The 144,179-nt window shown below is 43.7% G+C and overlaps 2 protein-coding genes across 5 annotated transcripts in view; both read right to left on the reverse strand.

Moving 5' to 3' along the window:
* Window positions 1-10,329, reverse strand: part of LOC149436222 (histamine N-methyltransferase B-like) — an 18,035-nt gene extending 7,706 nt beyond the window's left edge. The window contains exons 1-2 of the mRNA XM_089661843.1: window positions 9,834-10,329; window positions 1,479-1,531 (exon numbers count right to left, since the gene is read on the reverse strand). Of these exons, the coding sequence (XP_089517969.1) occupies window positions 1,479-1,531; window positions 9,834-9,970 (190 nt within the window). The 5' untranslated portion in view covers window positions 9,971-10,329. The remainder of the gene's footprint in view (window positions 1-1,478; window positions 1,532-9,833) is intronic.
* Window positions 10,330-60,078: 49,749 nt separating this feature from the next.
* Window positions 60,079-101,615, reverse strand: LOC149436223 (histamine N-methyltransferase A-like). Of its 4 annotated transcripts, none has more exons than XM_089661844.1 (7): window positions 101,534-101,615; window positions 82,991-83,193; window positions 82,675-82,727; window positions 72,155-72,262; window positions 68,200-68,327; window positions 65,744-65,837; window positions 60,079-61,265 (listed from the first exon to the last, which is right to left on the reverse strand). In XM_089661844.1, exons 1-7 carry the CDS (start codon window positions 101,579-101,581, stop codon window positions 60,916-60,918), a joined length of 984 nt encoding a protein of 327 aa, XP_089517970.1. In that variant the 5' UTR covers window positions 101,582-101,615; the 3' UTR covers window positions 60,079-60,915. The 4 variants fall into 4 exon arrangements, with proteins under 4 accessions (XP_089517970.1, XP_089517972.1, XP_089517971.1 ...); XM_089661846.1 differs by lacking the exon at window positions 101,534-101,615 and adding an exon at window positions 97,677-97,832; XM_089661845.1 differs by lacking the exon at window positions 101,534-101,615 and adding an exon at window positions 87,669-87,806.
* Between the last annotated feature and the right edge of the window lie 42,564 nt (window positions 101,616-144,179).

Genomic DNA, 144,179 nt, shown 5'->3' on the forward strand with positions numbered 1-144,179 from the left:
AGTGCTCTGTTGATCTGTGTACATGTCCCCTCCGAGGAATACCGATTACCGGCTCTCCTCTCCTCACAAGCTGTCAGCATGACCGAGCCGACATCTTCAGCTCTTTCCGTGGATCGGTGATCCGCTGTGTCCGAGGGACACAGAGCACCGCCAATCGCCGCACTGCGTGCTGTGGGTGCCGCGCATGTGCAGTGAGAATGGGAGGACGTCATATGACGTCCTCCCAGAATGAGAGAACCACCTTGCGTCCATCATATTACTATATGGCGGGCGGGAGGTAGTTAAAGAATATGTAAACCCAACATTTCATATTCCTGATATGTTCCTGCTGTACCATGTACTTGTATGAAAATGTATCCTTTTCAATTTGTATTGCTTCCTGTATGAAAAATCCCTGGTGTTCCTGCCAGTATCTCTGCTTTCCTATTTAAAAACTGACCACGCTAGGCATGAGAGCACAGCGTGGTCAGTTTTCAGTTTTCTAGCTGCGCTGAGAACTCAGGTTGCTCACCTCCAATGACCAGACCTGGAGGAAAAGAAATTTAATCTCCAAACAAGGTTTCTTCACAGTGAGAGCTGTGAAAATGTGGAATAGAGTCCCTCAAGAGTTGGTACTGGCCAGCTCAGTGGATTGCTTTAAAAAAGGCCTGAATACTAACATTTATAGGTAAAGTTGATCCAGGGAATATCTGATTGCCTCTCGGGCAAATTTTTTTCCCTGCAGGAGCAAATTGGATCATGCTTTGCTGAATTTTTTTTTGCCTTCCTCTGGATCAACTGTGGGTATAGGATTATAACTTTTTTTTTTAATGGTTTTTCAGCCAGACTAACTATGTAACTATGACCTATCCTTACCCCCACAATAACCCACAGCCATTCACCCATATGGACCACATCCTCACTTTGCCCTCTACAATGCAGTATCTGAGAAGCCCCTGGCCAGGACTGATGAGTTTCACATGGTGATACAGGAAAGATGGATGGAGCCCCATCCCTCTGCACAGACATTCTAAAGTTTGGTATGCCCTTGTATGGGGTATGCTCCCACTATGCCTCTCCACAATGCACTATTTGAGCAGCCTATAGGCAGGACTGATGACTTTCACATGGTGATGAAGGGTAAAAAGATGGTGGCCCATCCCTATGCAAAGACATTCTAATGTTTTGGCATGCTCCTGTATGGAGCAAATTTCCACTATACCCCCACAATGCAATATATGAGTAGCCAGTAGAAAGGACTGATGGCTGTCACATGGTAGTACATGGAAGATGGGTACCCATCCCTGGTCAAAGATTTCCTGAAATCTGGTATGCGCATAGGATTTTTGGAGTTATGAAATGGAGGATTGGGGTGGTGGATAATCAAGATTATGTCAGGAGCAGGCACAGTAGAGTGCCTATTATATTCTGTCAGTGTGGATTTGTTCATAATGTTTGTATAAATTTAATCTGTAATGTCTGTGAATAGCTGATGTTACCTGAGCCACTTCCTACTCCAAGGACATTGATGACTGGCTTCCCATCGCCTATGCTGAGAAAGACATGGCAAGAGAAAATCAAAGCATTAAAGATGAAGTGGTCTGAGCATACAATTACCAAGCACGTGTTAAACAAATCTGTTGTACTTTGCACTGGCACAGTCAATAAATAGAAAATCATCTGATATAAGTAGAACAAATTCCAAAAGACATCTGCCCTGGTCCATTTATTGGATGTAACACCCTCCAGGTCCGAGTCAGCAGCCTGGGGTGAGTCAGCCTGTGAGTGAGGCAGGAGTTCACCTCAGGGCAGGCTGGGAGTCTCTAACAGGTCAGGGCTTCTGGAGCCCTCCCACCCTTCCAGAAACGTAGAGAACTTTCTGGAAGAGGGGCGGAGGATGGGAAAAGGCTCCTGCATGTTTGAGGGACTTTGGTCAATTCCCTGGTAGAAGGCTGGGCATGGTACCCAAAAAAAACCCTTAAAAGTAGCAGAGCCTGAGCAGCAGGGCAGTGTCAGGTGGAAAATGGAGAGAGGAAGGCTGGAGTGAGGAGCCTTGGAGGGGGCCCCAGGGAGGGGAGCCCACCTGCAGTCAGGATTCTGGAAGGGAGGATCTCCTCTGTCTCATCGTCCTCTGTCTCTCATTGGCCTGTGAGGCAGGTAAGGAGCCAGCCCAGCATAAGGCTTGAAGGCAGTCACCAACCCGCCAAACAAAAAGAGAAAGACAGACTGAGTACTCCTATACCCCCATGGGCTAGATAAGGGGAGAGGACAGTCAGGTGCAAATTCTTGAGGAAAATCTGCTGCCCTCTGCCAGAAAGTTGTCAGTGGGATGAAGGTTTACCTTCTATCGTGACAATGACCCAAAGCACACAGCAAAAATTACCACACAGTGGTTGAACAAGAAAAAGGTGAACGCGCATGGCCTAGTCAGAGCCCAGACTTAAACCCCATTGGAAATCTGTTAAATGACTTGAAGACTACAGCCCACAAATGGTCACCATAACATTTAACTGAACTTGAGCAGTTCTGCAAAGAGAGGGCAAATATTGCAAAATGTAGACGTGCAGAGACATATCCCAACAGACTAAAGGCTGGATTAAAGAAAAATGTGGTTCAACAAAATTCTGACACAAGGGGGTGATCCTTTTTCCAACTCAGTGATTCTGTTATTGAATTTTTAAAAATGTTTCTGATATGTTGGTGCTATATCTTTCACTTGGATGGCATAAGTTGCACATATGTATGCAAATACAGTTGGATAAAACGAAAACTGTGTCTGTCTTCATTTCAGGCTGCAAAGCAACAAAATTTGATTATTTTAAAGGGGGGTGATTCTTTTCTATACCCACTGTATATCCCTCAATGTCACGTGAAATCACCCGTCATCCTTATATACAGTTGTGTTCAAAATAATAGCAGTGTCTTGAAAAAAGTGAATAAAGCTCAAAATCCTTCTAATAGCTCTAATATTTCCATACACACAAATGCATTGGGAACACTACACATTCTATTCCAAATCAAAACATGAAGAAAAATAGATCAAATTTGTGTTGTTCCTCTAAACAAATTGAAGAAAAGTGAATATTAGACTGTTCAAAAAAATAGCAGTGTTTGTATTCTTCTTTACCAACTCAAACATTCACTATATAAACTGAAAAATGTTTGAAGATTTTGCTTTCCTTTGAATCAATTAATATTTAGTTGTAGTCGCACTGTTTCTGAGAACTGCTGTACATCTGTGTTGCATGGAGTCACCCAACTTCTGGCACCTGTGAACAGGTATTCCAGCCCAGGATGATTGGACTACATTCCACAGTTCTTCTCTATTTCTTGGTTTTTCCTCAGAAACTGCATTTTTTATGTCACCCCACAAGTTTTCTATTGGATTAAGATCCGGGGATTGGGCTGGCCACTCCATAACGTCAATCTTGTTGGTCTGGAACCAAGATGTTGCACGTTTACTGGTGTGTTTGGGGTCGTTGTCTTGTTGGAACACCCATTTCAAGGGCATTTCCTCTTCAGCATAAGGCAGCATGACCTCTTCAAGTATTCTGATGTATTCAAACTGATCCATGATCCCTGGTATGCGATAAATAGGCCCAACACCGTAGTATGAGAAACATCCCCATATCATGATGCTTGCGCAGCCATGCTTCACTGTCTTCACAGTGTACTGTGGCTTGAATTCAGTGTTTGGGGGTCGTCTGACAAACTGTCTCTGCCCACTAGACCCAAAAAGAACAATCTTACTTTCATCAGTTCACAAAATGTTGCGCCATTTCTCTTTAGGCCAGTCAACGTGCTCTTTGGCAAATTGTAACCTCTTCAGCACATGTCTTTTTTTCAACAGTGGGACTTTGCGGGGGCTTCTTGCAGATAGCTTGGTTTCACATAGGCGTCTTCTAATTGTAAGGCTACGTTCACACTAGCCTTGTGTGCAGGCGGCAGAGAGGCGTTTGGGAAGCGTTTTTACCGCTTCCCAAACGCCTCTGCCAATTCTGCACATTACAGCACATGGTGCTGTTCTAACGGGAGCGTTTGCGTCGCGTCGCGTTGCGTCGCGGCAAAACGGACGCCTCTGGACGAGTCAGGAGGCTTTGAAGCCTCCTATTCTCGTCTATGGTGCCGCTCCGCAAACGCCCGGCCGGCGTTTGCGGTGCGGTTGCGACGCGGTTGCGGGGCGTTTGCGGAGCGGTAACACCACTCAAACTGCATTATAGGCGTTTGTGGGGCATTATTAACGCTCGGCAAATGCCTAGCAACCGCCGCTAAACCGCGCATGCGGCGTTTGCGGAGCGTTTGCCGAGCGTTAAAAAACGCTCCGCAAACGCCGGACCAACGCTTGCCAAACGCTATAGGGGCGTTTGGCAAGCGTTGGCAAAACAGCCTAGTGTGAACGAGCCCTAACTGTACTCACAGGTAACTTTAGATCTTCTTTGATCTTCCTGGAGCTGATTGTTGGCTGAGTCCTTGCCATTCTGGCTATTCTTCTATCCATTCGAATGGTACTTTTTTGCTTTCTTCCATGCCTTTCAGGTTTTGGTTGCCATTTTAAAGCATTTGCAATCATTTTAGCTGAGCAGCCTATCATTTTCTGCACTTCTTTATATGTTTTCCCCTCTCCAATCAACTTTTTAATCAAGGTACGCTGTTCTTCTGAACAATGTCTGAAACGACCCATTTTCCTCAGAATTTCAGAGAGAATTGCACTGTAACCAGCATGTACAACATTTGCTGCCTTCCTTCCTTAAATAAGGGCAATAATTGCCACCTGTTTTTCAAAGAATGAATGACCTCACTAATAGAACTCCACACTGCTATTATTTTGAACATGCCCCTTTCAATTAGTGATTCAATTACACAGAATCAGCAGCATGCATGTCATGACTGTTGGGTCTGTTGGATTTCTATTACTCTACTACACCTGCTAGTAAATTATTTGCCATGTAGAAATATTATTTCTACCAAAAACAGTGATTGATCAGGTTAGTGATGTCTGACTGCTATTATTTTGAACACAACTGTATATATTAAATGTCCAACATCATCTACACACTAGCTATGATTTCAGAAATAGGTTTGACCTCATAAAACGGGAACCCAGTCCACTTTTATGTGTGGGATGTGGATTAGGTGACAGGTCCTCTTCAATAGAGGCACTGGTGTTTAGAAAAGACTGTGAGAAACACAATTGTTCATTTGCAGCAGACTGATTATTCCTGGGACCGTATTAATTGGAAGTGCAACTAGCACCCAACAAATGTGTTTAGCAAACTGTCGAAACAATAAAAACTCTTCTATTTGTAAACAGGTTTACAAAACACAATTAAAAGTATCACATAGTATCACATAATCACATAAACAATGAAGCGGATGGCATTGCCATTGCCATATGAGCTTACTTCTGGTCTATGGCCATCCACTTTCATAAGCAAATATTTTATTGGCACTGGGTGCTGAATGTGCCTGGGCAACTGTTGAAATTACACCTGGCTAATGGAAGTGGATGTTAGAGTGCTGTATTCACAAATCAAAGACAAGACTTCTAGACCCCCTTTTAATTTTGCACTCCTCTCCCATAATCTGGCCCACCAGTTGGACCGATCCTACTACTCTCTCTCTCCCCCCCATAATAGCGGTTCCCTACACCCAAATGCAATAATCGCATATGCTTTCCCACCTACAGTATGTAATATAAAACAAAAATCCTTGACACCAGGGAATATCTTGAACCATCCAGCCCATACCCCTTCATCTCCTATTTCAGAGAACATAATTCCCAATCTTGGCTCACAACACTACCACCACCTATTTTGATTAGAAGGCCCTAAAATGTTTCTAAATCACAAACATGTATAACTGTTATCTCTAAAACCTGTACCATGGCTGTTTGACATGATTTTTGGCAGCCTCAAAGATCTACATCTGCTCATACACAGGAGATCTTCTACAGATAAGGTGACCTTTTTTGACCGAGAGTCAGCCAGTGGGAGTTATGTCTGGTTGTATTGGTAATAGGACAATTCACTGCAGGTCAGGTTGACGTTTCTTTTGGGAAAATATCAGCTTTTTGATCTCTTCCTTATCAATAACATTCACAACAAGTCACACTTTTAGCATTTACCAGCCAGGTGTCAACTCTATGCTCTACCTATATAATTTAATTAGAAGCCCAAACACAGCTACAGGTCCAAGTGGGATTTGTACTAGGCACTATCTGCAGCACCACACTAAGAGGCCCTGTTGGGCTTCTGGAAGGTCCTGTAGAAACAAAGCCTCTGTGTTAGATGTAAATGGTGGCAGACAGTTGATTGTGGGTGTGGACAGAATCTCAGCTTGACTGTAGAGGTGTGGATAATATATATTAGCAATATACTGTACTTTTCTATTTATCATATTTAATGAATCAGTTCTCACCCATGCAGCAGCCACAAACACATACCACCTACCTACTATATCTCCTCAACTCCATATCCCCCCATAACTGGTATCTTGGGGTGCATTAGGCTGCCATAACACCCCAAATGAATTATGTGCTGCTTCCACATTTCCTATTATTTCTGCCATGGTAAGGGTGCCCTATAATTACAATGTCCTCTATATTTTCAGTGTCTAATGATAGCTCTGCCTAGCTCTATGTCCTCTTTACATCTTCCTGCAACTCCCCTCCTGCAGCAATGGTTCCCTTGCACCTATCAAAACAGCAAGATCTCCTCATTGCAGCCCCATCATCCCATTCTCCTCCATGCTGTGCCATCACATTCCCACCATATCAAGTTACTCCTGTTGCACCATCATTTTCCCTTTACTTGCTGACCTATCATCCCCTTCTACTGCACTTCTACTCTCCTCCTGATGCGCCATCTCTTCCCTCCTCTGCTGCCCTATCATCCCCTTCTACTGTGTGTCTACCCTCCTCCTGATGCACCATCTCTTTCCTTTACTTGCTGACCTATCATCCCCTTCTACTGCACCTCTACCCTCCTCCTGATGCACCATCTCTTCCCTCCTCTGCTGCCCTATCATTCCCTTCTACTGTGCGTCTACCCTCCTCCTGATGCACCATTTCTTCCCTCCTCTGCTGCCCTATCACTCACATCTACTGCACCACTATCCTCCTTTTAATGCACCATCAACTCCCACCCTCTGCTGCCCTATCACCTGCTTCTACTGAACCATTACTCTCCTCCAGATTCCACATCTCTATCCCTTTACTCTCAATGATCCTTCCTGTTCCACATGTGGATGGCAAATCCATAGGGCAAGTTAGGATGGCAGAAGCAGCTCCTAGAGGTATTAATTATTTTGAGAAGTAGCCACACATTGCACTGGGTACCAGGGTCTAGCAACACTACTGTGTATTCGTAGGCAAGCACAGTCTACTTTCTCCACTGCAGGTGGTGCTCAACCGCAGCGGTATTGCAGAGGGAGAGGAAGTCTAGAGGTACATGGTTCCTCTATGGTTTTCTGGGTATCTGGGGAAGCTACCAGACTGGATTCTGCTGCCCCATGTGACTCTGGCGGCCATCTTATTTCAGGCAGACCCTGGCTTCTGGGCTTGGCGCACATTTAGCGTGTCGTTAATGTAGAGACAGGTCACCCGTCTGTCAGGAAAAGTGAACAGTGGTAGGGAGAGGTTCCAGACAAGTAGGGAAAAGATAGGGCCACGCTCCCCTTCCTGGAGGCCTCCCCATTTAGGTACAGACCGGCCAGGCCACATTCTGGCCCTCAAAACAAACTGTTCAAAAATCCGAGACCTACTCTGCTATACATCTCTGTTATATCCTGTGAGTGTTCCCGGTTGGGTGTCTTCCCTCCGGGCCTGCTGTGAATTGCAAACTAATTATTGTTTCAATAATGTGAACAGATCAGTCAGTTACTAATCATTTTGATTGCTCAGCTGATGGCTTGCTAATACATACCTCCCAACTTTTTGAGATGGGAATAAGGGGCACCTATTAGCAAAATTATGTAGGCATAGGACACACCCCCTGCCTTGCCCCCTTAACCACTTCAAGTCCGGACACTTCCCCCCCCCCCTTCCTGTCCAGGCCAATTTTCAGCTTTCAGCGCAACACTGTAGCCATATGAATTTTTTTGCATTTTTTTGAGACAGATAAAGCTTTATTTTGGTGGTATTTATTCTTCACTGGGATTTTTATTTTTTTTCTATATAAATGAAAAAGTTCAAAAAATTTTTAAAAAAGTGTTTTTCTTATACAATTTTGCAAATAAATAATATTTCATCATAAATCTTGGCCAAGACTTATTCAGTCATCTTTTTAGTAAAAAACAAATAACCCAAATTAGTTTATAACCAAAAATTATAATATTTGAAAACATTTTTTACATTTTTACTTTATTTTTTATATTATTATTTATGTTTTTTTTTTACATACTGTCACCCTAGCAATACAGTGTAACCATGGTGACACTGTACTACTTGTGGGGGGTGATGAAGATTTTTTTTTTTTTACACTGATTGCTCTTACACCCATAAAGGCTGTAAAAGCAATCATTTCTTTTTCTCTCTGGCTGCATTCCTGCAGCCATTGAGAAATACTGTGAGAGCTGTGATTGGTCACAGCTTGTCACATGGTACAAGGCTGTTGTGAATAGCCTTGTACCATGTGACCTCTGTGATCATTCACAGATTTCACATGTAGTAAGCAATGATGTCAGAAGTGACATCTTGCTTACTACTCTGCATGTGATCACTGATTGGCCAGTCAGGTATCACATGATCGGGACCTCGTACAGAGGTCCCGTACGACGAGGACACAGCAGGTATTGGATCGAAGTGCTGTGCGCTCCCAGGGAGTGCGCAAAGGCCAAAATGGTGGGCGCCGATTATGAACGGCAACCCCCCCTGGACTGCCACTGTCCGGCCGTTTATATAAAGTGGCCGGACGGTAAGTGGTTAAAGGAGAATTATAAAAAAAAAATACTTTTTTTTTACCACTACTATATGTTTATTATGGCCTTTGAAATGTACAAATGCAACAATTTAGAAACTGGATGAAAGGTTTAGCACAGTGAAACACTTTTTGAAAGATAAATAGTACATTTTATATACAACGAAATAGATCAGCCCAAAATGAAGGACAACTGATGAATAAAGAGGGACAGAGGGACTTTGTTCCAAAAGAGAGACAGTCCCTGGAAATCAGGGACAGTTGGAAGCTATACTAATGTGTTGCTTTTGAACTGATTTTGCTTTCTGCTGACTTGTATAGAGGATGAAAAGCAATCCAGAGACTGCATCACAAAGCATGTATTTGCCAAAACACAATGGAAGCCAACTCCCCATGTGTAGGGATAAACACCAATGTGGGCTTCTCTAAGGTTCAAGTTTTTAACTCTTTGTTCCAAATCCTTCCCAAATGCAGGTCAGGAGCATAAAAAAAGCAATTCCTGTGTACACTTAGCCTATACTGGTCACATTGGAGACCATTAGCCTTCTCCGGATGTTTAATGTGTGATTGTTCGTGGGCCCCTCTGTGACCCTGGCTGATGCCCTCTGACAGATGCTTCTTAAGGGAAAGCCAACCTAAATGGTTGAACACTATTGTTTCCCCCGAAGGGGGCCCACATGGTCATGCTCCCCCTCCTTTCTCCATAGGCACAACTTGCATTTCTATAGAGAGATATTTTGTTACAAAGATTGTTCATGGCCAGGACGTTCATGCATGGCCGCCCACAGTCTAATGTTCATACACAGGCCTAGACCCATGATTAAACAATTGACCCTTTCACTGCCAACATAACAGGACATTGCGTAGATCTCACTGTCACAGAAGAACACAACCAAGAGAAAGCACCAGCAGGCAGAACAGGAGAGCCGGGTACCGTACCTGGACACGATGGCGGCCAGTTTGGTTTCTATGAAGTGCTGCATGCACTGGTGCTCGGTGGAATTTTGTAAGAAGAGGCGGAAGGACTCTACGTATCGGCTGTTGTCAGACATCAGGCTCCTCATCCCAGGCTCCATCTTTTCTTCCTCTGCAGCAAAGAGAATGAAAAGCTTCTTGTGTTTGTCTTGGCCTCAGCTCCCGGCCTTGTGAGAAATGACAGGATTTCAGTGCTCTGCCGGGGAGATATTAGCTGTGTACAACACAGAGACAGCTTATCTACACCTACTGCTGCCGATCTATTATATGTTTCTGTGTGATTCCTTCAGTCTGATCTCCTGGAGAATTCTTTTTTTTGATACACAGAAGGAGGACTGCTTTCAGAAGAATCTTAAGTCCCCATTCACATCTATGCCACGCCACAATGCATGTGCATAGATGCGTGTTTTTATGTGCATCTTACATGGTTCATTTGAATGAGCTGCCCATTGTCCAGAAATGGAGCTACAGAGAACACGTACCTTTAAAAAAAAAAAAAAAAGCATTGCAGCAAAATACATGGTAATAAGTTAGTGATGTGGTGCGCTAATGCAGTAGTCTCCAAACTGCTGCCCAGGGGTTAGATGCAGCCCTTTCCATGCCTTTATCCGGCCCTTGAGGCACTATTCCTACCAATGACACAAAGAATTGGGCACTATTCTTCCCACTGACATCAACAATGGGGCATAAATCTTCCCACTCACACCAATGATGGGGCACTTCCTCCTACTCACACCAACAATGGGGCTTAATTCCTTCCACTCACACCAATAATGGGGCACTTTCTCCCACTCACACTAGCAATGGGGCTTAAATCCTCCCACTCACACCAATGATGGGGCACATCCTTCCACTGACACCAACAATGGGGCATAAATCCTCCCACTCACACCAATGATGGGGCACGTTCTTCCACTCACACCAACAATGGGGCATACATCCTCCCACTCACACCAATAATGGGGCATAAATCCTCCCACTCACACCAATGATGGGGCACTTCCTTCCACTCACACCAACAATGGGGCATAAATCCTCCCACTGACAACAATGATGGGGCACTTTCTCCCACTCACACCAACAATGGGGCATAAATCTTCCTTCTCACACCAATGATGGGGCACTTTCTCCCACTCACACCAACAATGGGGCATAAATCCTCCAACTCACACCAGTGATGGGCACTTCCTCCCACTCACACCAACAATGGGGCATAAATCCTCCCACTGACACCAGTGATGGGGCACTATTCTTCCCACTGACAGCAACAATGGGGCATAAATCCTCCCACTCACACCAATGATGGGGTACTTTCTCCCACTCACACCAACAATGGGGCATACATCCTCCCACTGACAACAATGATGGGGCACTTTCTCCCACTCACACCAACAATGGGGCATAAATCCTCCCACTCACACCAATGATGGGGCACTTCCTTCCACTCACACCAACAATGGGGCATAAATCCTCCAACTCACACCAATGATGGGCACTTCCTCCCACTCACACCAACAATGGGGCATAAATCCTCCCACTGACACCAGTGATGGGGCACTATTCTTCCCACTGACAGCAACAATGGGGCATAAATCCTCCCACTCACACCAATGATGGGGTACTTTCTCCCACTCACACCAACAATGGGGCATACATCCTCCCACTGACAACAATGATGGGGCACTTTCTCCCACTCACACCAACAATGGGGCATAAATCCTCCAACTCACACCAGTGATGGGCACTTCCTCCCACTCACACCAACAATGGGGCATAAATCCTCCCACTGACACCAGTGATGGGGCACTATTCTTCCCACTGACAGCATCAATGGGGCATAAATCCTCCCACTCACACCAATGATGGGGTACTTTCTCCCACTCACACCAACAATGGGGCATACATCCTCCCACTGACAACAATGATGGGGCACTTTCTCCCACTCACACCAACAATGGGGCATAAATCCTCCCACTCACACCAATGATGGGGCACTTCCTTCCACTCACACCAACAATGGGGCATAAATCCTCCAACTCACACCAATGATGGGGCACTTTCTCCCACTCACACTAACAGTGGGGCATAAATCCTCCCACTGACAACAATGATGGGGCACTTTCTCCCACTCACACCAACCATGGGGCATAAATCCTCCCACTCACACCAATGATGGGGCACTTTCTCCCACTCACACCAACAATGGGGCTTATTTCCTCCCACTGACACCAGTGATGGGGCACAATTCTTCCCACTGACACCAACAATGGAGCATAAATCCTCTCACTCACACCAATGATGGGGCACTTTTTCCCACTCACCCCAACAATGGGGCATAAATCATCCCACTCACACCAATGATGGGGCACTTTCTCCCACTCACACCAGCAATGGGGCATAAATCCTCCCACTCACACCAATGATGGGGCACTTCCTCCCACTCACACCAACAATGGGCTTAAATCTTCCCACTCACACCAACAATGGGCTTAAATCCTCCCACTGACACCAATTAAGGGGCACTATTTCTCCCCCTAATACCAAATACGGGGCATTATTTACTTCCACTGGCCACAGTCTTCCCCTCTAAAGTCTGAAGGACAGTAAACTGGCCCTTTGTTTAAAAAGTTTGGAGACTCTTGCGCTAAAGCATATACATGGTCTCTCTAGGATAGGAAGTGGGTTAATGGCAGGATTACCAGGTTAAAATAAAAGGAAGAAGTGTGGAAAAGGAAAAACTAATGCAGCCACTACATCGAACGACCAGTAATCTATAATACTATCAAATCTTTTTCTTGGATTTAGATACACTTTAAGCTTTTCCTCGGCCTCTGAAACAGTTAATCACAGAGGACACAGCTAGAAGATGGAAGACAGAGGAAGGCTGGAACTCAGGTTGTACAAAATATGTGGAATTCCAGGAACTCAGAAAATGAACATACAGTTGGTTACTATCCCAACAACCCTACACTTGGTGCTACTGACCTTGAATGGTTACAATTTTTTTTGTATCTTTTTAAAATTGTAAGGTAATGACCTTCAGATGGGACTGTGTTAATGCCCTGTAGAGTCTTCATGTTAAAAGTGATATTAGTGACTCCAAGAAGAGCAATGGGGGAGATTTACTAAAACTGGAGCACTCAGAATCTGGTGCAGCTGTGCAAGGTAACCAATCCGCTTCTAACCTCAGCTTGTTCAATTAAGCTTTAGCAATAAAACCTGGAAGCTGATTGGTTACTGTGCAGAAATGCACAATACAGTTGCAAGAAAAAGTATGTGAACCCCTTGGGATTAGGTGGAGTTTTGCATGAATTGGGCATAAAATGTGCTCTGAACGTCATCTAAGTCACAACAATAGAAGAACACCATCTGCTGAACTTAATACTACACAAACATTAGATGTTGTCATGGTTTAATTGCACATAACATGTAAACATTCACAGTGCAGGGAGGAAAAAGTATGTGAGGCCCTAGCTTAATGACTTCTCCCAGAGCGAATTGGAGCCAGGAGTGAGCCAACCTTGACTCCAATCAGTGTGATGATATTGGATGTGTTGCTGACAGCTGTCCTGCCCTTAAAAAACACACACCTGTTTTGGGTTTACTGGTTTCAAGAAGCACTGTCTGATGTGAACCATGCCTCGCAGAAAAGAGCTCTCAGAAGACCTACAATCAAGAATTGTTGACTTGCATGAAGCTGGAAAGGGTTACAAAAGTATCTCCAAAAGCCTTGATGTTCATGTGTCCATGGTAAGACAGACTGTCTACAAATGGAGAAGGTTTAGCACTGTTGCTACTCTCCCTAGTCGTGGTCATCCTGTAAAAATGACTGCAAGAGCACAGCACAGAATGCTGCATGAGGTAAAGAAGAATCCCAGAGTGTCAGCTAAAGACCTACAGAAATCTCTGACACATGCTAACATTTTTGTTGACACATCTACAATAAGGAAAACATTAAACAAGAATGGAGTACATGGGAGGACACCACGGAGGAAGCCATTGCTGTCCAAAAAGAATATTGCAGCACATTAATATTGCAGCACATTTGAAGTTTGCAAAAGAGCACCTGGATGTTCCACAGCACTACTGGCAAAATATACTGTGGACAGATGAAACCAAGATTGAGTTGTTTGGGAAGAACACACAACACTATGTGTGGAGAAAAAAAGGCACAGCACACCAACATCAAAACCTCATCCCCACTGTAAAACATGGCGGAGGGAGCATCATGGTTTGGGGCTGCTTTGCTGCCTCAGGGCCTGGACGGATTGTTGTCATTGATGGGAAAATGAATTCCAGAGTTTATCAAGACATTTTGCAGGAAAACGTACGACCATCTGTCCGCCAACTGAAGCTCCGCAGAGGATGGGTGATGCAACAGGACAATGACCCAAAGCATACGTAATTCCACAAAACAATGGCTGCAACAGTCCTGACCTCAACCCGATTGAAATGCTGTGGCATGACCTTAAGAGAGCGATTCACACCAGACATCCCAAGAATATTGCTACACTGAAACAGTTTTGTGAAGAGGAGTGGTCCAAAATTACTCCAGATTGTTGTGCAGGTCTGATCTGCAACTACAGGAAACGTTTGGTTAAGGTTATTGCTGCCAAAGGAGGGTCAACCAGTTATTAAGTCCAAAGGTTCACATACTTTTTCCTCCCTGCACTGTGAATGTTTACATGTTATGTGCAATTAAACCATGGCAACATCTAATCTTTGTGTAGTATTATGTTCAGCAGACTGTGTTCTTCTATTGTTGTGACTTAGATGACGTTCAGAGCACATTTTTTGCCCAATTCATGCAAAACTCCACGTAATCCCAAGGGGTTCACATACTTTTTCTTGCAACTGTATTCTGAGTGAACCAACTTTAGTAAATAAATCCCAATGTGTCTCATTCCTCAGCAAGGACTCTATACAGTATTGCACAGGTCCAGGCATGGGACATTGCAGATGTCCAGACACAGGACATTGCAGGGGTCCAGACACAGGACATTGCAGGGGTCCAGGCACGGGACATTGCAGGGGTCCAGGCACAGGACATTGCAAGGGTCCAGGCACGGGACATTGCAGGGGTCCAGGCACAGGACATTGCAGGGGTCCAGGCACAGGACATTGCAGGGGTCCAGGCACAGGACATTGCACAGGGCCAGGCACAAGACATTGCACAGGGCCATACAAGCAACACTGCACTGGCCAAGGCAAGCAACATTGCAAAGGTTGTCCAGGAAGAGTTCATCGCCAGGAACATTGCACTGGCCCAGGCAGAATAAAAAATGGAAGTTGATTGGTTACTATGTACAGCTTCAACAGATTCTGTGTGCACCAGTTATAGTAAATCTCCCCCAATGTGTCTCATTCCTCAGCAAGGACTCTATACGAGTATTCAAGTGTTCAGTCCAGGCACGAGACATTGCAAGGGTCCAGACATGTGACATTGCACTAGTCCAGGCACGAGACATTGCATGGGTCCAGGCACGTGACATTGCATGGGTCCAGGCACGTGACATTGCATGGGTCCAGGCACGAGACATTGCATGGGTCCAGGCACGTGACATTGCATGGGTCCAGGCACGTGACATTGCATGGGTCCAGGCACGTGACATTGCATGGGTCCAGGCACGTGACATTGCATGGGTCCAGGCACGTGACATTGCATGGGTCCAGGCACGAGACATTGCATGGGTCCAGGCACATGACACTGCATGGGTCTAGGCACAAGACATTGCATGGTTCCAGGCACGTGACATTGCATGGGTCCAGGCTTGTGACATTGCATGGGTCCAGGCACGAGACATTGCATGGGTCCAGGCACGAGACATTGCAAGGGTCCAGGCACGTGACATTGCACAGGTCCAGACATGTGACATTGCACTAGTTCAGGCACGAGACATTGCACGGGTCCAGGCACGTGACATTGCACGGGTCCAGGCATGTGACATTGCACTAGTCCAGGCACGAGACATTGCATGGGTCCAGGCACGAGACACTGCAAGGATCCAGGCACATGAAATTGCACAGGTCCAGACATGTGACATTGCACTAGTCCAGGCATGAGACATTGCATGGGTTCAAGCACGTGACATTGCACAGGTCCAGACATGGGACATTGCACTAGTTCAGGCACGAGACATTGCATGGGTCCAGGCATGTGACATTGTACAGGTCCAGGCACATGACATTGCATGGGTCCAGACCATGAGCATGACATTGCATGGGTCCAGGCATGTGACACTGAACAGGGCCAGGCACAGGACATTGCACGAGTCCAGCACATGACATTGCACAGGTCCAGGCACATGACATTGCATGGGTCCAGGCATGTGACACTGAACAGGGCCAGGCACAGGACATTGCACGAGTCCAGCACATGACATTGCGCAGGTCCAGACACGTGACACTGCATGGGTCCAAGCATGTGACATTGCATAGGGCCAGGCATGGGACATTACACAGGTCCAGGCACCAGACATTGCACAGGTCCGAGCACAGGACATTGCAGAGGTTGTCCAGGAAGAGGTCACTGCCTGGGTCCAAGAACGGAACATTGCAGTAATATATCCAATCCTAACAACTCTGTGAGTTTCCATCCTGACAATCAAATAATATCGAATGTTTGTTAGAAAGCAGAACTGTACTCACCAGACTGGGAAGTTGGGAAGTTGCAGCAAGCTGAGATGACATGAATAAAGGATTGCAGTCAGCACTCCTGTACCGCCTACACATTCCACTGAGGTCATGTGTGCAGGAAGCCATCCAGATAAATGCCAATTGTGAACAGGCAGTATGAGTTTATGGTTGTGTCTATGTTAGGCAATAATATTCTGAAAACAAAGTATCACAGACAGAAGTCAGCTGTGTTGTTGCAAGGGCACCAATGCGGCTACATGCACCTTAAAGTGGACATTAACTGACACATTAAAACAGACTTCTGATAGCCATGTCTCTGCAATAAAACAAACCTACCTAATGGCGGCGATGAGAGACTTATAGTGGGACTGTGGCGGGCATTCTGACACTGGACGGGGACTGACTTGGTGTTACTGACATCCCCAGTGACACCAATACAGTGATCAGTGCTAATAAAAAGCACTGATACTGTACTAATGGCACTGGGCAGGAAGGGGTTAACATGAGGGGCAATCAAAGGGTTAACTGTGTACTGTGTGCTGTGTACAGGGGCGGACTGACAAGTCATGGGGCCCCCGGGCAGTAGGGGATCATGGGGCCCACACTTGCCCACACTCAATCCACATTCAAAATAGCCTATGAAAGGTACTAGGGGCATCTCATGGGCCCCCTACTGACCCTGGGCCCTCGGGCAGTAACCGAGCACCCGGATGGTTAGTCCGCCCCTGGCTGTGTGCCATTTTATATAGTGGCCTGTGTGTTTGTGCTTCACTGTAAGCACATTGCTTTGGATGGCTGTGCTATGCAGAGCCATGCAAAGCAGTGTGCAGGAGCTGACAGGGGAGAGAACTGTTTTGTTTACATACAGTTTTCCCCCCCTTCCCCGTCGGAGATGCTCGGCAATCACCGGGCGCCGGCGAGTAATCACCGGCCGGGACCCGGCGATTGGCAGACGAGGCCGCGAATGGCCGTGTGCGCGGCCCCTACCCAGAAATGTAAAATCATGTATATATACATGATTTTGCGCACCCCTGCCACCCTGTAGTAGTTTCTTCTGCTATAGTGGGGACAGAAAGCGGTTAAGGTGAAAAACCTTCAGTGTGCTCCCCCTAGCCCCTCCATATACTTACTGTACCTGAACCTGATCTCGGTCCAGCGATGTGCCCAAGAGCAGTATCTTTCTCAGCTCTCTCACTCCTCATTGGCTCAGACACTGCAGGGGGACCCATTGCAGCTTGCTATGGGGGCACTCGGCAGGGGGGAGGAACTAGGAGTGCTGACGGAGGATCTGAGAAGAGAAAGTCACAGTGCAGATAAAGTATGGCAACATAGAAAAACACCCAACAGCACAGGAAACATTCCCATAGACACACAACAGCAAAGTGGTAATAAAGGTTCTGTTTTTTTTTAATTATTAAATAATAACAAACATGTAATACTTACCTGCTGTGTGCAATAGTTTTGTACAGAGCTGCCCCGATCCTCCTCTTCTCGTCCCCCGCCAGTACTTCTGGCTCCTCCCCCCTGCTGAGTGTCCCCAGAGCAAGCTACTTGCTCTGGGGGCACTCATGTGCTCGCTCCTGAGCCACCTCTGTGTGTCTATAAGACACACAGAGCATGCCTTGGCCCCACCCCTGCCCCCCCACTCTCTCCTCACTGGTTGTGAGCCAATGGCTCCTGCTGCTGTTTTTCAGCTAATGTGGAGGGAAAGACCTGGGAGAGCCGCTTCTCCTGTGCACATTGCTGGATTGAGATCGGGCTCAGGTAAATGTTGGGGGCTGAGGGAGAACTGCACACTGAATGCTTTTTACCTTCATGCATAGAATGCATGAAAGTAAAGAAAAACCTTCAGCCTTTAGAGCCACTTTAGGTGTCTGGGTACTGTTTTTTTTGCTATTCCTCCCAATGACACCTACATCGGGGTGCTATTCCTTCCAATGGCACCAACAATGGGGACCTAATCCGTCCACTAACACCAATCTATGGGGCACTATTTCTTCTGCTGACACCAACATTGGGACACTATTCCTTTTCGCTGACTCCAATGATGGGGTTCTATTCCTCCCCTTGACACCAACGACTGGACACTATTCTTCCCACTGACACCAACATTGGGGCACTTTTCCTCCCACTGACACCAAACAATAGGGCACTATTCCTCCTATTGGCACCAATGATGGGGAACTATTCCTTCCACTGAGACAACTAATGGGGCACGATTCATCCCGCTGACACCAGTGATGGGGCACTATTTCTCCCTCTGATATCAACAACGGAGCTGTATTACTCCCACTGACACCAAAATGGGACACTGTTCCTACCATTGACACCAGCATTAGGGCACTATTCCTCCCACTGATATCAAGAATGGGGCATTATTCTTTCTATCATAATCACAGGCAGTAGGATATTTTTTACTCCTCCTGCTCACCTAGCCTGAGGTATTCCTACTGACCACTGACTATGGGGCATTTTCACTCTGACTGACCCCTCTGTGATCTAATACACAGTGAACCAGTCCTTTGTTTAGAAAGTTTCACCACTTGCCTATTGGGCACTTTTACCTCCTTTCTGCCACGGCCAAGTTTCAGCTTTCAGTGCTGTCACACTTTGAATGGCAATTGTGCGGGTATGCAACACTGCACTGATAAAATTTATAGCATTTTTCACACAAATATAGCTTTCTTTTGGTGGTATTTAATCAACACTGGGTGGCTTGTTTGTTTGTTTTTGCTAAACATATGAAAAAAGACCAAATATTTTGAAAAAAAACGCCTTAGTTTCTATTATAAAATTTTGCAAACAGGTAATTTTTCTCCTTCACCAATGTGCATTGATGAGGCTGCACTGATAGGCAGCACTGATGGGCACTGATAGGCAGCACTGATGTGCACTGATGAGGTGGCACTGATGGGCACTGATAGACTGCACTAAATGATGCGGCACTGGTGGGCATTGATGAGGCACTGATGAGACTGCACTGATATGCAGCACTGATGGGCACTAATAGGCTGCAATGATGGGCACTGATAGGCGGTAATGATGAGCACTGATATGTAGCACTGATGGGCACTAATAGGAAGCACTGAAGGGCACTGGTAGGCAGCACTGACTGGTGGCACTGATAGGTGGCACTGACTGGCAGCACTGATGGTCACAGATTGGCAGTGCTGACAGGCACAGATTGGCAGCATTGACAGGCACTTTTGGGGCTGAACTGATAATCAGGACACTGATCATCAGTGCCCTGATTATCAGTGTAGATGTCTCTATGCACACTTGCCAGTTATTGGCAGTACTTTCGATACTGCCGATAACTGGCAAGTGTGTTTACATTGTGATCAGCTGTGATTGAATACAGCTAATCATGTGGTATAAGGATGCTGTGATTGGCCCTTTACCATGTCATGTGATCAGCGGTGTCCAAAGGATGCCTTCCCAGAACTGGATGACCACGCTGTAGTCATCATTCAGCTGTAGCACGGTCAACAAGTGGTTAAGGACCCCTGTGGTAGGAGGGTAGTTCCATCTTTTTTCTGTTCTTTCCAAAAGGTTCGAAAAAAGTTTTGCCTAGAAATACACTATAAATAGTGTTTTAATACATTTTATTTATTTATTTATGTATTACAAGTACACAGCGCTTTTCATATACTGTACGTTTTACATCAGTCCATAACTGATGCTTAGACTCTAGGGTCCCTAATTCACATTAATACATACTGTATGTAGTGCTACCCCCGCAGGGGTCGCTTGATAATGCTTCTCTCCAGTGGCTGCCCTGACCTTGCAAGCCTCCCGTCACCTCTGACACTCCAGGTTCAGACATATTCCAACAGTATAGAATAATAATGCAAGAGACATGATTCTTTAGTAAAACCTCTATATTAAACTTGTTCAAAAGAGTGGGCTACAGAAATAATGGGTTTAGGGTATACAACTTCAGTTAACACATAAAAGCAGAACACTGGTTAAACAAAAATCATCAATTAGCAACATTTAACAGATTATACTAACAAGAGTAGTAAGCTTCAACCATTTAATTGCAACACCAGCAGCAAAATAGGGAAGAAAAGGCTTGTTGATTTATCAACTCCCGCAATGGGGAATGAAAAGAATTATGTAAACGTATACTTCACTATGAATAGTTATAACTACCCCAGTTAGAATAGTAATGGCCTTAAAAGAAAAACAAGAGTTTGCAACTTGAGTCCGGTGATGTTTAAAGTTCCTGATTTGGTGGTATCTGTTGTCTCCTGCTAGCAATGGTAGGACCCATAAACATTAGTGAATACTATTATTCAATAAAATTAAACAGATAGACTGTTGTACTGCTCAAAGAAAAGATCTCCTGATACTAAGGTGTAAAGGTGTCTCCATGCAGTGTCTCTAGAGCGGTGACAGATAGAGGTTGGGCATCCGTCCGCTCACCATTCCTATGGACAGCACAGCCTCCTAGGAACAGAGTACTTTGTTCTGTGTCTCCAATCTAAGCATTGATAGTGTGATCTCTGTAACTTACAGTTGTGATGAGATAGCGATAACTTCAATCTCAGTTGGATACCACAGTCAGTGACTCAATTAGAATGACATCTTGTAGATCTTGTGAAGTTTATTCCATAAACTGAGAGAATTTTACAACAATGAAATTCCATAGGTCAAAAGAACATACTGTTTCTTGCTCTATGCCATTAGGCTTGCTGCAATGCATCTCTGGGAAAGGGGGAGGTCTATCTATACAGCATTAGCTAAACCAAAGGAAAGGGAGGAGCAGAGACAAAATATAGAAAACATTTAAAGGCATATGACAGTCAATACGACAATACGAAACATGACATACTTGTTCAGGCTCTTCGCTGTTTGCAGGGATGTGCAGAATTTCTGCCTGATGACCTGTCATTACGGGGAGCAGAGATGTCTGTGTAAAGACAATGACAGTCTCGATGCAGAGAAGCTGGTGCAATCCCAGTGTGGCAATCAGTGTCATCACTGTGCTGAACTGATGTGCAGTAGGCCAGTAATTTGTCTCTGGAGGAGAACGGTAGTCACCCTGTGCTCAGCTCTGAATCCCACACCAAGAGAGAGAGTCAATCCCTTGCTGTACAATATATCTGCTTTTCCAGCATTCTCCTTGTTCACCAGCTGTCTGGTAGTTGTACTTTAATCAGTACTCAGAAATGCAGGATGTATTGGCTATAGGACTACAGGGCCCAAGATCATCTGCTGTCAGAAGAACCGGATCCACTCTGCTAACAGGAAGTGATGTCGAAGTCCCTGTACTGGGCACTAGGGGGAAAAGGATTAACCTTAGTCTCATCTGTAAATATCCCTGAATGGCATAATGATATACAGTGAAGGAAATAAGTATCTGATCCCCTGCTGATTTTGAATGTTTGCTCACTCACAAAAAAATGATCAGTCTAAAAATCGAATGTTCGGTGTATTGTAACACTGAGAGACAGAATAGCAACAACAAATTCAAAAGAAATGCATGTCTAACAAATGATGCACTGATTTGAATGTTCATGAGGGAAATAAGTATTTGATCCCCTATCATTCAGCAGGATTTTTGGCTACCAGGTGTCTTTCATACAGGTAACAAGCTGAGATCAGAAGCAGTCTCTTAAAGGGAGTGCTGCTAATCTCATTTTGTTATCTGTATAAAAGACACCTGTCCACAGGGGCAATCAAACAATCATATTCCAAACTCTCCACCATGGCAAAGACCAAAGAGCTGGGTTATTTTTTTTACTAAAAAGATAGATGAATACATTTTGGCCAAGATTTATAAATAAAGATTATTTATTTGCAAAATTTTATAAGAAAAAACATTTTTTCAAAAATTTTGGACTTTTTCATTTATATAGCATAAAAATAAAAACCCAGTGGTGAATAAATACCACCAAAATAAAGTTTTATCTGTCTCAAAAAAATGCTAAAAAATGTACATGGGTACAGTGTTGCATGACCGTGCAATTGTCATTCAAAGTGTGATAACACTGAAAGCTGAAAATTGGCCTGGACAAGAAGTGGGTGAAAGTGTCCGGACTTGAAGTAGTTAAAGTGATAAAATCTGTATGATATAACACAGATCAATAATTGTTACCAAACAATAAGTAATACAGCTACAGGTTGGCCCACCCTCATCCACACAATACAAGGTGCCACCCGGCTCTATCTCAATACTGAAGAGATCATACGAAAAATTCCAGATGACAGAAGAGCGGCCATCCACAAATTTTCAAGTCAGGGCCTGGACTGAGCAAAGCTAAAAGGGAGGGCCAGCATGACTGGGGCGTGCAGACGAGGCGGAGCGTGTATTTGGGTGGGAGTATATGCAGGAGGTAGTGGCTACTCACCTGATTGGAGTACGGAAGCTTGAAGGGTGGTCTTGCCAGGATTAGGAGGGGGGTTGCGTCTTGTCGGAGGTCAGTCAGAGCTTGTGCCAGCATGGGGGTGGTTTCTCCCACCCTCCCTCTTTGGAGCTGTTGTTTTGTTTGGTTTGTTTTGGTTATGGTTTGTTCTTTGTGTTTGTCCTGTTCTTTGTTTTGTGTGGGTTCCTTGATTTTGTTTCTTGTCCTGAACAGCATTTTGTCTGTTTGTTGTGTCATGGCAGCCGGCAGGGGTCCATGGGTCTTTGAAGGTGGAGCTGGAGTGACAATTTGGTGGATTATGGGTTGGGCCCATCGTAGGTATGGGTGTTCCTTCCCAATCATAAGGTCATGTTGGTAATGTGGGAGGTCATTGGCTGTATCTGGAACTACGTAACTGTAGTATTGTTCCCGAGGCGGTGTAGTAGCGGCTGGGGGCCTTTTCATTGGGTGTCAGATACAGCCGAGTTTGTGATGGGAGTAACGGTGCCTTCGAAGACCTTGGACCCGGTTGGGATTATTACTGTCAGTTATTATTTGAGTGTACTGTAAGAAGTGTTATGTTAGAGTTATGTTAAATAAAAGGCTGTTATGGCCAGTTTTACACCAAAAAAGAGAGTCGTGTGGTTATTTAGGTGGGGTTGGTTGGTGGTTTTTATGGATTAGGCGGTAAGTATTAGCCTCAATATTCTGCATGTCCCTCAGTCATGAAGAAATGCTACAACCTTTACATGTCACAATAAAGCTTGTAGGTGAAATCTAAAAATCTTTCCCCTTTTTCAGAAAAGTTCGAAAGCATCCAGATCTTTTGTGTACTTCATTGTTATCAGATGCAGCTCTCTGATATTCCATCATCTCCACTGTGACAACATCTGGGTAAGAAGGAAAGACAAAATCTTTCCACGCGTCCACTTTTCTTTTTGGATTTCCAGGTTAAATCAGAGATAGAAATGTCAAAAGCCGGAGTAATGTCAATTCTGAAGCAATCTGAAGAAGAAAGGTGGCGTGTTTATCTGCAGACTCGTATGATGCTTTGGTTTTATGTTTTCTCTATCATTTTTATGGTAAGGATGTCAAGTTTTTCACATAACACTCCAACATAACGATGTATATCCTAAACTTCAATACTAGACATTTCATAAAATCTTGTGTCTAAAAGCTGAAATCCAGGAAGAATAAAAAAAAACACATTAGTATTATCTTTTTATTAAAATGGAAGTAAAGTCCACTTTGGAAGTTGTATCTACTTAGGAGATATTCACACAGCCTGCAGCCGGTGATGTCACCGGAACATGCACTCTGAAAGGACAGCACAGCATGCCGGACCTTCAGAGCTCCGTGCCACAGCCAAGGGCTCCCACGCTCATACGCGGGAGTGACGCCATCTCAGCTCCGGCCATTCATACTGCCGGAGCCTACAAACCCAGAAGGAAGACCAGGTGAAGATGGCAGCTTCGGGAAGCCATGACAGCGCGGTGATGGAGGGCTCCCTGTACAGGTAAGTCTGTCATAATGTGCTAGTATGCGGTGCATACTAGTACATTATGACCTAAACATGCAGGGCACCCATTATTTTGTTTTTTTCTCTGGACAGTTTACTACCACTTTAACCTAATGACATCTGGAAAGGTTTTACCCCCTTCATGAGCAGGCCATTTTTTGGTATTCAGCACTGTGCTGCTTTAACTGGCAATTGCTCGGTCATGCAACACTGTACCCAAATAAAATTTGTCATTTTTTTACACACATTATGCTTTCTTTGGTGGTATTTTATCACCACTGGGTTTTTATTATATAAATGAAAAAATACAGAAAATTTAAAAAACCACAATGTTTTCTACTTTCTGTTAGAAAAATAAAATAAAATCAAAATTCTTCATAAATTTAGGCCAAAATGCATTCTGCTACATGGCTTAGGTAAAAAATAAACTGTGTTTTGGGGGACACTATATTATTGGGGATACTAGTATAGTTCTGATCAGGGGCAGACTGACCGTTGGGGAACTCGGGCACTGCCCGAGGGCCCTGGGTCAGTAGGGGGCCCCATGAGATGTCCCTGGTACCTTTCATAGGCTGTTTTGGGTGTGGTTTGAGTGTGGGTGAGGACACAGGGGCCCCATGATCCCCTATTGCCCGGGGGCCCCATGAGTTGTCAGTCCGCCCCTGGTTCTGATCATAATCAAGATACTGATCCATACAAACACTGTACTACTAGTGGTGGTGATCACTTATAGGGGTTGATTTACTAAAACTGGAGAGTGCAAAATCTGGTACAGCTCTGTATAGAAACCAATCAGCTTCCAGGTTTTTGTTTTTTTTTGTCAAAGCTTAATTGAACAGCTGATTGGCTACCATGCACAGCTGCACCAAATATTTCACTCTCCAGTTATATTAAATCAACCCCAATGTGTAACTGTAATAATGTGGGGGGCAATCTAGCGCTGACACTGGCTGGGAGGGACACTAACTGACTAACTGACACTGATGTTGCTAGTGAGACTAATACAGTGATCAGTGATAATACAGGGGTTAACATCAAGGGGCAATTAAGGGGTTAACTGTGTGCCTAACAAGTATGATGTGTGCTGTTTTACTAACAGATCTGTCTGCTTTTTCTCCCTGAACTCAGAGTTGATTTCAGGGAGAAGAAACAGGCAGATCATTGTCTGTGCACAGAGTTCTGTGTGTTTGTCAACACAGAACTCTCTGCTGTGATTGGTCACAGCCAATCAGCAAGTTTCAGTCAAAATCATTGACTAAAATCTGCTGATAAACTCATGCTGTGTCCAATCACACCACAAGTCAGCAGGGGGCATGCGTATGCATGCCACCAAACCAGGAAGTACATTGTGATGTTCGGGTGCATCACGATGCCTGGCTGTGCCGCCCGCTCACAGTATATATACTGTGAGTGTGTCAGCAATAGGTTAATTAATACAGCTGTTAATGTAATTTTTTTTAATCCAGTATACATAGTTTATTTATTTATTTATTTCAGGTACTTATATAGCTCCGTCAATTTACGCAGCGCTTTACATATATATTGTACATTCACATCAGTCCCTAACCCTCAAGCAGCGTACAATCTAAGGTCCCTAACTCACATTCATACATACACATACTAGGGACAATTTAGACAGGAGACAATTGTTTTTGGAGTGTTGGAGGAAACCGGAGCACCTGGAGGAAACCCACGCTTACATATAGTTACATAGTTAGTCTGGTTGAAAAAAGACACATATCCATCTAGTTAGGCCAATAAACAGGAATATAAAATGTCTATGCAGTCCTATATACACAATCCTATACTCACAGTTGATCCAGAGGAAGGCAAAAAAAAAACCCCCAGCAAAGCATGATCCAATTTGCTCCTGCAGGGAAAACATTCCTTCCTGATCCCCGGAGAGGCAATCGGATATTCCCTGGATCAACTTTACCTATAAATGTTAGTAACCAGTTCAGGGGCGGACTGACAACTCATGGGGCCCCTGGGCAATAGGTGATAATGGGGCCCCTGTGTCCTTGCCCACACTCAAAGCACACCCAAAAAAGCCTAACAAAAGGTACCAGGGGCATTTCATGGGGCCCCCTACTGACCCCGGGCCCTTGGGCAGTGCCCGAGTGCTTGAATGGTCAGTTCGCCCCTGAACCAGTTACATTCTCTCCATTTAGGAAAGAATCCAGGACTTTTTTTTACAGCAATCTACTGAGCTGGGCAGAACCAGCTCTTGAGGGAGTCTATTCCACATGATCACAGCTCTTACTGTGAAAAAACCTTTCCGTATTTAGAGATTAATTTGACCTGGTATCAGCTTTGTGCAGTCTCTGTACAGCAGAGGTCAGACTGGAAGAAGGAGAAGCAGCAAACGGAGCCAATCAGCTGTACTGCAGTACAAGCAGCATGTTGATGGGAGAAGAGAGCAGAAATGAGCTCATCAGGCTATTTCTTCCCCTTTCACTGCCCAGTAAGAGGCTGGGGGTGGGGAGGAGACCTGTAAATGTTACTGAACCACAGCAGGAAAAAATCAGGCCTCCCCTGCGCTGTATGGCAGAGCTATGTACATCTCAGAAATGGACAGATAAAATACAAATGCTTTAGCAGATAAAACATCTTCCTATGGGTTTCTCCTGTGAATTTAGTTGTTTGCCTGGAGTTCAGCTTTCGATCAGCATGACTTTCAAGCCTTTAATATAGAAATCCCTTTCAAAAAAACAGAATTATGATTCACCTAAGTAGGAACATTTTTGGGGAATAATCGACAGTATCTGTGCTACATCTTCAGATGATTCATGTAAACAATGCCTTGGCCGCCCTTTCAGAGTTGTTTTCACAAGTTTGGGAGGTATGGAGGTGGAACTGGAACCTCATTTTAATCCTTTCAAAAATATTTTCATTTCGGGACTCACAGCCGCTGCACGTATGTATTAGATTTATGTGCTGCACAGGAAAAAAATCTGACTATTTTTTTTTTTTTTTGTGAGCTGTTTAACCTCTTGCCAACCTGTTTACAGCCAGGCACAACGATGTACCTGCACATCACGGTGTACTTCCTGGTTTGGTGGCGCGCATGTGTGTCTCCCCGGCTGACCCATTTTGTGATTGGACAGAGCACAAGTTTGTCAGCAGATTTCAGCCAATGATTTTGGCTGAAACCTCTCGATCAGCTATGGCCAATCACAGCACAGAGGTCTGTGTTGACAAACACACAGAACAGCAATCTGGCTGTTCTTCACCATGAAATCGGAGATCACAAGCAGACAGATTTGTTAGTGAAAGCACCACACATTACACTTGTTAGGCACACGGTTATTATTATTATTATACAGGATTTATATGGCACCAACAGTTTGTTCAGCGCTTTACAATATAAAGGGAGACAATACAGCAACAATACAAGAGGGTTAGGAGGGCCCTGCTCCTTGGAGCTTACAATCTAAGAGGGAGGGGCTGGTGGTACAAAAGGTAATAACTGTGTGGGATGGACTGGTAGGAGGAATAGAAGATTCCGTTATTAGCTGAAGGCAAGATAGGGTTCCTTGAAGAGATAGGTTTTCAGAGATCGCCTAAAGGTGGGCAGAGTAGGCGATAGTCTGATAGATTGGGGAAGAGAGATCCAGAGGATGGGGGAGGCTCTGGAGAAGTCCTGGAGATGAGCATGGGAGGAGGAGACAAGGAAGCTAGAGAGCAGGAGGTTGTGAGAGGAGCAGAGAGGATGGTTTGGGTGATATCTTGATTGCCCATTGATGTTAACCCCTTCCCAACTAGTGCCATTAGTATAGTGAACAGTACAATGGAGCAGCACAGTGGCTAAATGGTTAGCATTTCCACCTGGCATTACAAGGGTTGTTGGCTCGAATCCCAACTATGGCACCACCGGACTGGAGTTTGCATGTTCTCCCTGTGCCTGCATGGGTATCCTCCGAGTACTCCTGTTTCCAACCACACTCCCTAGTAGGTGTATGTATAAGTGAGTTTAGGGACCTTAGATTGTACGCTCCTTGAAGGTTAGGGATTGATGTAAATGTACAATATATATGGAAAGCGCTACATAATTTGATGGCGCTCTATAAGTACCTGAAATAAATAAAAAATAAAACAGTATTATCACTGACCACTGTATTAGTGTCACACCAGTGTCAGTCAGTTAGCGTCCCTCCCAGCCAGTGTCGGCTAGCACCAGATTGTCCACCACACTATCAGTCACAATATAGGTCACTGATCACCACCATTACTAGTATAGTGTCTGTACAGATCAGTATCTTGATCACAATCAGAACTATACTAGTATCCCCAATAGTATAGTGTCCTAAAAAATGCAGTTTGTATTTTACCAAAGACATTTTAGCCTAAAATTGTATTTTATTGGATGTGTTTTATAACAGGAAGCAGAAAATATCTTTTTTTTTTAATTTTGGGTATGTTTTCATTTATATAATAAAAAATACCAAAAAACCCATTGGTAATCAAACACCACCAAAGGAAAGCTCTATTTGTTTAAAAAAAAGTATATAAATTTAATTTGTGTATATTGTTGCATGACCGCACAATTGCCAGTTTAAGTATTATAGTGCTGCATAGCACTATAAATGCCCTGGTCATGGAGAGAGTAAAACCTTCCTGAGGTCAAATGGTTAATTTACCTGCCATATTGGCTACCTTGCTATAGCCCTGGTCGTATCTTTAAAGGGCATGCCACTAAGAGTTATACTCCTAAGACCCCCTAGTTTTGTACCCACCTTTCCCCAGTTTGCAAATATTTGGCTGTGTGGCCTCCTTGGCACAATGCAATCTCCTGTCAGAGGGTCCACCAGGCCACGCAAGCTAGCTGCAATCTCTATCCAATCTCTATGTATCCAGGTTCACGCTGGGTCATTCTGCAATTCAGGGATATCTGCTACACAGACTGAGATTCCCTTTTCTTCTCCTCTATTGTTCAGCGCAGAGTAAACGCATAATTTCCTACTGACAGAGTGGGAAGTGGGCTGAGAAGCAGATGATCTTGGGACCTGTAGTCCCTTTGCCTAGAGACACTGTGTTCTTCAGCATTCTCTGGAATACATTTACCAGAGGAAAGGAAAAGGGCATTCTGGGGAGAGGGATATATTCACCTGCAGCAGCCATGCTGGAGCTCTTGGCGCAGGGACTTGGAGGATGACAGAGGGGAGCGTGTCTTTTTCCCAGGCTGTGGCTCCACCATCCAGAACAGTAAACCTGCTTAGCAGTTCAGCATCACCCAGCACTACGGGGTGACTCTCAATGTTCCATGGATCGCAGTAATCTCCAGAAATCAGAGCTGCTGAGCACTTTACAAACGTCACTACCCACTGTCTTGACCGGTTGTCAGGAGGCAATTCAGAGCCACTCAACTCTGCCAGGAGCATGATCCTCCACAGTGGATTTTGGTTGTGTCATCTCCCAGGGGTCTGGTAAGCAGGTGCAACCCCAACATTCTCCCTAACACAGTATAGACATTGCATGCAGACACCGTTATCCCCCTTCTTTACCTACTTAAAGGCTTCTGTCAGGAATGGTCTTATCTCTGGTAGTGCTGGGGCTTAGCTGCCTTGTGGGCTGCAGTACCAGTGCTGGCCAGCGGGTGCTATCAGCAGCCAGTGTCTAACTCCTGCAATCAGGCCATCACCTGAGGCTGATTGCAGGAGGTGTATTTAAGCAGGACCAGGCCTGCAGTCAGTGCCTTAGTGTATTGCTCCCTTGTGCCCTGTATCCTGATTGACTCTCTGCATTGATCCTGACTCTGCATGAACTCTGCCTGTACCGACCTCGGCTACTCTCCTGCCTGCTCCTTGTACCTTGTCTGCCCATTAGCTACCGACCCGGCCTGCCCAACTACGTTTGGTGTTGTACATATTGTTATTTGTTGGAGGTTTGGTTTTGTTTGTACTGTGTTTATGTTTAGCCTTGCACTACGTTTATGTATTGTTTAGCCTTTAATAAATTGTATTGTTTTATACTATACCTGAAGTCTGCGTTTCCCTGTGTCAGTCCACACATCTCTGGTCATACCCGGATCCCTGACAGCTTCTGTTGAGGAATACCTTTTGCTATCCCATTCACTCTGCTGGTTGCCATCGCAAAGTGATACCTTTTGGGTCCCACCATAAGCTAGCTGAAGACCAAGGATACATTTACTTCCAGGATTTCTCCATTCCAAGGATTCAGGCTACAGAGTTTGTCACTGACTGTCCTTTTTTTCATTACTGTTAACATAGCACTTGTTTTCTTTAGTGGGGGAATCCTACCCAAGTTTCATAGATTGTACTTTATTGCTTTCTTTGCCTGTGGCTGCAGGACTTAGAATGAGCTCACTGGCTAAAGTTCCCCTCTTCCCCTGTTTTGCTCCCGGAATCATAGGTTTATTTAGGATTTGTTGGTCCTGCATTTAAGCCTATTGGCATGGTCATTTCTACTGTATATTCTTGTGACTTTGATAATATATTTTGCAAGTTGAGGGACACCCACAACTAACTTCTTTTTTGTCTCTGCTGATCTCTAGCAAAGCTTTATCTTGTAAAACTATTCTTTTGAGAGTCTCTTGCACTTGTGTTTGTAGTATTCCTATTCAACCAGGTGTAGCGCCACCCCCGAAGGAGCCGCTGATGATTTTGGGTTCTCTGTTCTTCGCCTTAATTCCAAGAACAATCTTGGAATTGAGGCGAAGAACAGAGATCCCAAAATCATCAGCGACTCCTTCGGGGGTGGCGCTACATCTATTCAATTCCATACAGAGCAGGGGTGAACTGACAACTCATGGGGCCCCCGGGCAATAGGGGATCATGGGGCCCCTGTGTCCTTGCCCAAACTCAAGCCTATGAAAAAGGTACGAGGGACATCTCATGGGGCCCCCTACTGACCCCGGGCCCTCGGGCAGTGCCCAAGTTTCCAAATGGTCAGTCCTCCCCTGATACAGAGTTTGTTCTTCATACTCTAATAGAGTGGTGGAGATAAGGAACACCCAGCTTAGATCTTGGGATTACCACTTCTCTGCTCTCAGAGTTTCTATGAATGTAGAAACTGAGAGGGCCATAGTAACAAAAAGGACAAAAGATGAAGTTGCCTGATGCTCGTCAGAGGTCCTGACACCACACAATTCTTGATATTACCTATGTAAGAGTTTTTTCTGGGGTCCTGTAAGATGACCTTACCAAGTGGGAGTTGGGGTAACTTTCCTGAGTCCTTGATTCTTTAGTACCTCTACCTGAAGGACCTTTGAATTACAAGTGGGACTCAAATCCAGGAACACCTTGTCCTCGGGTAGTATTTCATTAAAAATGCAGGTCCAGTCTTCAAATGCATTTACAAACTCTTTATTGTGGCCAGGAGAATAGAGGACAGAAGAAGGTGCTATAGCTTGTTTGGTTGGCATTTACTGTCAGGGTTTTAGCCATGGCTTCCAGTGGAGTGAAGCAGCCACACTACCTGAAGTTCTTTTGTAACTTCAGTTCTCTAACTTTTAACACTGGACTTTTTCTGATTAACAGCCTGCTCATGCTCTATAGATCTGGGATCAAGCCCTGGGGCCTCCTAAAAGGTACACAGCCTGCTCATAGTGACAAATCCTCTCTATGAGGAGCTTTCTAAATCTGGGCTCAGCTGTTTTGTCAAAGGTTGGTCCAACACAATGCTGAAAAACCCACCAAGAGTTGGCCAGTGAACAAGACAAAGCTCTCTGTACCGACCCTGTCACAGGACTCTAACGCTCTCCCAACAAAGTGACTAGCAGAAACCTTCTGATTAGCAGATTACAGAAGTCTTATAAAATATCAAAGTACTTTCACCTAAGAAATGTTAGGAAACACATCCCTAGACTTATGTTATCCCCAAAACTTCCTTTGTGCCCATCTGTACCCATCTCTAATTTAGTTTTACAATTTTACTGGATCCCAACTTTCCTATGCTGTGTAGAGGCTGTATGGGTTTTACGTGAAGAACTTTAAATTATTACATATCACCATTTCCTTTCCAAGATGCTAACTGACTACACAGCTGAAAAGAAGCATCAGCCATTGGACTAATACAAGAATCTAATTGTTTGAAGTGTCTGAAAACCTAAATCTATTTTTAGTATGTCTATCACTATGCCTTGCTGGATATAGGTTCCTTAACAAGAAGTATTAAGTAGACAGTAAGGTTAAATTCACATAGGCAGTGAATTTCAAAGCAGCCTTTAACACGCATTAACGTGCCTACAGCATTGTGAGCATTGTTGACGTGCTGCACAGGGGTTCTTTTCCCTGGAGGAGAAGTTCTCACCCAAGAGGGCTGCCTGCCTTTCCTGGATATCCTGCTGAAGGTCCAGCCTGCTCATCGAGGTCCATGTTATGCCAAGATGGAGGTCTTCAGGACCCATAGAGGGGTGTCACTGAGTATAAGCCTTGGAAATTTCAAAGAATAGCCTTCTTGCTGCACTGTGAGTACAGACCTTAAGAGAAAGGATCACAGTGGCTGTTGCTCTTGTTAACCTCTGCAGCACAGAATACAATTCTTGCCTGGACTGGGACATAGCTGCAGATGCCCCAGTGCTGTCCATTTCATGCCCTACATCTAAGGGGACTAGGCCAAGACACTGCTACAACGGAGAGTGTCCTCATTGTTCCTGTTAGTATTTTGGAGTATATCACTGCTCCATGAACCCCATCCAAGTTAACTTGCAATAAACTCTAAAAAAGACAACCCCTTAGACTGTTTCTTCTGAGCCAGGTGTGTGGAAAATACTGCTTGCCTGGCAGCTGCACTAGCAAGAACAGAACCTGGGAAACAAAACCAGCAATCATTTCACAGGGAGCAATAATTTCAGGTTGCACGGGCGGACTGACCATTTGGAAACTCAGGCACTGCCCGAGGGCCCGGGGTCAGTAGGGGGCCCCATGAGATGCCCCTGGTACCTTTTTCATAGGCTTTTTTGAGTTTGGGCAAGGACACAGGGGCCCCATGATCCCCTATTGCCCAGGGGCCCCATGAGTTGTCAGTCCGCCCCTGTTCAGGGGTGAGTGCTATGCTAAAATTGGAAATGATCACTTTTGATGTTTTGCAACTTCACCTTAAATGCCATTGATGTGTTTACTGTGTGTTTATGGTGTTCTTGTGGCACATTTCAAAGTAAGTGAATGAAGGCAGATGCAAAGCATCAATAAGTGCGAACCAATGACATATTTTCAGTGCTTGCATGAATGAGGACTAAGGCCTCATTTACACTTATGGCTGGGGAGTGGTACAAATGCACAGCTGCATTTTTACCACTCCCCCTTAAGCAGCAAAGGCAGTGCAGTTGGTGTATATATGCCGGGGCGGCAACACTATACAATCATGGCGCGGCAAGAATTATACCTACTGTACTGCCCCACGAACATGACCCATCTAACTGAATGTTGTAGAGGTGCACTAATGCTGGGTTTAACAGGTTAAAATAGGCAATAAGGAGGCAACATAATGCCCTACTGCCTGTCAAATACCCTCTGAAAAATTATCTGAAACTCAGAGGTCACCGCTTGTGTAAACACTTACTAAAAGCGGTTTTGGCTTCAGAGTGACAACATTAAGCCACTGCCTCATTTAGCAGCAGTGCTGTCAGCCGGCCATGTATACTCCTTCAGATGGTTGTTGGTTATGTGTATAATGTATACATATACACTAATCAGCCATAACATTATGACCACTGACAGGTAAAGTGAATAACATCGTTTATCTCATTGCAATGAAATCGAGTGGAATACATTAGGCAGGAAATTAACATGTTGTCCCTGAAGTTGATGCGTTGGAAGCAGAAAAAATGAGCAAGTGTAAGGATTTGAAACTTTCTAAATTGTAATGGTTGGACAACAGGGTCAGAGCAACTCCAAAACTGCAGCTCCTGTGGGATGTTCCTGATATGCATTGGTCAGAACCTACCATAAGTGGTCCAAGGAAGGAAAACCAGTGAAAGGATCATGAGTGGTCAAGGCTGTTTGATGCCTGTGGGGAGCGACGGCTGCCCAGTATAGTCCAATCCAATAGAAGAGCTACTGTAGCTCAATTGCTGAGAAAATTAATGCTGGTTCCGATAGAAAGGTGTCAGGACACACAGTACATCACAGTTTGTTGTGTATGGGGCTCTGTAGCCACAGACAAGTCAGGGTGCCCATGCTGACCCATGTCCATGACCAGAAGACCCTACAATGGGCACATGAGCATCAGAACTGGACTACGGAGCAATGGAAGAAGGTGGCCTGGCCTGATGAATCATGTTTTCTTTTACATTATGATGGCCATGTGTGTGCATTGCTTACTTGGGGAAGAGAAGGCACCAAGATACATTATGGCAAGAAGACAAGCCGACAGAGGCAGTGAGGAACACTCACAACCTGATACAGCTGTGCATGGTACCCAATCAGCTTCTAACCTCAGCTTGTTCAATTACGCTTTGACAATAAAACCTGCTGATACATTTCTATGCAGAGCTGCACCAGATTTTGCACAATCCAGTTTTAGTAAATCACCCTCTATGTGTCTACACATCAGGTTTAAATAAAAACATCAAAGGAATGCCCAATGATCATCTAATATCTATGGACAGCTTTCACTCAGGACCTGTATTCTATGGCCAGAAATAGATGATCTATTCTCTACAAATACTGTACACCCAGGACAATCATTATTCAGACCCAGGCACATCGTATCCCTCAGCTGTACATGTAAGTTGTGATTCTGTAATTACATATGGATTGGACACTCTGTTTGATGAAGTGAGATAGATAGACACGGTGTAATAAAGCTTTGTGCAGAAAGTGAATTAATTACTATGGGAGGACTTCATTAACATTGATTAAATCACTGAAGAGCTTTTAGCTAAAATTTCCCGTAACGGGCATTTGTCACTCATTTGTAGAGTGTCAATTCATCTCATCATTACCTACCTTTCATTCGCTGCTTAAAGAGTTGTTACTTTCCCTATTTATAGGACTATACAAAATGTAGAATAACACTGACATGGTGGAAAAATAATTAATAATTAGGCATACTGTATATTTATAAACACTGATTCTACCGAAGGAAGGAAGGAAGGAAGGAAAGAAAGAAAGAAAGAAAGAAAGGAAGGAAGGAAAAAAGGAAAGAAGAAAGGAAGGGAAGAAAGAAAGGAAGGAAGGAAAGAAGGAAGGAAGGAAGGAAGGAAGGAAGGAAGGAAGGAAGGAAGGAAGGAAGGAAAGAAAGAAGAAAGGAAGGAAAGATGGAAGGAAGGAAGGAAAGAAAGAAAGAAAGAAAGAAAGAAAGAAAGAAAGAAAGAAAGAAAGAAAGAAAGAAAGAAAGAAAGAAAGAAAGAAAGAAAGAAAGAAAGAAGGAAGGAAGGAAGGAAGGAAAGAAGAAAGGAAGGAAGCCTAGCACTACTCCTGCACACAGGTATATTCTCAGATCAGTTCAGGGCAGCCAGGCACACAGCCATCATCCATTCATTCTCTCTCAGTAAACAGTCTAGGGGTGTTTTTTCTGTAGATTTATTGCTGGTAAAACTTGGGAGGGAGGATCTTGAGTGAAATAGGGCACTCCAAAGATTGATAATAGAGGACACTTTGAGGTACAGCTTCACTTTGCAAAGAATGCCCAATCACATGCAAGGAACAGAAAAAAACAGCATTTTTGCATGCACATGATTGGATGTTGGAAGTCAGCAGAGCTTCTGCTCATTTACTAAGCTCTGGAGCAACTGCACTTGCAAAGTGCACAGTCTATTTTCCTTTAGTAAATCAACCCCTTAGTTCCTTGGTCTGCTGCTCTTATTTTTAGACCAGCACTGTCAGAAGTTCTAACCCTTCCACAGTAATGTAGAACCCTCCTCGATAAATTGCTAGAAAAGTCAGGTAAATTCTGTGTTTTTTTGGCTCTTCTTTAGTCAGTAGAGCAGTGCGTGATTATTTTGGGCTGTTCTAGGCTTCGCTGGTTGCAGGCTCAACTGCTTCCCCCACCTTATGGTGGATTCTAGAATGTAGTGGGCTGGAAGATTCAGATCCACAACCTAACTATTTATGTGGTGAAGGATGCCAAGTAGGTGGCTGAGGGGTACATAAATAATTTGGGGCATGAGGCAGTCCCAGTTTTGTCCATGAGGAAAAGTTCCCAGACTGAAGAGCTGCTGCCCTTCAGGGAGGTGCAGCTGAAGTTCTTACAGGAGTTCATCAATGTCCCAGCTACTCTAAAACTGAGGAGTCTATTTTTTGAGAATAACTGGAGCGTATCAAGGGATTCCATTGAGGGTCTGGTCTGGAGAGCTCACAGGAGAAATGTCTGTCTGACATTGGAAGGAGACATCCAATTATCCATTGTGAGTACAGATCTGAGTGTAGGATCCTAGTGACTGTTTGCTGCTGCTTAACCAGTGGTACCTTTCAGGGCTCAGAACTACACTAAAAATGTGCTTTTATGTTTCTCTGTGTCTCCTTTGGAGAGATTTTCTTTAATTGTCCTGAAAGGAAGAGAAGGAAAATCTTTGGACAGAACTAAAACATAGAAAGGTTGGGTCCAGGAATAAAGATCGACATTTGAACGTTGTAGCAAAAAGGTAGTGGAACTAAAAAAAATGTAAGTTGGCATTCCCTGCATTAAGGTAAAACAAACACCCCACAAACTGTTCCTGCCCCCCAATCCCTAAACACTTACCTGACAATTCCACAGATCCACCACTGTCCCATCAGAAGCACCGCTGCTTCCTCTTCCTACTCTCTCTGAGAATATCTGGAGCCAAAGGAGCCCCATTGCCCGCTGTCAGTCAATTCCTGTGAGTAGGAAGCAGGGTGGGGGTGGATGTTGTGAGCTGCACTGTGTGTTTATCCATGGATGCCCACAACTCGGCTCAGGAGTGCACCTGCATGGGTGCCCCCTCAGCACACAGCCTGAAGAGAGGGGTGGACAGCGCTGGCAAGGGACCCTCGAAGAGAGTAAGGGTCCAATCTGTGCGCAGATAAGTATAACATCTTTTTATTTTTAACTTAAAAAGTTTTTTTTACATCAACTTTAATTTAATTTAAAATCAGTATTCTTAGTTGAACTAATGTAAAATTCCTGAACTTGACTTTGTATCAGCCTCGTGTACTCCCCTGTATAGCATAGCTCAGAATCGAAGAAAAAGAGTTATACTAGCATCCAATAAGTGCACAGGAACAGGTTGACAGGTGGGAAGGGCAGAGTGAGTAGACAGGTAAACTCATCAGCCTGCTGCTTCTTCTTCACTGTCCAATCATAGGCTGGGGACAGGAATGTAGCCAAGCTATATCATTTAACTGCAACAGAGAAAAGTCAGGTCATCCACTTGGCTCTGTTAAAGCAAATCTTTACCCTGCAGGACTTCATCCCTCCACTTTACCCCTCTTCCACCATTTTTTCCTTTTATTTACATTTTTTAAGGAAAAAGTTTGCCTCCCCCCCAGTGCATGTTATTCGACTAGGTAAATGAGGTGCATTTTCCTCCATTTGCCTCCTGGGATATGCATGTATGGCGCTAGCTTTGTGAGAGCCAATGTAGAATGACAGTCCCCTTAGGTTGCCCTGACCTTGCAAGCCTCCTGACACCACTGACACCCTGGGTTCAGACATAATGAACAAGTTGTCACTATCTCAAAGACACAAAATTGCAGTAAACAACTGAGTATTTATTACAGGTTTTTCAGTTGCAGACTGAAAGCAAATACGTCTTAAGGTTGTAACCAGCAGTGGTGAACACAAGTCAACAGTATTTCAAAAATAATCAAGGAGAACCTTTGACCTCAGGTATGAAAGGGAGGAGAAAGACCTTTCTTCGGTATTCAATTGCTCCCTTAGCATCCTGATGACACAGGCACAAAATTATCAATACTCTTTGGGAGAGCTAGATACGTAATATATGCTATACACAAATTTTAAATAGAGTTCCCCTTCAATGTAAGCACCGAGGTGAAGAACAGAGTCCTTGGCTTGAAGAGTAATGAAAGGGAGTCTTGATGGAACGAATGTCCTGAATATCCTGCTAGTGCAATAGAGCCCAATGAGATTGCTGTATAATGGCGACCAGCAATCCCTGATAATACAGGTGAATGGCTCCAGTAAAGGTGACAGAATTGCAATCAGATGTATGGTAAAGATGTCTGCATGCAGTGTCCCTAGTGAAAAGTGTACACAGTGTGGGCTTCAGCCCGCTCACCAATCCTGATGACACTGCAGCTTGAGGGATTCAGGATGTCCTGGAAGGACTCCTGCAGAATTGGCATCCAGCTTAGGGGAGTCAGGCTTAGCCTCCACTTGTGAGCATGTAACACTCTTACTGAAGATCCTCCACACCCTCCAGACCACACGGCCTGCTCAACTTTCAAAAGTAGCTGGGTCTCTCTTCTTAGTTTCAGCCCGTGGTCTCAAGAGAAAGCACTTCCAGTGGGGTCTGATTTATATATCCTCTCCAAGCATTCTACTTCCTCTTTAAGCCGGCTGGAATTTGTAGTTCACAACTGTATTAGTCCCTCTGCAAATACTTCCCTCCAAACTACATGTCCCACAATCCTCGACTCTTTTGTTGTGCCTCTCTCTCCTATATATGTCACTATCACATTTAAACACAAGAGGGAGCACTAGCTCAGCATAGTTCTTATTCTGAATGTCTTGCGATGGCACAGGTAAGATAGCCAGCACTGGGCTACACATGTCATACATAGCCTTTCATTTAGGAAAGGAGGATGGGCGCAGTCCTATTGGTGCATCTGAACCCAGAACAGCCTGTACAGGGTAGGGCCAGGAGGGTATAGTGTAGGTAGGCATTGATGGACCTTCCTCCATGTTCCTCATTTGGCACCAAGTCTGGGGACTATCTCCTGGGCTATGCTAAGCACCTGTAACAAGATCAATTTCAATACACATAGGGTACCTTTACTCTGTGCCATTTTCCCAAGTGCTATGGGACAAGGCTCAGGTTGCTATCAGGGGAATATGCAAATCTTAAGGTGGGCCTCTTCTATTAGACATGAACATACACCACATACACTTATTTATTTATTTCAGGTACTTATATAGCGCTGTCAATTTACGCAGCACTTTACATATATATTGTACATTCACATCAGTGCCTAACCCTCAAGTGGTGTACAATCTAAGGTCCCTAACTCACATTCATACATACACATACTAGGGACAATTTAGACAGGATCCAATTCACCTACCAGCATGTCTTTGGAGTGTGGGAGGAAACCGGAGTACCCGGATGAAACCCACGCAGGCACAGGGAGAACATGCAAACTCCAGGCAGGTGGTGCCGTGGTTGAGATTCGAACCAACGACCCTAGTACTGCCAGGTGGAAGTGCTAACCATTTAGCCACTGTGCTGCTACACTTGCACCATAACTGTTCTCCAGTTAACTCTCAGGTCCCTGTGTAAATGTACATCTCCCCACTGTAGACTTGCAATTAGAAGGGACATGCTGAGCCTTGTCCACAACCACCTGTCCATCATTTTACACTACCATTCCCCATTAGTGGAGTGAGCCTCACCATGCACCTTGCATGGGCTCCACACATGCACTTCATTTTGCTCTTGAACATCCGTACCTCTGTACAGGATGGAGACCTCTGCAATTCTCATTTGCTCCCATTACTGTGGGAGGCATATCGTTGGCAGAAGGAATGCCGACAACATCTCCCTTGCTGATAGAGGCTGGTCCACCTATAGCAGGTACATGCTAATGACAATCTGCTTGTCAAATGTCTGCAACTCTAGGTAACCACTGACTTACCCTTCACACTGTGTTAACTCTTGTGAGGCTGTCTTCATACCCCATTGTGTTACATGACTCAAACCTTAGATCATAGATGCCGGTTACTTGCAGTACACCCCTTTGAGTAACTTCAGACCAGGCAGGAACAAAGTTTCAAAACTTTACTTGGAAAAGTGCAAACTGGACATCTCAAAGTCCAACATGCAAAACAGGATTATTCCTACCTCCCTACTCCTAACTCAGGCTATGCGCTGCCCTGGCATACCTGCAAAAAGGTAGAGTCCATGTGCTAAAAGTATCATTTCCCTGCAGCTGGTGTCTTTGGGAGTGAACCCCAAGTACAGAAGACCTTCTACGTTACAGCAGCAGGAAAAAATCCAAGGTGCGGCTTTCTGATCTTCTCTTTTACTCTCTTCTTCTCTCCTCCCTCTCGATTTCTCTCTCCGGACCACTGCCCTTTTTTTATATCACAAGATCAGTGGGTCACCAAAACTAAAGAACCGGGATAGGCATTAACCCTGCCTCAGGGCAGCACCTAACTAGGACATACTTCAACCTACCTAAAGCAAGCAGTCTATCAATGATGTCACAGGCAAACATGGTGGTGCAGGACCGAGTACTACTAGAAGAGAAGAGGTTCTCAGCTGGACAGCGCTGGATCCTCTGGGTGGGTGAGTATTTAAGATGTGCTGAACTCACCTCCAGGTAGGCAGAGGTCATTAAAAAAAACATGGGGGGATAGAGTTAATATCCTCTTTAATCTCAAATGCTTTGGAAGGTAAAATAGCTCTGATATACTGTATGTATTTCATCTTTGTATTTGCTTAGAGTTCAGCTTTAAACTTTTCATGTTTTATTAATAGGTCTACTTCAGAAGAGTTAACATATCTGATGTTATTTCATGTTTTAATCCCCTTATTCCTACATTTTTAAAGTGCTTAGACAAAGGCTTCACAGGCCTGCAGAACGACTACAGCAAATGATCACATGTCCATATGATACTTGCAAATACCATAACCGACACTGAAGTAATTCTCGATAACCTTTGGAAATAAACCGGCACCACTTTATTTAGACTGAAGGATAACAACGCAGAATATCAATGACCCGGCCCCCAGTTTCCCCACCATGAAAACCTTGTTTAATCACTTGGCTCCTTTGAATAAACACTTCTTACAAGCTGAACAGCCTTCTCTTTCACCGCAGATCCTTTTCATGTTGCAGGAACTCGTCCAAATGCAATTTTGTTTCAATTCACGAGAAAAAAAAAAAAGGAAGAAGTAGAGCCTGCCTCTTTCAGATAATGTATTCGGGTATTTCTGCAGCTTCAGAATAAAGAAACATTTTAATTTACAATAAAATCACACTTATATTCATCCCCATGAACGATCTCATGTTGCAGTCAGTTGGATAAGCTTGCATGTTCCTTCTCCTTTTGGAAAACTAATCAAAATAAACTCTTTCAAAATGAATGAGCGCCGTTACTTGCTTGTATCAGCTTGTTGTTGGCTATGCGTTCTTTGGAATATGAATAGTGGAATAAGGAGAAATAAAATAATATAAATAATTTGACGTTATAAAAAGAAAAAGGAACCCCTGGCAAATGCAGATGGCACATATATATATAGAGAATGAGAGACAGAAAAGCTAAAGTAATTTTTAGAGTGGGCTGTGTATAATTTTCAAGAGTTAAAGTGAACCTGTTCTATGAGTATAGCTGCTAAACCAAGCCCTCCTTTGTCTATCTACTGGGTATGGTAGAAAGACAAGAGCAATGCAGGATCTCTGTTCATCCAGCAGGTTTTTATTGAACATCGTTACAATCATATAAATAATCAGCACATTTTGGGGTCTCATCAGTTCAACTTCTTAAGAGCTTTTATTCTTAGAGGAGGGACCAATTTAGGCTCAAAGGAAGTTTACTTTTTTCTATAAGACAAGAGCATCACAAAATCTTTGTTAGTCCAGTAGGCCTGTACTGGTCATAGTGAAATCACACAAATAACCAACCCCTTTCGGGGTCTCATCAGTCTCCCTTCTTCAGGGCTGTTGTTAGAGGAGATATATCGAAAACTGGACTAGAGTAGGTTTCTTAGGGGAATAGATGAGGGCACTGTTAGAACGTTGACTGGAAACGGTCTTTCAACCACCCTAAAGTTATTTTCTAGGAAACCTGCTCTGATCTAGTTTTTGATATATCCCTTTTCTACCATAAGACCTGAAGAAGGTCTATGAGCCTATGAAAAAAATTGGCTATTTATGTGATTTTTACAATGACCAATAAGGACCTATTGAACTAGCAAAGACCCTGCAGCATTCATCTTTCTACTGTACCCACTATCAATAGTCCAATAACGTATTTGAGACCCACTCTAGGGAGCTAAATTCTGGGATGTTCTAAAGCATGAGAGCATCCCAGGATCCTTGTTAATCCAGTAGGTCTCTATTGGCCATAGTGAAAATCACAAAAATATTCAACACATTTCAGGGGCTCATCAGTCCCCCTTCTGCATAGATTTGGTATTAGAGATATATAGAAAATAAAACTAGAGCGGGTTTCTTAAAGTAGAACTATACAGAAAACCTTTCCTTTTTTTTCATTTTGGATAGAGCAAGGGAGGGTTATAACCCCATGTGTCCCTTTTCATAAATTTCCCCTCACTTGGCATAAGGCCAATGTGGTGCCAATATTTATATTTAGCAAAACCTTGGACAGAGGGGTGGCAGTGGACGTGGTATACTTGGACAGAGGGGTGGCGGTGGACGTGGTATACTTGGACAGAGGGGTGGCGGTGGACATGGTATACTTTGACAGAGGTGTGGCGCTGGATATGGTATATTTGGACAGAGGGGTGGCGGTGGACATGGTATACTTGGACAGAGGGGGGGCAGTGGAAGTGGTATACTTGGACAGAGGGGTGGTGGTGGTTAAAATCCCATTTCAGTCTTTGCAGATGACACCAAGCTGTGCAGTGGAATAACGTCCTTACAGGATGTCTTCAACTTACAAGCCGACCTCAATGCTCTGTTTAATTGGACAACTATGTGGAAAATGAGGTTTAATGTTGATAAATGTAAGGTTCTGCACTTGGGGGCTAAGAGTATGCATGCATCATACATACTGGGGGGTACAACTGGGGGAATCAATGGTGGAGAAGGATCTGGGGGTTCTGGTAGATCACAAGCTTAATAATGGCATGGAATGCCAAGCTGCGGTTTCTAAAGCGAGCAAAATCCTCTCTTGTATTAAAAGAGGTATAGACTCCAGAGAGAGAGATATCATATTACCCCGGTACAAATCATTAGTAAGGCCTCATCTGGAATATGCAGTTCAGTTTTGGGCACCAATTCACAAAAACAACATTGGGGAACAGGATAAAGTACAGAGAAGGGCAACTAAACTGATATGAGGCATGGAGGAGATCAGCTATGAGGAAAGATTAGAGGAACTGAATTTATTTTCTTTTGAGAAGAGGAGATTAAGGGGGGATATGATCAACATGTATAAATACATCAGTGGTTCATATAGTGAACCCGGTGTAGAGTTATTCACCCTGAGGTCATCACAGATGACAAGGGGGCACTCTTTACGTCTGGAGGAAAAGAGATTTATTCTCCAAACACGGAAAGGTTTCTTCACAGTAAGAGCTGTGAAAATGTGGAATAGACTCCCTCAAGAGTTGGTTCTGGCCAGCTCAGTGGATTGCTTTAAAAAAGGCCTGGATTTTTTCTTAAATACACAGAATATAACTGGATACTATCATTTATAGGTAAAGTTAATCCAGGGAATATCCGATTGCCTCTCTGGGGATCAGGAAGACATTTTTTCCCCTGCAGGAGCAAATTTGATCATGCTTTGCTGTGTTTTTTTTTTCCTTCATCTGGATCAACTGTGGGTATAGGATTATAACTTTTTTTTTAATGGTTGAACTGGATGGACTTTAGTCTTTTTTCAGCCAGACTAACTATGTAACTATGTAACTTCCTGTCCTATAGCCAAACAACAAATGAAAAGAAATCCCTGCAAATTAAGGAAATCCCTTGGGGACCCCAAGATCACTACAGCCAGCTGCTGACTTTTAATAAACAAAAAAATGGCTGGAACTCCGCTTTAAAGTCACTGCTCACTCTTTCGCTGGGGATCACCAGACGGGACATCTCGGTAACTACACTGGCAACGCGATAAACTCAAAACTTCTCTTCACTCCAAGCTAAGTGACATCTAGTGGTTAAACTGGGGAATTACACCAGGCACATCTGGTGTCTATATAATAGACACAGCACTCCATCAGCACTTCTGCTTCTGAAATTCATAAGGAAACAAGACTCCATAGCGTGACATATAATACCTTTATATAATTCTATAATATCTCTCTGGACATTCCTGACCTCCTCACTATAGGAGAAGCAGACATACATCCCTTCCCCACCTGAGATATCAACATCAGGACAATCAAACAGGAGTTGGGGGTATGACGAAATAGTGAGTTTAAGAGAAGGTAGTACAGATCATCAAAACCTACTGTCTATCACTTTATAGTGCCCTTTATTGATTGGAAGGGGGAGGGGCTCAATATTAATAGCACAGGTTTAGTTTTATATTAAAGTAGATCGAAACCCAATCAATAAAATCTCATAAAAGCTATAACATGTTAATGTAATATTAAAAGCTGCTTTCAGTATTTTCAAATCTGCAGCTTTCGTTAAAAGAACACCTGGTGATACTAACCTGAAGGTTTAGACACTTCCTGTAATGGTGGGGATATTGTTCTTCTGTGTTGTCACCCTGTAAGAGATATTTGTGGTTGGCTGTGTTTGGCGCCAAGAGAACCAGTCCTTACCCTGTTTCTGTCCTGCTAGAACACTGGCTTTCCTGCTGAAGCCGAACCCTTGTGCCTTGTGTCCCACCCCATGCCAGAGGCTTCCACACGTCATTTCCAACCATTGACCTTTACATCCCCCAAAGGAAGGAATGTCCACACATCAAAGTAATTTGCTGCACTTTGCTGGTGGAATTCTGGAAATGACATACCAGTCACATCCCATCAACATACAATCTGGAGTCACTTGACATTATACAGTCAATCACATTTAGTGGACTGTCCGTTGAAGTCACATGTGAAAGCATAAGCACCTCGGCAGCCATCTCCCTTACAGTCTTCCCTCTCCCTGGGGTTATTGGTACTCACAGGAGTGTTCTCTGTAGTCACCTGCTTACTAAGTACATATCTCCCAGGACTCTCTAGGGGAGCAGCCACACACAGAGAACTCTTGGTCTGACCCCAACCTCCATAGGTGGCTTTGCTTGTAAACCACTATTCAAGCATATTCTGCTGTTGTCACTGTAATAGCAAGTTTGTCCAAAACAGTTGCTAGACAAGTGCATGTAGATAGGAAGTAGCTGAAAGGAAATGGAGGAGTTCGGCGGCTCCAATTTTAAAGAAAAACCCAATCAGAGAGGAGCACAGAACATGCTTTTCTGGGTAATGACCGCAAATAACATTTTTAGGCAGTTACAGTAACTGTTTTGGGAAAAAGGGTGGAAATTATATGAATAAACGCAGACCTTTGTAAGCACCTAGCCAGGGTAATATGGTTTCTTTCAATGCCTCCAACAACAACTTTTGTGGACAGCTTGAGCTTTTGAAAGAAGTGGTAAAAAATGGATCATAAGGTAGTAAAACTATTCTACTGTGGAAAAACAAAAACTGCCATGTTAATGCTACTGACACAGCTGCAGTATGCATGTCAATTTTGTTATGTTCTACTTTAAACCACTTGTCAGTTTTTTCTATCTCTGGGGACTCTATTGGTAGGATATCTACCAGGTTTCCAGGACAGCATAGCTGCTGTGGCTATTATGAGGGGCTCTTACACCCCCTGCAGGAATTGTTATTTGTTTTATATTATACAGAATGTGAAAGGAAGAGCTGAAACACACAAAGATATAAATCTCCAAGGTGGGTGGGAACAGATTCTGGAACTACAGCAGGGAGATCTTACTACTACAGAATCCACCAGGCTCTACATGAAATTAAAATAACACTTTTCAGTGGACCGATCCTTTACGTTCTTCAACCATAAATTAAAAACTATTGTTTTTTAAAAGGTCATATTTTAAATATTTCATGATAATAATAATCAGATAACAAAATGCAGTTTTTCAGCAGAACAGCACAGCAATGCAGTATGTGGGCTGCTGATGCCACCTGCTGGTGATATTAGAATAACTATTTTTCTCTCATTAGATAATACCATTTATAATATTTATATAGTAAAAATAATACAATTAGTAATAATAATAATTATTATGATGCTGATAATGTTATTAATATTATTATTAATAATAATAATAATAATAATAATAATACATTTATTATTATTTGTCACATTTACAAAATTGTTAAAGTGTTGTTAAAGTATACCTAAATCAAAGAACAAAAGAGACAGCTTGACAGTCCTTAGATGTGGGGGCTGAATTAGTTTCCTTTTTTTTCAGGAAATTTTTCCCCTTTATTTTCACCAGGTGATCCTGCCAGTAACACACTTCCTGTCCTAGGGTGACAATGCCACACACTGTACTGCAGTTGAGAAGCAGCGTTGTCAGCCTAGAACAGGAAGATTGTTGGTGAAACATAACACCTCTCCCTCTACTATTCTCCATAATTTAGAGGGGAGGTGTGCTGTAGTCCCCAGAGACAGCTAAAACAATTTTGGATAAAAGGTAGGCAAGACAATTTATTGATTGTAATGGAGAGTAGAGACAAATTTGGTAAGAAACAAATCTCAAACACTTCCAGGTAAAGAGCCCAGTCCCCCGGCAACAACTGCGGCCACTGAGGAAGCCTGCTTGCCAATTTTCCATTCCTGTAATGTGAACCACGGACAGAACAGGGATGTGAAGTTTCACCCAGAACAGGATGAGATCCACCTCCTTCTGGGCCACCCAACTTTCCACAAAGTTGATGGGCAACAGCCATTCCTGTGGAGACCAAGTTCCCAAGGATTCCAGTGATCCAGAACTCCCTCCCAACTGTGACAGCAATAGGCAATGACAGGTACTCTTTTTAGTGCATACGCCATAAGACCCCAGATCCCTCCTCTGCCCTTCCAGGATCAGTGTGATTAAATGTTTTTCATTTAAAAAAAATGTTATTTACATCCGGGGAAACATGAAGTGATGTATGCTCATCGCTTCCAGTTTCCTATATCATAGAGGTGAACAGAGCGGTTCTGGCCGGTGGAAGCGCTGGCTGGTCGATCGGGTGTCCCGTTGGAGGGTGGTAGGAGGGGGGATGTCCCCTCCCTCTGCTTGTAAAAGCAATCCAGGGGCTAGTTAACTTAGGATTGCTTTTACAAGAGAGACGAATGTCGACTCTAAAAAAAAAAACGGTACCTGCGGCTGCAGCTGCGGGCATTTTCCTAACCACTTAAAGTCCAGCAACATACGTGTACATCGCTGTTTTGCAAGTGGATAGTAAGGATTCTTAACCTCTTGGCGTCGGCCAAGCGCAAATGTGCGGCCTCCCGGCGTCTGGGCCTAGACGCCGAGCGGCCGCACATTTGCGTTCTATTAAAAACAAACATATGTGCTGAGAGTGTGCGCACTGCGCGCTCCCAGCACACATGTCCGGTACTCACGGAAAGGTCCCAATCTCCTCTTTCGATCAGGACCTTTCCCGATCATGTGACCGCCGTGACGGCGTGTCACGGCGGTCACATGACCGTGAACCCCGCCCTACCTCCCGGTTTCTGAAACCCTTAAAGGGCCGGGAGGCGCCAAGGGGTTAAAAGCTGCTCTGTGTCTCATGATACATGATAAAGAAATACTACTAGCACTAATAATAATAATTGTATTACATTGTATCACAAAATTCTAATAATAATTGTTATAAACATATTAATACATTGGTCTGGCAGTGAGACTTACACTGGGGTACAGCAGGGATAACTGACAATCATTATTTCTGCAGTCTTTCCTATCTGTAGCTCTGGTAATGTCATATTACACATGTACCTGTGTTGATGAGGGATTTGTTTAGACAATGCATAGAAAGGCAGATAAACTTCAGATATATGTCAAGAAGTGGAGTTGCAACTCCATAATTGAAATCACTATTGTTGCCGAAAACTGGAATCTCAGTTAAGAAAAGAAATTATTTTTTTCTTCTTTTACTGTGTTTTTTTTTTGTCTTTTTCTGACGAGAAGATGATTTTACGCTTTGTTTTAATTTCCATCTGTTGCTGAGCATTACAAAATGTCTTAGACTAAATACAACATCTGCAAAGGATAAAGACATAAACATGATTGTATATTGCCTTTAGTAAATACTGACTCTTTCACTGTGCTAATGTTCACTGAGGTTGGCAAAGTCGAGGCAACGGGAAGGAAATTGATGCAGATGACAAACACAACATTACAGCTCATATAATAAACAGGGACGGATTTTAGTTAAGCTTCGCTCTTGGCTATCTTAAAGTGTATGTAAAACCTAAAAATGAACTTCTCTTATTTGTTTCCTTTTAGTTGGTTAAATATATATTTGAAAGCTTTATGTTATATCGATTCAAAAAAATACATGCTGACCCTACTAGAAATCTTGCGAGCTGACAACTTCCTGTGCTGCATTCTTATCAGTTACATTGTTCCCAGTTCCCCCTGTGGACTACAGGCACCTCTACCCAATGTTATGGAGAAGAAGAGAGGGAGGGTTCTGTTGTCGTGCCTTAGGCTGACAACACTGCTCCTCCATAGACACAGTACAGCCAGCGAGTGTTTTCATTCTAGAACAGATATTGCGTTACTGGCATTTTTTTAGACAACACAGGGGAAGCCAAGTGGAGTTGAGTCGTGTAGGGGCAGCACAGTGGTTAAGTGGTTAGCACATCTGCTAGGGTCATTGGTTTTAATCCCAACCACAGCATTACCTGCCTGGAGTTTGCAAGTTCTCCCTGTGCCTGCTCCTCCGGGTGCTCCAGTTTCCTCCCACGTGCCAAAGACATGCTGGTAGGTTAATTGACTCCTTTCTAAATTGGCCCTAGTATATGTAGCACTACCCCCTTAGAAGTTGCTGAAGTTTTGGGACCCCTATAGTCCTGCACAGCCAGGCAACATGCATTTCCACACAGACTTGCACTCAGGAGTCAGTAACCACTCCAGTGTGTTCCACGTAAATAGTGAAACAGTGCTGGGTGGCAGGTTAATCCAGCTTTGCACTGGAGTACCTCCTTCCCCTATCTGGCCCAGGGGGTGCAGGTGTACTCACTTAGTCCTTCTCCTGTGTTGCTGTTGGGTTGGTGGCTACTACCAGGCCTTCTAGCTGGGCCGCTCCTTCCCTGGCAGACAGATGTTCCTCTCTCAGGGGGCCGGTGAAGTCCTAAGCTTTCAGCCTTCCAAGGTCCTTCTGCCTGGAGGTGAGCCCCTCTCCCATCTGGGCCTTCTCGCAGTCTCCTGCTTCTCAGCCTCACATCTTCCTCTTCCACCCAAACTCTCCTGCTGCTGAGCAGGCTCCCCTACTAAGTATAGGTTGTACTGGCCTCTTGCCAAGCATCCTGTTGGGGATTGGCCAGGATCCCCTAAAAGTACATTGGTGGGCTAATTAACCTACCAACATGTCTTTAAAGTGTGGGAGGAAACCCCCCACAAGCACAGGGAGAACATGCAAACTCCAGGCAGGTGGTGCCTTGGCTGGGATTCAAACCAGTGACTCTAGTACTGCCAGACAGAAGTGCTAACCATTAAGCCATTGTGCTGCAGATTTCATTATATCAACTCGTTTGGACAAACTTAGAAGTTGGTTTTACTGGGCCCTGGATATACCCTGGATCAATGTTTTTCAACCTTTTTTTGGTCAAAGCACCCTTTAAAATTATGGACAGTCTTGAGGCACCTCATTCTATAATGGGGTGCCTCTAAACTGTCCATAATTTTAAAAGGGCGCCCCATTCTAAAATGTGAAAAACTATTCTAATCATTTTATATAATACTGCAACATACACACATGTAGGACACCCAACATTAGAGGTGATTTATTCTTCCAAAGCAAATACACGTTTGCACACTGGTACTGACTAGTATTCCAGTGTTTCTCTTCTCCCTCAGTTTTTCTCCATCACTGAGCTAATGTGACCCCAGCACTGATGGGTAGGGGCAGGGGAGGGTCAAACTAGGTTCCTGTGCAGGCAGCTGACATCCTCCTTAACAACTGATGATGTAATTTGTTGTCAGAACGCCGGCGGCTAGAAGGTCGTAATGGTGCACAATGAAAACCTGTGGTTTTGTGTAACTAAAAGGCGGGCTTGTTCCATCCGGTGCCTGGGCACCCTGGTTGAGAAAGGCTGGCCTAGATGGACCTGGAATGGACAATAGACCTAGGTGGAAACCTCTATAATTGCTTTTTACTTGACCTATGGAAACCTCTAACGCTGTGATACCTTGGTACATTGCCACACACACTCTTGGGCCACTTTATAAGGCACACCTGTTCAATTGCTTGATAACACAAATTGCTATCCAATCACATGGCAGCAATTGCATTTAGGCATGTGGTGAAGACGACTTGCTGAAGTTCAAGCCGGGAATCAAAATGGAGAAGTAAAGAGATTTAAGTGACTTTGAACGTGGCATGGTTGTTGGTGCCAGATGGGCTGGTCTGAGTATTTAAAAAACTGTTGGTCTACTGGGATTTTCACACACAACCATCTCTAAGGTTTACAGAGAATGATCTGAAAATATCCAGTGAGTGGCAGTTGTGTGGAAGAAAATGCCTTATTGATGTGAGAGGTCAGAGGAGAACGGGCAGACTGGTTGCTGTGACATTCAGATGGTATGGTCAGAATTTGGTGTAAACAACATGAAAGCATGGATCCACCCTGCCTTGTATCAACGGTTCAGGATGGTGGTGGTGTAATGGTGTGGGGGAGATTTTCTTGGCACTAGTAAGGTGTACTAATAGTGGCTGGTGAGTGTATATTATGGTATTTTAAATACCTCAGTGGTTTCTGTAGGAACATTTTCCAAATTATTTCTGAAATACAGTAACTGGTATTATCACCCAACCCTTCCCGGGACGATATTAAATATAGAAGTCTATTAGTTCAGGATGAGGAAATCGGGGCACAGCAGGAAGTGATGTTATCCCACACAGCGAAACCGGAAGTGGTTTGTCTAGGTATTGGAAGGATGAAGGTGGCAGTGGAGGCAACCATATCCTAGCAATTCTCTATATGTCACATTATGTGCATCCACCCCGGTGCAAGGTCATGCACCTGACAATGTGAGTAAGCATTGTGGAAGTGCTTTTAATATGATCAAAGTGTTAAAGATTTCACACTATGGTAGTCTCCCTCCATCTCTCCTTACATACCGTATGAGTTGCACAAGTGGAAGGAGTACAGAAGGCCCCAAAGGAAAATAGGATGGTGTGAATCCATGTTACTAAGTGCTTTATTGCTAACCTGTGATAGGTAGTCATTTAAATCTGGTGAGTGTTTTGTGTTGGTGGTGGGGGATCACGGAAGCCCTGTATGAAAAGGCACTATCTGTATAAAGAGAGCACTTTTTGCGCGAGCACTTTATTGAAAACAAAGTATTTGGAAATTGTTGTGAATAATTGGAAGCATGTGGACACTTTATGCACATTGTTGCAATATATTGCACTTTATTTTTAATTTAAGCACAATAACCAATAGCGCTGTATGAGGTTTCGAGATATTAAATATAGGAATCGATCATTTTCCTTTCCACTTACGTACTATGGTCTCCCATCTGTTCCTAGCGGCCAGAACCACAATCACTAGACACTGGAAGCATTTAATAGCCCCTAATCCCTCAGAAATCGTTGAAATAGTCAACACTAACTTTGCTTATAAACAACTGTTAGCTACCAGGAATGGTAAGCTACCCTTGTTTCTTGAAAAGTGAAGACCCTGGATGCAATGGTCTGCTGACTTGATATATGCCAATACAAACCTTCTTCAGACTTTATAGTTCATGTATGCTGCTCTGTTGCCAACTCTGTTTCTTTGCAACCTTTAGTCTTTGTTGCTTTATATTTAGCCATGGTATATGGTGGGGTTCAGCAACCAGTAGATTGTGGCCAGGTGACTGGTAGATCGCAGTCTGGGCTTGCTGACCCGCCATCCCAGAGCATCAAACAGAGTGCAATGCAGAGGGACTGCTTGTAAAGTTGGTCTGTAGTAGGGAGCAAGAGCCGCCTAAACAGATGCCTCCTCCAGTGCTGGCTCCTGTCCCATGCGGAGTGGTACCAACTGCAATCCACCTCTAATCCCGGCTAGCGGTCTATAGAGTGGGGCCAGCAGCAGAAAAGAAGAGATCTTCAGGTCAGTGTGAAGCAATACACTGGGCATAATACTATAGGACTGCTTTCACACTGATGTGCTTTGGTTTCTCCATAATGTGGGTGTAGTGCAGTGTACCTGCAGCTTTCCTGTGGGTTAGCTACGCTTATCCATAGACTTCTATTATATCGGTTTGGTGCACTTTCTGAAAGTGTACTAAAACTTCTGTATGAATGAGTTTTGGTGCGCTTTCAGAAAGTGCACCACACCTGCAGGATATAATAGAACTCCAAGGCAAAGAGCAGCTAACTCAGTAAAGTCGCAGATGCACTGCAGTGCACCTGTGGTGCAGATAAACCGCAGCACATCAGTGTGAAAGCAGCCTCATAGGGTAATAGTAAGGATTCATTTACATTTGCAGTTTGGGGGGTGGTTTAACCCCATAGCTAAGATGTGTTTTACCACCCCCACCCCAACTGCACCCCGTTTAGCTGAAGTTGTCGGGGGGGGGGGTCTCTTGTTTGTTGTATTGTTGGGTCAGTAGCCAAGACCTGAACCTGGTAGCTCTCCCCATTGTGTCTTTTCCCCTATGCTAGCATTGTGTCCACAGTAGCATTTGCGTAGGCAGGGCAGAGTAGGACTGGCCATAGAGGGATTACTTTGACGCAGTTGGCCAGCTTAACCTCCCTGGCGGTATGATTATTTCAGATTTTTGGTGCTGAAAGCGGTACCATTATTTTGCATGGAAATATGTTTTTTTTTATTGTAGGGCTGTAATTTTTAGGAATAACTCACTGAAATCTGTCTGAACAAGAGTCTAGTAAACATCCCGGGTATGATAAAATTTGAAACACGAAATCATAAATTATAATTTAATAATCATAAAAATAATAATATAATAATAATAAATTTAATTCAATAATATAATCAAACCAAAAACACTTAAATTTGAAATATAGCGCCAAGTTCACACATCACTGAGCAAAGTCACAAAATCGTTTTCACTGTTTGATGACGAATTTCCCCACAAATCATTATCACTCAATTCTGCAAGTGGTTCTGATTTACTATCGCTGTTCTCTAGCTGATCTAAAACCGCTTTTGACCTAAAGTGACGCTTTTTGGACACCATGGACGTTTCTCAGTTTCCAGGCAATAAGAACAGTAAAAATGCACGCAGGACACAGGACAAAGCACTCGGGACAAAATGTATGTGAAATGGTTTGATACAGTAATGTTTTACTATGTGATTTTAGTGAATGTCACTTTTTGTCATTTTTGAATTTCCCGCCGTTCCGCCCCCCGTACGTCCCGACGCTCACAGGGGACGGAACCCAGATGACAGATGCCGGCATCCGCCGGAGTACATTGTCGGGGACACTGCAGGAGGGACATCGTGGGAGCGCAGGACAAGGTAAGTGATACAGGGATCGCATGGTATTCCCGAATGTAGCTCGGGGTTACCGCTTGTTGTACTGAAACCTTACCCCGAGCTACACTCAGGAATACCGCCAGGGAGGTTAGGCATGTATTGCAATATGTGTGAACTAAATATCCCTATTTATTGCATAGTCTGCTTGAAAGGATATATACCAGTGTGCAGAGGGTCCTTCAGAATTTCTAGGGGTGTACACATGTCGCAGCTGCAGCAGGAGTTATAAGCCTTGTCATGGTTGGTTAGTGTAGCACCTACCAAGTATGATCCATTCCACTGAATCCTGTGCAGTACAGCAAGGAAGGGGTTAAAATCAGACGGCATTGTGTTGCATTCTCACCTCCTACTTGAACCCCACAGAAACACGCAGTTGCGAGGCACTTGCAGAGTGGCCCCATTTATTTGAATGGGTCACGATTGGCAGGTGGTAGCACCCCCCAAAAGCAACTGGGGGGTGGGGGGGTTAATTCTTGCTGTGGCATGTGTATACCTTTGGCTGCTGCCTCAGCAGCTAAAGGGGGGTAAAGATTGGGGGGTGGTAAAACTGCGACTGAACCGCAGGGTTTAACACCCACAACTGTACATGTGAACAAGCCCTAAGTGTGCCGCTCCCGAATGCAACTAAAGGCTCATTCACAAGTGCAGTAGGCACTGCTGCTTCACTGAAAAGTGATCTGGGTGTGGTATATGATATGTTGCCTCCTCACCACCAGATTTAAACCCATGATAGCTGTGCAATGCACGCAATTGCAAAACGGTAGTACGGCAATTGGAGGTTTGAATCAGGTGTGAGGCGGCAACACTGTGCCTGGTGATCCTTGACGTCTCCCATGTTGTTCAGGCAGATCTCCACCTCTGTAGGGTTGTCTACCCTTAGTATATGGCGTATTGTTTGTACCATTTCTATGATCATCCATGTAGGATGTGTGGTTGGCCTGAAACTCCTGTCCTCTGTTTTGTAATTTGTTATAAAAACCGAATAAAAATTTAATGGAAAAAAAAACGCACCAATCTGCCCAAAAATAGCTTCAGAGCTTTTTTGAGCTTCAGGCATTTTTGGAGTGGAGTTGTGAGCCACCAATATAATGAAAATTTGATTTTTTTTTTTTTTTCTCCCTAAGCATGTTGGAGCTTCCAGCTACAAAACGCTCATGTATGAAATAGAGTCTAACACATGGAGCACTGCTCAAAAACTGGTTTCAGTGAAACTTATTTATTAAATTTTAGGCTACGGTCATACCAAGTGGATCAATTTTCAGATTGCAGTTGTCATGAGTTATAAATACCTTTTTTTGTGTTTTTTTTTGCTGAACAGCAATGTACAATAGGACTAATGCCACAACCATAAGCTCAACATTTGGCTCATTGTTGCAGCATGGCTGCAATAAACCGAATGGTCGAGTTTGACTGGTGGTGCCACCAGCCATCAACATGACCCAGCATATGAACAGCTTGTATTGTAGACCTTAGGAGGATGGTTGGGAGGTGGTAACAGTTCTTACAACTCCCCCCCTGCCACCTGTGTGAAAGAGGTCTTACTCTGACCAAGCTCAGGTAACCCATAAAAAGGGTCCATTTTTGCTTTTGCAAGGGACTCACCAGACATGGCACCCCTGTGACAGCTAATGAGCTTACCTATTGTAGCCTAAAACCTCATGATTTTGTGTGTTTTAGGAGCAAGTGGAATGTAGCATTTAAAGAGACCCAGCCACCAGACTATCCATTTAAACAACAGCATAAGAAAAAAAACTATTCTGTTTCAAGGAGCTTTGGAAGACACACAGCCACTCAGTGAACGTGAAGGAGAAGCAGTTTAACTCTAACCACTTTCCCACAGGGCACTTATACCCCCTTCCTGCCCAGGCCAGTTTTCAGTGCTGTTGTACTTTGAATGACAATTGCGCGGTCATGCAACACTGTACCCATATGAAATTTTTATCATTTGTTTTTTTTAGACAGATAGAGCTTTCTTTTCATGGTATTTAATCACCTCTGGGTTTTTATTTTTTGCTAAACAAACCAAAAACTGAAAAATTTTGATAAAAAAAGTTTTAGTTTGTTATAAAATTTTGGAAATAAGTGATTTTTCTCCTTCACTGATGTGCGCTAATGAGGCTGCATTGATGGGCACTGATAGGCTGCACTGATGGGTGGCACTGCTGGGCACTGACAGGCATCACTCATATGCAGCACTGAAAGGCAGCTCAGATGGGCACGGATATGTGCCATTGATGAGCACTGGTAGGCATTGACAGGTGGCACTGCTGGGGCTACACTGATCATCTGTCCCCTGATGATCAGTGTACATGTCCTCTCTGTGGAATGCCGATTACTGGCTCTCCTCTCCTCTTGAGCTGTCAGCGTGACAGCCTGTGAGGAGAGAAATGCCTATAGCCGACATTTGCCTATTTACATGCAATCAGCTATGATTGGACACAGCTGACCAAGCCGACATCAGCTCTTTCCGTTGATCAGTGATCCGCGGGACACAGTGCACCACCAATTGCCGCACACGCGGTTAGAGTGGGAGGACATTATATGACGTCCTCCCAGAACGAGAGAACCGCCTTGTGCCAGTCATTACCTTATATGGTGGGCAGGAGGCAGTTAAACTGCATAGGGGGTTCTTTACTGTCAGAGCGGTAAAGATTTGGAACTTCCACAGTTGGTGGTGTCAGTTAGAAGTGTTGATAGTTTCAAAAACTCTTAGATGGGCATCTTGGCGAATGCAATATACAGGTACAGTCATGGCCGAAATTGTTGGCACCCTTGATATTTCTCCAGGAAATCATGTATTTCTCACGAAACGTATTGCATTAACACATGTTTTGCTATACACATGTTTATTCCCTTTGTGTGTATTGGGACAAAACAAAAAAAGGGAGGAAAGAAAGCAAATTCGACATAATGTCACACAAACCTCCAAAAATGGGCTGGACAAAAGTATTGGCACCCTTTCACAACTGCGGATAAATAAGAATGTTACAAGCATGTGATGCTCCTGTAAACTCACCTGGGGCAAGTAACAGGTGTGGGCAATATAGAAATCACACCTGAAAGCAGATAAAAAGGAGAGACGTTCACTTAACCTTTGCATTGTGTGTCTGTCTGTGCCACACTAAGCATGGACAACAGAAAGAGGAGACGAGAACTGTCTGAGGACCTGAGAACCAAAATTGTGGCAAAATATCAACAATCTCAAGGTTACAAGTCCATCTCCAGAGAACTAGATTTGCCTTTGTCCACAGTGCGCAACATTATCAAGAAGTTTGCAACCCATGGCACTGTAGCTAATCTCCCTGGTCGTGGACGGATGAGGAAAATTGATGAAAGATTGCAACGCAGAATAGTCCGGATGGTGGATAAGCAGCCCCAAACATGTTCCAAAGACATTCAAGCTGTCCTGCAGGCTCAGGGAGCATCAGTGTCAGCGCGAACTATCCGTCGACATTTAAATGAAATGAAACGCTATGGCAGGAGACCCAGGAGGACCCCACTGCTGACACAGAGACATAAAAAAGCAAGACTACAGTTTGCCAAAATGTACTTGAGTAAGCCAAAAGCCTTCTGGGAAAACGTCTTGTGGACAGATGAGACCAAGATAGAGCTTTTCGGTAAAGCACATCATTCTACTGTTTACCGAAAACGGAATGAGGCCTACAAAGAACAAAACACAGTACCTACGGTAAAATATGGTGGAGGTTCAATGATGTTTTGGGGTTGTTTTGCTGCCTCTGGCACTGGGTGCCTTGACTGTGTGCAAGGCATCATGAAATCTGAGGATTACCAAAGGATTTTGGGTCGCACTGTAGGGCCCAGTGTCAGAAAGCTGGGTTTGCGTCCAAGATCCTGGGTCTTCCAGCAGGACAATGACCCCAAACATACGTCAAAAAGCACTCAGAAATGGATGGCAAAGAAGCGCTGGAGAGTTCTGAAGTGGCCAGCAATGAGCCCAGATCTAAATCCCATTGAACACCTGTGGAGAGATCTTAAAATTGCTGTTGGGAAAAGGTGTCCTTCCAATAAGAGAGACCTGGAGCTGTTTGCAAAGGAAGAGTGGTCCAAAATTCCGGGTGAGAGGTGTCAGAAGCTTATTGATGGTTATAGGAAGCGACTGATTTCAGTTATGTTTTCCAAAGGGTGTGCAACCAAATATTAAGTTAAGGGTGCCAATACTTTTGTCCAGCCCATTTTTGGGGTTTTGTGTGACATTATGTCATATTTGCTTTTCTGCCTCTGTTTTATATTTGTTCCAATACATACAAAGGGAATAAACATGTGTATAGCAAAACATGTGTTAATGCAATACCTTTTTTGTGTGAAATACTTGATTTTCAGGAAAAATATCAAGGGTGCCAACAATTTCGGCCATGACTGTATATGGGAACTTGTATTGATATTTAATTTAAAAAAAAAAAAAAAAAAAAAAAACACACCACACACAGGTTGATCTGGATGGACTGGTGTTTTTACATAACCTTACTAGCTATGTAACTATATTCCCATAAGATTGTATGTGCAATTAACCTATTTTGGACAACCTATAATCGCCCGTAGAAGCCTACACCATGTAGACATCCAAAAGCCCTGAAGCTAATGCTGGGCACCACCATCCTGGATGTAATCCAGGAAGAACCCTCTGCACACTGCCATACATCCTTTCCAGCAAACTTTGCAATAAAAAAATAAGGATTTTTAGTTCAGATATTGCAATACATGTTTAAACTGGCCATCTGTGTCACAGTAATCCCTTTTGGCCAGTCCTACTCTGCTTTGCCAACACAAATGCTACTGTGGACACAATGCCAACCTGGAGCAAATAGACAAAAAGATGGGGAGAGCTACTAGGTTTAGGTCTGGCTACTGACCTGCTATACAACAGATATACCTGTGTGAAATCCCAATAGCTTGTACATGCATTTATATATCAGGTGCTAAAGGGGTGTAGCCACGTGTTAAAACTAAAAATACAGGATGAACCCTCTGCACACGGCTATATACCCTTTTCAGCAAACCTTGCAATTAGAAAATGTAGACGCTATTGAGATTTGAGGTATATCATGTTTCTTTTATCTTGGATGTAATGTCTGCAGCTACAAAAAGTTTATGTAGGGTGGTGGGCGGAGGAATGAAGGAGCTGGGCCAGCACAGACAGTAGTTTGACACTCCCAGAAGAGAAGAAGGCTATGATGTGCAAGAAAGGAGGAAACACTGGTAGGGAATTGACAATATCCTTGACTAGTCAACTCTCTAGAAGGATTAGAGGCACAATGCAAGCCAAAAACTGAAAAACTCTGCAAAAGGAGCATTTCACTTCTTCCCGACTGTGCTATAGCCAAAAGACGGCTACAGCATGGTCGTCCAGTTCTGGGAGGGCATCCATGAATGTTCTCCCAGAACCACACCCCCTGGAGCTCACATCTGGCATGCTCTGTGATTGCTGTGCTCTTTGTACACAGCTGATCACAAATTGCAGTAAAGGGCCAATCACACCAGCCATCAGTGCTGAACAATGCTGCCTATTAGTGCCGCCTATCAGTATCCATCAGTGCCCTTCAGTGCTGCCCATCAATACCTCCTATCAGTGCAGCCTCATCGGTACCTCATCAGTGCCTCCACATCAGTGCCCATCAGCACACACCAGTGAAGGATAAAAAGTACTTATTTGCTAAATATTATAACAGAAACTAAGAAAACATTTATTCTTTTAAGTTTTGGTATTTTTCCATTTGTTAAGCAAAAATTAAAACACCACCAAAAGAAATCTCTAAAAAAAAAAAAAACTTTGGGTACAGTGTTGCATGACCGCGCAATTGCCATTTCAAAGTGCGACAGCACTGAAAGCTGAAAATTGGCCTGGGCAGGAAGAAGGGTGAAAGTGCCCGGTATTGAAGTGCTTAGAATACCTATTCTCTGCTTTTACCTGCTATTTTGGTTGGTGACAGGGTCTCTTTAAAATGCCTACAAACCCACCTGTTGAATACATAGTAGAGGTGACACGGAGAGGCTGTTAAACATTGTGCATCCACAAATACAGTAAATTCCCAGAGCATATGCGTAGGTTGCTGTTAGCAATCAAAGGACCTGGGCACAATCTGAGACCACACGCTGTTTACCCATAAAACACATCAGATTTTTTTTTCCCCATTTAATACTTTCTGTAGTTACATACTATACAAAAACGCAGAGTTCAGGCAGCAGTCAGACTTGTATATGTAAATTAATAGAAACTGCAGAGAAATCAGAGTAGTGAAATTTATATATATTTTTTTATTCATTACAGGTGCTTTTATAGCGCTGACAATTTACACAGCACTTTACATATATTGTACATTCACATCATAAATCATAATGCGCCCGTTATTCACCACCTATTCACCATTCATTTCCTAACATCCAGTGTTTTCTGGGTAGTTGGATTATTTGCCAGCTGGCTATATCTGGCTTTTAAATAGCAGCAGGAACAGCCAATACATATTAGAGAAGGGACCTATCATTCGTGTCTCTTTCTATAAATGTATTGTACAGTATACACTGCTGCAACAACTTTGAGGTCTCTGGCTGAAAACAGAACAGAATGTGCCATCTGCTGGTCAAATATGAAATTACAGTGAGATATAAAAGGACAGTGTTACCATAACCACCTCTATATTTTTTTTTAATGTATTGTTTCTCTAGCAAACTTTGACAACAGCCCTTGTACTCCGGTGGTGATCAAATATGACCAAAATAAAGCTTTATTTCTGTGGAAAAAAAAAAGATAATTTCTTTTGAGTACAGCATTGCATAACTGCACAATTACTAGTTAAAGCAACGCAGTGCCGAATAGCAAAATATGGCCTGGTGATAAAGAGGGTAAAATATTCGGGAGGTCAAGTCAAATTTTAGTGGAATGAAAATTCTAAATTTTGCTCATCCCTATTCCAGATCACTGATGTAGGAGATTCAAAAGGGTTAAAGTCAAAGTCAAACAGTAAGAAAACCAACATTTTTACAGGTAGGACAGCAATGACAATATCAGGATGTTGCTCCTGACAGGTGTCATTAGACAAAGCTTTTGGAAAATTAAAAAAAAAAAAAAAAATTGCTAGCCAACCACAATTGCTTTAATCCTTGTATCTAACAAAATCCTGCCATCTCTCTTGGTGCTGCATTCTGGGCTCTGCAGGTCCTCCATGATTTTAGCTTTGATGTCAGCAGGTGCCATCTGTGCAAAGTGTAATCTCTCTGTGACCCCATCGAGCAACATCTCACCAACTTCACTGCCTTCTACAAAACACTCAGTGATGTCGAAGTACGAGTCGATGTCATGGATCTCGTATTTCACAGGGATGTCATCAAGGATATCGGTGATGTCCTCCGAGCACAATTCCATGCAATAATCTTCCTGTGAGAGCCATTTGTGTTTCTTGAACAACTTATTCCAACCACAGTCCCCTGTAAGACAACCAGTGAGAGGTGTGACTTTACAGGAGCAGCCAATCACAGGCACCGAGCACAGTCATTGGCAGAATCTAGTATTTTACCGTTATTAAAGAGTAACTCCACTTTTGTTGGGGAAAAAAAAAAATTCCCCTCCAGGTGATCTCTGTACATTGCAGGGATTGTAGCAAACCTTGTTGCAGATATCTACCTTTTGTTATTCTGAAGAAATAGCTGTTTGTCTGTGTCCATGTACAGAGTGAATGTGAACGGGAGTGATTTAATAATTATCAGTCAGCTGCTGCAGCTTCAGGGCTATAATGAGGAAAGTAATAGGGTCTGCATCCCTTTAGATTACCAAAAATTACCATTTTGTTGCAGGGGATGCCCAAAATATGACTTGTATCTTAATACTGGGAAAATCAGTATTAAGTAGGAAATTACATTTCTGGGGGCACACCATCTACATACAGAACACCTCCCAGTCGCCATATTGAATTTTACAGAAATTACAACGCTGTAGCTTGAAAAGGAAAGGTAATTTCTACTAACATTCAAATACAATAAGACGTGGGTCATAACTATATATGCTACTTTTTTCTCATGAAAGTGGAGCTACCCTTTACACTGTCACTTTTTTTTTTGCCCTTTGCTTATACATTTACAAATCCATTTTAAAGAGATATCAGATTTTAAAAGGAAACCCACACTGGGGAAATAAAGAGGATGCCATTGTGGACTTTCTTCTGAAACAGCTAGTTGCCTGGTTGTCGCGGTCTCACTTCTTGAGTCTCAGAATAAGCATACAGCCAGTGAAGTCAGAACTGATTTGGATACGTATTCACGGTCAAGGACTCCTGAAGTGATGACAATACTGGATCGGCATGACCAGAGCTGGGACAAGGGGTGGGCAGGAGGAGCAGCTGCTCTGGGCACAATGAGTACTATAGAGATGGAGGGTGCCTTCCTTCTGTTACAAGGCTGACAAGAGTAGTGACTGCAGCAATGATTTTGACAAGCGAGTGACTGCTGGGCTTACGATCACTAATCTTGCACATTATGAATGGGGGGGGGGGGGGCACACAGTTTGTCATCTTTGCCCTGGGAGCTGGATGACCTTGTCCCGACACTGAGCATGACAATTAACATCTCCAAAAAAATAAGACAGCAAAATAAATGCCTATGGAGGTCCCAGGTCCAGCCCAAGGTACCGTTTAGGTTTTCTTCAGATTATGTATCCCTAAAGCCTGGGCGCTGGATCAGGCAAATATTGACTGCAACTGTCATTGCTGATTGCTGTTGATCAGCAATAGGCATAAGCCCAATTATTACTATTATTATCATCATTCCATCATTAACTAGAGTTGGAGAAGTTGCTTCTGTTTACTGTGGCTCCCAATAGGTTAATGTCCCAGGGACACTGGGCCAGAGTGTAGCTCCTCCCTATCATTAACGGGAGGGAGGTTCTTGTCATTTGCTATGTGTCTGTTGTGGTTACTGAAAGTGGTTGTAAATCGCAGACATGAAATATGAACAAAGCTTATCCCTTTATAGTGCGTACTTGTCTCAATCCGGAGCACTAAGTGTCATTTCTGTCTGCTGCCTGCTTCCTCTGCTATCAGCATGATTCACTTCTGACAGGCTTTCCTGACACTAAGAGCTAAAAGGTTGAGAGGGGAGGTGTGCTCCAGGATACAATTTTTGATTGACAGCCTTAGCTCTGTCGCTGTGTGGAGGGGGGTGTCCATTTCCTCCAATCAGCTCTCAGAGCTCTCCCCACTGATCTCTGCACAGTGTATCTTTAGCTCCCTAACTGTTTTCTGACAGCTCAGACAAGCTGTATAACTTCTGTACTTTGGCTATTGATAAACAGGTACAACTTATGTAGGAGGATTTGTTTAAAGTAGGAAACTCTTTTCTTTAAACTTTACCCACAGATAAGCTTATAATAAAGCTCACTTGCAGGTAAAAATGAATATCTCCCAAAAGGTGCACCATTTAGAAGACATTCACCCTTTGTGAGAGCTGGCGCAGGCGCTCTGAAGGAATGGCATACTCGAGCCGTTCCTATAGAGCCCTGTGCCATGGTCCGGGACTCCCGTGAGTGTGTCAGCACGGCTCAGCCAGTCAGATGGCCGGAGCTCGCGAACCCGGAAGGAAGACCGAGTGTAGATGGAAGCCTCTGCAGCAGAAAGTGCTTCCACTTCGGGTCATAATGTGCTAGTATGCGATACATACTGGCACACTATGACATTACCTTGCAGGGGATTTTTTCTTTAGCTGCAGTTTACTACCACTTAATCTCTGTATCACCCGAGGCCAGTCGCTCCACTTGGTATATGTAAAGGTTTACAACCACTTTAAAGAATTTATGTTATTCCAAGCAAGTTAGCTCTTGAAATGCATTAACATTTTTGCATTGGTTTGTATAGTGTTGCCAAGGCCTTCCAGATTCTAGAGGCCTAAGACTTTGTCATGGGATATACTACAGCTTGCAAATTTGCTACTTTTAGGAGTATCTTTTCACTATTTATATCGATAAATTAGGATCTGAACACGCCTGAGTTCATCCCTGATCAGCAATAAAAAAAAAAAAAAAAAAAAAGCCACGAGTGCCACCTGCTGGTGGAAACAGTCAATATAAAATTTTGCAATATTTTTTTATTTGTCCAAATATACAGTATACAGTGGGTAAAATAAGTGTTGAACACGTCACCATTTTTCTAGGTACATATATTTCTAAAGGTGCTATTGACATGAAATTTTCACCACGTCGGTACAACCCATGCAATCCATACATACAAAGAAACCAAAACAAATGAGTTCAGAAATTAAGTTATGTGTAATAAAAAGGAATGACTCAGGGAAAAAATATTGAACACGCTAACTGAAATTTATTTAATATGTCGTACAAAATCCTTTGTTGGTAATGACAGCTTCAAGACGACTCCTGTATGGAGAAACTAGTCGCATGCATTGCTCAGGTGTGATTTTGGCCCATTCTTCTACACAGTCTTTAAATCTTGAAGGTTCCGTGGGCCTCTTCTATGATTCTGTAGTTCTTTCCATTGATTTTCTATTGGATTAAAGTCAGGTGATTGGCTGGCCATTCTAGCAGCTTTATTTTCTTTTAAACCAATTGAGAGTTTCCTTGGATTTGTATTTGGGATCATTCTCTTGCTGAAATGTGCACCCTTGTTTCATCTTCATCATCCTGGTAGATGGCAGCAGATTTTTATCAAGAATGTCTTGGCACATTTTTCTATTCATCCTTCCTGCAATGAAAGTTTGCCAGTACCGTATGCTGGAAAACTGCCCCACACCATGATGTTCCCACCTCCATGCTTCACGGTTGGGATGGTGTTTTTGGGGTGATGTGCACTGCCATTTGACCTCCAAACATGGTGTGTATTATGGCATCCAAAGAATTTTGGGCTGATCTGACCAGACTATACTCTCCCAGTATTTTACAGGCTTGTCTAAATGTTGTGCAGCAAACTTTAAACGAGCTTCAACGTGCTTTTTCTACAGCAATAGAGTCTTGCATGGTGAGCGTGCATCCAGGTCATGGCCTTTGAGTGCATTACTTATTGTTTTCTTTGAAACAATTGTACCTGCCAATTTCCCTGTCTTTCTGAAGCTCTCCACAACTGGTCCTTGGCTCTTGGACAACTCTTCCGATACTTTTTTTCACTCCTCTGTCAGAAATCTTGTGAAGAGCACCTGCTTGTGGCAGGTTTATGGTGAAATGATGTTCTTTCTACTTCCAGATTATGGCCCCAACAGTGCTCACTGGAATATTCAAAAGTTTAAAATCCTTCTTTGATCAATGCCATCAGTATGTTTTGCAACAATACAGTTGCAAAGCTTTTGAGAGAGCTCTTTGCTTTTACCCATCATGAGGTGTTTTTCGTGGGGCGCCTTGGTAATGAGCCACCTTTTTATAGGCCATCAGTTGAACCAGCTGATATTAGTTTGCACTGACAAGGGGCAGGATTGCTTTCTATTTACTGAAATATTTCAGCTGGTGTCTGCGCTTTCCATGCCTTTTGGCACCTCCCTTTCTTCATGTGTTCAATACTTTTTCCCTATGTCATTCCATTTTTATTACACATAACCTGATTTCTGAACCTATGTGTTTTGGTTTCTTTGTATGGATGGGTTGTTGCCAACAAGTGGTGAAAATTGCATTTCAATAGCACCTTTTAGAAATAATTACTGAGAAAAAATGGTGATGTGTTTAATACGTATTTTACCCACTGTGTATATATATATATATATATATATATATATATATACACACACACATACATACATACATATATATATATATATATATATATATATATATATATACACACACACATACACACATATATATATATATATATATATATATATATATATATATATATATATATATATATATATATATATATACACATACACATACATATATACACACAAGCAGAACAGCAATCTATAAAACTCACCTCTTATGATGGTGATGATAAGCTTTCCTTCTGGGGACAGACAGGATATGAAAAACTCCAATGTTTCTTTTACTGGCTTTGTATAATAGATCATCTGAAACACATAACTGCACTTTGCTTACCAGTGCATGCTTAGGAAAAGGAACACTTATTTCTTTAAATAAAACAGAACATAAAATAATCATATAAAATACAAAATTGAGACGTCATTTCATTTTAATCTGCAGCTGCTATTATGTTTCATGAGAAAAAAAAGTTTTGTGCCCTTAAATATTAGACATGTGCAGATTGAAAAAAATTAGTTTTTGTTTCAATTCGTTATTGAAAAAAATTATTTTTGGTTACATTTTCTTAGTTTTGTTTTTGGAATTCCTTTAGTTACACTTATTCATTTTCAAATTCAATTCAACCAAATCGGATTCTAATTCTGTTTGAAATTCAAATTTCGGAAGACGCTTATATTCCATTTTATTCTATTCTATACCTCCCACTTACACCAATGATGAGGCACCATTCTTCCAACTGACACCAATGATAAAGCACTATTCCTTCCTCTGACACCAACCGATGGGGCACTATTCCTTCCTCTGACACCAACGATGGGGCACTATTCCTTCCTCTGACACCAACGATGGGGCACTATTCCTTCCTCTGACACCAACGATGGGGCACTATTCCTTCCTCTGACACCAACGATGAGGCACTATTCCTTCCACTGACACCAAACGATGGGGCACTATTCCTTCCACTGACACCAATGATGGGGCACTACTCCTTCCACTGACACCGATGGGGCACTATTCCTACCACTGACACCAACGATGGGACACTAATTCCCCTAACATCAAAGATGGGATTTTCTACTACCACAGGCCAAAGACTGACCCCCCTAAAATCTGAAGCACAGTAGACTGGCCCTTTGTTTAGAACATTTGGAGACCCCGGACTAACAGGATGAAGACTTATTTTCCTCAATGATGCTTCCAGCCTGCAAACAGGGCTGCCAACCGTCAGTAAATTTATGGACAGTTTGTAATAATCGGTGATTACGTGTTATGGGTATGATCACGGATTGTCTTCGTGTTTAATCTCATTTTTCAGGTTGTCAGTAAAAAAAAAAAAAAAGTGCTCCGTTAGTCAATTTTCCATGTGTTGTCAGTAAAAATGCTGCAAAAGGTTTGAAACACTGCCTGCAAGTAATCGCATTATCTGAATCAACTCTGTCACTCAGTCATCAATGGGAACCCAAGCTGTCAGCCGCAGTCGGGATTGAGAGTCGGCAGTTGTGCAAATTGTTGGCTGCTAGCTCTCATAAGAGGAGGGGGGCATAGAAAAACAGAATGTTTAACCACTTGCCCTCCAGAGGATTAACGCCTTCCTGACCAGGCCATTTTTTTTTTAGATACGGTGCATCGTTACTTTAACGGACAATTGCGCAGTCATGCAACTCTGCACCCAAATTAAATTTATGTCCTTCTTTCCCACAAATAGCGCTTTATTTAGGTGGTATTTGATCACCTCTGCGGTTTTTGCACTATAAACAATAAAAGACCGTCAATTTTGGAAAAAAAACAACAAACTTTTTTTTGACTCTTTGCTATAAAACATATCCGGTACAAAAATTAAAAAAAAAAAAAAAAAAAAAAATCTAATTTAGTCATAAATTTAGGCCAAAATGTATCCTGTGACATGTCTTTGCTAAAAAAAATGCCAATATGTGCAAATTAATTGGTTTACGTGACCTCTCCAGTAACACCGATACAGTGATCAGTGCTAATAAAAAGCACTGACACTGTACTAATGGCTCTGGGCAGGAAGGGGTTAACATGTGGGGCGCTTAAAGGGTTCACTGTGTGCTGTGCTTTACACTGTAAGCACACTGCTTTGTATGGCTCTGCTATGCACTGGGCAGGAAGGGGTTAACATGTGGGAGCGCTTAAAGGGTTCACTGTGTGCTGTGCTTTACACTGTAAGCACACTGCTTTGTATGGCTCTGCTATGCAGAGCCATACAAAGCAGTGTGCAGGAGCTGACAGGAGAGATCTGTATTGTTTACATACAGGTTTCTCCCCTGTCCGAGATACTCGGCGATCACCGGGTGCCGGCGAGTAATCACCGGCCGGGACCCGGTGATTGACAGCCGAGGCCGCGAAGGGTAGGGCGCGCGTGTGGCTCGCACGTGCCCCCCCACCCTGAACTGCAAAATCACGTATATATACACACACATGATTTTGCGCACACATTCCGCCCTGTGGCAGTATTTCTGTTATAGGGTGGAGGGGAAGTAGGATTTGTGTGTTAAGATAAATAGAACTTGTGTTGAAGGATGTCAATGCTGAACCCATAAAGAGCAGGGCACTCTAGAAGTAGCTTGTGGAGTTGCCCATTTCATACAGCAGGGCTCACTTCCCTTTTTAGTCCGTCTGTTTACTCTGTAACTTCAGTTTAAACATTACCTGAATCATATGAATGAGATCGAACTTCGTAGAGGTATTTTGCTTGGCGTCTTGTTCGTACTGCGCTGTGGTCTTTTCATGCCAAGTGAAAGTTACACTCCTCAGGTCTGGTGTTTTGGATAGATTGGCTAAAAAAGAAAGCCATGACGACACTAACTATTCAAATGGTATAGTAGAGGAAATAGTGAAAGGCAATTAAATAAATGCATTTGGGATATTGTATTTTAGACATGTTACAAAGGAACTAAACTGTATCTGAGCACCACAAACCGAACATACTGTTTAAAGTATTACTAACCCCACAACAGTAACATCAGTCTGTATATGCACTGTGCAAAAAGGCAGTTTGATCCTGTCTTCTCTGATCCTCCCCTTCTTCTACTGTCCCCAATCTATCTACTGATTGTACAGAGCCCTAGGAGGCACACTGCACATGCTCAGTTTGGTGTGTATTGCTAGAGTTGTTGGGTGCATGTGATCAGTACAGGGCCAATCAGCACTTTCAAGACAGAGGGTCATGGGTCATGCAGCATCATAGGACAGTCAGAGGAGAATGAAAAACTTCTCCTACAAGCGTTAACCAGTGCTAGGCCAGACACTGATGGAAGTCACAAGACTGCTAATGGGAAAAGGTAGAGGAAATGGTGAAAAGCAATTAAATAAATGCATTTGGGATATTGTATATTAGAAAGGAACTAAACTGTATCTGAGCATCACAAACCGAACACACTATTTAAAGTGTTACTAACCCCACAACAGTAAAATCAGTCTGTATATACAGTAAAGCATGCTTGTTATACTCACTGTGGAACCTAAGGGATTAATCCTCTGCATTGTACAAAAAGGCTGTTTGATCCTGTCTTCTCTGATCCGCCCCTCCTACTGTCCCCAATCTATCTGCTGATAGTATAGAGCCCTAGGAGGCACTCTGCACATGCTCAGTTTGGTGTGTATTGCTAGAGTTTTTGGGTATTTTTGGGTGCATGTAATCAGCACAGGGCCAAATCATCACTGTCCAGACAGAGTCAGGGGTCATGCAGCCTCATATGACTGTCAGAGGAGAATGATAACTTCTACAAGCTTTAACCAGTGCTAGGTCAGACACTAATAGAAGTTACAATACTTTTATATACTGCTGATGGGAAAAGGTATTTAGCAGTTTATATTTAATCAAGCATTAGGAGTCATTCTGCACACTCAGTTTGGTGTGTATTGCTAGAGTTTTTTTTTTTTTCTTGGGAGAGTATGTGATCGGAACAGGGCCAATCGGCACTCTCCAGACAGAGGGTCAGGGGTCATGCAGCCTCATAGGACAGTCAGAGGAGAATGAAAAGTTCTCCTACAAGCTTTAACCAGTGCTCGGCCAGACATTGATAGAAGTCACAAGACTGCTCTAACTGCTGATGAGAAAAGGTATTTAGCAGTTTATGTTTACTAAAAAAATTTGTATTTTCATGTTCTGTGTACTGTGGGAGACCAGATATAGTGAATGCAGGGTCCTGGGTTTAGTTTATTCATTTTTAATATGCAAAGCAAACTCCCCCATCCGCCCATGTCTCCATGCTTTATTTTGTTGAGAAATCATCCCTAGCCCTCGCAGTAGCTTCCAGTTTCTGGCATCACACAGTGGGAGGGAACAACTTTAGTTTCCCTCACTGTGTGCCTGGAGTCAGATGCCGCTGGTCACATCCTTACAGGACTCCCCAATCGCTCGGGAGGCCCTGGTAAACAGGGCTATGGCGGGAGGGGGGGTGGGACCCCCTTTCTTCACCAGTAAAATTAATCCAGTGGCTGCTTAGGAGCTTGGATTACTTTTACTCAAGAGAGAATCACTGGGGCTAAAAAATGATACCGGGATTAGGATTGTAGCCTCAACCATGATCCCAGTATAACCGCCTCCATGCCAGGTCGTATATATACATATGGCGGTAGGGAAGTGGAGCTGTTAAAGAGCCTTCTAATTCCTCTAAACATCCCCTGCACCCCTCTCACATATATATTTTTATATATAGCTGCACCAAAAATAAAGCCCACAGGTACTTGAAGAAGAATTCCAGGTATGGATATTTTGAGCATAGCTACATTGATCCAGCTTGTACCGCTATAACTATGCATGATCCATACCTGGCCGATGCAACTGGAAGCTAGAAATCACTGACCCAAAGGCTTTTTTTTCCTCAGAAAAGTACAGGAACGCAACTACGACCCCCCTAAATCCTTCTCCCTCCCATACACACACCATCCAAATTGCATCAAATAGAGTGTGTAGTCAAATTTCATTAACAGTGGGAGGATCTTATAGGGGCATTAAATATCAGGAGTGCACTACTTACATAGTGCAGAGTTCAGGGGGGTTACATACAGAGTGCAGAATTCAGGGGTGTGCTAAGTACATAGTGCAGAGTTCATGCAAGAGCCGTATACAGAATGTAGAGTTCAGGGGTGCGCTACAGAGTGCAGAGTTCAGGGGTGCGCTACACACAGATTGCAGAGATCGGGGCTGTGCTACGTACATAGTGCAGAGTTCAGGGAAGAACTGTATACAGAGTGCAGAATTTGGTGGTGTGCTACATACATAGTGCAGAGTTCAGGGAAAAGCTGTATATAGAGTGTAGAGTTCAGGGGTGCGCTACACACAGATTGCAGAGTTCGGTGCTGTGCTACCTACATATTGCAGAGCTCAGGGAAGAGCTGTATACAGAGTGTAGAGTTCAGGGGTGTGCTACGTACATAGTGCAGAGCTCAGGGAAGAGCTGTATACAGAGTGCAGCGTTCAGGGGTGTGCTACACAGAGTGCAGCGTTAAGCCTTCTTCCACAGCTGCTTTCCTCTGCATCCCCCATCCACCTCTCACCAGCTCGGACCTTCACATGCAACCCCCCCCCCCCACAACTGCCCCCATCTTCCAACCCCCTTCTTCAAAAGTTCCACCATCTTTCCCATGTCTTACTTTTATTGCTGTGTAACGCTGAAGCACCCAGGTGGCTCTAGTACCTCTCTGCACACTACAGTGGCTCTGTCTCTCTCACTTGCAGGGAGTTCCTGTAGTGGGGGTGTCAGCATCTGCATTGCACCCTGGGCACCTGCATCTCCCTTGTCCCCATCCTGCACTCAGTGGGAGTCACTCAGGAGATCAGGGTGACAAGCTGTCACTTGTAAACACAGAAGCTGGACTTCTGTGTATACAAGTGATAGTGGTGAGCAGGGAGCAGAAGGCCTGAGCCAGAAAGGGGGAACCAAGTTCCAGCTGAAAAAAAGCCCTATATATACCCAGTGAAGTGACTGGCCTCAGGTGATACACACAGATGAAACATAATCCACCTAAATAAGTTGTATCTGTCTATCTGCAGTGTTCTCTTCTCTGCATCCATTCAAAGTGCTGAATTTATAAATCTTGCCCGAGAGTTCAGAAACCCCCCCCCTCCTGCCACACAGCACACAGAAACAGAGCAGAGGCTGTCAATTTCCTGGAGGTCCCTCCCTGTCACCAATTTTCTCATGGTGTCAGGAGAACTTGTTAGAAGTGACTCATGCTGATAGCAGAGGAATGAAGCAGGAGACAGAAATGGCACTTACTGCTCTGGAATGAGACAAGAACATACTATAGAAGGATATGTTTTGTTCATATTTCATGTCCAAGGTTTACAACCACTTTAGAATGCATTATGTTAAGGTAGACTTTTCATTTGAATGGGCATTCTAATGCACCAAAAAGGTCCATGTACTATTTCTGACAGGACATATACAACAAGGTGCATTGGGGTTGGAAAAAAGGGACTGGACGAATGCATGCAGCATGTATTCCACTTGTTAACACCAAAGTGTTAATGGTACCCAATCTGTAAAGTACAGCTGCTACCTATTACAGGAGCAGTACTACCTGAGCCATTGACCCTACTGGCAGATCAGCAGTTGCCTCTTGTACATTAGTCCATGTCAATAGATACAACACTTACCTTTGTAAAGCTCTATTTGTTTATGGTTTGGTTCAATGGTTTCACTACTGATCTTGAGGTCAGGTCTGAGTTTTTGTAATGCTGAAAGGATGTGCAAGTCCATTTCACCTGGAATAGAGTATTGGCATAATAAAGCACAGGGGTTTTGGCACTAAAAACTAGAACACAGGGTAGGTCTTAAAAAAAAACTCTGATCAACCCCTAACCAGCTGATCCTTTAAGCACATCCATTTGGAGGAAACGCGTTGGGGCAGAGCATGAGCTGACGTCATTGTGTAAGCTGGAACTAGTAGTGCTGTATACTGTTTGACATGCCCTTTACGTGGATAGATTTAGAGTAGACACACCGTATATTTGGCACTATTGGAGGTATTTGTTTATGGAGCGAAAGAGGTGATCCAAAAGAGATTTCCTGTGATTCCCTCATTTCTGGATGCACTGGCTGCAGCAGAGTCCACACACTTTAAAAGGGCATTAAGACCACCTATAATTTGGGGTCTTCTTGCTTGGTAAGAGGCTGTGCGGGGCATGGTGGTGGGATATTTTAAGCAGATCATTCACATGGATGGACTTTTTACTTATATTTTCACTGAAGGTGTTAACATATCTTCACTTTAGTTATTCATTTGAATAATTTGTTTATGCATTTGACATACTTATGTTGCATTTTATATGGAGTCTTAAAGGCACAGCTGGACAATATTGTGGAACAAGATTGAACACTTGTATTTTAGTGTAATTGAATGCAGCGGTGAGGATATATTATTGTCTTTTAGTTTCTGCACTAAACACAGTATATTACTTTTTAAACAAACCCCTAACAATAAAGCCAACCCTATCACTCAACCCTTCCAATAACACTTACTATAATCCCTAAAAAAAAATCCCTACAGTTCAGCTTCAGGTAGATATGAAAGACACATTTATGCAGCTCTGTATTCATTAACACGGCATCAGAAGATGCATTTGACTGAATCTGACTTTATCTTCCTCTTGCAATCTAGGAGACCAAGAAGCAGCACAACGTGCCAAGCAGATAATATGCTGACAAGGTACATGCCGATAGGAGGAGAGAGCAGAGTGACATGGAGATGAGCTTATCAATGTGCTGCCTATCCGTGATGCAGTCACAGGCTGGGGGGGTGGAAGCGAGACCTGTAATGGTTTGTTAAAACTGCACTGTATCTGCGCACCACAAACCAAAAGCACAATTTAAAGTGTTAATAAACCCACAACAGTAAAATCAGAGATTGGACTTCATAAAGGTTTTATTTTGCTTGGCGTCTTGTTCGTACTGCGCTGTGGTCTTTTCATGCCAGGTGAAAGTTACACTCCTCAGGTCTGGTGTTTTGGATACATCGGCTAAAAAACAAAGCCACGACAACACTAACTATCCAAATGGTATAGTAGAGGAAATAGTGAAAGGCAATTAAATAAATGCATTTGGGATATTGTATTTTAGACATCTTACAAAGGAACTAAACTGTATCTGAGCACCACAAACCGAACATACTGTTTAAAGTATTACTAACCTCACAACAGTAACATCAGTCTGTATAAAAAGGCAGTTTGATTCGGTCTTCTCTGATCCTCCCCTTCTACTGTCCCCAATCCATCTACTGATTGTACAGAGCCCTAGGAGGCACACTGCACATGCTCAGTTTGGTGTGTATTGCTAGAGTTTTTGGGTGCATGTGATCAGTACAGGGCCAATCAGCACTTTCAAGACAGAGGGTCATGGGTCATGCAGCGTCATAGGACAGTCAGAGGAGAATGAAAACTTCTCCTACAAGCGTTAACCTGTGCTAGGCCAGACACTGATAGAAGTCACAAGACTGCTAATGGGAAAAGGTATTTAGCAGGAACTAAAAACTGTATCCAAGCAGTACAAACTGAACACACTATTTAAAGTATTTCTAACCCCACAACAGTAAAATCAGTCTGTATATGCAGTAAAGCATGCTTGTTATACTCACTGTGGAGCCTAAGGGGTTTATCCTCTGCATTGTGTAAAAAGGCTGTTTGATCCTGTCCTCTCTGCCCCTCCTTGTTGAAATGACTACCTGATACAGACTGAACCCGTGGTCACATGCACATGCTCCGTTTGGTGTGTATTGCTAGAAAGGTTTTTTTTTCCCCCTTAGGAGAGTGCATGTGATCAGCACAGGGCCAATCAGCACCGTCCAGACAGAGGTCAGGGGTTTCACATCCTCCTACAGCAGAAAGAAAACGCCTCCTACAACCTTTAACCAGCGCTCTGCTGAAGTCACAAGACTGCTCTAACTGCTGATGAGAAAAGGTATTCAGCAGTTTATATTTACTAAAATAATTGCATTTTCATTTTCTGTGTCCTGTGGGTGACCGAATATAGTGAATGCAGGGTCCTGGGTTTAGAAACATTTTAATTTAATATTCAAAGCAAACACCCCCATCCATCCATGTCTCCATGCTTTATTTTGCTGAGAAAGCACTTTGAAAAATACCCCCTTAGTATTTCTGGCTGTGGCCATGTTGTGTAAGGGCAGATGATTCATGTAGCGTTTACTTGCTAGAATCCATCTGCCCTTAGCTCAGGCATGTAAGCAGATGGGTGTGCTTAGCTAAGAACTCCTCTTCCTCTCCTAAAAACTCCTGGGATGTATGCCATAGTTTGCCTAGGCATGGAAAGTAGGAACTAAACAAATGTAAACAGTTTAACACAAATAAATATGATACACTTTCCTATCTATTTAGTAATGCTAGCAGCATAAGGACTCAACATAGTCAATGTTGACTGAGAGAGGAAAGTTCCACTTTAACTGCAGTAGAGGAAAAAGCTCAGGTGTCAGCCATGCCATACAGGGCAGTGCTGTGTAATTCTTAAAATTGGATGAAGACGAAAATTTAAAAAAATTCTTGGCAAATAAAGCAGTTTCCTTACATGTATGTCGACGTATGCATAGCTGAGAGCATGTCGGGACCAGAAATTCTTATTGTAATGCTGCAAGTGTTTAGCTTACACAGATGACACTGCAGGTAGAAATCAGGAGTGAACACAGTCAGGCCTAGATCTAAGAAATGCTCACCCTGGGCAAACCGCACCTCCTGTATATATTAAATGCAACTTAAGAACATTACTGGATAGTATGATATATGACTGCAATGTGTCGGCAAATGACAAATATCCTAGGAGACTCGCTACAATTAGGTGATGAATGTTATTACCAACCACTTGCCCTCCGGAAGATTTACCCCCCCCCCCCTTCATGACCAGGCCTTTTTTTTTGCTCTATGCCGTTGCATTATTCTGACAATTGTGCAGTCGTACAATGCTGTACATAAATTAAATTTGTACAATTTTTTTCCCACAATTAGAGCTTTGTTTTGTGCTATTTGATCACCCCTGGGCTTTAGCTATAAACAAAAAAAGACTGACGAATTTAAAAAAAAAAAAAAAAAGTATATATATATATATATATATATATATATATATATATATATATATATATATATATATATATATATATATATATATATATAATTTTCTGCCACTAAACATATCCAATAAAAAAAAAATTGAAAAATCAAGTTCCTTAATATTAACCCAAAATGTATTCTGCTACATATTTTTGGTAAAAAAAAAAAAAGAACTCCAGTAAGTGCAAATTGATTGGTTTGCGCAAAAGTTATAGCATCTGCATCTAGAAACTATGGTGTATATATAGTTTTATGCTAGTAATGGCAGCAATCAGCGAATTATAGCGGGCAGTTTTACACTGACACTTTGTGGAAACCAGTGACACTAATACAGCGATCAATGCGAACAATATTTATTTATTTCAGGTACTTCTATAGCGCCGTCAATTTACACAGCGCTTTACATATATATTGTACATTCACATCAGTCCCTAACCCTCAAGGGGTGTATACTCTAAGGTCCCTAACTCGCATTCATATACAAGGGCAAATTTAGACAGGATCCAATTAACCTACCACAGCATGTCTTTGGAGTGTGGGAGAAAACCGGAGTACCCAGAGAAAACCCACGCAGGCACAGGGAGAGCATGGAAACTCCAGGCAGGAGGTGCGGTGGTTGGGATTCGAACCAACGACCCTAGTACTGCTAGGCGGAAGTGCTAACCATTTAGCCACTGTGCTGCCCCACAATATACACTGTCACTGTATTAAATGACACTGGCTGTAAAGGAGTTAACATCTAGGGCAATCAAAGGGTTAAATATGTGCCTAACTAGTATTTTACTGTATAATATGTGTTTTTTTTTTTTGTTTTTTTTTACACACTAATAAGGTTCCGTGCACATTGGGCGTTTTCATAATGCTGGTAGCGTTAGCTGTGTGAAACATATGTAAATAGTGTTGCGCTAACTCATATATAAATAATATTCCATAAAAAGTTCAAATGTGAAAGATCAATCAAAATAAGAAATATAAAATATATAAAGTGCTTGAATGGTGAAAAATCAATACGATGTGCTCCGGACAAATGAAGCCTTTTCAAAAAAACACAGTGCTCCACCTTGACTTAGAGTTCCTCCACCTAAAAATATATCGATGTCGCTCACCTCATACCGTGAACCTATAAATTAATACAGGTCAACCAAGCATGGTAATTCCATCAAAGATGGTCTAGATGGCAGCAGAGCTGATGACAGGCACCCCTTCAATGACAGTATATACGGGACTCTTCTCAGCTTAGCTCCACATATAGAAAGAACAGAAGACATCTCCCATAGTGTAATACTGTTTATTTTCACATAAAAATATTCCAGAGTGTCACTCACATGATAGAAGCAGTAACAGAATGATTTTGAATTTAAAACTCCCACAATGATGTCACTAGGCTCCGCCCCATGCGTTACGCCACCAACCACATTTCATTTTCTGATTGAGCTATCACATTTGAACTTTTTATGGATTATTATTTATATATGAGTTAGCGCAACACTATTTCTATATGTTTTAAGTGTGGGATCACCTTTTAAGTGTTATTGCAGCAGCTCTATTCTATTAGCTTATTCACAAGTTTGATAGCGCATATTGATTATTTTGTTAGCTGTGTAACTTAACATTAAAAACGCGAGTTTTTCAGCATTTTTGCATTAGCAGTTAGCAGTGTTTTGCCGTGTTTAGACCAAAAAAAAAAGCCGGTTTGCCACGATTTTCAGCATTAGAGTGTTTTACAGCTTAAAAAAAACTCCTCTAGAAACCCAGCCAAAAAACACGCATTACAGCCTATGTGTGTATGGATACACGGGATTACATGCTGGGGAGTTTACTGGCTGTAGAAAGAAAAAACACCAAAAAGCAGCAGCTGTAAAAATGACCAGTGTGTGAGGACTAAATGTTACATACAGGTGAAACTCAAATTAGAATGTCGTGCAAAAGTTCATTTATTTCAGTAATGCAACTTAAAAAAGGTGAAACTAATATATGAGATAGACTCATTACATGCAAAGCAAGATAGTTCAAGCTGTGATTTGTCATAATTGTGATGATTAAGGCTTACAGCTCATGAAAACCCCAAATCCACAATCTCAGAAAATTAGAATATTGTGAAAAGGTGGAATATTCTCGGCTCAAAGTGTCCCACTCTAATCCGCTAATTAAGCCATAACACCTGCAAAGGGTTCCTGAGCCTTTCAATGGTCTCTCAGTCTGGTTCAGTAGGAATCACAATTATGGGAAAGACTGCTGACCTGACAGTTGTGCAGAAAACCATCATTGACACCCTCCATAAGGAGGGAAAGCCTCAAAAAAGGTAATTGCAAAAGAAGTTGGATGTTCCCAAAGTGCTGTATCAAAGCACATTAATAGAAAGTTATGTGGAAGGGAAAAGTGTGGAAGAAAAAGGTGTACAAGCAGCAGGGATGACCGCAGCCTGAAGAGGTTTGTCAGGGAAAGGCCATTCAAAAGTATTGGGGACTTTCACAAGGAGTGGACTGAGGCTGGAGTCAGTGCATCGAGAGCCCCCACACACAGACAGATCCTAGACATGGGCTTCAAATGTCGTATTCCTCTTGCCAAGCCGCTTCTGAACAACAAACAACGTCAGAAGCGCCTTACCTGGGCTAAAGAAAAACAGACCTGGTCTGTTGCTCAGTGGTCCAAAGTCCTGTTTCTGATGAGAGCAACTTTTGCATCTCATTTGGAAACCAAGGACCCAGAGTATGGAGGAAGAATGGAGAGGCACACACTGCAAGATGCTTGAAGTCCAGTGTGAAGTTTCCACAGTCTGTGTTGATTTGGGGAGCCATGTCATCTGCTGGTGTTGGTCCACTGTGCTTCATTAAGTCCAGGGTCAACGCAGCCGTCTACCAGGAGATTTTGGAGCACTTCATGCTTCCTTCCGCAGACGAGCTTTATGGGGATGCTGACTTCATTTTCCAGCAGGACTTGGCACCTGCCCACACTGCCAAAAGCACCAAAACCTGGTTCAATGACCGTGGGATTACTGTGCTTGATTGGCCAGCAAACTTGCCTGACCTGAACCCCATAGAGAATCTATGGGGCATTGCCAAGAAAAAGATGAGACATGAGACCGAACAATGCAGAAGAGCTGAAGGCTGCTATTGAAGCATCCTGGTCTTCCATAACACCTCAGCAGTGCCACAGGCTGATAGATTCCATGCCACGCCGTATTGAGGCAGTAATTGCTGCAAAAGGGGCCCAAACCAAGTACTGAGTACATATGCATGCTTATACTTTTCAGAGGTCCGATATTGTTCTATGTACAATCCTTGTTTTATTGATTGCATGTAATATTCTCATTTTCTGAGATTGTGGATTTGGGGTTTTCATGAGCTGTAAGCCATAATCATCACAATTATGAAAAACCATGGCATGAACTATCTTGCTTTGCATGTAATGAATCTCATATATTAGTTTCACCTTTTAAGTTGCATTACTGAAATAAATGAACTTTTGCACGATATTCTAAATTTTCGAGTTTCACCTGTAGATAGTCTGGCTGAAAAAAGACAAAAGTCCATCCAGTTCAACCATAAAAAAAAAAAAAAAAAGTTATAATCCTATACCCACAGTTGATCCAGAGGAAGTAAAAAAATCCAGCAAAGCATGATCAAATTTGCTCCTGCAGGGGAAAAAAAAAAAAATTTCCTTCCTGATCCCCCGAGAGGCAATCGGATATTCCCTGGATCAACTTTACCTATAAATGTTAGTATCCAGTTATATTCTGTGTATCTAAGAAAGAATCCAGGCGTTTTTTAAAGCAATCCACTGAGCTGGCCAGAACCAACTCTTGAGGGAGTCTATTCCACATTTTCACAGCTCTCACTGTGAAGAAACCTTTCCGTGTTTGGAGATTAAATTTCTTTTCCTCCAGACATAAAGAGTGCCCCCTTGTCCTCTGTGATGACCTCAGGGTGAATAACTCTACACCGAGTTCACTATATGAACCACTGATGTATTTATACATGGAGATCATATCCCCCCTTATGTATTATACATGGAGATCATATCCCCCCCTTATGTATTATACATGGAGATCATATCCCCCCCTTATGTATTATACATGGAGATCATATCCCCCCCTTATGTATTATACATGGAGATCATATCCCCCCCTTATGTATTATACATGGAGATCATATCCCCCCCCTTATGTATTATACATGGAGATCATATCCCCCCCCTTATGTATTATACATGGAGATCATATCCCCCCCCTTATGTATTATACATGGAGATCATATCCCCCCCCTTATGTATTATACATGGAGATCATATCCCCCCCCTTATGTATTATACATGGAGATCATATCCCCCCCCTTATGTATTATACATGGAGATCATATCCCCCCCCTTATGTATTATACATGGAGATCATATCCCCCCCCTTATGTATTATACATGGAGATCATATCCCCCCCCTTATGTATTATACATGGAGATCATATCCCCCTTATGTATTATACATGGAGATCATATCCCCCCCCTTATGTATTATACATGGAGATCATATCCCCCTTATGTATTATACATGGAGATCATATCCCCTTATGTATTATACATGGAGATCATATCCCCCCTTATGTATTATACATGGAGATCATATCCCCCTTATATATTATACATGGAGATCATATCCCCCCTTAATCTCCTCTTCTAAAGAGAGAATAAATTCAGTTCCTCTAATCTTTCCTCATAGCTGATCTCCTCCATGTCTCTTATCAGTTTGGTTGCCCTTCTCTGCACTTTCTCCAGTTCCCCAATGTTCTTTGTGAATTGGTACCCAAAACTGAACTGCATATTCCAGATGAGGTTTTACTAATGATTTGTACCGGGGAAATGATCTCTCTCTCTCTCTGGATTCTATACCTCTTTTAATACAAGAGATGATTTTGCTCGCTTTAGAACCCGCAGCTTGGAATTGCATGCCATTAATAAGCTTTGATCTACCAGAACTTCCAGCTCCTTCTCCACCATTGATTCCCCCAGTTCTACCCCCCCCTAGTATGTATGATACATGCATATTCTTAGCCCGCGAGTGCATAACCTTACATTTATCAACATTAAACCTCATTTGCCACATAGTTGCCCAATTAAACAGTACATTGAGGTCCTAAAGCATATAAATAAGCGAGCGCCTTCCAAATAGCAGCAGCTGTACACCAAAGGCACCATATAAGACCTTCCAATACACAGTAATATACAAAAAGGTGCAGCGCTAAAACACAAATAGGCAAACGTGTATATACATGTACAAACTCATGCAAAGGTATAAGGTGACACTGTGCATTCAAATATACGCCACTATATTGTGGCTAATAGGACGTGAGGAAGGATTATTATATCCAAAGGTAAGTCCAGCGTGAGGATGTGAACAAGATCTCAACCGATCTATGGCTCTCCAAACGACACAGACTGTGTGCACGGTGAAACAATGGGGGTACAGATTACGCACTCACCAGATGCGCAACCTTTGTGCGCTTTTCTATAACATGGAGACTTCCAATGTCTCAACTGATGTCTGGTCAAATCCCCTTCTTTATCCCACGCCTTGCACTCGGCCTTCTCCTTAGATGGTCACCACTCTACAAATGTACCTGGCTCCCACAGGAGCTCAGAAAAAAACAGAGGCGGCCAGTAGTGCAATATGTCCGATGTAAAGTTGCCGCCGGGACCCCTCGTGGTGCCGGCGGTGTTAGCGTCAAACAGCTGCAGCCTGACCCTGGAGGGTCAGGCTGCAGCTGTTTGACGCTAACACCACCGGCACCACGAGGGGTCCCGGCGGCAACTTTACATCGGACATATTGCACTACTGGCCGCCTCTGTTTTTTTCTGAGCTCCTGTGGGAGCCAGGTACATTTGTAGAGTGGTGACCATCTAAGGAGAAGGCCGAGTGCAAGGCGTGGAATAAAGAAGGGGATTTGACCAGACCTCAGTTGAGACATTGGAAGTCTCCATGTTATAGAAAAGCGCACAAAGGTTGCGCATCTGGTGAGTGCGTAATCTGTACCCCCATTGTTTCACCGTGCACACAGTCTGTGTCGTTTGGAGAGCCATAGATCAGTTGAGATCTTGTTCACATCCTCACGCTGGACTTACCTTTGGATATAATAATCCTTCCTCACGTCCTATTAGCCACAATATAGTGGCGTATATTTGAATGCACAGTGTCACCTTATACCTTTGCATGAGTTTGTACATGTATATACACGTTTGTCTATTTGTGTTTTAGCGCTGCACCTTTTTGTATATTACTGAGTACATTGAGGTCGGCTTGTAAGTTGGAGACATCCTGTAAGGACGATATCCCATTGCATAGCTTGGTGTCATCTGCAAAGACTGAAATGGAATTATTAATCTCAGACCCTATATCATTTATAAATACATTAAAAAGTTTTTACTAAGCGATGTGCCTGTTTTTACAACAGCACATTGCTGCTTCCTGTACAGAGCTCTGTGTTGTTTGTCAACACAGAGCTCTGTTCTGTCATTCACTCAGGTCCTGGCCATAAATCATTTGCCGGGACCCACTGATCAGCTTGTACTGTAGAAAACGACAGCACAGACGGGGCGGCGGGCACACGTGTCCCCTACCCAGAAATGCTGGATCACGTTTATATATGTGATCTAGCGCACAGCGGCCATCCTGTAGCAGTTAAGTTACAGGAAGTGGTTAAAGTGCAGTATATGTGGGTCTGTATATGTCTGATTTAAACAGTAATAATAAAACATTTTTTGGAACATGTTTTAGAAAAGGATACAGGTTCATTCATTATGGCTATTAGTTAGATCTCTTTTTGTGGGATATTTTTTTAAACAATGGTCAAGTGGGAATTAATTTATATAACTGGGGATTATTAATAATTCTCTATCATTCCCAATTGTTATTGAGAAAAATATACATAAAATTTTAAAAAAACATAAATTGAAATGATAAAAAGGGATTAATACTCCAAATGTTAACTCTATACAGTTCCCAAAATACAATATTTTTCACTGTAATTTGCTTTTAAATCATTTTAATACTATTGGCACGTTGAATGAAATCTCACCAGGTCCACTCCCAACGCCTAGGACATTAAATTGTGATTTTCCATTTGTAGCCCTGGAGGAGAACACAAACATGGGTGCCATCAGTCTTCCACACTTACAGAGAAGAATAGCAGTGCATCTGTCAAAAAAAGTCTGATATTGCCAAGAGAAGGATATGTTAAGAAAGAATTCACTGACAAGAGAAATGTGTGAAAGCATCCCACTGTTGAAATGTGTTTCTTTTTTGGTTGGATGTCAGCTGTATTGCATTGAATTCTAAATTTACTGGAGGGCAAAACATTACTTTTTTATGTCAACATTGACCTGTCTACTTACCCTGAGACCAGTTCCGGCAACTTTATATTGAAAAAGTGCTTTACGTTGCCATGCTCATTTGACATTGCATTGGACAAACTCATGACTTTCATGGTGTAAGACTCATCAGAGTACATGTGTTTTCCTGAAAACTCTGAACCGAGGTCTGGGGAGTCCGTACTGTCCGACACATGAACCGGTGCGATTTCCATCATTGGCACGGCCTATGTAAAATAAAATATAGACGGACTGATTACTCTGAGCTGGTTACTTATCTCCAAAAAAAAAAAACTATAAAAAAAGACTACCAGTCTCCTGTGCCAGGATAAGGTCACCCAGAGCCCAGGTTGAACATGCTAAATTGCACCCCCTAGATGCATAAGAATTATGTGTCAGCAAAAATCCCCCCCCCCCCAAAGAAGTCACGTGTTATCGTGACGCAACATGTCGGACTAGAGCGTGGTGACGCAATTACACACGAACCGCAGCCATCTTTGGACTCCCTCTGCAAGCACCCTGACTGTGGGATATACAGGTCATGCCTGGTGGGTCTATGACCTGATTTTAATGTGTGAGTAGGTCTTTGGCATTTGTGTATGGTATAATAAACTTTACTTTATTACACTATTGTGGCTTTTTCTCTGATTCCCTGTTTATGAGCCATTGGGAGAGAGGAGGAGTTTTGTAAAGGTGCCTTACCATTGTAATGGTTGATTAACCGTGGGCTGTGTGGAAGCTGATCCTGTGTCCATCCAAAGAGTGAGATTCATCCCACCTGGGACTAACTGGCGATTTGTTATGCCTTATGACTCCTTGAGGGTCAAAAATTGGAGGTAAGCGTGCACGCTAGCCGGTGACAGATGGTCTGACACACTTGAGCATGTATTAATTTTAACGGTCGAAGATTGATTCATCACAGTTATACGTTTGGGACTTTGTGCTATACGATTTATGAATATTGTACATTTATGATCGCATACATTTATATTTGGTTAATAGTGGTTTCACTTATATTTAGTTACATTCTTGATGGCATGTTTTTGGGCTACACCTTAGATGCACCACTGTACACCTGTATATTTATTCATATTATTTATGTATTCACCTATTTAATATCGAATCCTTTGATTTTTTTTTTCTAGTATCACATGGTATTAGCACTACACCACTTAATCTACTTATGTTTCATCTATTCTAGTTAGGTGTCAGCAGCTTCTTTGTTTTTACATCTTTGGCAGCACATGAGTCCACCCCCCTTTATTTAACACAAATTGCCAGTCAATGGCAGCAACTCAATGCATTTAAGCATCTAGACATGGTGAAGACGACTTTCTGAAGTTCAACCAGAGCATCAGAAGAAAGGGGATTTAAGTGACTGTGAACATGGCATGGTTGTTGGCGCCAGACGGACTGGTCTGAGTATTTTAAAAACTGCTGATCTACTGGGATTTTCATACACAACCATCTCTAGGGTTTATAGAGAATGGTCCGAAAAAGAGAAAATATCCAAGCAGTGGCAGTTGTTGATGTCAGAGACAGGGGCGGACTGACAACTCATGGGGTCCCCGGGCAATAGGGGATCATGGGGCCCGTGTCCTTGCTCAAACTCAAAAAAGCCTATGAAAAAGGTACCAGGGGCATCTCATGGGGCCCCCTACTGACCCCAGGCCCTCGGGCAGTGCCCGAGTTTCCAAATGGTCAGTCCGCCCCTGGTCAGGGATCAGAGGAGAATGGGAAGACTGGTTCGAGATGATAGAAAGGCAACAGTAACTCATGTCAATACGGACCAAAATCTCTGAGGAATGATTCAATCACCTGGTTGAATCTATGCCTTGAAGAATGAAGGCAGTTCTGAAGGAAAAAGGGGGTCCAACCCGGTACTGGCAAGGTGTACTTAAAACAGTGGACAGCGAGTGTAGTCTGGTATCACTGGAGGAAAGTGTCGCTTGGAAGTTGGAAGGAGGCAACCGGCTGTCCCTGGACCTTTTACGAGTACAGGCTGCTTAGAGATTTTAGAGACTCCTGAGCTGCTGCCACCCGTCTAGTGCTAGAGACTCAGCTGTGTGTTTGCTAAAGGAGGCATTCGGCTGATGTCCTGAAGAGCTTAGTCTGCCTAGTTCTCTCTAAAGAACCATGCCTGTGTGCTTTCACTGATTTTGTTGCTTTTACTGTTCTTCTACAAGCCAAGCCTACAGTTTGCCATGTGCAAGGACATCTGCTTCAGCCTTGCAGAAAGGCATTCTCCGTCCTCAATTTGTTAGTTTCTGTTTTTGGAATGTCCCAATCAAATCCCTCATCACTATTCAAGTTCTCCAAAAATAAAAACAACCAGCCCTAAACTGGTTATTGAGGAAATGAGTGACTGTGTTCAGGTGCCTGCCTGCGGGGCAATCCACTGGGGAAGAACCTGGGCAAATTTCCAGCTGCTCCTACAGGAGTCACTCCTCATGCACACTGGATGTTTTTACAGCGGCTGTTTTTGGCTTTTGATGTTTTTTTCTCTATGGCCAGTAAACCCCCCAGCATGTTATCCTATGTGTCCGTGCACACATAGACTGGAATCAACGTTTTTTGGCAGGGAAGTTTTTGGCTGGAAAAAAAAACCCAGGACTAGTGGGATTGTAGAGGAGTTTTTTAGCTGTACAAACGCTCTAACGCTGAAAAACGTAATAAAATGCCACAAGCCAACATTTTTGGACATTTTTTTACCAAAAAAACACTGCTAAAACCGCAAGCACGGAAAAATGCTGCTAAACGCTAATGCAAAAAGGAAAAAAAAAAAAGCTGAAAAACGCACTTGTTTAACATGACTTTACACGGCTAACATCACCAGTGTTATCAAGACGCCCCGTGTGACTGGCAACTAACATTGTTTCAATCCCTCACTATAACAATGGATCCACCCTGTGGTAATGTCAGCCCACCCCAGGGACGGATCTAGCTGGTCTGATGTGGGGGTGTAGTAAAAAATGTTAGCAGGGCAGAAGATAGGGTCAGCAGTTTGCAGGTTACTGTACAGGTGTCGGCAGGGCAGAGGACGGGAAGGCAGCAGGGCAGAGGACAGGGCAGAGGACGGGAAGGCACCAGGGCAGAGGACGGGAAGGCACCAGGGTGGGGTCAGCAGGGCAGAGGACGGGAAGGCACCAGGGTGGGGTCAGCAGGGCAGAGGACGGGAAGGCAGCAGGGCAGAGGACGGGAAGGCAGCAGGGCAGAGGACGGGAAGGCAGCAGGGTGGGGTCAGCAGGGCAGAGGACGGGAAGGCAGCAGGGCAGAGGACGGGAAGGCAGCAGGGCAGAGGACGGGAAGGCAGCAGGGTGGGGTCAGCAGGGCAGAGGACGGGAAGTCAGCAGGGCAGAGGACAGGCAGCAGGGCAGAGGACGGGAAGTCAGCAGGGCAGAGGAAAGAGCAGAGGACGGGCAGCAGGGCAGAGGACGGGAAGTCAAAAGGGTAGAGGAAAGGGCAGAGGATGGGCAGCAGGGCAGAGGACGGGAAGTCAACAGGGTGGGGTCAGCAGGGCAGAGGACGGGAAGTCAGCAGGGCAGAGGACAGGCAGCAGGGCAGAGGACGGGAAGTAAGTAGGGCAGAGGAAAGGGCAGAGGACAGGCCGCAGGGCAGAGGACGGGAAGGCAGCAGAAGAGTGTATAGGAATCAGTAAGGATCAATGTACAGGAGCCCATAGGGCAGACAGTAATCAGAAGAGCAGCTGATGCGGTCCGGCGGGCGGGCCCAGGCATACTACAGAGACTGCAAGCATGTCCTAGAGGTGAGCGGTATTCTCCCAGTCAGCGCAGATGTGGACAGAGTTTTACAAAATATAACAAAGTGGCAGAAAGTCGCAAATTTCTATCTTACGGTCAATACTGAAGCAGTTCGGAGGGCAGTAAATGGTTAACACATCTGTGAAGTTACCGGCCTAAATCGTGCAAAGGAAACCATGAAATAAATCATGGAGGGCTCACACAGGACTCTGATCACACACAGCTGAAAGTCGTCACACTCACATGTAATGCCGGCTGCAGCGTCTTCCAGGAGATCGGTGTTCACCCTCCGGTGTGCAGTGCCAGTGAACACAAAGAAGTAATCCAGCGGGACAAGGACCAGGGGAGTCGTTCCCTAATCAGTGATCATTGCCGGAGGAGCACACTGCAGGCTGGAAGGGAACACACTGATCACTAGATTCCATGAAGATGCTGCAGCCGACATGTCAGTCTGTTAATGAGGATTCTCAGCTGTGTGAGCAGAGTCTCCGTGTGTAGAGCCCCCCCGTGTACAGAGTCTCCGTGTGTAGAGCCCCGTGTGCAGAACCCACATGTGTACAGAGCCCACCCGTGTACAGAGCTCCCTGTGTGTAGAGCCCCCTCGTGTACAGGGTCTCCCTGTGTGTACAGCCCACCCGTGCGCAGGGTCTCCCTGTGTGTACAGCCCACCCGTGCGCAGGGTCTCCCTGTGTGTACAGCCCACCCGTGCGCAGGGTCTCCCTGTGTGTACAGCCCACCCGTGCGCAGGGTCTCCCTGTGTGTACAGCCCACCCGTGCGCAGGGTCTCCCTGTGTGTACAGCCCACCCGTGCGCAGGGTCTCCCTGTGTGTACAGCCCACCCGTGCGCAGGGTCTCCCTGTGTGTAGAGCCCACCCGTGCGCAGGGTCTCCCTGTGTGTAGAGCCCACCCGTGCGCAGGGTCTCCCTGTGTGTACAGCCCACCTGTGTGCAGAGCCTTCCCATGTACAGAGCTGTGTGATTCATTCGCTCCGATTTTTATGCCTTCTAGGGAGCCAGCACTTCCAGTATCCTCTCCCTCCAGCCCCACTCCGGCTGCCAGCATCGTCTCTTGAGTCAAATGTGGCGGGCTGGGAAAGGGGCGGGTTACAGTGCTGTGCTGACTGTCTAAGGAGGCGGAGCAATTCATTAGCAGTCCCTCCCTCCTACTCAGATAAGCAGCGCTATTGGTTGATACACTAATCATCGAGAATTATTGATTTTACAGATGGTCGGCAACGCTGGGAGGGGATTGGCTCTGGGGGGCACCGTACACCCTGGGGGCACCGCACCGCCCACTCCAGCACCCCCTTAGATCCGGCCATGGGCCCACCCTGCACCTTGGGGCCCTCGTTCCCATCAGGGGATCACTACACAAGGAATTCTCGGATTGGACAAGGTAGGGTGATGTAACAGCCTAACCACCACCTCATCCAAGCAACGCCTTGTATTCATGTAGAAAATAGAAAAGTTAGCCCGGGTTCACACATATGTGGTGCGGTGAATCCCAGCGATGTGCGCAAGAACCGCAGTGCATCCCTGTACAAATCACATGTGAATTGTGTGCGGTGCGATCAGAGCCATACAGCCTCAGGTTCTGGGGCTAATTTAATGATGGGCCCACTGATTTCATGGTACGCCCCTGATTCCAGATGCTCTTTTTCTTCTTGTTTCCTGTTTTTCGGGGAGGGGGTCCAGTGCATTTTTGATACGTTCTGGTTAGGGTTGTCACCTCATCCCTTTAACCACCTCCCACCCGCCATATAAGGTAATGACGGGCGCAAGGCGGTTCTCTCGTTCTGGGAGGGCGTCATATGACATCTTCCCACTCTAACCACACATGCGCGGCGAGGCGATCGGCGGTGCGCTGTGTCCCTCGGACACAGCGGATCACCGATCAATGGAAGGCCAAAGATGGCGACTCGGTCATGTGATCAGCTGTGTCCAATCACAGCTGATCACGTGTAAATAGGGAAATGCCGGTTATCGACATTTCTCTCCTCGCGAGCTGTCACGCTGACAGAGGAGAGGAGAGCCGGTAATCGGCATTCCTCAGAGGGGACATGTACACTGATCATCAGGGCACTGATGATCAGTGTAGACCCAGCAGTGCCACCTGTCAGTGCCCATCAATGCCACCTGTCAGTGCCTCATCAATGCCACATATCAGTGACCATCTGAGCTGCCTTTCAGTGTCACCTATCAATGCCAGTCAGTGCCGCCTATCAGTGCCACCTATTAGAGCTGCCAATCAGTACTGCCTAACAGTGCCAGTCAGTGCCGCCTAACAGTGCCATATACGAGTGCTTCCTTTCAGTGCCCATCAATACCTGTTAGTGCCCATTAGTGCCACCTACCAGTGGCTGCTCATCAGTGCCCATCACTGCAGCCTCATTAGCGCACATCAGTGAAGGAGAAAAATCACTTATTTACAAATTTGTATAACAAAAACTAGGAAAAATCTTTTTTTTTTTTCAAAATTTTCAGTTGTTTTTGGTTTGTTTATCAAAAAATAAAAAACCCCAGAGGAGATTACATACCCCCAAAAGAAAGCTCTATCTGTCTCAAAAAATTTGTCAAATTTATCAAAAGATTTGTGCGCGGTGCGATTGGAGCCATACATTTTGTATGGCTCATATTGCACTGCACCCGCACCAAAAACGTGCAGGACCCTTTTTTGGTCTGCACTAGAATCGGATCGCATAGGTATTCACACCCATGTGATCCGATTCTGCACATCGAACCGCGTTGTTAACATACCCGCATCGGTTCGTATGAACGGTGCGATTCTGATGCAGTGCAGAATTCGCACTGAAAATGCTACGAATTCCGCACCGCATCAGTGTGAACCGGGGCTATAATGCCGGAAGTGCAGAGCAAGCGACCCCCCCTGTGGTCAATGTGCAGAGATTGGCCTCTCAGCACAGGACCCAGAAGATTGCAGCTATCAGTGTAGTAACACTGATCACTACAGTGATTGTCAGCTTCCCCAGCAAGCCATCAGTTATGAGATATACAGGCATACATTGTGCCAAGCTGGACCAATTTAACTGCAATACAGATCTTACCTGTTGTTCAGATTTCCACTTTTGCGACCGAATTGGGATAATTCTACTATGCATGTGTAGCACTCTTCTAGTCAGGTACTAATAAGGAGGCTATAGGCAAATGTATATCATAAATAAATCAATATATGAAATCAATATATAAAATAAATCCAGAGGGTGTCCAATTAGTAATTCAAATATGTGCGTTGAAGGAAATGCTCTGGTGATGTGAAAAGTTCACATGGATATAATCACAGTTCAGACAAACATCAATGCTTTCAATGATTGTGACCAAGGTGACTCTGTTATTCCCAGTAGTATACGATTCAGTATTCCGGTGAAGTGCGGGATATAGGTAAAATGCACACTCACCAGATGCGCATATATAAAGTGCGTTGTATATAGTAAATGGTGGTCTGCCAGGGATCCCTTCTAGAGTGGTACCGGATACAGCCTAGAATTAGGTGGCCTTCATCTGGATTACAGGATGGTGATAAGCCGGAGATGTTTGGATCAACCTCTTCCAGGCACTGGGATGGTCACCAAAGAAACTTCCAACTTTATATATGCGCATCTGGTGAGTGTGCATTTTAGCTATATCCCGCACTTCACCGGAATACTGAATCGTATACTACTGGGAATAACAGAGTCACCTTGGTCACAATTATTGAAAGCATTGATGTTTGTCTGAACTGTGATTATATCCATTTGAACTTTTCACATCACCAGAGCATTTCCTTCAACGCACATATTTGAATTACTAATTGGACACCCTCTAGATTTATTTTATATATTGATTTCATATATTGATTTATGATATACGTTTTAGCGCTACACAATTATCTTATTTATTTCTTGAAGGCATATGGTTTTCCTTTTAGTGCAATAGCTGCTTTTTTAGTAAGCGCTCGCGGAGTCTTTATATTTTTATAGGCAGATGTAGTATTTTGGGCTCTGTTGTACTCAGAAGAATTGGATTTCATTCGTGTGGACTGTCTGGGTTCTGCAGCTGTAGGCTTGCCTGTCTCCCACTGACCTTCCAGAATGTGTTGGAACATAGTGGGTGGGAGCGTAGAGTCTGAGCTGATCATGTATTCAGCTTCAGCCAATCCCTGGTGGACAGAGTGACCAGCAGGGGGCTGAGGTGTGAATAAGGTTTGGAGCCTGGAATTGCAGCGTCCTTCGCCTGCTGGTGGATGAACCAGCCTGAAAGTGCTGTTAAACCTTCCAAGGCCTCTGGAGAGCTACATGAAGTCCTGGGTGGCACCAGTTCTGAAGAGAGCTGCAGGATCATCCCCAAGTCACGGGAACAACAGCAGCAAACTCCAGGAAGGATTTGGCCAGGAGGCTCATTGAGCAGTGTTAGCTGATACTGGAAGGCATGGCTGGATCTAGGATGGTGCTGGGGTGGGCTGTACCCCCCCAGGTTTAAGTTAACCTCCCTCCCCCTCCATCCTACGCTCCCTCACCCACATCTTCAATCTCTCCCTCTCCTCCGGCACTTTCCCTTCCCCTCTGAAACATGCACACATCACCCCCATACTTAAAAAGCCCTCCCTGGACCCCAATGACCCGAACAACCTCAGACCCATCTCCCTGCTCCCATTTACATCTAAACTCCTCGAGCGCCTAGTCTACGCCCGCCTAAGCTCTCACCTCAACGACAACAACCTCCTCGATCCCCTACAGTCCGGCTTCCGTCCCCTACACTCCACCGAAACTGCCTTACTCAAACTCTCCAACGACCTGCTAACCGCCAAAGCTAATGGCCACTATTCAGTGCTCCTACTCCTTGACCTCTCTGCGGCCTTTGACACAGTCGACCACCCCCTCCTCCTCAAAAAACTACACTCCCTCAGCCTCAGAGATTCTGCTCTCTCCTGGCTCTCATCCTACCTGTCACAACGCTCTTTCAGCGTTACCTATAATGCCACCACCTCCCTCTCACTCCCCCTCTCTGTTGGGGTCCCTCAAGGCTCTGTCCTCGGGCCCCTTCTCTTCTCCATCTACACCTCCTCCCTTGGCCAACTCATACACTCTCACGGCTTCAACTACCACCTCTATGCCGACGACACACAAATCTATCTCTCAACCCCCCACCTCACCCCCTCGGTCTCTGCCCGAATCACACACCTGTTGAGCGACATATCAGACTGGATGTCGCTCCACTTCCTTAAACTGAACCTCTCCAAAACCGAGTTTCTTGTCTTCCCTCCAGCCCGGACACCACCCCCCATTGACTTCTCCATCATGTCCAACAATGCCACCATCAAACCCGCCCCGCAGGCCAGAGTACTTGGTGTCATTTTGGACTCCAACCTATCCTTCCAGCCCCAAGTCCAATCTTTAACTCGTGCAGACTCCACCTTCGCAACATCGCCAAAATCCGCACGTTCCTAACCCCAGAAACCACTAAACAGCTCATCCACTCCCTCATCATATCACGACTCGACTACTGCAACTCCCTCCTCACTGGCCTGCCTCGCCGCTGGCTATCCCCGCTTCAGTCCATCCTGAATACGGCTGCCAGACTCATTCACCTTTCCAACAGCTCCGTTTCCGCCACCCCCCTCTGCCAATCCCTCCACTGGCTTCCGATTGCGCAACGGATCAAATTCAAAATCCTAACGCTGACGTACAAAGCTGTTCACCATACTGCCCCGAACTACATCACTGACCTAATATCCAAGTACCGCCCAGCATGCACACTCCGCTCCTCACAAGACCTCCTTCTCTCTAGTTCCCTGGTCTCCTCCTCCCATGCCCGCCTCCAGGACTTCTCCAGGGTGTCACCCATCCTCTGGAACTCCCTGCCCCAACCCATCAGATTATCACCTACTCTCCTCTCCTTTAGGCGCACCCTGAAAACCCATCTCTTCAGGGAAGCCTACCCCGCCCCCTGCTAACTTGCCGACCTCCTCCACTCTTCCTACCACTCCATCCCCCACAGCTACCTCCTCCTGTGCCACCATCCCCTCCCTCCTAGATTGTAAGCTCCAAGGAGCAGGGCCCTCGATCCCCTCATGTTTTGCATTGTATTGGTATTGTTCTGTCACATGTTCTGTCCCCCTTTGTAATGTACAGCGCTGAGTGAACTATTGGCGCTTTATAAATACTGTATAATAATAATAATGTCCCCCCCCAGGAAACCTATTGAGGTTGTGTATCATTAGAAGCTGTCTGCAGCTACTGGCTGCATCCGTGAAGACTGAGTGTCCGCAAAACGCGGTGTGATGTGCAGAATCGGATCGCATGGGTGTGAATACCCATGCGATCCGATTCTAGTGCGGACAAAAAAAAGGTCCTGCACGTTGTCAGTTTTTCAATGCCTCATGGGACTTGTAGTTCTACAACAGCTGGAGGGCCACAGTTGCCCACCCCTGCTCTAGGGGCTTGTTTACATGTGCGTTGGTCTCTGAAGAGCGATCTGTATTCAGATTGCTGTTCATATTGCATTTGGCAGGACAGTGAGGAGGTTTTATATCACCTCCTCACCATCTGATTTAACCTCTTGAACCCCGCACTAGCAGACTGCAACCATCTGCATTGCAAGTAGTTTTAGGGTGCTTGCAGAGCAGCCTCACTCACTAAAATGTGTCACATTCAACAGGCGCCAACTGCCACAAGACATTATAGTGGCAGTATATGTACACCACCCAGCCCTGTGTTGCCAGCTGTCCGTAAATTTACAGACACTTTGTGAAAAACAAACACTTTTCTCTTGTACATAAATGTTCGTGGACTGGAGAAATGTGGCCGTAAAAAATCCTGCACAGTTCCAGAGCCAACCAATTAGAGAACTGCCGGGCTCAGCCTCAGATTGGCCAATGGGGCAGGTCCAGGTGTGTATCTGTGCAGTGACATCATGAGGCTTATTGGGCGTGGCTTAAATTTAAACGCCCCACTGCACAAGTTCAGGCTGAGCCCAGCAGTTTATTAATTTACTCACTGTAGGATTGCGTATGCGCAGTTCAGAGTCGACAACAAGTCGCTTTTCTTAAAGCCTTTTTCCACCAGCCACCCTCCATTGGTGAAGATATGTGTAAGGAGGCACTCTGCCAGACTCTGATGTAAGGGGGGACTCTGCCAGGCTCCTGATGTAAGGGGGGACTCTGCCAGGCTCCTGATGTAAGGGGGGACTCTGCCAGGCTCCTGATGTAAGGGGGGACTCTGCCAGGCTCCTGATGTAAGGGGGGACTCTGCCAGGCTCCTGATGTAAGGGGGGACTCTGATGTAAAGGGGGGGGGACTCTGCCATACTCTGATAAAAAGGAGGACTCTGCAGATTCTTATGTAAGGTGGTGGCACTCTGGGGACACTGATGTAAGATGTAATGGGACTCTGATGTGAGTGTGGTGCTTATCCTGACTGCTGCACTCTATATGTTGGTTTGTTTTTGCTTACTCCTGCCCCCTGTACTCTGTACATATGCAGAGATATACATAAACCTGACCAAGGTGTTCATTGTCTCAACGGTTATTGGTTTTAATAAATTCTAGTTTATGGTAGGCTCAGTAAGGCAGCCTGTACATTAGTCATTTTGTTTTTTCATTCAACAGCGGGTTGATAATAAAAATGTATTTAATATAGATGGAGGAATCACTCCCCCCGAGGTATTGTGCTTTCACAGTGGAGAGATTTCTATGCCGACAGAATTCACTGAACAGTGCTGCCAGCTATAGCCGGCGGTGCTGATCATGCAGACATTTTTCTAGAGGCTGGTTTACAGAAGTCGATCAGTAGATTAATTTCTGCACAACCAGCCTGTCCATACATGGACTGAAATTCAGCCTGTCTCTGTTGAACTAGATGAATTTCGATCCATGTATGGCTACCTATTAGTATTTTGCAGATGCATGGACTATGGTGTACAGTATGTGTGCATTATATGTCCTTTGCCCTGCTAACCCCCTGTACACTGCCATACTGACACCTGTCCTTTGCCCTGCTGTCCCACTACACACACACACTGCCCTGCTGCTCCTTGTCCTCTGCGCTGTTGACCCCTATACACTGCCCTGCTAACCCCTATCCTCTTCCCTGCTGACCCCCTGTACACTGACATACTGACACCTGTCCTCTGCCCTGTTGACCCCTATACACTGCCCTGCTAACCCCTGTCCTCTGCCATGCTGCCCCACTACACACACACACACTGCCCTGCTGCTCCTTGTCCTCTGCGCTGTTGACCCCTATACACTGCCCTGCTAACCCCTATCCTCTTCCCTGCTGACCCCCTGTACACTGACATACTGACACCTGTCCTCTGCCCTGTTGACCCCTATACACTGCCCTGCTAACCCCTGTCCTCTGCCATGCTGCCCCACTACACACACACACACTGCCCTGCACACAGTGCCCAGCTGCTCCTTGTCCTCTGCCCCGTTGACCCTTATACACTGCCCTGCTAACCCCTATCCTCTTCCCTGCTGACCCCCTGTACACTGACGTACTGACACCTGTCCTCTGCCCTGCTGACCCCCTGTACACTGACGTACTGACACCTGTCCTCTGCCCTGCTGCCCCACTACACACACACACTGCCCTGCACACACTGTCCAGCTGCTCCTTGTCCTCTGCCCTGTTGACCCCTATACACTGCCCTGTTAACCCCTATCCTCTTCCCTGCTGACACCCTGTACACTGGCACCTGTCCTCTGCCCTGTTGACCCCTATACACTGCCCTGCAAACTGCTAACCCCTATCCTCTGCCCTGCTGACCCCCTGTACACTGCCATACTGACACCTGTTCTCTGCCCTGCTGTCCCACTACACACACACACTGTCCTGCAGCTCCTTGTCCTCTGCCCTGTTGACCCCTATACACTGCCCTGCTAACCCCTATCCTCTGCCCGGCTGACCCCCAGTACACTGCCCTACTGAATCCTGTTTTGTACATTGCCCTGCTGAACTCCTATCCACTGCCCCCCTGAAATTTTTTACTGCTCCTCCACATCAGAACGGCTAGATCTGGCCCTGCTGGAAGGAGGCACACAGGTAACCAGTGACACAGTGAGTAGGCCTGTGAGAAATCCTGGGAAAGAGAAAGTTGCTAATTTGCATCCCTTTTTGTGGAGGGACTGTTCCAGACCTGCTGCCAGTGTGGTTTTCACTGTGGGATCCCCCCTGTGCTAAGCTGTACATAATATTCTGCATAAAATACTGTTCTATTGAAGCTAAGGCTGGCCTTACAGTATACATTTTTCTTAAGATTTTTGGTTTAGATTTACCAAAAACCATATAATAGGAGGTCAAACCTAACAACACTTTCAATTGTATCCAATTAGGCAGGCTCTTGCACTACATAGTTGAAGGTAAATCTAAAGGAAATTGGGCAGTAATTGAACAGAAAATTGTATAGTGTATGGCCAGCCTTAGGCTTAGTTCCCACTAGCTTTGAAAGCAGGCGTTTGAGGGGCATTTTTAACACTCCTCAAACGCCTATGAAAATGATACTATGGGCAGCGCTGCATCAAAATTGAAGCCTCATGTTGAGTTAGGACAGTGTTTCTCAACTCCAGTCCTCATGGACCCCCAACAGGTCATGTTTTCAGGATTTCCCTCAGATGAAACAGCTGTGGTAATTACTAAGGCAGTGAAACTGATCAAATCACCTGTGCAAAATAATGGAAATCCTGAAAACATGACCTGTTGGGGGTCCATGAGGACTGGAGTTGAGAAACACTGAGTTAGGAGGAGTTGAAGCCTTTCAACGCCTCCCATTCAAGTCTATGACGATACTCCTCAAACGCCCTGGCTGGCGTTAATATCTTTAGAGTTTATTATGGGCAGCACAGTGGCTAAATGGTTAGCACTTCCACCTGGCAGTACTAGGGTTGTTGGTTCGAATCCAAACCACGGCACCACCTGCCTGGAGTTTGCATGGTCTCCCTGTGCCTGTGTGGGTTTTCGCAGCGCTTTACACATATATATTGTACATTCACATCAGTCCCTAACCCTCAAGGGGCGTACAATCTAAGGTCCCTAACTTACATTCATACATACACGGGTCAATTTAGACAGGATCCAATTAGCCTACCAGCATGTCTTTGAATTGTGGGAGGAAACCAGAGCACCCGGAAGAAACCCACGCAAGCACAGGGAGAACATGCAAACTCCATGCAGGAGGCGCCATGGTTGGGAATCGAACCCATGACCTATTTACTGCAAGGCAGACATGCTAACCACTAAGCCACCGTGCCGCCCACTATAGGGGCGTTTTTGAAGAGTTAGAAATTTAGCGAGTGTGAACAAGCCCTGACTGTTTCCAGATAATGTCCTTGTTCATGTTTGCTTTGTTTTGGGTATCTCAAGGCCCTATCCCAATCCCTATTCCAGTTTTACAAACAATAAAAAAAAAATCACTATCTGCTTGCTGATTGTGTGAAAGGCTGAGAAAATTCAGTGCATCTGGCTGAGAAAATGTCTTCTGCCTGGCTGCTTGTACTAAATGGGGATCAGAACACAGTGGCTAAATGGTTAGCACTTCCATTTGGCAGTATTAGGGTCGCTGCCTGGAGTTTGCATGTTCTCCCTGTGCCTGCGTGGGTTTCCTTCAGGTACTCCGGGTTCCTCCCACACTCCAAAGACATGCTGGTAGGTAAATTGGATCCTGTCTAAATTGTCCCTAGTATGTGTATGTATGAATGTAGGTTAGGAACCTTAGATTGTACTCCCCTTGAGGGTTAGGGACTGATGTGAATGTACAATATACATGTAAAGCGCTGTGTAAATTGATGGCGCTATATAAGTACCTGAAATAAATAAATAACCTGGGTTAAACAGTGGGAGCAGCATGAAGCCTACTCTATACTGTATATATATATATATATATATATAAAATATATATATATGTAACATGTCCCTATTCACATTGAGGAATTTAAAAAAAAATAACTGCAGCTTACCATTTTTTAGATGATATTTTTGTGGAACTTTCAGCAGGTAAAGATTCTTCTTAGTCCTCTTTATTGTGAGGTGGAGGGAAGCTGTGTTTGCTATGAGTGTCCCTGTATGTACTGTGCAGGTAACCGTCTGGTCAGTTGTAATAAGTCTGAACACATCTGACCTAACAAAGGGTTAAATGTTTCACTTGGCTACTCCATTGTATGTTAATGAGCCAATCCCCAGCTAAGCCACAGGGGCAGGTCTGCTGAGTCAGCTGAGACATTTTTCTAATTTTCTATGAATACCTTCTTCTTAAAAATGTTCAAAGGGTAAAAAAAATATATATATTTTTTTACAATTTTTTAGGTATGCAATGTGAATAGGAACCCACAACAACATATAGCTTAGGTTTCTAAAAACTGATGTAAAAGAATACTTTTGAAACCAGCTCAGGGAACACAGCCCAGCTATACAGGGTCTTTCATACCGTCCATACATGGGTCAAAATTTGACCGATTTTTCGTCTAAAAATCGGACCTAAGAATAATCGGCCGGTTTTCGCTCTGTTAGTGGGTCAATGGCACCGTCTGATTCTCGTGGTTCCTTCCCTTTTTGGTGATCGGGTATGTTATTATTATACAGGATTTATATAGAGCCAACAGTTTGCTCAGCGCTTTACAATATAACTGGACACAATACAGCAACAATACAGTTCAATACAAGAGGGAAAGGAGGGCCCTGATCCTTGGAGCTTACAATCTAGGAGGGAGGGGCTAGTGGTACAAAAGGTAATAACTGTGGGGGATAGACTCGTTGGAAGAGTAGAAGATTTCATTATTAGTTGAGGGCAGGATAGGCTTTCCTGAAGAGATAGGTTTTCAGAGATCGCCTAAAAGTGAGCAGAGTTGGCGATAGTCTGATAAATTGGGGTAGAGAGTTCCAGAGGACGAGGGAAGCTCTGGAGAAGTCCTGGAGACGAGCATGGGAGGAGGAGACAAGGGAGCTAGAGAGCAGGAGGTCATGTGAGGAGCGGAAAGTACGGTTTGGGTGATATTTGGAGACAGGATCGGTGATGTAATTTGAAGCAGAATTATAAATGGCTTTATATGTTATTGGCATATTCGTGAAAAACGACCGATTTTTGACTTGAAGGTCAAATCGTACGATCATTTTTCCAAAAAGCTTATGCGCATGAGCTGTGACCTGGAAGGAACAGAAGTCTTGCCTGTGATATGGGGTGAACTTTATGACTTGGTCGGCCGATTTTCGAAATCATTGATGGCACCATCGGATTACCGAGCGAACAACGTTTTCGATTTTCGGACGACAAATCGTTCAGAATTCAACCCATGTATGGCCTGCATTAGTCTATGGGTCCCCTCCCAGAGCATAATGGCCAGTTCTTACCACATGCAGTCCAGTGCTTTTCTTTCTGCATCAAAAATGCATGGAAAGCAGCGCTGTCAGTTTCAGGGCTAGTAAAACATGCTGCATTTTTCCTGCACTGGACTGTGCTTGAACTACGGTTGTCCCCTCATCCCTTTAAAACCGAACACATTAATTACACAGGTTCTGAGGCTGATTTAATGCACATAAGGCACTAAGTGAGTTTAATTACCACCTTTATCAGCCACAGAACCTGTGTAATTAATATGTGTTTGGTTTTAAAGGGATGAGGTGGCAGCCCTAACCAGAACGTATCAAAAATGCACTGGACCCCAAAAAAAACAGGAAACAAGAAAAAGAGCATCTGGAATCAGGAACGTATCATGAAATCAGTGGGCCCATGCATTAAATTAGCCCCAGAACCTGTGTACTTAATATGTTTTTGGGTTTACTGTAAAGGAATGAGGTGGAAACCCTAATCCATGTGCAAGATCAAAAGTGGGCCCTAGGCATAAAGAAAAATAGAAAAGTGGCGCGCAAAGCATGCCGCTGCAACAAGTTTGTTTGGTTTAACTTGTGCCAAATATTGGGTGTGGCTTAAAGGGAGTGCGGTTAAATAGTCTGATATGACTTGCATATTTCGGAATGTGATCATTTTACATAGGGAATGTAGAGTGCAGAGTGTACGGCGGTGGGTAGTATGTGCTGGAGAGGGGTACGGGGTGTTTGGTGGTGGGTAGTATGTGCAGGGAGAGGAGTGCGGAGTGTATGGCGGTGGGTAGTATGTGCAGGGAGAGGAGTGCGGAGTGTATGGCGGTGGGTAGTATGTGCAGGGAGAGGAGTGCGGAGTGTATGGCGGTGGGTAGTATGTGCAGGGAGAGGTGTGCGGAGTGTATGGCGGTGGGTAGTATGTGCAGGGGGAGGAGTGCGGAGTGTATGGCGGTGAGTAGTATGTGCAGGGAGAGGAGTGCGGAGTGCATGGCGGTGGGTAGTATGTGCAGGGAGAGGAGTGCGGAGTGCATGGCGGTGAGTAGTATGTGCAGGGAGAGGAGTGCGGAGTGCATGGCGGTGAGTAGTATGTGCAGGGAGAGGAGTGCGTAGTGCATGGCGGTCAATAATATGTGCAGGGAGAGGAGTGCGGAGTGCATGGCGGTGGGTACTATGTGCAGGGAGAGGAGTGCGGAGTGCATGGCGGTGGGTAGTATGTGCAGGGAGAGGAGTGCAGAGTGCATGGCGGTGAGTAATATGTGCAGGGAGAGGAGTGCGGAGTGCATGGCGGTGAGTAATATGTGCAGGGAGAGGAGTGCGGAGTGTATGGCGGTGGGTAGTATGTGCAGCAGAGGAGTGTGGAGTGCATGGCAGTGGGTAGTATGTGCAGGGAGAGGAGTGCGGAGTGTATGGCGGTGAGTAATATGTGCACGGAGAGGAGTGCGGAGTGCATGGCGGTGAGTAATATGTGCAGGGAGAGGAGTGCGGAGTGCATGGCGGTGAGTAATATGTGCAGGGAGAGGAGTGTGGAGTGCATGGCAGTGGGTAGTATGTGCAGGGAGAGGAGTGCGGAGTGCATGGCGGTGAGTAGTATGTGCAGGGAGAGGAGTGCGGAGTGCATGGCGGTGAGTAGTATGTGCAGGGAGAGGAGCGCGGAGTGCATGGCGGTGGGTAGTATGTGCAGGGAGAGGAGCGCGGAGTGCATGGAGGTGGGTAGTATGTGCAGGGAGAGGAGTGCGGAGTGCATGGAGGTGGGTAGTATGTGCAGGGAGAGGAGTGCGGAGTGCATGGAGGTGGGTAGTATGTGCAGGGAGAGGATCAGAATCAAGAAATGCCCTTTAAAAAGGGGACACCCAGATCCCGCCCCCCCCATGTGAATGAGTATGGGTTACATAGTACCGCTACCCATTCACAAAAAGAAAAGTGTAATATAAAAATGACAGTAGACAGTCTTTGACAAGTCCTTTATTGAAAACAAAAATGTAAAAAATGTCCCCCAAAGTAGATCCAACATCAGTCACGATGCCCCCCCCCGCCACCACCGCCGACCCAAAATAAAGTAAAATTTAAAAAAACGCTCCGCTCTCGACGCTGGCTCCCGGCCGTCTGACAGCTGCGCCACGATGACAGTTCTTAAGTAGTGTGATGATGTCACAAGCGGATAGGGGTCACCCCCAACCTCTTGTGATGTCATCATGTGCTGTGGTTGACCAAAGCATTGATTTGGCCAATCACAATGCACTGTCAGGGCTCAGTACATTGTGGGCCGCAGCAGGTAAGTGGACCGCAGCGGGTGAATGGGTAGCGGGTGAATGGGTCGCAGCGGGCGAATGGCCCGCCGAACGTTCTTGCTGTTTGTGAGTTTGCCAGACACACGAACGGCCGATGTTCGAGACAAACTAACATTCAACTCATACATACAGCCCATCCCTATTAAGGAGAGTAAAATTCTGAAGATTAATAAACGTGATCAGGAACAGAACAGGAAAAATGCTAATGTTACCTGATTGAATGGAGTCATGTGCGTTGCATCCAAGGGAGGTGTTATCATTTACGACAGCTAGAATGTGTCTGCTTTTCTGCTTCCACTTTAAAAAAAAAAAGATGCACTTCAAGAACAAGATTTTCCAGTTCTAGTAACCACAGAAATGTAGAAGAATGTGAGTTTTAGTTGATTTGAAATCACCCGGGGTCATGTATGAAGAAAAAAATGTAAAAGAAATGTCAGACTGTAAAGTAGATCTAAACACAAACTGGAGAACATGTAGGTTACTATAGCCACCTGTATCCATTGTTAAATTCAACCAAGAAAATATTTTCACCAACTAAATTAGAACTATTTTAATCGACTAAAACTAAAACAATTCAGGAGACTGAAATACGACTAAAACTAAAATGGCATTTTAGTAAAAAAAAATCGAAATTTGATTTCAAAATGAACACAGCACTACCACATAAGAATAAGTAGAGGGCATCTACTGAACTGCTGAAAGAAAAAAAAAATAAGAAAAAGGCTTTTCTTATATTTTTTTCATAATATTTAATGTTGGTAATATATTCAGATATGTGCAATGGCATTACAGCCAACAGAGTTTACAGTTTTGTGTTTTTTTGTTTATTTTTTAATTTTAAAGTTGCACTTCTGTTTGTAAAAAAGCAATATTTTTGCTTGTTTATGAAACTTGGTTTTATCCAGAAAGATGTTATATATCATGACGGCTAAATCTGTGTCTATAGTGCATGTTCAAACTTTAAAGCGGAGCTCCACCTAAACGTGGAAGTTCCGCTTTTAAGGGTCCCCTGCTCCCCATTAAGGGTTGGCACCTTTGGGGAGCGGAGAAGGGGGGGGGGTGCAGGTACCTGAAATTGACAGGTACCCGCTCCCACTTCGATCACCTAGGTCAGTGGTTCTCAACCTTCCTAATGCCACGACCCTTTAATACAGTTCCTCTTGTTGTGGTGACCCCCAACCATAAAATTATTTACCCAGAAATAACAATTCATGAAGTGTCGTTTTACCTCCAATACTGCTGCTTTCTACACAGTAGCTGCTTTCTACACAGTAGCTGCATTCAACACAGTAGCTGCTTTCTACACAGTAGCTGCTCTTTACACATCAGAAATGTGTGTTTTCCCAATGGTCTTAGGCGACCCCTGTGAAAGGGTCATTCGACCCCCAAAGGGGTCGCGACCCACAGGTTGAGAACCACTGACCTAGGTGATTGGAAGCGGAAGTTGTCCTTCTACCCTCCCCGTATCTTCTAGGACATGTGACAGGTCCCAGAAGACTACGGGGCCATTCAGGCAGCACAGCACTACTCGCGCATGCGCAGTGGGCACCCAGCTGGGAAGCCGCAAGCTGTCACAGCCAGGTGCCCAAACTGAAGATGCCGGCACCTGGAACACCAGACAGCTGGTGAAACGGGCTGCGAGGGACACACCGCAGGATTGTGGGACTTGTGAGTGGCTGTTTTTTCAAAAGTCAGCAGTTACAGTTTTTGTAGCTGCTGACTTATTTTTTCACAGTGCTCCTGGAACTCCGCTATAATACCATAAATAACATTTTATTAGATTTTTACTCCAGCATTATATAATGAGTTTGGCAATTCTAGCGAAATGCCTAAAGTGGAGTTCTAGTCAAACTGTAAAAAAAGGAAAGTCGACAGTACAAAAACTGGAACTGCTGACTTAAAAAAAAAAAAACAGCCACTCGCCTGTCCCTTGATCCCGCGGTGTCCTCTCTGCTCCCCGATTCATGGCTGTCTTGTGCTTCCAGAGCATCTTCAGTGTGGGCACCCGGCTGTGACAGCTTGCGGCTTCACCTCGCATGCATGTCCTGCGTGGTCCTGTAGTCTTCTGAGAGCTGTCACCTGTCCCAGGATTTTTTTTTCATCAGAAATATTAAGCATAATACATACTGGCCCAAATTTATGAAGAATTTAGATTTTTTTTCAATTTTGTTTTATTGGATATGTTTTATAGCAGAAAGGAAAAAATATTGTTTTTTTTTTGTTTTTGGTTTTTTTTCTGTCTTTTTCCATTTCTAGCACAAAAAAAACCCAGTGGTGATCAAATACCACCAAAGGAAAGCTCTATTTGTGTGAAAAATATGATATAAATTTCATTTGTTCACAGTATTGCATGGCTGTGTAATTGTCAGTTACGCAGTGCCAAGAAGCAAAAAAAATGGCTTGGTCATGAAGGGGGGTAAATCTTCCAGAGGCAGAACTTCACCTTAAAGAAAAGTTCCACTTTTTCTAATCCTCCCCTCACCCAACATTTTTGGCATTTTTTGGGGGGAGGGTGGGGTGGGCAGATACCTATATCTTGCAGGTACTCCGCTGGGATCACTTAGGTGATTCCTATAGAGGTTTGGTCCTCTTCCCTGCCCGCAACCTCTTGGGACATGTCCCCTGTCCCAGGAGACTACAAGTCCAGTCATTAAGCACATTGCAGATATGTAGTGGGAAGGCATCTGAGAAACCGCAGGGAGTCACCCCCGGCTTCCCACATTCAAGATGGTAATGCTGGCGACCTGAAGACTGGCCCAAGTGAGGACAGCGCTGGATCTATGGACAGGAATGTATCCTTTTATTAAAGTAGGAACTATAGCCAAAACTTTTTTTTCCATTTTGAATGGAGCAAGGGAGGGTTATAACCTCTGTCAGGATTTTTTTTTTTTTTCTAACATCCCATTGTTGTCCCATTGCAGAGATTTCTCTTCATTTCCTGTCCCATATCCGAAAAAGGAAGTGAGAGGTAATCCCTGAAAATGAAGAGAATTCCTTGGGGACCCCTAAGGCACCAGAACTAGTGTCCCCATTGAAAGATTTCCCCTCTAATCCTGCTCTGGGGACAAGCCAAAATGTGTGATTTTCTTTTACTTTCACTTTTCATTATTAAGGTTAAACGGGCAAATAGAGAGAGTGAATCTCCCTAATGGGGGCACAGACAGCAATAAAAAAAACAGTAGTTCTAATCTCTCTTCACTCTATCCAAAACTAAAAAAAAAGGTTTTTTTTAGCTGACTGAAGAACCTTTTTACCATAAGATGATCAGATTTTCAAAATGAATTCTGGGGACACCCTCCTGACTCTGCCCACATATGACTACACCCAGGGGCGTATTTATCACAAGGCAAACAAGGCACTTGCCTAGGGCAGAATTTTTCAGGGGGGCAGCACCTCCCCCCAGAAGAAGATTTGAAAGAAGGGACACACGCACCACAGGAACCAGGTGGGATCCAAAAGAGGCTGCGGGCTACTTGATGGTGTATGTAGAGCTTGGCTCTCATTCCCGGAGATGTCCGGAGCTGTAAAGATGAGTGTCTTTCTCTCTATCGCCAGGGGGGGGCTAGTGGAAGGCTCTCCCAAGTGTGGGGCAGGGGTGTTGTTGGTCAATGTCAGGCTCTCTCCATGGAGGAGGAAGGTGGGGGTGGTGGTGTTGGTCGGTGTCCATGTGGGCAGACAGTTTTTGTGTTGCCTAGGGCAGCACAAAACCTAAATGCACCATTGACTACACCCCCATTTAAAGACACCCCCACAATAGCATCATCTGTTTTCATGGTGCTAGTGGGACACTTGGCAGCTGACATCCTAGCAGCAAGTGACGCTGGATTGCAGGGTGGTGGGTCCAGCTGTCACTGACTTGCGGTCATAGGCCAGCCAGGCCAGGGGCTCCTTTTTAAAAACAGGGACACTTTCCAACAGGGGACAATCTCAACCCCAAAATAGGGAAACAATATGTTCCTCTACAGCATCAGATTTTTAAGGTACACCATGAGGTCAGAAAATATCATTTAAAACATATTTTTTACTTATACATATTTTTGTTAAAAGATCCGCTCGGACCGCTAGCCCAGCCCAAGTATATATATATATATAATTCATACATACATACATGCACAAAATCATAAGAATCATAAGAAAATCATATATACAACAGTGTTCATGATTATGGATAAGACACCCCAGATGCGTCAATAATCCATCATTTTTACAATGTTCTAATTCATCTTAAGGTAATTGCTAGGGTGTCCTTTCCAAGTGTCGATGCGTTTCGGCTACCACTGCTTCCCCTGGATGGAACAGTTTTTGTACACGAAGTAAAATAAAAAAAGATAACATCATTAAGTATATAAGGGAAATAAGGGATAATAAACATTCTCTGACATCGCACTGGTATACTAGTTTCTCAGGTGGTCAAGGGGCCACAACATCAGGCGCCCACAGAGGAGATGTACATCACAGAGGCCCTTAATATTCCATAATAAGAGCATTCAAAGAATGTATGATTGCAATATCACCGCGTACCCCTAATAATATTCATGCTAATATATCTCACCCTTACAGAATATCAAGTTGGCAGGGGAGGGAAAAGTAGCATGAGACCATCGCAACAATCCCAAAAACACATCTTAATAGTTGTTATGGGACATTTTTTAACCACTTGCCCCCAGGAAGATTTACCCCCCCCCCCCCCTTCATGACCAGGCCCTTTTTTGCTATACGATGCTGCGCTACTTAACTTATAATTCCGCGGTCATGCAACACTATGAACAAATTAAATTTAAATCAGTTTTTTTCACACAAATAGAGCTTTCTGTTGGTGGTATTTGATCAACACTGGGCTATGTTTTTTTATTATATAAATGAAAAATTATTGAAAATGTTGAAAAAAAAACAACAATACGTTCTACTTTTGTTATAAAATATAGCCAAAAAAAAAATCAAATTTCTTCAATAATTTAGGCCAAAGTGCATTCTGCTACATGTGTTTGGTAAAAAAAATCCCAATAAGTGTATATTAATTGGTTTGTATGAAAGTTATAGCATCTGTGAACTATGGTATATATACTAGAACAGGCCTTGAAATTTGCACTCGCCAGCTCGCACTGGCGAGTGGAATATATGGTGGGGGCGAGTGTGTCCCCCAGGGCCGTCTTTGCTGAGCAGGCTCGGAACTCAGGCCGGATCTGTCATTGGCACTGGGAGCAGTCAGACTGCTCAATAGCTGAGCACAGTGAAAGCAAAGGAAGGAGTGTGTGCTGTGCTCTCTGCCTCCCCCTAGAGTGCAGTACCCGGCTCTGTGAGTGAAGAGAACAAAGTACTGCAACTTTGTATAGTGTGTGTATTTGTGTGTCTGTGTATGCATGTACATGTGTCTGTGTGTATGTACATGTGTGTATCTGTACATGTCTGCGTGTATGTACATGTATGTGTGTGTGTACATGTGTCTGTGTATGTATGTACATGGGTCTGTGTGTATGTACATGTGTTTGTGTATGTATGTATGTACACTTGTACATACACAGAAATGCACACATACAGATACATGTACATAAACAGTCTGTGTGTATGTACATGTGTCTGTGTGTGTGTATTTCTGTGTATGTACATGTGTCTGTGTGTATGTACATGTGTCTGTGTGTGTATACATGTGTCTGTATGTGTGTGTGTACATGTGTCTCTGTGCGTGTGTGTGTGTACATGTTTCTGTGTGTGTATGTACATGTATGTGTACAGGTCTTTGTTTGTGTGTGTGTATTTACATGTGTCTGTATGTAAACATACATGTATGAGTGGTTAGGTCAGATTCAGGATGATGTGGTTATTATGGGTGGTAGACTATGGGGCATTTGAGGTACAGCTGGGTTGGATAGAAGGTAGGATATGCTTGGTAGAGTTATGGTTTTGTGAGTGAAAGGTTATGGGAGGTTATGGTTGTATGCGGTGCATGGTCTAAGTAGGATGGAGTGCTTAGAGGGACATTGGAGGCCCTGATGTAATGTGGGGGGACTCTGGGGACCCTGATGTAATGTGGGTAATATTTAACAGTGTAATTTCATAAAATAATTTACGAGGGCGTTTAGGGGCGGAATTAGGGGTGTAGCAGGGTAGGGGTTTGGTGGGGCAACTGGTGGCGAGTAAGTCTTAAGGCCTGGCTAGTTGCTCAGGACTTGAAATTTTAAGCCCTGTACTAGAATTTACGCAGCTATGGTGCTGTACTGGTAATAGCGGTGATCAGTGACTTATAGTGATACTGTGGCAGACAATCTGGCACTAACAGACACTGGCTGGGAGGGAAACTTACTGACATTGACATCAATAGTGACACTAATACAGCAATCGGTGCTAATGCTGTACACTGTCACTGTACTAATGACACTGGCTGGGGAGGGGTTAACCTCTAGGGGCAATCAAAAGGTTAACTTTGTGCCTAACAATGTGTATTGTGTGCTGCTTTTACTAATCAGTGTGGATGTTTTTTCTCCCTGCTTTGCAGAGAAAACACAGCCACATCCTGCTCTCGGTACAGAGCCCTGTGTTGTTAGTAAACACAGGGCTCCGTACTGTTATTTGCTAAGCCAAGCTGACCAACTTGTGCTGTGATACTGTGGCAGACAATCTGGCGCTAACAGACTGGCTGGGAGGGAAACTAAATTACATTGACGTCAATAGTGACACTAATACAGTGGTCAGTGCTAATGCTGTACACACTCACTGTACTAATGACACTGGCCGGGGAGGGGTTAACATCTAGGGGCAATCAAGAGGTTAACTTTGTGCCTTACAATGTTTGTGCTGCTTTTACTAATCAGTGTGGATGTTTTTTTTCTCCCTGCTTTGCAGAGAAAACACATCCACATCCTGCTGTTAGTAAAAACAGGGCTCTGTACTGAGATTGTACTGTGATTTGCTAAGCCATGCTGACCAACTTGTGCTGTACCAAATGACAGCACAGTTCAGGCAGGGAGCATACACGTGCCCTCTACCTGGAAACACTGGATCACGTACATGTACCTGATCCAGTGCAGCAGCCTACTTGGCCACAGTAAAAAAAAACGCTGTGGGCGGTCCTTAAGTGGTTAAACACTCCAGCGCTAACTTTTATCACATTTATTGACTTCATGGGATGCTGTAAGAGAATGGAGCCCCCTAAAACAGGAAACTAGGGGCAGCAGGGGAAACTAGGGGCTTAAACTGGCATTCTCCAAATCTCTCCAATGGGACACAGATGGAAAAAAAACTCACAGGGGTTATTATTATTATTATACAGGACTTGTATAGCGCCGACAGTTTGCTCAGAGCTCTACATTATGGAGGGAGACAGTACAGTAACAATACAGTTCAATACAAGAGGGATTAGAGGGCCCTGCTCCTTGGAGTGGTTATAACCCTGCTTTCAAAAAAGAAAAAAAAATTCCTATACAGATGTGTGGATTTTTTTTTAAAAAACGACTTATCCAGGACTAAAGCGGTGTCCCAATCTACTTATCCCTCATGGGAATCTACTTGTCCTGATTAAAAAAATTTATTTTATTTTTTTTTTAACCAAAACTGTATTTAAATCTGAGTTGATTTTAGGAAGGTCTGGGGCTTTTAAAAAACAAAAGGGGCTTTATGGCAACTTAAAAGTGTAATATTTTTTATCATTGTGCTATTTCTCTCCTCATCTCCTTGCCTGTCTCCAGCACCGCACACGGGGACTAGCAGGGAGGAGACAGACCTTGCAGTGTTTTGTCAGGAAAGGGGAGTGTTGGGCTTAGTTAGCCTTTATCCCTTTCACAGCCAGAGCTGTTTTTCCATTTTTTGCACACGTTTAAAAAAATCATTTTCGGCATGAAGATTACACAAAACCCACAAACATCATGTAGTGGAACCGACCCAGACTGCACTTGAATACTTCTGTTAAACTACCGCTTCCCCGTCCAAACACTGACAACAGACACCACAGCCGACCATACAAGACTAGACAACACCGGTCTTGCCGCAAATCAAGAGCTAGACTAACAAATTGCTCTTTTCATTTATCCCTATAATACCCTTTCTCAGATAAATCTATGTAAATAAAATCAAATATACAAACACAGACGTGTAATAACACTCAAATTGGATGAAAATATATATAAAAAAAATTACAATAAATAAAGCTATAGTGTCCAAAAATGTCTTTCAACCAAGTCAGATCACTTTTTCTCCTCTTTCATAACTTCTTCTTGTGATATTATATATGGAATTTCAAATACAAGGATCCAATGTAGAAAACCTCAAAAAAATATAAACCGCAAATAGTGTATTATCTTAATTACATATAATTGTGCGCTATGTGTCATGCACACTCTATAAAAGGTGTTCAAACCGTGAGAAAAAAAATAATTGTTTTATCTATATATATATATATACTCTAAATGTGCACCAACAAGATAACTCAAAATACGTGTAGAGTATATCTCATTAATTGTGACAGTGAACTCAACACACTGCAACCACTACTATTATACCATAAAACAAATGTGAATCCAAACAATTGGTGTAAAAATGACCACTCCAACCTAATGCAACAAATGAACAATTACCCTATAGAGGTAATAATCCGCTTTACAAAGTGGTGGATGGCTGCACCTCCAAATTTCTCAAACTTCCTTTAAGCATATATCCACTTTCTTTAGGCATATCTCCACATCCCTCATAAGGTAAAATAGGCAGTTAGAGGCTTTTTTAATATTAACCACATGTTCTTTCAGTCTAATATTCAGATGCCTTTTAGTTCTCCCAACATATTGGTACCGACATGGGCACTCTCCTCTGCTGCCACTTCCACATTAGTGGAATGTTTGCCCATGTTTGCTTCCAAGCCAGACAGACAATAGAACAATGGGATGCAACCACATAACACCAAACAATCCCCACCAAACAAAATTTCAGTACAAAATACACTTAATTTTAGGGCACAAAACAGCAATAAATTACCCATTTTTTAGTTAAATATAAAAGATGAGGTTGCACATCTGCTTGTGAAATGGCAACAAACTTTAGCACCCTATATTTTCTATAGGTGAGGCTTTTAAACCCCCTTATATGTCACCAGTTTAGTGTTACAGAGGAAGTCTGGCGTGTGCTGCAATATGTTACGTGTGTTTCGCAATCGGTGTTTTCGTGCGTTGGTGTCCCGGTGTGTGCTTTTACGTTTGTACGTGCGTACATATGGGTTGGGGGGCCTCCAATTTTTTTGAGGGTTATTATGTGCTTGGGTGTAACTTTAATTTTTTACAATTAAAAAACATTGTTTTTACTTTTATTTTCTTCACATCGGGGACAAAAAGTCCCCGATGTGATGATTTTTGGTGACAAGTTCTCTTTATTGAGACAACCAGGGTCTAAGATACCCTGCATGTCTCCCCTGTACTCAAGTGGATGTAATGCAGTGCTTACAATCAAGGGCAGACTGACAACTCATAGGGACCGCGTACAATAGGGGATCATGGGGCCCCTGTGTCCTCGCCCACATTCACAAAAAAGCCTACGAAAGCTACCAGGGGCATCTCATGGGGCCCCCTAATGACCACGGGCCCTCAGGCAGTGCCCGAGTGGTCAGTCCACCCCTGCTTACAATTTGTCAACGGGCACCTAGAAGTGAGGTCATCACGGCACTTCTAGGTCAGGAGAAAAACAGGAGGGGAGTGGACATGCCCGCTCTTCTCCATCCCCTCTACACGCTGACACCCACTGAACTGGTCCCGGGCCTGCAAATGGGCAAGCGGAGCCCGGGAGACATAGCAGGCAGGACGGAGGCACACGGGGGGGGGGGGGGGGCAGAGGCTGTTGCTTTAGTGTGCTGTGTGGAAGCAATTGGCGGCAGCAGTGCCACCCGACTGCTTCCACCTGACAGGTGAGCCCTGCTGCTTGCCCGGCGTTTTAAAGGTTTAAAAAAGCTACCTGCCCGGCGCCCAGAACAACATGTCCCAGGCGTCATTCGATACAAATTGAACATCCCTGCTATAGTCCTACTTTTAAAAGATGGTAATTCCCCATTTTGAACAGATGGTGGCATTATTGTGCAGACATTATGTAGTGTGATAGAAAATCATGGACACATCTGGATGCCTTTATAGGCCGATATTTATTGTTTTATCTATTACAGGTAATTCTATAGCACCAATTTATGCTGCACTTTACATGTAGATTACATTCACATCAATCCCTGCCCTCAAGGAGCTTACAATGTGATGTAAAAGGCTTAACGTGAACCTTCACCTATTACAAGCACATTTCTTCTTCTGGTTCCTCCCTTTTACAGAACTGGAAAGTGTTTAAATTTTGTTATTTATTCTGTATCCACTTCTGGATTTCCCACCTAGGTGAGAATGACATTGGGACACCCCACTGCTTCCTTGGATTGCCATGTCACATCTCAGGTGGAGGTGTTGTACACAGGGGCACATGCACACCGTGAGAGCTACACCTGCGCAGACATGATGGTACTGTCTGCCAGGTATTTGAGACCTGCAGTATTTCTACCCACTTATTGCAGATTCCCGTGCATGAGCACATATACTGTGGATCCCTGCAGGGTCCCAAGGCTGCAAAGGTAGGATTTAGGTGGCTGGTCAGGGGTTGTAAAAATGTAGGTCAACCCCAAGTTTTTACTGCCCCTTTGTGGCCCGCATGAAATAGCCCTTAGGGCTCTTTCACACAGGTGGCCTGGGGGCAGTAAAAACAGGTTTTATCACCCTTACCAAATTCTAACAATACAGTCGGACAGGTTTGTGCACATGCTGTGACCACAATGCTTTGCAACCACAGCTTTTTTTTTTTTTTACTTGGGCTGCAGCGTTTGACACATTGCACCACCTGTCAAACTCACCCATTGAGTTCATGCTTGCAATTGTGGAGTGGTTGTCTGGTATTTACAGGGTTAAAGCAGGCAGTGAGGAGGTGATGTAATTGCTCTGTACTGCCCTTCAAATGCCCTCTGAAAATCGATTTTCATGCTCATCATTTTTCAGAGAGCAGTGACTGTGTGAAGGATCCCATCGTGTGTTGGGCAGGGATTAAACCCCCTGTTGGTGTTTTTATGTGTTTCTGTGTCCCCCTTGCAAATTTACCTTCACTTCCTGTCTGGTGAAACTGCTGCCACCATAACAGTGAGTATTGACAGCAGCAAAAACATGACAGGGGAGCTCTCTCTCTCCGACTCTCAAAGCGGAAGAGGAGTTAAAATGGTTCTAAAGGTTAAAGTTTTTTATTCTGTAAAATAACAAATATGCAAATAAGTAAGGCTTCAGGAGGGGATTGAAATGGTCGGCAGGTATGGCTATTTAACAAAAACATAATTTCAAACCATCCTAGGGTTTTTTAAAATACCGAGATCCTTTGACTGTATGGTGTATTTTATTGAAAAAGGTGAATGAGCCCTTTAAAATTTTGAATCTTGCATTGATCTACTGCCTCACAGAAACAAGAGAGAAAGGGTTAACAGATGGCTATATGTTGCTGCAGGTTAATCTTCACAGTGCGACATATAGGAACACATAGAAGGTGTGGCAGTAACGATTGACAGGTACAGTATATATAGTGTTTCTGTATCTGTGTCCATGCTTGACTATACAGACAATAATCCATATCAATACCCATGATTTCGGAATGGATGTCCAGCAAGCTCAGACAGGTGTGATGAAGTGTCTACAAATTTTCGGCCATATAGCGCATATAGAGGCATAGTACATACCCTCCCTGTTCCTCTAGGTTCAGAAGGTTTGCTTAAAGAAAAATGTACACTTCTTCCAAAAATACAAATTGGTACATTATTAATAATAGTTCAAAGCATTGGTACATTAATAATGTGTGAGTGTCACGGAGTGCCAGTGCCTCTCCCATCCCCCAGCCATATCCCTCCACCCCTCTCTTCCCCCTTGCACATTCAGATGTCCATGTAGCTTCCCTGAACAGTGCTGGGCCGGCCGTTGCCGAGGCAACCTAGCAGCGTCCCACATGGTTTTAAAAAGACTGGCACAGGAAGCAGCCCTTCTCTCTTTGTTCCTGTGCACACTGCCGGAATCATCTTGCTCCCTCCGCTGAATGTCTCAGGGTGGGAGTCTCCGCAGCTCTGCATGAGCCTCTCTTCCAAGGTCAGACCCCGCGACCATGCTACCCCCGCTGCTGTTCCTGGCCGCTGTGAGGGCCCCTGCCTGCTGGTCACTGGGCCCTGGAGAAGCCGGCCGCTGTGAGGGCCCCTGCCTTCTGATCGCTGGGCCCCTGGAGGAGCTGGCCGCCATGAGGGCCCCTGCTGCTGATCGCTAGGCCCCTAGAGGAGTCGGCTGCTGTGAGGGTCCCTGGAAGCTGCCTGCTGCCGAGTGTCTACAAGTCGCCCACCTCCCTGGAAGCCGCCTGCTGCCGAGCGTCTGCAAGTCGCCTACCGCGAGTGTCCCTAGAATCCAGGAACTGCCAGTGGTGTGCGCACAGACTACCCGTGTCCTGAACTGTCCCTGCTGTGCGTACTGACCTCCCCCGTGTTCTGAACTGTCTCTGCTGTGCGCACCGGCCTCCCCCATGTCCTGAACTGTCCCTGTTGTGCGCACAGACTACCCATGTCCTGAACTGTCCCTGTTGTGCGCACAGACTACCCGTGTCCTAAACTGTCCCTGCTGTGCGCACCGACCACCCGTGTTTTGAACTGTCCCAGCTGTGCGCGCCGACCTCCCCCGTGTTTTGAACTGTCCCGTTGTGCACACAGACTACCTGTGTTTTGAACTGTCCCTGCTGTGTGCACCAACCACCCATGTTTTGAGCTGTCCCTGCTGTGTGCACAGACCACCCATGTTCTGAACTGTCCCTAGTGTGCACACCGACCCCCCCCCCTCCCCGTGACCCCGATATCCCTAGAAAGCTGGGTGGGAGCTGTGCTAGGCCAGACTCCACAGCTGGAGTCCTGTTGAGTCCCCGAGACCCCTGCCCAGGGGTAGGTTGCCCGCCTGTTGTCCAAGTCTCCAATCCGCTGTCCAGTCATGGAGGGAGCTCAGCTGAGGCGTCCAAAGGGGGGAAGACCGCACAAGCCACCCTGCCGGAGAAGACCCCCCGTGCCTGGAATCGTCCCTGGTTTGCGCACACATCACCCTCCGTGCCATTTCCCCATTGAGTGTCTGTCATTTTGTTTCAATAAAGCTTTGTGTGTTCCCCATCTTCTCCGTGTGCTCTGTCCTGCCTATGCTTCCGTTACAGTGAATAATGAGTAGAGCAAAAAAATAAAAACAGTTGTAATACAGGTAAAAGTACAGTATCTTCCAGAAGTGAGTACACCCCTCACATTTTTGTAAATATTTTATTCTATCTTTTCATGTGACAACACTGAAGAAATGGCACTTTGCTACAATGTAAAGTAGTGAGTGTACAGCTTGTATAACAGTGTAAATTTCCTGTCCCCTCAAAATAACTCAACACACAGCCATTAAGTGAAAATGTCCAAATTGGGCCCAATTAGCCATTTTCCCTCCCTGGTGTCATGTGACTCGTTAGTATTACAAGGTCTCAGGTTTGAATGGAGAGCGGGTGTGTTAAATTTGGTGTTATCGCTCTCACTCTCTCATACTGGTCACTGGAAGTTCAACATGGCACCTCATGGCAAAACTCTGGGGATCTGAAAAAAAGAATTGTTGCTCTGCCTAAAGATGGCCTAGGCTATAAGAAGATTGCCAAGACCCTGAAACTGAGCTGCAGAATGGTGGCCAAGACCATACAGCAGTTTAACAGGACAAGTTCCACTCAGAACAGGCCACACCATGGTCGACCAAAGAAGTTGAGTGCACATGCTCTGCGTCCTATCCAGAGGTTGTCTTTGAGAAATAGACTTATGAGTGCTGCCAGCATTGCTGCAGAGGTTGAAGGGGTGGGGGGTCAGCCTGTCAGTGCTCAGAGCATACAGCGCACACTGCATCAAATTGGTCTGCATAGCTGTCGTCCCAGAAGGAAGCCTCTTCTAAAGATGATATACAAAAAAGCCCACAAACAGTTTGCTGAAGACAAGCAGACTAAGAACATGGATTACTGGGACCATGTCCTGTGGTCTGATGAAACCAAGATAAACTTATTTGGTTCAGATGGTGTCAAGCATGTGTGGCGCCAACCAGGTGAGGAGTAGAAAGACAAATGTGTCTTCCTACAGTCAAGCATGGTGGTGGGAGTGTCATGGTCTGGGGCTGCATAAGTGCTGCTGGCACTGGGGAGCTACAGTTCATTGAGGGAACCATGAATGCCAACATGTACTGTGACATACTGAAGCAGAGCATGATCCCCTCCCTTCAGAGACTGGGCCACGGTATTATTCCAACATAACGACCTCAAACACACCTCTAAGACTACCACTGCCTTGCTAAAGAAGCTGAGGGTAAAGGTTATGGATTGGCCAAGCATGTCTCTACACCTAAACCCTATTGAGCATCTGTGGGGCATCCTCAAATGGAAGGTGGAGGAGCGCAAGGTTTCTAACATCCACCAGCTCCGTGATTTTGTCATGGAGGAGTGGAAGAGGACTCCAGTGGCAACCTGTGAAGCTCTGGTGAACTCCATGCCCAAGAGGGTTAAAGCAGTTGTAACATACTAGGAGCGCAGAGAGAGAGCACACGGAGACAGATTGCATGGAACCTGACGTGCTGGCGTTTATTGGGGAGTTTTTCGTGGTACAGACAATAGAACAGCTAGTGCACAGATCCACACAAGGCACAGCGACACAGTAAAGTTCTCAGGGTGTCAGTATGGGACAACAGGGTGTGATAGTCCACCAGGTTCAACAGGACAGAGTGGCGGGGGGACCGTGAGAGTTGGAGTCCATGGGGCAGAATTGGGCTAAATCTTTTGGGCAGCACAGGGTTGGTCCACTTACTGGATGCAGGGACCAGAACATGGAGGATTACAGCCCACACAGGCAGTGCAAGGTTACAGTCTGCACAGGCAGTAAAGGGTTAATCCGTACAGACAGCTCACAGGCAGCAGAGGATTAATCCGCACAGACCGTTCACAGGCAACAAGGGGTTAATCCGCACAGTCAGCAGAAAGTTAACCCCACCCAGGGGAGGGATCCGGCAGCACGACTGGCAAGCAGTGGAGGAGGTTAGTGAGAGGAGGGGGATCAGTGAGGAGGTCTGGCCCGCAGCTCAGACCTCGCTCACACTAGCAGGGACAGCATCAAGGGATTCCTTCTCCGGGGCCCCACTCTGCATTATATACAGAGCCGGGTGCATTCCCGTTGCCGTGGTAGCCTGAGACTTAGCATCGGGTTACCATGGCAACGGGTCCCACCCCCTCAATGCCGGCCCCACACAGGGAGCGCGGCCTTTGAGCGTGGGAGGACGGGATCGCTCCGTGCCCATGGGGAAAGGAAGGAGGGGGACAGGAGGGGAGCCTGCATGTGGATTCCCACAGCAGGGGGCCTGACTTTCAGCCAGAGGAGCAGGATGCTCCCTCGGCAAGGGGCCAGATTGCTGGCAACAGAAAAATGAGGGGCTGCGGGGGGGGGGGGGGGGGTAGCAGGCAGCAAACCGGGGAATGGGGGGGGGGGGACCAGCTCTGTGACAGCAGTTCTGGAAAATAACGGTGGCCACACAAAATACTGACACTTTGGGCCCAATTTGGACCTTGTCACTTAGGGGTGTACTCACTTTTGTTGCCAGTGGTTTAAACATTAATGGCTGTGTGTTGAGTTATTTTGAGGGGACAGCAAATTTACACTCTTGTACAAGGTGTACACTCACTACTTTACATTGTAACAAAGTATTATTCTTCAGCGTTGTCAAATGAAAAGATATAATAAAATATTTACAAAAATGGGAGGGGTGGACTCAAATAATAATAAATCAAATAATAATCAAGAAATAAATATAATTTAAGTGCATATATACATAATTTAAAAAATCATAAGCTTGCTGCCTATGAGTAGAGCAAAAAAATCAGTTGTATGGGAGTGGGTAGTATGTACAGGGAGAAGAGAGCAGAGTGTATGGCGGTGGGTAGTATGTGCAGGGAGAGGAGTGCAGAGTGTATGGCGGTGGGAAGTATGTGCAGGGAGAGGAGTGCAGAGTGTATGGCGGTGGGTAGTATGTGCAGGGAGAGGAGTGCAGAGTGTATGGCGGTGGGTAGTATGTGCAGGAGAGGAGTGCAGAGTGTATGGCGGTGGGTAGTATGTGCAGGAGAGGAGTGCAGAGTGTATGGCGGTGGGTAGTATGTGCAGGAGAGGAGTGCAGAGTGTATGGCGGTGGGTAGTATGTGCAGGAGAGGAGTGCAGAGTGTATGGCGGTGGGTAGTATGTGCAGGAGAGGAGTGCAGAGTGTATGGCGGTGGGTAATATGTGCAGGAGAGGAGTGCAGAGTGTATGGCGGTGGGTAGTATGTGCAGCAGAGGAGTGCAGAGTGTATGGCGGTGGGTAGTATGTGCAGCAGAGGAGTGCAGAGTGTATGGCGGTGGGTAGTTTGTGCAGGAGAGGAGTGCAGAGTGTATGGCGGTGGGTAATATGTGCAGGAGAGGAGTGCAGAGTGTATGGCGGTGGGTAGTATGTGCAGCAGAGGAGTGCAGAGTGTATGGCGGTGGGTAGTATGTGCAGCAGAGGAGTGCAGAGTGTATGGCGGTGGGTAGTTTGTGCAGGAGAGGAGTGCAGAGTGTATGGCGCTGGGTAGTATGTGCAGGAGAGGAGTTCAGAGTGTATGGCGGTGGGTAGTTTGTGCAGGAGAGGAGTGCAGAGTGTATGGTGGTGGGTAGTATGTGCAGGAGCAGATTGAAGAGTGTACGGCAGTGGGTAACACATGCAGGAGAGGACTGCAGAGTGTAGGCAATAGGGTGTCAGTAGTTTTTTTACATTGTTTTATTTTCTAATATTGTTTTTTCACAATGCTGTTTTGGAGGGGGGGGACAGTGGAACATGTCAGTAGGGCAGTGGCAGCAGATTTTAGTTTTGTATTTTTTCCATTTTTTTTTATCACAGTGCTTTTTATTAGTAGTTTATTTCTTTTAATAATTTTTCAATTGTAATAAATATTAAAAAAGTACATTTTATAAACAAATAAACATTTTTTAATCGGCCCTGTTGGGGGGCTTTGATGAGATATCAGGGGTCTAAACAGACCGCTGACATCTCCCCTTTATGGATCCAGAGTTCATTTCAAGTGTGCTATTTGCATTTGGAATCTGTTGCTGTCAACTCTCAAGATGAGATCCAAAGAGCTGTCACTATCAGTGAAGCAAGCCATCATTAGGCTGAAAAAACAAAACAAACCCATCAGAGAGATAGCAAAAACATTAGGCGTGGCCAAAACAACTGTTTAGAACATTCTTAAAAAGAAGGAACGCACCGGTGAGCTCAGCAACACCAAAAGACCTGAAAGACCACGGAAAACAACTGTGGTGGATGACTGAAGAATTCTTTCCCTGGTGAAGAAAACACCCTTCACAACAGTTGGTCAGATCAAGAACACTCTCCAGGAGGTAGGTGTATGTGTGTCAAAGTCAACAATCAAGAGAAGACTTCACCAGAGTGACAGATGAGACCAAGATCAACTTGTACCAGAGTGATGGGAAGAGAAGAGTATGGAGAAGGAAAGGAACAGATTCCAAATGCAAATAGCACACTTGAAATGAACTCTGGACCTTTTATCTGCTCATTGTAATTGGGATAATGAGGGAATAACACACACCTGGCCATGGAACAACTGAGAAGCCAATTGTCCCATTACTTTTGGTCCCCTACAAGTGGGAGGCACATATGCAAACTGTTGTAATTCCTACACCGTTCACCTGATTTGGATGTAAATACCCTCAAATTAAAGCTGACAGTCTGCAGTTAAAGCACATCTTGTTCGTTTCATTTCACATCCATTGTGGTGGTGTATAGAGCCAAAAATGTTAGAATTGTGTCAATGTCCCAATATTTATGGACCTGACTGTATGTAACGCTGAAGGAGTATTGTGATAGGTAGGATGAGAGCCAGGAGAGAGCGGAGTCTCTGAGGCCAAGGGAGTGTAGTTTCTTGAGGAGGAGGGGGTGGTCGACTGTGTCGTCACAGAGACCATAAATCTGTATCCTGATCCTTCAGTTCTCAGAAACTGTGTTTTGGGGAGACATGAACTTCAATCCGAAGTAAAACTGTTACAAAGGTCCCCCCACGCACATACCTCCCAAACAATAGGGTCTTTCTTTGAGAGAAAGGCATGAAGGACAGAGATACTCCAGTCCTTTTCACTATGTCTTCAGCTGCATTAAAGATGAATGAACAAGAGACAGAGGCTCCTGTCAATTTATAAACTGAAGCATAGTAAACACAGTTCTGTAGGGGTTAACTGGTAACTCACTGTTCACACTCTTCTCCTCCCACAAGATCCGTGTGTGAAGAGGAAAAGCTGGTAACAGCAAGTTACCACTGTTTGATTACAGTTGTGATTGGACACAGCCAATCACATGGTAAAGAGACAATTTCATTGGCTCTTTCACCGGAAACCAAACTTTGGGCCAGCAGGTTCTGCTCTCTGTCCAAGGGTACACCTCCTTCCCTTTTTTTACAGCAGAGCGTGGGCTATAGAACATCCTCTTTGGAGTGTCTGGAGAGACATCCTTTGACTGGGTTTATTGCAATGCAACTGCCTACTTACAGTCATCACAGGCCAGCCAATCTGCTCCAGGTACATGATGACATTGGGTGGAGCCATGGTGGGTGTGACAGACCCAACCGGGACAGGGGCTTTTGGAGAGAACTGCAGGATAGCCTCTTGCCTACTGACCATGGGCCCTGGCCTCTGAGGGAACCCTATTCTTTGGGAGGTGTGCGCTTGGGGTTACCTTTTTGGAGCAGTTTTACTTCAGATTGAAGCTCATGTCTCCCCAAAACACAGTTTCTGAGAACTGAAGGATCAGGATACAGATTTAGGGTCTCTGTGCCCAAACCAGCACTGACTGTTTAAACCCCCTCAGAGACTCAGAGCAGATGTTAATATAATCAGTGCAAAACACCCTGATTGTCAGAGCCTGGGATCGAACCTGGGCCTTCTGCCGTGAGAGACAATGTTTCTTCTCGCTGAAAACAATTGATAATTACCGCGCTCTAATACTACCGTGCCAATACTATATGCTTAAAAATATCACTAATTAATATATACTGTGAAAATATCAACTTATCAGCTGCATTACCATAATTGATCAAATTATATTACCACAGTGTTTTATCAAAAAATAAATATAAATAAAAAATGTGTGAATAAATCCAATTGTGATAATTTTACTCTCCTTTCAAGCTGCTTATGGTGGTGTGGCTGGAATTAATATATACTGTGAAAATATCAACTTATCAGCTGCATTACCATAATTGATCAAATTATATTACCACAGTGTTTTATCAAAAAATAAATATAAATAAAAAATGTGTGAATAAATCCAATTGTGATAATATACTCTCCTTTCAAGCTGCTTATGGTGGTGTGGCTGGAAACCTACGGCTTATCTTCTGAGCCTATACAGGCATAAGGATTTCTCCCTCCTAGAGCCTCTCCTCACTCCAATGCTCAATGTATCCTCATATATGACCCATAGGAAAAAAAAATGAAAAATATGGTGCCTTATCCAAGGTAAATAAAAACACTCTTTAATGTGCTCCCATAATGCACTCACATTGTTTAAACAGTAAACACGCATGCATTGTGATTTAAGCCGCAGAGTGCGGTAATGATCAGCCTCGTAGGAGTGTTATCACACTCCGTCAGTACTCGCCGTAATGGTGATCTGATACGTGGTGACGTCACTGCCCCTCCCCTCACCACGTATCGGATCACCATTACGGCGAGTACTGACGGAGTGCGATAACACTCCTACGAGGCTGATCATTACCGCACTCTGCGGCTTAAATCACAATGCATGCGTGTTTACTGTTTAAACAATGTGAGTGCATTATGGGAGCACATTAAAGAGTGTTTTTATTTACCTTGGATAAGGCACCATATTTTTCATTTTTTTTTCCTATGGGTCATATATGAGGATACATTGAGCATTGGAGTGAGGAGAGGCTCTAGGAGGGAGAAATCCTTATGCCTGTATAGGCTCAGAAGATAAGCCGTAGGTTTCCAGCCACACCACCATAAGCAGCTTGAAAGGAGAGTATATTATCATCATCTTATCATCTTCTCCCTGCTGAACTTTAAAAAAACTTTTTTGCACATCTTCCTTTTTTGCACATTTTCTTTCATTGAACTTCATATATTTATATATATTTAAAAAAAATGTATTTCAATTAATTTTTATATATATATATATATATAATTATTCTTTGTTTTGCACAATTTGCACATTGGACTTTATGAATTTATTGATTTATTTATTTCTAATGAGATATTTACATTGTAAAATTATCACAAATGGATTTATTCACACATTTTTTATTTATATTTATTTTTTGATAAAACACTGTGGTAGTATAATTTGATCAATTTTGGTAAGGCAGCTGATAAGTTGATATTTTCACAGTATATATTAATTAGTGGTATTTTTAAGCATATAGTATTGGCACGGTAGTATTAGAGCGCGGTAATTATCAATTGCTTTTATGTAGTATACATCTTATGAGGGTGAGCAAAGATTCCAGCGATCTAATACACTGATTCTTGACTCCAGTGGCTCACAAGTCCATTTATATAATAGTTTCTTCTCGCTGAGCCACCTGGAATGCTGGACAGCTCCTTTGACAATTGTTTGGATGATCCTGCCTTGGCCCTGTTTTCTCTTGAACCTTGAACTCCTTGCTCCTCCCATGTCCATACACTTCCTCCTTGCCAGATTATTGTGCCTTACCAGCCAATATCCCGCTTATTGTTCCTGCTGCCGTCTACACCTCCGCTACCGACCTTTGGCTTGTTCCTGACCACGATTTCGTCTCATCCTCATCCACTACCATCTGTGACTGACCCTTGGCTTGTTTGACTCTGCTTCTGCTTATCCCTAATCTGTTTGATCCGCTATCGGTTACCGGCTTGCTCATTCCCTGGTGGGGTGATCCTGAGATCTGCGACCTGGTATTGACACGCAGCCAAATCCATCTCCACCATTAGGAGCTCTGGTGAAAACCGGTTAATGCTTAGACCCCGCACCTCAGGTGAGCCTGCGTGATTTCCCAGGGTAACCTGCCTGTGTACCTATCCTGCTGGTTTAAGGTAAGCCTTACACTGCTATAGCAACTGGTCTTTGAACCTGACCCAGACCGTGACACTGATGCTGAGGTCTCCTGCTTGTTATGTGTAATCTATTTTTAAGAAGTTATGCGTTTACTGTTAAGTCTTTGATGGATGTACCCGGGCAAGGTGCCAGGCGGCACATCACAGTGGCCAACCCTACCTTCTTGTCATATCATGTGGTCAGGTGCAAGTCGCAGTACCTAGACACTGAGCTCATCCCTTGCCTCAGTCATTAGCACTGAGCTAATCCCCTGTCTTCAGAGCCTCTCACTCCTCTGTCTCTGTGGGCCTCTGACATTAGCGAAGAGTTCATCCCCTATTTCAGGGCCTCACATGCTGCTTAGACATTGGCACTAAGCTCGTTTCCTGTCCAAGACACTGGCCTTGGTACCAAGCTCCCCTCCTCTCTAGAACAGGTTATCCAGAGAAACATCCAACCTTTGGAACACTTCTAGAAGTTTCAGGTGTAAGCTTCACTAGGGCAGCTAGCTCTCTTTTGCTTTAGCTCCAGGCCAGTCGGTTTACTAGTGCTTTGACCATCATAGCAGCTGTAGGGAATCTGAGAAGTGTACTTCACTAGAGCAACCAATGCTCTTTTGCTTCAGCTCAAGGCCGGTCAGTTTGCCAGTGGTTTGGCATTACTCTGGCCAGTTTTGACCATCCCAGCAGCTGGGAGGGGATCTGACAAGCGTGCTTCACTAGGGCAGCCAACACTCTTTTGCTTCAGCTCCAGGCCGGTCGATTTACCAGTGGTTTGACCTTAATTTGATAAGACACTGAGCTCATACCCTGTATTTGGGGCCTGGCACTCCTCAGTCTCTACAAGCCTCTGAAATTAGTGCAGAATTCATCCCCTAATTCAGGTCCTCGCACGCTCCTGCCTCTGACATTGCCACAAAGCTTGTTCCCTCTCTCAGAGATTGAACTTGGTACCAAGCTCTCCTCCTCTCTAGAACAGATTATCCAGAGAAACATCCAACACTTGGAGCACCTCTAGAGGTTACAGGTGTAAGCTTCACTAGGGAAGCAAGAACTCTTTTGGTTCAGTGCCAAGCCGGTTGATTTGCCAGTGGTTTGGCATTGCTCCACCCAGTTTTGACCATCACGGCAGCTGTAGGGGATCTGCAAAGTGTGGGTAAGGGATGCAGGCATCCAGCAAGGATAATTAGATCAGTTGGCTGTACCTAACGGAATCAGGGATCAGATTTAGGTAAAGTTAAAATACATTTATTGAGACAAATGACACTTCCAACACCAACACCAGAAACAATGCAAGTGACAAAATAAATATGACCGTGCTAGTCCCATATAACAACCCAAAAATTATATACAAAATAGAGGGAAAACAGTGACTCTGGGAACCAGAATGCCACCAGCAGGTGACGAAATAAAGTCCCAACAGCGTGCTTCACTAAGGCAGCCAGCGCTCTTTTGCTTCAGCTCCAGGCCGGTCGGTTTGCCGGTGCTTTGGCCTTAATCTGGACGAGACACTGAGCTCATACCCTGTCTTCAGGGTCTGGCACTCCTCTGTCTCTCTGGGCCTCCGACGTTAGTGCAGAGTTTATCCCCTATTTCAGGGACTCTCACACTTGTGTCTGCGGGCCTTGGTACTGAGCTCATTCCCTGTCTCAGACATTTGCCTTGGTACCAAGCTGCCCTCCTCTCTAGAACAGATTATTCAGAGAAACATCCAACCTTTGGAGCACCTCTAGAGGTTGCAGGTGTAAGCTTCACTAGGGTAACCTGCGCGCTTTTGCTTCCGCTCCAGGCCAGCGGGTTTGCCAGTGGTTTGGTATTATTTCAGCCAGTTTTGACCATCCCGACAGCTGTAGGGGGATCTGTGAAGTGTGGGTCAGGGATGCAGGCATCCAGCAAGGATTATTAGATCAGTTGGCTGTACCTAACGGAATCAGGGATCAGACTGAGGTCAAGTTAAAATACGTTTACTGAGACAAATGACACACTTCCAAAAACCAACAACAGTAAACCATAAACAATGCAAGTGACAAAATAAACGTGACCGTGCAAACCCCAAATAACAACCTAACAACTATATACAAAATGGAGGGAACACAGGAGAAGATCAGGAGAGGGACAGGAGACAAGGGGAGCAGGGAGCCAGGTACTACAAGCAGGACACAGGTAGCACATCACAAGAGCGGGTCTAAGGGTCAGGTAAAAGAATCAGAATCAAGGCTCAGGAAGGGATGTGGCTTGCAGGAAAAATACTGAAGCACTGAACCTCAGTTATGGGTGGCCCTATATACCTCCCAGCAGCCCCTCATCAGGTGCAGCCTAGCTGCTGGGAGAAACCTGCTGAAGAACAACAGAACTGCATCCTTTGACTCTGGGAACCAGAATGCCACCAGCAAGTGACCCAGGTGATGACACAAGTCCCGACAGCGTGCTTCACTAGGGCAACCAGCGCGATTTTGCTTCAGCACCAGGCCGGTGGGTTTGCCGGTGCTTTGGTTTTAATCTGGATGAGACACTGAGCTCATGCCCTGTCTTCAGGGTCTGGCAATCCTCTATCTCTGCGGGCCTCCGACGTTCGTGCAGAGTTTATCCCCTATTTAAACTTAAACATAAACTTTATCTCCGGCAATGTATACAGCTATACCACGTGGTGTTGAATTTATCCCTTGCATCGGGTCAAATAGTTATCTCAATGAATAAACTCACATGTTGAGGAAGTCAGATGAGGAAACCCATTTGAATGTCCCATTTAATGGTGAGTAATCATAGGTAGAAAAACGTTAATGTTGTAAGCCTCAGGATACAGTGGAATGATTAGCAGAGAGAGGCAGGGGGGAAGGATATACACAAGTATGGTGAGAGAAAGAGCTCAGCTTAGACAGAAGGAGACAGTTTAAAGACACAGAGCAATGATGGTCACAGAGAAATTATAATAATGAAATAGTGTAACACAGCACTTCCTGTCTGAAATCTTTAGATTTCATAACTTCAGAATATATATATTTATATTCAATAAGTCCAATTCTGATGAATGTCTTGGAACCTGTAACAAGAAACATGCACCAAGCAAAAATAAACATGAGTTCAACTACATGGCAGACCACTTAGTAATCCAACATGGGACGTCTTCAGAGAATACTAAAGTTCCAAGTAAATACCCGTGGTTATCAGCAATGTACTCCCCGCCGTGCAATAGCATGGCAGAGTGGTTGCATAAGTCAGTCACCTGGCAAAAGGAGTATTAACTCTGTAATTGGACGAGTAAATGTTCGTGTTGATCCTCCCTTGGTTACCTTGACCTCTACCTTTTGGACCTTGTCATCATCACAGGGCATAACTTTAGTAATAAGACCCATAGGCTATTCATTCCGACAAACATCCTTGTCCTTTAGGAGAATGAGATCTCCAACTTGGAGATGAGGCTTAGATGTTTGCCATTTGTGACGACCTTGAAGATGATGAAGATACTCCTTCCTCCAGCGATGCCAAAACACATTGGCTAGATGTTGTACCTGTTTCCATTAATGGCTGTAGATATTCTTGGAGTCAATTTCACTGACAGATATTGCAGCAGTTCCAATCTTTTTAGTAAGAAGTGAAGCTGGAATAAGGATCACTGGAGCATCAGGATCTGAAGATACCGGCACTAGAGGTCTTGCGTTCACTACAGTAGACACTTCAGCAAGAAAGGTAGACAAAGTCTCATGGGTGAGTAGTAACTTATGATTCCCTAACGTGCACTTCACTGCCCTAACGTGCACTTCACTGTCCTAACGTGCACTACACTGCCCTAACCTGCACTACACTACAATACACTAACCTGCACTACACTACTCTAACCTGCACTACACTATACTAGCCTAAAATAGACTATACTAGCCTGCACTACACTACACTATTCTAACCTACACTACCCTAACCTGCACTACACTATTCTATCCTGCACTACACTAACCTAGGCTACACTACACTATACTAACCTACACTACACGATGCTACTTCTCTACCCTATACTAACCTGCACTACACTTTACTAACCTACACTACCCTAACTTACACAGTATCCTAAACTACACTACACTAAGCTACACTACACTAATATACACTACACTAACCTAACCTACCCTAAGGTACACGACACTAACCTAACCTACAGTGCGCTAACCTACACTACACTAACCTAACATACATTACACTACCCTAACCTACACTGGAACTCCTCACTGGTCTACTGTTGCACAGGCTATCCCCCCTTCAGTCCATTATGAATGCTGCTGCTAGACTCATACACCTTACCAACCGATCAACGACTGCTGCCCCTCTCTGCCAATGCCTCCACTTACTTCCACTAACCCAACGTATAAAATTCAAAATACTAACCACAGCTTACAAAGCCATCCACAACACTGCCCCTAGCTACATCACCAACCTCATCTGCAGATATCGCCCAAATTGCCCACTCCGCTCCTCCCATGATATCCTCCTCTCTAGCTCACTCATCACCTCCTCCCACGCTCACCTCCAGTAATCTAACCTACACTACTCTACCCTTACCTCCACTACTCTACCCTAATCTACACTACTCTATCCTAATCTACAATAACCTAACCTACACTACTATACCCTAATCTACACTACTCTACCCTAATCTACACTACACTACCCTAACCTACACTACACTACCCTAACCTACACTACCCTACCCTAACCTACACTACTCTACCCTAATCTACACTACTCTACCCTAACCTACACTACAATACTCTACCCTAATCTACTCTACCCTACACTACTCTACCCTAACCTACACTACTTTGCCCTAATCTACAGTACACTACTCTACCCTAACCTACACTACTCTACCCTAATCTACACTACACTAATCTACCCTAACCCACACTACTCTACACTAATCTACACTAAACTACTCTACCCTAACCTACACTACATTACTCTACCTTAATCTAAACTACACTACTCTACCCTAATCTACATTACTCTACCCTAATCTACACTACACTAGTCTACACTACTCTACTCTACCCTAACCTACACTACTCTACCCTAACTTACACTACACTACTCTACCCTAATCTACACTACACTACTCTAACCTAATCTACACTACACTACTCTACCCTAATCTACACTACACTTCTCTACCCTAATCTACACTACTCTACCCTAATCTACACTTCTCTACCCTAATCTACACTACACTAATCTACCCTAATCTACACTACACTTCTCTACCCTAATCTACACTACACTACTCTACCCTAATCTACACTACACTATTCTACCCCAGCCTACACTACTCTACCCTAATGTACACTATACTACTCTACCCTAACCTACACTTCTCTACCCTAATCTACACTATACTACTCTACCCTAATCTACACTACTCTACCCTAATCTACACTACACTAATCTACCCTAATCTACACTACACTTCTCTACCCTAATCTACACTACACTACTCTACCCTAATCTACACTTCTTCACCCTAATCTACACTACTCTACCCTAATCTACACTACACTAATCTACCCCAGCCTACACTACTCTACCCTAATCTACACTACATTAATCTACCCTAATCTACACTACACTACACTTCTCTACCCTAATCTATACTGCTCTTCACTACACTACTCTACCCGAATCTACACTACACTACTCTACCCTAATCTACACTACTCTACCCTAACCTACACTACTCTACCCTAATCTACACTATCCTAATCTACACAACTCTACCCTAATCAACACTACTCTATCCTAACCTACACTACTCTACCCTAATCTACACTACACTGCTCTACCCTAACCTACACTACACTGCTCTACCCTAACCTACACTACTCTACCCTAATCTACACTACACTACCATAATCTACACTACACTAGTCTACCCTATCCTACACTACTCTACAATACACTACTCTACCCTAATCTACACTACACTACTCTACCCTAATCTACACTACACTACTCTACCCTAATCTACATTGCACTACTCTACCCTAATCCACACTACTCTACACTACACTATTCTACCCTAATCTACCCTACACTACTCTACCCTAATCTACATTACACTACTCTACCCTAATCTACACTACACTACTCTACCCTAATCTACACTACACTTTCCTAATCTACACTACTCTATCCTAACCTACACTACACTATCCTAATCTAAACTACTTTACCCTAATCTACACTACATAAATCTACACTACACTACTCTACCCTAATCTACACTACTCTACCCTAATCTACACTACACTACTCTACCCTATCCTACACTACACTACAATACACTACTCTAACCTAATCTACACTACACTACTCTACCCTAATCTACACTACACTAATCTACCCTAATCTACACTACACTTCTCTACCCTAATCTACACTACACTACTCTACCCTAATCTACACTACTCTACCCTAATCTACACTACACTAATCTACCTTAATCTACACTACACTTCTCTACCCTAATCTACACTACACTACTCTACCCTAATCTACATTACACTATTCTACCCTAGCCTACACTACTCTACCCTAATGTACACTATACTACTCTACCCTAACCTACACTTCTCTACCCTAATCTACACTACACTACTCTACCCTAATCTACACTACTCTACCCTAATCTACACTACATTAATCCACCCTAATCTACACTATACTACTCTACCCTAACCTACACCACACTACCCTAACAAACATTACTCTACCCTAATCTACACTACACTACCCTAATCTACACTACACTTATCTACCCTAATCTACACTACTCTACCCTATTCTACACTACACTACCCTAATCTAATCTACACTACTCTACCCTAATCTACACTACTCTACCCTAATCTACACTATCCTAATCTACACTACTCTACCCTAATCTACACAACACTACTCTACCCTAATCTACACTACACTACCCTAATCTACACTATAATACTCTACCCTAATCTACACTACTCTACTCTATCCTAACCTACACTACACTACTCTGCCCTAATCTACACTACTCTAACCTACACTACTCTACCCTAATCTACACTAAACTACTCTGCCCTAATCTACACTACTCTACAATACACTACTCTACCCTAATCTACAATACTCTACCCTACACTACTCTACTCTACCCTAATCTACACTACACTACTCTACCCTAATTTACACTATACTTTACTACTCTACCCTAACCTACACTACTCTACCCTAATGTACACTATACTACTCTACAGTATCCTACAATACTCTACCCTAACCTGCACTTCTCTACCCTAATCTACACTACACTACTCTAACCTAACCTGCACTGCTCTACCCTAATCTACACTACCCTATCCTACACTACTCTACTTTAATCTACACTACTCTACCCTAATCTACACTACATTACTTTACCCTAATCTACACTACCCTAATCTACACTACACTACTCTACCCTAACCTAGTCTACAATACTCTACCCTAATCTACACTACCCAAACCTACACTACACTTCTTTACCCTAATCTACACTACCCTGATATACACACTACTCTACCATAATCTACACTACCCTAATCTATACTGCACTACTCTACCCTATTCTACACTATTCAAACCTAATCTACACTACTCTACTATACCCTAATCTACATTACCCTAATCTATACTACACTACTCTACCCTATTCTACACTACTCAAACCTAATCTACACTACTCTACTCTACCCTAATCTACATTACTCTACCCTAATATACACTACACTACTCTATCATAACCTACACTACTCTACCCTAATCTACACTTCTCTACCCTAATCTACACTACTCTACCCTAATCTACACTACACTAATCTACCCTAATCTACACTACACTTCTCTACCCTAATCTACGCTACACTACTCTACCCTAATCTACACTACACTATTCTACCCCAGCCTACACTACTCTACCCTAATGTACACTATACTACTCTACCCTAACCTACACTTCTCTACCCTAATCTACACTACACTACTCTACCCTAATCTACACTACTCTACCCTAATCTACACTACTCTACCCTAATCTACACTACTCTACCCTAATCTACACTACACTTCTCTACCCTAATCTACACTACACTACTCTACCCTAATATACACTACTCTACCCTAATCTACACTACACTAATCTACCCTAATTTACACTACACCTCTCTACCCTAATTTACACTACACTTCTCTACCCTAATCTACACTACACTACTCTACCCTAATCTACACTACACTATTCTACCCCAGCCTACACTACTCTACCCTAATGTACACTATACTACTCTACCCTAATCTACACTACTCTACCCTAATCTACACTTCTCTACCCTAATCTACACTACTCTACCCTAATCTACACTACACTTCTCTACCCTAATCTACACTACACTACTCTACCCTAATCTACACTACACTACTCTACCCTAATGTACACTATACTACTCTACCCTAACCTACACTTCTCTACCCTAATCTACACTATTCTACCCTAATCTACACTACATTAATCTACCCTAATCTACACTACACTTCTCTACCCTAATCTATACTGCTCTTCACTACACTACTCTACCCGAATCTACACTACTCTACCCTAATCTACACTACTCTACCCTAACCTACACTACTCTACCCTAACCTACACTACTCTACCCTAACCTACACTACTCTACCCTAATCTACACTATCCTAATCTACACAACTCTACCCTAATCAACACTACTCTATCCTAACCTACACTACTCTACCCTAATCTACACTACAATGCTCTACCCTAACCTACACTACACTGCTCTACCCTAACCTACACTACTCTACAATACACTACTCTACCCTAATCTACAATACTCTACCCTAATCTACACTACTCTACCCTAATCTACACTACACTACTCTACCCTAATCTACACTGCACTACTCTACCCTAATCCACACTACTCTACACTACACTATTCTACCCTAATCTACACTACACTACTCTACCCTAATCTACATTACACTACTCTACCATAATCTACACTACACTACCCTAATCTACACTACACTACTCTACCCTAATCTACACTACACTTTCCTAATCTAAACTACTTTACCCTAAACTACACTACTCTATCCTAATCTACACTACACTAGTCTACCCTAACCTACACTACTCTACCCTCACCTACACTACTCTACCCTAACCTACATTGCTCTACCCTAATCTACACTACTCTACCCTAATCTACACTACAATACTCTACCCTACCCTAACCTACACTACTCTACCCTAATCTACACTACACTACTCTACTCTATCCTACACTACTCTACAATACACTACTCTACCCTAATCTACACTACACTACTCTACCTTAATCTACACTACTCTACCCTAATCTACACTACTCTACCCTATCCTACACTACTCTACAATACACTACTCTAACCTAATCTACACTACACTACTCTACCCTAATCTACACTACACTACTCTACCCTAATCTACACTTCTCTACCCTAATCTACACTACACTAATCTACACTACACTACTCTACCCTAATCTACACTACTCTACCCTAACCTACACTACACTACTCTACCCTAATCTACATTACACTATTCTACCCTAGCCTACACTACTCTACCCTAATGTACACTATACTACTCTACACTAACCTACACTTCTCTACCCTAATCTACACTACACTACTCTACCCTTATCTGCACTACTCTACCCTAATCTACACTACATTAATCTACCCTAATGTACACTATACTACTCTACCCTAACCTACACCACACTACCCTAACCTACATTACTCTACCCTAATCTATACTACTCTACCCTAATCTACACTACACTTATCTACCCTAATCTACACTACTCTACCCTAATCTACACTACACTTCCCTAATCTACACTACTCTACCCTAATCTACACAACTCTACCCTAATCTACACTATCCTAATCTACACTACTCTACTCTACCCTAATCTACACAACACTACTCTACCCTAATCTACACTACACTACCCTAATCTACACTATAATACTCTACCCTAATCTACACTACCCTAATCTACACTACTCTACCCTAATCTACACTACTCTACCCTAATCTACACTATCCTAATCTACACTACTCTACCCTAATCTACACAACACTACTCTACCCTAATCTACACTACACTACCCTAATCTACACTATAATACTCTACCCTAATCTACACTACTCTAACCTACACTACTCTACCCTAATCTCCACTAAACTACTCTACCCTATCCTACACTACTCTACAATACACTACTCTGCCCTAATCTACAATACTCTACCCTACCCTAACCTACACTACTCTAACCTACACTACTCTACCCTAATCTACCGTACACTACTCTACCCTACACTACTCTACTCTACCCTAATCTACACTACACTACCCTAATCTACACTACACTACTCTACCCTAACCTACACTACTCTACCCTAATGTACACTATACTATACAGTATCCTACAATACTCTACCCTAACCTGCCCTTCTCTACCCTAATCTACACTACACTACTCTACCCTAACCTGCACTGCTCTACCCTAATCTACACTACCCTATCCTACACTACTCTACTTTAATCTACACTACTCTACCCTAATCTACACTACATTACTTTACCCTAATCTACACTACCCTAATCTACACTACACTACTCTACCCTAACCTAGTCTACAATACTCTACCCTAACCTGCACTGCTCTACCCTAATCTACACTACCCAAACCTACACTACTCTTCCCTAATCTACACTACTCTACCCTAATCTACACTACACTTCTTTACCCTAATCTACACTACCCTGATATACACACTACTCTACCATAATCTACACTACCCTAATCTATACTGCACTACTCTACCCTATTCTACACTATTCAAACCTAATGTACACTACTCTACTATACCCTAATCTACATTACCCTAATCTATACTACACTACTCTACCCTATTCTACACTACTCAAACCTAATCTACACTACTCTACTCTACCCTAATCTACATTACTCTACCCTAATATACACTACACTACTCTATCATAACCTACACTACACTATACCCTAATCTACACTACTCTACTCTAACCTTCACTACTCTACCATAATCTACACTACTCTACCCTATCCTACACTACAATACACTACTCTACCCTAATCTACACTACATTACTCTACCCTTATTTACACTACTCTGCACTACACTACTCTATCCTAATCTACTCTACGCTATTCTACCCTAATCTACACTACACTACTCTACCCTAACCTACACTACACTACCCTAATCTACACTACTCTACCCTAATCTACACTACACTACTTTTCCCTAATCTGCACTATCCTAATCTACACTACTTTACCCTAATCTGCACTACACTACTCTACCCTAATCTACACTACACTACTTTACCCTAATCTACACTATTCTAATCTACAGTACTCTACCCTAATCTACACTATCCTAATCTAAACTACTCTACCCTAATCTACACAACTCTACCCTAATCTACACTACTCTATCCTAACCTACACTACTCTTCCCTAACCTACACTACTCTACCCTAATCTACACTACGCTACTCTACCCTAACCTAAACTACACTACCCTAATTTACACTACACTACTCTTCCCTATCCTACACTACTCTACAATACACTACTCTACCCTAATCTACACTAAACTACTCTACCCTAACCTACACTACTCTACCCTAATCTACACTACACTAGTCTACCCTAACCTACACTACTCTACTCTACCCTAACCTACACTACTCTACAATACACTACTCTACCCTAATCTACACTAAACTACTCTACCCTAACCTACACTACTCTACCCTAATCTACACTACTCTACCTTAATCTACACTACACTACTCTACCCTAATCTACATTACTCTACAATACACTACTCTACCCTAATCTACACTAAACTACTCTACCCTAACCTACACTAGTCTACCTTAATCTACACTACTCTACCCTAATCTACATTACTCTACCCTAATCTACATTACTCTACCCTAATCTACACTACACTAGTCTACCCTAACCTACACTACACTAGTCTACCCTAACCTACACTACTCTACTCTACCCTAACCTACACTACTCTACCCTAATCTACACTACACTACTCTACCCTAACCTACACTATACTACTCTACCCTAACCTACACTACACTACTCTACCCTAATCTACACTACACTACTCTACCCAAACCTACAGTACTCTACCCCAATCTACACTACACTACTGTACCCTAATTTACAATACTCTACACTACACTACTCTACCCTACACTACTCTACCCTAATCTACACTACACTACTCTACCCTAATCTACACTACACTATCCTAATCTACACTACTCTATCCTAACCTACACTATTCTACACTACACTATCCTAATCTAAACTACTTTACCCTAATCTACACTACACTACTCTACCCTAATCTACACTACACTACTCTACCCTAATCTACACTACAATACTCTACCCTACCCTAACCTACACTACTCTACCCTAATCTACACTACACTACTCTACAATACACTACTCTAACCTAATCTACACTACACTACTCTACCCTAATCTACACTTCTCTACCCTAATCTACACTACTCTACCCTAATCTACACTACACTAATCTACCCTAATCTACACTACACTTCTCTACCCTAATCTACACTATACTACTCTACCCTAATCTACACTACACTACTCTACCCTAATCTACACTACTCTACCCTAATCTACACTACACTAATCTACACTACACTACTCTACCCTAGCCAACACTACTCTACCCTAATGTACACTATACTATTCTACCCCAACCTACACTTCTCTACCCTAATCTACACTACAGTACTCTACCCTAATCTACACTACTCTACCCTAATCTACACTACATTGATCTACCCTAATCTACACTACACTTCTCTACCCTAATCTATACTGCTCTTCACTACACTACTCTACCCGAATCTACACTACACTACTCTACTCTACCCTAATCTACACTACTCTACCCTAATCTACACTACTTTACCCTAATTTACACTACTCTACCCTAACCTACACTACTCTACCCTAACCTACACTACTCTACCCTAATCTACACTACACTATCCTAATCTACACTACTCTACCCTAATCTACACTACACTACTTTACCCTAATCTACACAACTCTACCCTAATCTACATTACTCTATCCTAACCTACACTACTCTTCTCTAACCTACACTACTCTACCCTAATCTACACTACACTGCTCTACCCTAACCTACACTACACTACTCTACCCTAATCTACACTACTCTACTCTACCCTACACTACACTACTCTACCATAATCTACACTACACTACTCTACCCTAATTTACACTACTCTACACTACACTACTATACCCTAATCTACATTACACTACTCTACCCTAATCTACACTACACTACTCTACCCTATCCTACACAAATCTACACTACTCTACCCTGATCTACACTACAATTCTCTACCCTAATCTATACTGCTCTTCACTACACTACTCTACCCTAACCTACACTACTCTACCCTAATCTACACTACACTACTGAACCCAACCTACACTACTCTACCCTAATCTACACTACACTACTCTACCCTAACCTACACTACACTACTCTACCCTAACCTACACTACTCTACCCTAACCTACACTACTCTACCCTAATCTACACTACACTACTCTACCCTAACCTACACTACACTACTCTACCCTAATCTACACTACACTACTCTACTCAAACCTACAGTACTCTACCCTAATCTACACTACACTACTCTACCCTAATCTACAATACTCTACACTACACTACTCTACCCTAATCTACACTACCCTAATCTACACTACACTACTCTACCCTAATCTACCCTACACTATCCTAATCTACACTACTCTATCCTAACCTACACTACTCTACACTACACTATCCTAATCTAAACTACTTTACCCTAATCTACACTACACTACTCTACCCTAATCTACACTACACTACTCTACACTAATCTACACTACAATACTCTACCCTACCCTAACCTACACTACTCTACCCTAATCTACACTACACTACTCTATCCTACACTACTCTACAATACACTACTCTACCCTAATCTACACTACTCTACCCTATCCTACACTACTCTACAATACACTACTCTAACCTAATCTACACTACACTACTCTACCCTAATCTACACTTCTCTACCCTAATCTACACTACTCTACCCTAATCTACACTACACTAATCTACCCTAATCTACACTACACTTCTCTACCCTAATCTACACTACTCTACCCTAATCTACACTACACTAATCTACACTTCTCTACCCTAATCTACCCTACTCTACCCTAATCTACACTACACTAATCTACACTACTCTATCCTAGCCTACACTACTCTACCCTTATGTACACTATACTATTCTACCCTAATCTACACTACACTACTCTACCCTAATCTACACTACTCTACCCTAATCTACACTACATTGATCTACCCTAATCTATACTGCTCTTCACTACACTACTCTACCCGAATCTACACTACACTACTCTACTCTACCCTAATCTACACTACTCTACCCTAATCTACACTACTTTACCCTAATTTACACTACTCTACCCTAACCTACACTACTCTACCCTAACCTACACTACTCTACCCTAATCTACACTACACTATCCTAATCTACACTACTCTACCCTAATCAACACTACACTACTTTACCCTAATCTACACTACACTACTCTAATCTACACTACACTACTCTACCCTAATCTACACTACTCTACCCTAATCTACACTACACTACTCTACCCTATCCTACACAAATCTACACTACTCTACCCTAATCTACACTACAATTCTCTACCCTAATCTATACTGCTCTTCAATACACTACTCTACCCTAACCTACACTACTCTACCCTAATCTACACTACACTACTGAACCCTAACCTACACTACTTTACCCTAATCTACACTACACTAGGTCTACCCTAACCTACACTACTCTACTCTACCCTAACCTACACTACTCTACCCTAATCTACACTACACACTCTACTCCCTAACCTACACTACTCTACCCTAATCTACACTACTCTACCCTAACCTACACTACACTACTCTACCCTAACCTACACTACACTACTCTACCCTAATCTACACTACACTACTCTACCCAAACCTACAGTACTCTACCCTAATCTACACTACACTACTCTACCCTAATCTACAATACTCTACACTACACTACTCTACCCTAATCTACACTACACTACTCTACCCTAATCTACACTACCCTAATCTACACTACACTATCCTAATCTACACTACTCTATCCTAACCTACACTACTCTACACTACACTATCCTAATCTAAACTACTTTACGCTAATCTACACTACACTACTCTACCCTAATCTACACTACACTACTCTACACTAATCTACACTACAATACTCTACCCTACCCTAACCTACACTACTCTACCCTAATCTACACTACACTACTCTACCTTAATCTACACTACTCTACCCTATCCTACACTACTCTACAATACACTACTCTACCCTAATCTACACTTCTCTACCCTAATCTACACTACTCTACCCTACACTAATCTACCCTAATCTACACTACACTTCTCTACCCTAATATACACTACTCTACCCTAATCTACACTACACTAATCTACACTACACTACTCTACCCTAGCCTACACTACTCTACCCTAATGTACACTATACTATTCTACCCTAACCTACACTTCTCTACCCTAATCTACACTACACTACTCTACCCTAATCTACACTACTCTACCCTAATCTACACTACACTACTCTACCCTAATCTACACTTCTCTACCCTAATCTACACTACATTGATCTACCCTAATCTACACTACACTTCTCTACCCTAATCTATACTGCTCTTCACTACACTACTCTACCCGAATCTACACTACACTACTCTACTCTACCCTAATCTACACTACTCTACCCTAATCTACACTACTTTACCCTAATTTACACTACTCTACCCTAACCTACACTACTCTACCCTAACCTACACTACACTATCCTAATCTACACTACTCTACCCTAATCAACACTACACTACTTTACCCTAATCTACACAACTCTACCCTAATCTACATTACTCTATCCTAACCTACACTACTCTTCCCTAACCTACACTACTCTACCCTAATCTACACTACACTGCTCTACCCTAACCTACACTACACTACTCTACCCTAATCTACACTACTCTACTCTAATCTACACTACACTACTCTACCATAATCTACACTACACTACTCTACCCTAATTTACACTACTCTACACTACTATACCCTAATCTACATTACACTACTCTACCCTAATCTACACTACTCTACCCTAATCTACACTACTCTACCCTAATCTACACTACACTAATCTACACTACACTACTTTACCCTAATCTACACTATCCTAATCTACTCTACCCTAATCTGCACTACACTACTCTACCCTAATTTACACAACTCTACCCTAATCTACACTACACTACTCTACCCTAACCTACACTACCCTAATCTACACTACACTACTCTACCCTAATCTACACTACTCTTCCCTCTCCTACACTATTCTACAATACACTCCTCTAACCAAATCTACACTACTGTAGCCTAATCTGCACTACTCTGCCCTAATCTACACTTCACTACTCTAACCTAATCTACACTACACTACTCTACCCTATTTTACACTACTCTACAATACACTACTCTACCCTAATCTACACTACTCTACCGTAATCTACACTAAACTACTCTACCCTAATCAATACTACTCTTCACTGCACTACTGTACCTTAATCTACACTACACTACCCTAATCTACACTACACTAATCTACACTACTCTACCCTAATCTACACTACACTACTCAATCCTAACCTACACTACACTACTCTACCCTAATTTACTCTACACTACTCTACCCAAATCTACACTTCTCTACGCTACACTACTCTACCCTACTCTACACTACACTACTTTATCCTAATCTACACTACACCACTCTACTCTACATTTTCACTACACTACTCTACCCTAATCTACACTACACTACTCTACCCTAACCTACACTACTCTACGCTAATCTACACTACTCTACCCTAACCTACACTACTCTACCCTAATCTACACTACACTACAGTACCCTAACCTACACTACTCTACCCTAATCTACATTAATCTACCCTAATCTATACTACATTACTCTACCCTAATCTATACTTCACTACTCTACCCTAATCTACACTACTCTACCCTAACCTACACTACTCAAACCTAATCTACACTATTCTATCCTAATCTACACTACTCTACCCTAATCTACACTACACTATACCCTAATCTACACTACACTACTCTACCCAAATCTACACTACTCTACCCAAATCTACACTACTCTACCCTAATCTACACTACACTACTCTACCCTAAACTACACTACTCTACACTACTCTATCCTAATCTACACTACTCTACCCTAATCTACACTACACTACCCTATCCTACACTACTCTACCCTAATCTACACTTCTCTACCCTAATCTTCATAACACGACTCTACCCTAACCTACACTACTCTACCCTACCCTAATCTACACTACCCTAACCTACACTACTCAAACCTAATCTACACTATTCTACCCTAATCTACACTACTCTACCCTAATCTACACTACACTACTCTACGCTAATCTACACTACTCTACCCTAATCTACACTACACTACTCTACCCTAATCTACACTACACTACTCTACGCTAATCTACACTACTCTACCATAGTCTACACTACACTATCTACCCTATCCTACACTACTCTACCCTATCCTACACTACTCTACCCTAATCTACACTACTCTACCCTAATCTACACTACTCTACCCTAATCTACATTACACGACTCTACCCTAACCTACACTACTCTACCCTACCCTAATCTACACTACCCTAACCAACACTACTCAAACTAAATCTACACTATTCTACCGTAATCTACACTACTCTACCCTAATCTACACTACTCTACGCTAATCTACACTACTCTACGCTAATCTACACTACTCTACGCTAATCTACACTACAATACTCTACCCTAATCTACTCTACGCTAATCTACACTACACTACTCTACTCTAATCTACACTACTCTACCCTAATCTACACTACTCTACCGTAATCAACACTACACTACTCTACCCTAATCTACACTACTTTACCCTAATCTACACTACTCTACCCTAATCTACACTACACTACTATACTCTAACCTACAATTCTCTACCCTAATCTACACTACACTACTCTACCCTAAACTACACTACTCTACACTACACTACCCTAATCTACACTACTCTACCCTAACCTACACTACTCAAACCTAATCTACACTATTCTACCCTAATCTACACTACACTACTCTACCCAAATCGACACTACACTACTCTACCCTAAACTACACTACTCTACACTACACTACTCTATCCTAATCTACACTACTCTACCCAAATCTACACTACTCTACCCTAAACTACACTACTCTATCCTAATCTACACTACTCTACCCTAATCTACACTACTCTACCCTAACCTACACTACTCTACCCTAATCTACATTAATCTACCCTAATCTATACTACATTACTCTACCCTAATCTATACTACACTACTCTACCCTAACCTACACTACTCAAACCTAATCTACACTATTCTATCCTAATCTACACTACTCTACCCTAATCTACACTACACTATACCCTAATCTACACTACACTACTCTACCCAAATCTACACTACTCTACCCTAATCTACACTACACTACTCTACCCTAAACTACACTACACTACTCTATCCTAATCTACACTACTCTACCCTAATCTACACTACTCTACCCTAACCTACACTACTCTACCCTAACCTACACTACTCTACCCTAATCTACACTACTCTACCCTAATCTACACTACTCTACACTACACTACTCTACTCTAATCTACACTACACTACCCTATCCTACACTACTCTACCCTAATCTACACTACTCTACCCTAATCTACATTACACGACTCTACCCTAACCTACACTACTCTACCCTAAACTACACTACACTACTCTATCCTAATCTACACTACTCTACCCTAATCTACACTACTCTACCCTAACCTACACTACTCTACCCTAACCTACACTACTCTACCCTAACCTACACTACTCTACCCTAATCTACACTACTCTACCCTAATCTACACTACTCTACACTACACTACCCTACTCTACCCTAATCTACACTACACTACCCTATCCTACACTACTCTACCCTAATCTACACTACTCTACCCTAATCTACATTACACGACTCTACCCTAACCTACACTACTCTACCCTACCCTAATCTACACTACCCTAACCTACACTACTCAAACCTAATCTACACTATTCTACCCTAATCTACACTACTCTACCCTAATCTACACTACACTACTCTACGCTAATCTACACTACTCTACCCTAATCTACACTACTCTACCCTAATCTACACTACACTACTCTACGCTAATCTACACTACTCTACCCTAGTCTACACTACCCTAATCTATACTACACTACTCTACCCTAATCTACACTACTCTACTCTACCCTAATCTACACTACACTACTCTATCATAAACTACACTACATTACCCTAATCTACACTACTCTACCCTAATTTACAATACACTACTCTACCCTAATCTACACTACTCTACCCTATTCTACACTACTCAAACCTAATCTACACTACTCTACTCTAATCTACACTACTCTACCCTAACCTACACTACACTACTCTACCCTAACCTACACTACTCTACCCTAATCTACACTACTCTACCCTATTCTACCCTATTCTACACTACTCTACTCTACCCTAATCTACACTACACTACTTTACCCTAATCTACGCTACTCTACCCTACTCTACCCTAATCTACACTACTCTACCCTATTCTACACTACTCAAACCTAATCTACACTACACTACTCTACCCTAATCTACACTACACTACTCTACCCTAATCTACGCTACTCTACCCTAATCTACACTACTCTACCCTAATCTACACTACACTATACCCTAATCTACACTACACTTCACTACCCAATTCTACACTACTCTACCCTAACCTGCACTGCTCTACCCTAATCTATACTACCCTAACCTACACTACTCTACCCTAATCTACACTACACTACTCTACCCTAATCTACACTACCCTAATCTATACTACACTACTCTACCCTAATCTACACTACTCTACCCTAACCTACACTACTCAAACCTAATCTACACTATTCTATCCTAATCTACACTACTCTACCCTAATCTACACTACACTATACCCTAATCTACACTACACTACTCTACCCAAATCTACACTACTCTACCCAAATCTACACTACACTACTCTACCCTAAACTACACTACACTACTCTATCCTTTTTTTTTTTTTTTAATTTAAATATTTATTAATTTTCCATTTTAATTACATTTCATCATCACAATATAAATATATATATATAAAAATATATTCTATAATATTATATTAACCAACATTTCTACTTTATATACTCTATGCAACCTTTCCCCCCCTTCTCCACCCCCCACCCCGTATCCCCTCTGCCTATTCTATCTTTTCTCTGCGTCTTCTTGTATCAGCAAGTGGAAATTTTTCTGTTATCTTTATTCTTTCCTACATCTCATATATAATCTAGCTTTTTCCCAGTTCTCCCATTTCCCATAATAAACCTCCATCTTATCTTCTTGGGTATGGCACAACCTTTCCATCTTTTTAATCTGCTTGACTCTTTCAATCCAGTCCTCTTCCTTTGGTGCCTCTATTTGCCTCCAGAACTTGGGTATCAGGGCTTTTGCAGCGTTTATATAGTACATTATCCCTGATTTTTTATATTTATTTACCGTTATATCCGTGATGTGCAAGATACATACTTCTGGATCTAGATTTATATCTATTCCTGTCAATTTTCTTATTAAGTGGATTATTGTTTTCCAGAATATCTGGATTTTTGGGCATCCCCACCAAATATGGTATATTGTGCCTATTTCTCCGCATCCCCTCCAACACAGCGGTGTACTCTCTCCACACATCTTATTTTCTACTATTGGTGAAATGTGCCATCTTGTCAAACACTTATAGTTCATCTCTACTTCTCTCATAGAGACATTTTCGTGAGTTAATCTATACATTCTCCTCTGCTTTTCCTCATCTATCACAACTCCCATATCCATTTCCCATTTTGTTAAGTATGTTGGTTTCGTGTTTGTGTCTAGTTCAGTGAGTATTTTATAAACTCTAGCAATCCCGTGTTTCCCATCACCTTGTGTTCCCAATGTCTTTTCGAACAAGTTCCAATTGTCTCTTGTCCTTAAAGGTCTTGGCAAACTTCCGACAAAACACCTCAATTGGAAATACCGCCATTCGTCTA

This window comes from Staurois parvus, unplaced genomic scaffold (genome assembly GCF_062004578.1).
Source record: "Staurois parvus isolate SC_StPar_1 unplaced genomic scaffold, SC_StPar_1.0 ptg001397l, whole genome shotgun sequence".
NCBI classification, from domain to species: Eukaryota; Metazoa; Chordata; class Amphibia; order Anura; family Ranidae; genus Staurois; species Staurois parvus.

Excerpts from the sequence above, each read along its gene's own strand:
- LOC149436223 (XM_089661844.1), bottom strand. The coding sequence starts at position 101,581 with ATGATAACACCTCCCTTGGATGCAACGCACATGACTCCATTCAATCAG. Across the intron at positions 72,263-82,674 it reads AGGCGTTGGGAGTGGACCTG|GTGAAATGGACTTGCACATC; the intron begins GTGAGATTTCAT and ends ACTCTATTCCAG. Across the intron at positions 68,328-72,154 it reads ACAAATAGAGCTTTACAAAG|CCAATCTATCCAAAACACCA; the intron begins GTAAGTGTTGTA and ends TTTCTTTTTTAG.